We start from the raw sequence: 144,179 nt of genomic DNA, 5'->3' as shown, positions 1-144,179 counted from the left end.
GTGTAACAAATGCAACACATCCTAGTCTCCTCTCCTCTGCTGCTCAAAACTGCATTCTTCTTACATTTGAAAGGAACACCAAAACAAAGCCAGAAAACCCTAAGACCACATAAATGTGCCATTGCGCCATTATTTCATCTTTCTAGTTACCAAGCATGTTGCTAGGGTACCGTACCTACGTGGCCACATCAACTGCGCGACGTTTCAGTGCTTGGTTTGCTTGACAAGTTTTGTCAGCTCAAAAAAAACAGTGCAGTGTGAATGAACTAAATAAAAGATGCAACACTGTTGCAACGTCCCTCCTAGATCACACAGAGTCTCCCGAACTGACGATGGGAAAGTGACTTTAAAGTGAAATGATGCTCCATGTCTTTCAGCCACCAACAAAGTCCGGATGCTGGAGGACGGGGTGACTGAGAGGATAAAGTCCCTGCTGCGCTCCGACATGCCACCAGTTCAGTTCAAACTGCTAGGTACACTACGCATGATGGTGGATGGACAAGGTGAGCATAGCTGTTTGCATTCAGGAGTTATATGTAGCCTGAGATATGATTCCTCTTGTGTCAGTTGGTGCTACAATCAGGGTAGAATCAAGAATATTTGAACAGATCGCCATGACTGCCATTCTTTGCACAGGATGAACCCTTAGGCTTAATACACATACTGCCTGGAAAACTTGAGCTGGAAGAATCCTATTGTGCCACCTGACCTTGCTGAGCAAGCAAGCAAGCAAGTGTTAACTATAAAAGTTCAATCACAAGAGACAAAGTGAAAGAAGAATATTGTTTATTATAACAGATGATATGTGTTAAGTATTTTTAACCTGGACCATATTTCCCCATGTGTTTCTGTGTAAGTGACTAATGGCTACAACTTTTTAAAAAATTGGTCCAGTATTGAGTGCGAGCGTTGCAGCCTGGCCACTGCTGCAATGTAATCAAACGTAGCACACAAAAACTGTAAAGGTATTCTCTATTGATAAGCCCTTGATTACAAAAGCTCTGAAACTAACTTTGAATGAAAAAAATTGCATTCAACTCAGGAAACAGAATTGAGTCCTAACGTCAAAATAGACTAAACAAAAAAATATAAGCAGTAAAGAGAGGGTACAAGGACAGAGTTTCAGGAAGGTAAAGCCAGGGACGCCTGGCAAGGTGGTTAAAACACTGGCTGGCTTCCCCAACAACAACTCAGCATCATCAAACACCTGGTTAAAAGACTGTCAAATGGCAGAGAGCCTTAGGGCCTATCCGCATGAAGACGCATTTTGCTCTAACAGCAATAGTTATCGTGTTGGCTGATCATCCAGACAGATCGTTTGTGCCACGCCTACTGAGTGCCTGCACAATGCTGCTGCTAAAAGGAGAGACGGACGTCAGCCGTGGAGTTTGATTACTCTGAGCAGCATGCATGGGAATGAATTAGGCCTACCATATATTCTCCCTTCTGATTGTAATCTGTATAAGTCGCTAAATCTAGTGGAGAGTCAACACTGTCCCCCACCTGTTTTGAGCCGCTTTCAATGGTTTCGTGTGGACGCAGATATTTCGTGAGCTGAGGCCTGTGGACCAAAAACCTTTAAAACAAGGGAGAAAAAAAAGATCGTTTTCGATCATGTGGACATGCCCTTAATCAATTCTACTGCAGGTTTGAGTAGTCTGACTACTCAAGGGAGAGGGATCATAATAGCTGAGCTCACTCCAATGTTACCAACCCAAGTAATCCTGGAGCATCAACAGGGGGAGATTAAACTCCGCTGAGGGGGATGAAACCAAACAAAGCACAAAAACTGGACAAGATCTGTGGCTGGTTGCTGAAGGCCTGCTCCAGCCAGCTGGGTAAGGGTCCTACACAATCCACCAAAACTTTGCTGAGTGGTTAATCAAAAGCTTGTATGGGCTACAGAGGTGCAGCTGGCACCATGTAGTTTGATTTGCCTCTAAAAATTACAAACTTTGCACGTTCTACAGAAATTCATACCATTGGTTTTCAAACCTGGCCAAAATAAATTTTTCTATATGCGATCATACGTCTAGCAGACACCAAGATGGCCAGCCGTATTCCCATCTAATTCCTCCTCTGAATGTATGTCAGCGTAAAAGGTTGACAAGTACACATCCTTCTCCTGCTCGGCAAAGAGTTGCTTACACGACATAGTCTTGCCACTCATGGAGAGCTTGTCTCCACTGTCTACAAACACTTGCTTACCTTTGGGGATGTCCAAAGGGAAGGTCAACTTAGGGGTTTCCAAAGGGACAGTATTGCACAGAATGGTTCCAGTGAGGTCATCAACCTCCCATCAGCATTATCATGCTCAACCTAGCAAAAGGTTAAATACTGTTGTCTCGGAAGAAGTAACAGAGTCAGCATCAGACAAAAATGTCTCAGACAAATCAACCAAAGGGTGATCCCAATATAAGAGCTATTTATATTCTTCTTTGCCATAGCCCGTGTAACTACCTAAGACGAGAACACACCAGGGTGCAGCATGAATCTAATTCATCTCCACTCCCAGTATTGAGTACTGTTACCACATTCCATTTCCTTAGTTCCCTCACCAAGATAGATTGTGATGCTGCTGTGTCTCACAGTATTGTCTCCAGGCAGAGATACAAACCCCTCTGAAGTAAAGGGCTTAAACTCATCTGGAACTTCTACACATTCAAAATCTGGGCCGACGGTTCACCCATCAGGGGACCTCCCAGCAAAGCTACAGATTGGGGCCTCTCATTTCTCCTAGACAAAACAGGGCATTCACAAACCATGTGAAGAAGGGCTAAACGGATGACTTCCTGCTTTGATACAGTGCGGACGCTTTTCTGCTTGCTCTCGCCTTTGCTTGCATTTTTTGCTACTATCTGCTACTATTTGCTTCTCCTCAATAAGAAACAAAGAGCAACAGCTCCTGGATACTTACAAAACCAGTGGGATTATATTTCTTTTAGATAACAGAGGCATTTTTCAATATTTTTACGACTTCCTCAACGCTAGGCAGGGAGGCCTACCATTCAAGATAAGCCTGAGCCTGTGCTACAGTGCTAAAGGTAATCAGCAGAAGATGCCTCCCTTCTCTATGGAAGATTACCACAAACTACTACAGAAGATTTTGCTGTTGGAAACAAAAATTAATCGGCTAGAAGTATTTATAGAAGTGAATGGATATTGTGACAACAATACCACTCTAGCACTGACTGAAAACAGTGGGCAGGGGCAGGCCAGAGCCCAGCTAACTAGCAATGATGAAGCTACGAGGAAACCGGAGGTCCCTGTACAGGGTAATAAATCTACCAGCGATAATCCTCCCTGGAACACACTTGGGGCAAAGCCAAAGAGAAGACCACCTCCCTGCGACAAGGGAGAACGGATAACAGGGAGGACCCAGCGCCCCGATATCTCTGATCTGACCGGTTGGCCTGCGCTACCATCTCTATCCAGGCATAGCGCTTCATCAACTCCCCTGCCACGTAGGACACAGCAGCGGACAGCTGAGAAGAGGAAAAGTACCAAGAAACTTCCCCAGCAAGCAAGTGTTCAACTAAAGAACAGGTTTGCTCCACTGTTGCCCGACAATGGATCCCCCTCTGATTGCCTGAATAACCCACCATCACCACGCAGAAGGGTAAGACCTGCTAACTTAAAACCACAGAGAAAGCTAACAAGTGGGCCTGAAAATCCGGGAGCTACCCCCACCCACTCCCCGCCCTACTCCTATTTTTACCCCCCTTGACCGACCTCAGCGATCCCCCCCTCAGCGTCATCTCAGTGGCACCTCCCTCCCACCCCCCCCCCCCTCCACGAAGGCGTGCTTCACAAACCCTCAGCCCTACTCCGCCCCTCTTACGTAAACCCCCTCTACGCCCTCAACGTCCACCTCCAGTAGTTCATTCCAGCTCTGACGCTGCCCACTCCTCCCCCCCCTCATGGTCATCCCCGCCCCGCCCTGACAGCAGTCCTGAATACTACTGATACAGAAAAGGGTTCAGCAGTAGACCACATTATCAGCTGGGCCCAAGGCTGCCTACGTCAAAGCTTGGCACCTTCTACATTCCTGTTGTGACTACCAAGAGAGTGAACATTGGGAAACCTAGACACCCTGCTAACCTAAACAATCTCATTCCTATCCTCTCCAAATCAAAGTCAACATCGAAGCCTGTCAATAACACCATCAGGATGGGTCTGCTCAATGTTAGGTCTCTGAATAACAAATCATTTTTAGTCAACGATTTCATTACTACTTCCAAACTTGATTTTATGTTTTTAACTGAAACATGGCTGGAGCAATATAACAGTGCAAGCATTCTGATCGAGACAGCACCCCCCAACTATAACTTTATTGATGTATGTAGATCTGGGAAAAGGGGGGGAGGGGTTGCTGCTATATTTAAAAACATATTTCAGGGGAAACAGATGTCACTTGGTGATTTTACATCATTCGAATACCTGTGTGCTGTGTTGAAATGCTCTCCCAAAATTCTTCTGTTAATTATTTACAGGCCACCTAAATACTCAGCAAATTTTTTCGAGGATTTTACCGAATTATTGTCTAGTATCTCCACTGACTTTGACTGCCTAGTTATAACTGGTGACTTTAATTTTCATATTGACGATTCGAATGACAAGGGTGCAAAGGAACTTTTTACTATTTTAGATACATTTGACCTGTCTCAACATGTGAAAGAGGCTACTCATTGTAAAGGACACACCCTGGACCTGATTATCACAAAAGGTCTCAATGTTTCTGATGTTCTTGTGACTGATCTTTCATTGTCTGATCACTTCTGTGTTTTCTTTAATATTTCTTTAATTCCGGAGACACAAACAGAATCAAAGAATGTCAAAAAGCGCTACATCAATGAACATGCTAATGTACTCTTTAAAAATGCCATCTCCTCGCTACCACCTCTAAACCCATGCCATGCTGATGATCTTGTAAACAACTTTAATTCCAAAATTGTGAATATCATAGATGTCATTGCACCGGTTACAGTTAAAACGATTTCTGGTAAGCAAAAGGCACCCTGGAGAAAAGCTGCTGTTGTAACAGCCCAGAGAAGAGAGTGCAGGAAGGCTGAACGAATCTGGCGAAATACAAAACTTCATATTCACCATGACATCTATAAAGAGATGCTCCAGGCCTACAATTTAGTCTTAAAAAGTGCTAGAGAAACATTCTTCTCCAATATCATAAACAGCAACACTAATAAGGCCAAAACCCTATTTGCAACTGTCGACAGACTGACCAACCCCCCGACACAAATACCAGCCGAACTCCATTCCACACAGAAATGCAATGAGTTTGCATTCTTTTATACTGATAAAATTGAAGGCATCAGACGTGCCATCAATATCTCAAACAAAAAAGTTGGATCACCACCCTGTTTAGGCCAAAATAACACAGCAATGATGGCAAGCTTTAATGCCATAGACTCTAAAACTCTAGTGGAAACAGTGACCGATCTAAAGCCAACCACCTGCTGTCTCGATGCTTTACCTACCAACTTCTTTAAGAATGTTTTCGACTGCCTATCAACAGACGTATTGCAAATAGTTAATAACTCTATTCAATCGGGCAATTTCCCAAAGGCCTTCAAAACTGCAGTCATTAAACCTCTTCTAAAAAAGCGGAGCCTAGATGCCTCTATTATCAACAACTACAGACCAATTTCAAATCTACCATTCATAAGTAAAATAATTGAGAAAGTTGTACTCCAACAACTAAATCACTTCTTGGCTTCTACTGGCTGCCACAACAACCTCCAGTCAGGATTTAGACCTTTTCATAGCACCGAGACGGCCCTTATTAAAGTTATAAATGACATCCGTCTTAACACAGACTCTGGAAAAACTTCAGTACTAATGCTATTGGACCTCAGTGCTGCATTTGACACTGTCGACCACTCAATACTTTTGGACAGGTTGGAAAACTGGGTGGGGCTCTCAGGCACAGTCCTAAACTGGTTCAAGTCATATCTACAAGATAGGAACTATTTTGTTTCCATTGGCGACTTTGTATCAGAACAAACCAACGTAAGGTGTGGAGTCCCCCAAGGTTCAATCTTGGGGCCAACTTTATTTAACATCTACATGCTCCCACTAGGACAAATCATGCAAAATAATAACATTGACCACCATTGCTATGCCGATGACACCCAAATCTATGTAGCGCTATCACCAAATGACTATCGCCCCATAGATCTTCTGTGCCAGTGCATTGAGCAAGTCAAACACTGGATGTGCCAAAATTTCCTTCAACTAAATGAGTATAAAACTGAGATAATTGTTTTTGGTGCTAAGAAAGAAAGGTTTAAAGTCATCCAACACCTTCAATCACTGTCCCTGAAAACCTCAAATAAAGCCAGAAATCTTGGGGTTATTATGGATTCTGATTTACATTTCGACAGTCACATCAAATCAGTAACAAAATCGGCCTAGTATCACCTTAAAAATGTAACAAGACTTAGAGGGCTCATGTCAGCTCAAGACTTAGAAAAACTTGTCCATGCCTTTATTACCAGTAGGCTAGACTACTGTAATGGTCTCCTTGCAGGTCTTCCCAAAAAAACTGTCAGGCAGCTACAGCTTGTTCAGAACGCTGCTGCTCGAGTTCTAACAAAGACCAAAAAATGTGAGCACATTACACCAATTCTTAAATCATTACACTGGCTTCCTGTACGTCAGAGAATTGATTTCAAAATCCTCCTGCTCACATATAAATCACTACATGGTCTAGGGCCGAGGTATATCACTGATATGCTCCCACTACATAAGCCTTCTAGATCACTAAGATCCTCTGAGACCAATCTGTTAGTGGTTCGCAGAGTAAACTCAAATCAAGGGAAAGCATCTTTCAGTCATTATGCAACAAACAGCTGGAATAAACTTCCTGAAGATGTAAGACTTTTACCCACTCTGACCACTTTTAAAACTAGACTGAAAACTTCTATGTTCACCTTAGCATTCTGCTAAATCTTCGCACTTTTAACGTCCGCACTGTTTTTATTACAGTCTATGTTTTTATTCTCTTTGTCTTTCTGTAATGCATTTGAATTCATGACATGTTGTGCTGTGAAGCACTTTGAGTCTGCCTTGTGTATGAAAGGTGCTATACAAATAAAGCTGCCTAAACTATTCACACATACTCAAATCTCACTCAAACACAAAACACAGAGAGCCAACGGATGCTTTTGCCCCTCTGGACAGATCTCACACCCTGCAGGGATCTGCAACTCCCATTTATACCCAGCGTGATCACCACTCTCACCCAGCAGCTCCTGATCACCTGTGATTGCAAGCTTCACAAAGGGATCCATAACACCGGCCTGTGGTGTTAACATCATCTGGTCATGAAAGGCTTTAAAAGACTTATTCTTTCCCAGCTTCAGCGGGATGTCAGTATGCATGCTAACCCTTTCAGTTTGCATACAAGCCGCACAGGGGTGTGGATGACGCTGTACTATTGCTGCAGCATGGCGTCTATACCCATCTTGAGAAGCCCAAATCACTCATCAGACTGGTATTTGTGGACTTCTCTAGTGCCTTTTACATTGTTCAACCTCACCTGACAAAAACATCTCTGGATGGATGTCAACCTGCACCTGATTCTTCTGGATCCTCTTATTCCTGAGAGACAGACACCAGAGGGTCTGAGTCACCTCAGCTCATCAAAGACAGTGTCCTCGGGAGCTCGACAAGGCCCTGTAATCTCAACAGTGCTGTACACAATATACACAAATGACTGCAGGAGCACGAACTCAGGTATAACATACATTAAATACTCACTGATGATACTGGGATCATGGACACCACCGACTCACAGGTACAGTTACAGTCTGAGATGGACATTTAAGTGTAGGCAAAACCACCTCAATACCTCTACAACAAAGGAGTTGGTTGTTGACTTCCGCAAAGGTCCTTCCATCACCCCCACTCTGTCAACAACCAGCCAAAAGAAAGAGTTGAGTCATACGGACACCTTTGGACAGTAATTGATCACAATCTCAGCTTCAAACTAAACAGTGAAACATTTTTTCATAAGTGTCAGCAGTGCCTCAGCTTTCTACTATTTTTTCATTGAATCAGTCATAACCTTCAATATATCAGCCTGGCTTGGGTCACTATCAAGCAAAAACTATCCACCGCAACCCACTAAACACAATCATACCAATGAGTAGTAAAATCATTAGACTGGAGCAGGAATGTCTCTCACGTACAGGACTAACAGAGCCATGTTGAGTTTCACATTTTTCACCCTACTGTGGTTTGCTTCTGCTAGGATTCTCTGAATGTTTTTGATTTGACACCTTCTCTGTTTTGAAATGTATTTCCCTTTTCTCTGCTCTGCTGTGTGTCAGAGGACGCAGCTTTGGTGCTGGGGAGAGATGCTGTGCTTCTGGCTCGGGTCATGGAGTGGTGTGAAGCCAAAGACCATGCAGGAGTTCGAGGAGAAGCCAGTCGCCTCTTAGCTGCCTTCATCAGACACAGCCGCAGCCCTGTGAGCCCATTTATTCTGATCTGTAGCCTAAGTTTGGCCTGAAACTCACCAACATTTCTTTTTTGTAATCATAGTTATTCTGTTGGATTTCTTAACGTAATGACAGTATCTGTACATGCACACACATTAACTGAGCATCAGTAATGGGCTGCTTTCCTCTCTTCGACAGGAAGTTGTCCATGCTGTAGCCAAAGCAGATGGGGTTCGGCATCTTATCTCCATGGCAACAAGTGAACATGTCATCATGCAGAACGAGGCCCTGGTTGCCCTAGCGATAGCATCTGCCATTGACATTGGTAAAGTAATTTCAGAGACTATGTAAAGTCAAGGTTTCTGGGCCACAATTTAACAAGCTTGTCAGAAAATTTGCCTGAAACAAAATTTGAACTAGTAGCATGTACATGCCGGTAACAGGAGCGTACCTTTTTTCCCCGGGTCCCATGTGCCCTGCTTGTCACAGAAAGAGTCAGCTGCAATTTTCATACAAAACAATGTCCCCTGTCACACTGTGACTGTGTCCAGCCCAGAGTCCAGATCTAAACCCCATAAAGAATCTCTGGAAAATCGTTGTCAACAAAGTAATGTGTAAGAAACCCACTCCAGTTAGTGAACTGTGGGAGAGAGTGAGTCAGAATGGAGCAAGATCAGACCAGAGCAGAGTTAGAAACTAGTGATATCCTGTGGGTGCAGATGTGCTGAAGTCATTCAAAGCTGTGGTCTCTACACTTCCTGTTCATTTTTGAATCCTAGAGAAGAAAACATTGTTGAAATCTTCTCTTCTGACACAATGAACACTGTTCTCTCATTTAGTTCACTGTGGGTTTTTTTAAGAAAATAAGGGTTTTGTTGGAGTATTTAAAAAACATGCTAGTACAGCAGTGGTATAGACACAGTGGATATTCAATCAAATTCTGAACAACAAAAAATAACAATATTTAGTATAAATAAAGAATTCATACTTTGTTCTCTAATTTTGATTCCCAGTATATATATATATATATATATATATATATATATATAGATATGTATGTATATATATATATATATATATATATATATATATATATATATATATATATATATATATATATATATATGTGTGTGTATATATATATATGTGGACATGGAGAAGGGAGAAAAACAGGATGCTGTGTGTGAGTAATAATCAGCACCATACTGGTTGGACAGCTGAGCCTAGGGCTAACCAGGACTTATTATTAGCCTAGGACTAAAAATAAAACACTGCAGAACATGTTTAATGCCCAACAGACTGTTTATTCCGCTATTTTAATTGATTTTGCAGAGGCAAAACACCAAAGATAACATAAGATAAGATAGAACTTTATTTTCTACACAACTAAGCTAAAAAGACTTAATAAATAAGAATGATTTACAAAAAGAGCAAGAAAAAACTAAGAGTAATGGTGTGCTTGTATAGTATCAAGAGAACAGGTCCTTAGCTAAATGACTTTCAAATGCTGCCACATGCCTAAGCACTTCAAATACTAACTAGTTGAGTTGATTTCATGACACAAGAAAGTAAACACAATAGTTAGGCTATAGGACATCTGCATTAGTGTGTTTACCTCCTGCATATGTGTGTGATTGTGTCTACAGATTCTATGAAGGATCCGTTTGGGGAAGCGGAGCTGTTGCTCATGCTGAAGAAGATGTTGGAGGATCCCATTGGGGCAGTCGAAGTCAAGTTCAGTGCTTTAGGTCTCATCTGCAGCCTGGCTAACTCCAGTATGTGTTTCCTTTTACAACACACATTCACAGAAATTCTGTTCCACAACAAAATCCCAGATGTTTTAGAATGTTATCTGCAACATCTGTGCAGTCTGCAGTGTTTCGCAGTGGCACATTAAAGGTGCAATATGTAGTTCCTGGCCTCATTCTCTGAAAAACTAGGGGGCAGTGTTCGACCTTTTAATGATTTAGATGACTCTGTACAAGAATGTGTACAGTTAAGGGGCTTATACACCACTGCCTCCAGCCATTTCAATGAAGAAAGGTGTCAGGAGCAAAGCAGTTTTGAGGTGGTAGGGGTATGAAGCTGTTGCCGCCATTTCAAAAGGGAAACAGCTGATGAAGATATCTGGGACAGCAGAGTCCATCTATGGCTGTAGGACCTGGAGAACACCGCCAGCTTCCTGGGAGCTTACAGCGGCACCACGCTGCTGGAGGTTGTGTTTCATTTTGACGATTGACTTCAACTTAACTTACTTCACTCATTATTCCCCATGGCACACGTCAAGGCAATGTTACAGTATTAGCCAAAAACAGCCCAGTCGATGTTGCGTTGAGGCTTTCGTCACATGGAAGTGTGCACGGTTTTGCCTAAACTTGGTTGAACCATACACTAAACTTGGGAACGGTATTAAAAATATAGACTAAAATATTCTTCAACCACTTTGAAGACACTGTAGAGATGACAGGGGACTGTTGAGAGATGGAAACTCCTCCAGCGAGCTCTTGTTCCTCCCCTACAACACTTGGTAGGAATTTTGTAATCTGACACATGCGGCCGGGGCGATCTGGTTAGCATGCTGATTTTATGAGTTATCTCTTTTGAAGAAAATCTCTGCACACCTGAATGAGTTAATAATGATATGTTCCGATCTTTCGATCTACCTTCATCAGGTTGAAATAGATATCTCTGCAATTCGATACATAGACGTTTTTGACATAGCATCATGACTGTTACTTCTCCACATTATTGATAATGTTAGTACTTGTTTTTAATGTTTTAAGTTAAAAATGCTGCCTCCTAGTTCCAAGCATGGATCGAGTAAGTACACATTGCACCTTTAATAATAATGAAGATGACCATGATGAGATGGTCAGAGAAACACATTTAGAAGTACTGAAACTAACTATAGAGACACCATTATTTCTCTTTGTATCCTGAGTGAAAATTGTGAGCGCACAGTACAGTTGAAGTCTCGTCCAGTGACCATAAGAGGGACTGTAGTTAACGACATTTGAGCCGCCTTAGCAGTCAGCAGTCATTTTTCCACTTGTGATGCTACTCAGGTTTTTTGCTACAGCCTGTTGAACTAATGCAATTAATAGTTTTTACCTGTCCTGATTGCGCATGTTGGTATTTTCTATGTTGTGCTCTCATCTTATAAAACACATGAAAAGGTTATATATAGAAATCCACAATACACACATGCACAGATGCTTAGAGAATACTCTCGGCTTAAATGGATCTTATGTGCACATTTGTTTACCGCCTCTACTAGTTGCAAACAATCTCATTCTTCTCAATCTTCTTCTTTCCATCCTTGTCTGCAATAGGTGAGATGAAGGTGGAGTTGAACTCTGTGAATATGAAGGAAAGCCTCAGTAAGCTGACAGATCACAGCAGCAGTAAACTTGCCTCACAGGCCAGCTCCATACTGGCCACCCTCGGGGACGCCAGCTAAACCAGCGCAACAGCAACAAAGGATCTCCTCTGCTGTATGGATTTATCAAGCTTATTTAAAGGCATACTTTAATTCAAATGATCTTGCTGCACAGATACTGCTGAATATTGAAATGGGTTCTAAAAATATCACTGGTGTGTGAAAAGTATTGCTATTAGTATGACTAAAAACCAAAGCGGTTAATTTAATCTGGGGCATAAATGTGCTCTACATTCTCCACAGTAATCTACCAGATAGAATAGGAGACTTTCTTTGTGCAAAGCTGACATTTTGGACTGAGGGTGGAGTAAGAGCAAAGTTCACACTTTGAAGAGGGTTTGTACCAATTTGTTGGTAACCTGTAGATTTTTAAATATCTTATATACATATGATAATAGGAAAATTATGTCAGCGAGACATCCTTTTCCATTTGATAATGACACTCAAAGGAAAGGTCAAGGTGGAAGCAGAGTATTGTGACCAAATGTCACCGTAATGTGGCCAGTAGCTATTGTGGTATATTGGTATGCACCACAGTGGTCTGTGTATGGAAAGATGGACTGATGTCCCCTCCTTTGAGCTCCATTAATAGAGGACCAAGAATATGAGGGCAAAAGATTCAATCTTATGGGATGCAAGCCCATGTTAACCACTTGGTACACTGAATGTTGCTACTATATAACATTCAATGCAAATATCTATTCCCAAGCTAATCACCAGAATTAAATGTTGTTTGTATTGCATTGTACATTGAATCTCAATGTGTCTGAACCACTGCAGCCGTTCAATTCCTTGCTCCCTCTGTTTCTAAGGCAACAAATCTACATGATTGTTTTAAGGAAACTAAACTACATTCTTAAATTTAGGCATTGAAACCCTAAGAATATGGTTTTACATTGGAGTTAGTTGAAAGAGTGCCAAATATCTATAATCTTTGGTTTGCAGAAACATACAATGCCATTTGTTTCTGTTGACTGGGGACCCTTATCCGTTAAGTACAGGCTCAGATTTTTTCTAAAAGGTGAGAAATGTGGAAAAAAGTAACTTGATTCAAAAGTGAAATTCATCTCATGGCCTCCATCAGTGGATGGCATTTGCTCTGTTGTCATGGAGATGGTTTAGTTGTCATCACCTGACCAACACATGGAGCCTAGATAACTTATACAAAATAGTAATACCTATGAAAGTTTTAAAAAAGCATCTGTGCAGCAATATTGTTTGAGTTAAAATATTTTGAATGAATTTTAATTTTAATGACTCGAGTTACAAATAAAATCACTGGCTAAGATTGTTGATATCAGACTGAATGAACAGTGCAGTGCTTTGGGTTTGCTTTCTTGGAGTCTCTAAAGCTCTATCCGGATGGGATTAGTTTTATGTGGGATAAAATCATTTTACCTAAGGATGGCTGTAATGTAAATGGCCAGTTGGCACGGAAATAAGAAATCCCTTAATTCTACCAGTGGTGGGAGGGGTTACTCGATTTACGCACTGTCGTCACCTCCCTGTCTCCATGTGGTGTTGCATGGCTTCCTGATATCACAATCTAAACACGAAAATAAAGGACAGAATCAATGATCTGAAAAAAGTGTTAAGAGGTGCCTCCACGCTAAAAAATGGGGAAAATACGTACTAACAAGATATGACTGAATATCTACATAAATTTTACAGAATGTCGTATTCAGATGTGATTAGTATTGCCCGAGGTATTTTCGTTTTACAGAAGGTAAAATCACTTTAATTTCTACTGACATTCTCCGGAATAATAACGGACACGGTGCATTCGGCAGGACTAAAACCCCTGGAAAAAATGGCCGTACCCCACTTCCCCAAGTAAAAGTAATCCCATTTAAATAGGGCTTAAGACGGAGGTATTTTTACAGGCTGACACATGGTCACAATGTCCAAAAACTTCTTCCATCGCCACAATCTTATTTAACTCGCCAACTCAACCACCATCAACGCACTTTAAACCATGCTGTCCAGTCTGTAAATCACCACTAGCATTCTGAATAGCAGAGTCAGACAACATTATTAATGGAGTCCCTTTACAAGCAATATGTCTGCATGGTCTATAGGAAAGAGCTACTTGGTTATGGGTCATGGTTGAAATGAATCCACATCTTCTGGTACTACTGTCACTAGGCCCATTCAAAGGGATCGTGCTCTCTCTGTGAACACAACGCACCTACCCCCTTTTTTTTTGTTGTGTCTGCACAGCAAGAGGAACAATTGTAGTTTTTAGAACTCCATATTTCCACCGAGACATTTATAGCTCCTACTTCAGTGTAGGTACTCTCCTTGTACAAGACAAACAAGCCAGACGCCTACTGGGGGGGGGCTACTTCACCAGAAAGAGATTGGATGGAAGCTAGCTAGCTAACTAGCCAGCACAAGTGATTGACAAGGGAACTAGCTACATTGTAAGTCCAATGTCGTCTGCCAGTTAGATCCTCGGGGGACCTGTTCATTCCAACAGTCTCTTAAACACAGAATCTCAGGTCAGGTGGAGGTGGTTTTAGTTTTAGATGTGAAACTGCTTACTGTTGTGCTGCTAACAGTGCACAAGCTGTTTCAAAAGACAGGAATGGGCCGGGGCTAGCTATTTATTTCCTTCTTCACCCTGTTGATAATTTTAATTAAATTCATGTTTTTGTAGTGCCAAATCATAACAAACGTTATCTCAAGACACTTTACATATAGAGTAGGTTAAGACCACACTCTATGACTTATTCATGATTCACAGAGAGAGAGAAAGACAGACACAAAGACAGACAGTCCCAGAGATGCAAGCTACCATGAAAGAAACAATAACTTTAATAATATCTATAGTAATGTAAATATGACTTATATGTTATGGCAGTTAATACAGCAGAGTGATATGAATAGTAGGAACAACTGCACTTAAAGTGATATATAATATATAAATAATAATAATTATGGTGGTAAATATGATCAAAGATGGAAGTAATAACAGCTGCGATACAATGAGAACTGATAAGGATTTTATGGCTATGAATATTATTATTTATAAAGCTAATGATGATATATATGAATAATATTAATAATAGGAGCTTGAAGCTTCACGCAGGACCACGGCAGCAGTGACAACCAATGTTTTGATCTAAAATTCTGATATATAATAAACATTTCACCTTTAACCACACAGGACAATCAGACAGTACTTCTCAGCCTGACTTTAAGTTACTCTTTCATTTAACTTCCATCTTTAATCACAGCACAAGCATTAGCACTGAGCTCATAAAGGCTCACCTGCAGCCACATTAGAATGAAAATCTCGATAATAACTACATCATTACATGGACACTGTGCTAACGCAAATGGTGAAAGGGTAAAACTGAGTACTCAAAAAAAGGATTTAGGTGGATGATCAAGAGCATAAAACATCTTGTTGTAATTTTTTTTTATGCTTCTCTAATCGACGATTTATCAAATAATGTGGCTCCAGCGTAACAGCAATATAAACGGCGAACACTCCTACAAGAAAACATCCTGTGTTATGTTAGACAGAACCCTAACGGAGAAAAGCAAGTTTCACAGAGGAAGCCGAGAAGCACAATGTGAAGAAGCCACAACATATTTAACTGCAACCATGAGACATTTGTATATACAGTATACTATCATTCTGATTCAAGTGTATAACAGTTCTCTAAGCAAATCAGTGTGCATTTATAGTTGGGTAAACAAAGGGTGAGCATGTGTGTTCTATACAACATAGAGTTAATAATCTGGCAATGGATGATGCAACATTTTTGCTTTAATGTTTTATGTAATATCTGTTTTGACATATGTTCTGTATACATAACTAGATATCACTTAACATTTGAGAACAAATCTGTATATTTTCAGGGAGGGCATATTTGACATGTTCTGAGCTTTGTTCTAGAGAGAGTAGAATAAAGTTCTGCGATGTCTTCCCCCAAACGTTGTCTATTCATCTATTTTCTTTTTAAATGTGCAATTTGTATCTATTCGTACATATAACAACGAAAACTCATGTGCAGGCATTTGTGTGTTTTCCAAGTATTCATTTCATGTGTATTCCACATATTAAAAGCAGGGGGCGTGGTATGAGATGGGTGGATCGGCCCCAAAACACAGGACTTTCACACGGACCGGTGGGGTTCCTTTCCCATTGCTGTTCATGTCCTGGAAGAACTAAGTCAAACCACAACCGTTTTTTTCTAATCCTAACCAGGTTGATTTCATGGCTTACCCTAACTGTCACCTATTGTAGGCTAAAACCACATAATTGTAGTTCTGGCGTCTAAAATGGTCCACCTCTGGTCCGTCGCCATCTTGCGATCGACATCCATTTGCCATTTCACATGAATTACTGTGAAGAACTTTTTGTACGATACCCTACAAACCTGTTGATGAGAATACATTGTAATGGACCAAAGCCCCCACCACAGCGACTTCTTGGTTAATCCAATACAGAAGTGTCCAAAACTGCAGTTCTCAGAGTGTCCACTAGGCAGGTTTCATAATAGAGCAGTTTCTCATTGACCCCCATGTTAAACAGGCCGTTTTTAAACAGCATAATTAAACCTGTTTACTGGCCTGTTACAAAAAAAACATTCTGGTCTGTATGTTTTGTCTGAAGGGGGTGAGCTAGTTTTTATTTTATTGGAGGTTAAAGTTGATGTATAATTAGGGGCGCGGCCTCTTGAGTGACAGCTAGCCTCTGACCCTCACTTCTCCTCAGAAGCTAGTTGTCAGGATTAGCATGCTAACTCCGTCATCTCGACCTGGACTGCAGTCATTCGTGTGGTGGTGTTACCATTAGTGACGTAGTGACATAAGAGAAGATGGTTTGCTCTTCGATCAACTGTACCAACAGATGGTTTAGGAACACACCGTGTTAACATTAGCTCTGTTATGATAATTAAATAGCCACAGTTGCACTATGACTTGCAGTACAGCCTGCTATCTATGACACATACACTAGATTAAAAATCCTGTTCCTGTCACAAAATTTTAAAAATGACTCCCATTCCCTCCCGGTCCCGGAAAAAAATCTCAGTATTGACTCCTGTTGGAGCTAATGTGAGCTAATGTGGCTAATTCTGTATACGTCAGCCAGACGGCCGCTAGCTGATACAGACATACAAACACAGAAAGAATACACAGATTGAGCAATAACAACTAAATAAAAAGGGGACATTCAAATATTATAGATATAGAATAAAATAAAAAAATAAAATAAAATGTGTCTGTGTCAACAGCAAGTAGTGTTCGCAGTTCACCAGGAGAGAGTCGGTCTACAACCCTGACATTGAGCTCATGTTTAAGCCTAAGACCTTTTTATCTTCCACACTAATTTGGGAACATTGTATTATGCACTGTTTACATTCCACCCAGTGGAAATGCTGTAAACGCAGCTACTATAGCAGAGTGTATTCACAGGCAGCTGAAACGCACTCCTGAAGCACCCTGCTTTATTTTAGGGTGACTTCAATCACTTAAACCCTGCTTTACCAGGTTTTGATCTATACGTTATTTTTTATACCAGAGGTAAAAAATATTCTAGACAAATGTCATGGGAATGACAAAAATGCCTACACGGCTAAGGTTAAACCCCCTTTAATCCCCATGTATATATGGAATAATGATGGTAATGAAACTTAAAAGGTTGCTTCTCCTGCCCCAACTGGGACCTTTTTCATAGCCTAGAGTTAGAGGAGGCCACAGATACCATCACTGATTATAGTATTTGTGTTACATGTGTTAACCCCAAAATTAATCACTATGTATCTAAATAATAAATCTTATATTTCCAAGGAAGTGTATAGTACAGGAAAGCCTCAGGTTTGGATGGCATCTCTGGCCGCATATTGAAATCTTGCAGCAAAGAGTTGGCCTGGTGCCCCATCTACCAGAAGTCTCTTGACATTCACTTTTGGAAAGCTCTACTATTAATCCTGTACCCAAAAAAGCAAGCTGTAAAGAGACTAATGACTACTGTCCTGTAGCACTTACGTATGTCTCTAGTAATGAAGTGTTTTGAGAAAATTAGGTTTTTGAGGTTAGCTGGTTTGTTTTTTTTATCCCTCTCAGTTTGCATACAAGAGTAACAGAAGTACAGATGATGCCATTATAGCTGTGTTACATTTTATTAACGGGCATTTAGAGGATTCTACCTCATATGCACCCCTTTTATTTGTTGTTCTTAGTCCAGCTTTTAATATGCTGAGCTGTGACCGATCTGAGCACTTTATGGAAATTCTAAGGTTTGTGAATTGGTGTGGCAATAGCCACCTTGTTTTGAATGTTAATGAGACTGAAGAGATGGTGTTCGACCCTTGGGGAGTCCTTGACCACAGGTCTGTGGTCATCCACAATCAAACCATTGTTCAGACCCACTCATACAAATATCTTTGTCATGTGTGGGGAATAACTCCAAGGAGCGGGACCCAAATGCAGACACGAACACTGAGAAAGATTTAAACAGATATTTAATGAAGAAAAACAAGAAACAAACAGGATCCAGGGCGCACAGCTGGGCGGGACCACGCCTACCAGCAACAACAGACAAACACACAGGGAAAGACATAAGCAGGGGAAACAGACAGAGGGAGACAAACTCACACAAAAGGAAGAGGGAAGGGCCTGACAGGACCGGGATCCTGACAATATTGGTGTTTTTATTGACAATTCTCTAACCAGATTAAAACAACAGTTGCTTTTTTTTATGTCTTCTGCAAGTCCACAGTGTTGATAAAAAAATGATGATGATATCTTATCAGGCTGTTTTTGAAAGCCTAATGTAAAAAAACAAACTATTACGACTGATTCATACTGCAAGGGAAAGTATTGGTGTTCAGAAACACTTATCCATGCAGAGTATTTATGAACAGGTTACTTTAGGACAAGCCAATAGAATCGGCAACAGAGTATGAGCTACTTACAGACAAAACAATTCATTTTTTCACATCTCTTTTAAGCTTTTAAATAGTGGCAGATAAAGGCCAGAATAAGTCCAGGTTTGCATGTTTTTGTTTTTTTTTCACGACTATTGTTGCACTTAATGTTGATGATGATAGTTTATTTAGATATCCCCACACTGTAGTTTCCTGACATGCTGCGACCTACCATGATCTGAAGGGGATGAAGAGGTTCAGTATAAGGTCTGGTTTAGGGGGAGCAGAGATAAGCAGGCCTCATGTCGTCTACCAGAACAGAATTCTCTCTTGTCTTGTCTTTAATAATGGTCTCATACCACAACGTTGATATAAGAACATTCAAAAATACAGCTCACAGCCTTTAAACATGTGGAACAGATGTTTTTTCCAAGTGAGACATAAATCAAATCAGTGTCAGTTTAACTGAAACTGAAGTCAGGATTCACCTTTCATGTCCTTCTTCCTGTTATATACATATTCTATATAAATAGATATTATCCTTATCTATCCTGACATGATCAAATACACCAATCAAATCCAAAACACAACTCTTCTATCATTATTCATTTACATGTCTACAGAAACAGGTAGCATGATAACAAGAATCACTGTCTGTTCTGACCGGATTTCTTCAACATCTTGTGCAAGAGGGTTTCCATTATTAATATCAATCAGAATTTAGAAGGATGATAGCTCATATATAAGAGATTTCAAATTCAATTAAATTAAATTTTATTTATAGTGCCAAATCATAACAAAAGTTATATCAGGACACTTTACAAACAAGGTAAAGACCACACTCTATGACTTATTTATGAGTTACATAGACCCAACAATTCCCCCGTAGAGTACAGTGGCAACAAAAACCTTCCCTATTACAGGCAGGAACGTCAGACAGACCCAGCTCTGTGGAGGACGGACATCTGTCTGCACCGGTTGGGGAGAAAGAAAAGGAGAGAGAAAGAGAGAAAAGACGGACAGATGGACAGAGAGACACAAAGACAGAGACACACTTCCAGTAACTATAAAAATATCTATAGTAATGTGAATATGACTTATATGTTATGGTGGTTAATACAGCAGAATAGTAGAAATAAGCACAGCTAAAGTTATAGATTATAATAGTAGCAGGTAGCGTCATGCAGGACCACGGCAGCAGGCACCACCACGATCAGCAGAGACCTGCGAGACGACAAAGCACAAACAACTCTGGGGAAGAAGTGAATTAGTAACATGCATTGATGAGACATGAATGATACAGACAGAGAGGAGAGAAGCTCAGAGTATCTGGAAAAGTATTCTCCCCCGGCAGACTAGGCCTATAGCAGCAAAATTAAGCAGAACAAAATCAGCTTAAAAATAACAACATTGCTAAGGGCTCGTAAGCCCTAGCTGTAAGCTTTATCAAAGAGGAAAGTTTTAAGTTTACTCTTAAATATGGGGACGATGTCTGCCTCCTGAATAACACTTGGGAGTTGGTCCCACAGGAGAGGAGCTTGGTAGCTGAAGGCTCTGCCTCCAATTCTACTTTTAGGGATGCCATAACTAATATCAATCAGAATTTAGAAGGATGATAGCTCATATATGAGATTTTAAAGGGCTTTAATTCCACATCAGGAGAAGTTTGCGATATCATATGAATGACATGGAATGGTCTGTCACCATTCACAAGTGTGGCAACAGGGAATATCCTTTTATCTAATCTTAATTTTCATTTTGAAAACAGATTGTGCTTTGGGAAATGTAATTGTGTTCTTCATTGTTTTTATTTATTTATTTGTTTATTTGTATTAACACAGATACATACATACCCACACAAACATATTCCAAATGATAGTACTATAAAGAGAAAAAATGACAAAACGAAAACAAATCACAAGTAGACAAACAAATAGCACACTTGCTGTCCCTTCCAATTTTTCCACAGATCGTTCCAGGACAGCTCTTCCTCTCATTTATGCAGATCTCTGGCCCATTGTTTTGCACAGACATCAAATTGATCACCAATGCTTTCATTCAGAGTTGAATACCATCATTTAACTGCATTTTTATTTTGTAAGTTATGACAGTAAAGAACTTTTTTAAATGTGTGCACGCATATTCTCAGCTTATCTAGCGACACACATTTTTCAGTATAGTGCCGTAAGGTAATATAGTTAAATTACTCACTCTTTGGAATATTTTAATCTGTGATTAACTCATCAAAGTTTTGAAAACAATTGCAATTATTATTAGAAAATATATGACAACGCCTAGCTACTCCATTTTCCTTCACATTTTCCAATATGTTCGCTGTGATATTTGGGTTTTGCCATATTGGCTGATTGATTGAGGAATCTGTATCAATCCTTAAAACCGTTGCACATGACTTTAAAATGTTAAATGACACTTCAGTGGGAGTTCCAGTCAGTACCTTAGGTAATGTTTCCATACAGTATAGACTTCCTGAGTCAATACTTAAGCTTTGTAACATATTCTCCTCGATGCTTTTCCAGTCTTTAATTGCACCAGGATAAAATAAACATATAGTTGCTGACTACCAAATGATAAATAATAATGAAAAAGGTTGGGGAGCTGTAGACCACCTTTTTGTGCTCTTCATTGTTCATTTTGACCAATCTTCACAAAATTGGAATTTTCTCTGAAAGACATTGTGCAAGTGGTATTTCTTATAGCCTATCATTCATTTATGATTGTCATACATTGTTTAGTATTATTAATACTTTGTTTTTCTTAATTGTCTTTGAGTATATTCATTACTGGCGGACAGACTCACTGACTTACTTATTTAACGAATGTAAAATTCACTAGAACGTAGCTTTTATTTTGAAATCAGCTCTTTGGGCTCTTACCGTAATGTCTCTACTATATGAACTGCAAAACGACGTGGGGGCTGGTTTGACCAAGGCGCACAAATCCTGGAAACATCCTCTTGTCTACTTCCCTCATGGACATGAATGTACACATACATCCAGTAGGTGGCAGTAGGCCCATTTTACGGTGGTTTGCGTTCCACCAGTAAACACGAAGAAGAAGAAGCAGCAGCAGAAGCAGCAGCAGAAGAAGAAGAAGGAGGAGGAAGCCTGATGTAAACATCCGGTCCCAAGTCCAAATGACTTGATGAGCTAAACTTTGTTGAGGTGAGAGGCAGGTGTTGTCGATACGTTTACCACATAGCCAGCAGCTAACATACCAAAGTGTGTGTGTGTGTGTGTGTGTGTGTGTATAACTGTGTTTTCCTGTCAAAGGCATTTTGACTCTGATGTTGTGTCTGTTGTAGACTGACACATAACAACAAACACAGACATGTTTACAGCCCCCAAAGAGTCTTTTTACCTTTATTTTACCAGGAAAGCCTCATTGAGATTAAAAACCTCTTTCTTGAGGGAGTCCTGGCCAAGAGGCAGCAAAAGTTACACAGTTTTAAAAAAAAGCATTCAAAGATATCAATTCAGTTCATTTCCAGTCTTTTTACAGCATGTTCCAGGTAGAAGGAGCAGACAAAAGCCAAACCAAACCATAAGAACCGACCCCTCTGTGTGATTCAATTACAGATGTGTGAAGGCAGTAGCCCGAGCAAGGCCTTGTAAATAGGCTGTACTGTAACCTAACCTAAAAATGACAGATGTTGTGATAACCATGCTGGCTGATGCAGCTCTAACTTAAGCTGAAGGATGGCATCATGATGTCCTGGTGGGGTTGTTGCCAGGTCCAAGATGACTCAGGTGAGCCATCAGCAGTGGGGAGAGGTGGTCGGTCTGGGCCCTGTGGACCGGTGGACCCTCCAGTCCTCCCAGGTGCGGGTGGAGGTTCTCAGCCTGGGCGCCATCATCAGGTCTGTGTGTAGCAGAGGGAAGGATGGTCAGATGGAAGATGTAGTCCTGGGCTACGATGACCTGGAAGGTAGGAAGAAAATCGATTGAAAGTTATGTTTTCTGGTCAGGCACATTAAAAGATTCAGTCTGTTAAAAGGGACCGTTACATAGTAGAATATGTAGAATGAGCAGAACAGCACCATCAAGTGTCTCAAGATCGTAGTCGCAACAACAAAAAATAATCCCAGGGTTGCCAGGTTTGAGTGTGTCAGGGATCAGCCTGCTCCATGTCAGGCATGAATCAAACAGGTTAATGATTAATTTGGAATAATCAATGAATTTGACAACAGTATTTAACATTAGTTGTGTAATCCATTAGCTAGCTCTCAACTCAGAATGATTCCTTGTTTCTGTAGCAACAACGCTATTGGCTGCTACAATGGAAACAGAACGAGACAGAAAGTCGTTGTCAAACCCATCAAACAAATTTTAAAAATTCAGACTGAATATATTTTTTATGGAAAAGCAGTACTTCATTCTGTACCCCTCAAATGCCCTGTGGGTGTATTCTTTTTTTAAATGCAGCTTTTAATAAAGATTCTACATATTCAACCTTTAAATAGATTGAGGTAGTTACCAGTTTTTATTTAGCCCCAGTTGAAACATGTTAATGAATATGCTATTTATAGTAATACTACATCAATTTGCATTTGATAAAACAACAGTAAGTGAGGGTGAAGAAGAGTAACGTGTTGTGTTGTGTTGTGTTGTATTGTCAGGTTACGTGTCAGATAAGCGGTACCTGGGAGCTACGGTGGGCCGCGTGGCCAACAGGATCGCACTGGGGCGCTTTGTCCTGGAGGGAAAAGAGTACAGGCTAGATATCAATAATGGACCTAATGCTCTGCACGGAGGGCTGCGGGGCTTCAATAAGGTAAAATGAGTGGATATGTGGTTGTGTGAGTCTGTAGAAAGCTTTTAGCCATTTCTGCAGACCTCAGCGGTTAAATACCATATGTGTTCCCTCTTAGTACTTGTTACACATCACCACCCAGATTCACCGCCCGGTGCAGATACATGAGGGTTTTAAGGAGCTGTACCTGTTTGTTTGCTTTTAATTGTCCGTCAGTTGTTTTCATACCAGTAAGAGACCATAAAGAAATACAGTAAGTGAAATCCGCCCGGACAGGTCATTTTGTTACCCATGATACCGTGATCCGTAATCAGGTTGATCACTCTCTCTGTGCTAGGACATGTTGCCACTAGTGTTCTCATCTGCCCAAAGAACCAGAGCGTGGTGTAAATTCACATTGACTTTTGCTTTACAGTCAGTCACAGCCCTTCTTACTGTGTGAAACAAGAGCACATAGACAATAATCCAATTCAGGTTTAGTTTATCAAATTAGTGATTTAGTGATTTATTCAGTCACTCAGCTATCCTAGCAGTTCTGTGAGGCTGTATTTAGGAAGAACAGTGCTTTGAGCAATCCATCCGACAGCTGTTGAGATATTTCACTCCAAACCTCAAACGTCAACCTTGTGCTGGCACTAGAGGAGTAGGATCATTGACGTCATGAGATTCATCATCTGGGAACCGGAGAGGGCCGAATCATCCAGAAGATGTGGACACATTCACCGGAGATGTGACGATGTTGATGCTGGGGGGAAAGTCATCATCAGAGTCACCAGAAATACTAAAAATATAATCAAAAATATTGATAGCACCTTTTAGAACACAACACAAGTGCTCTGAAATAAAAACAGAATACATTCAAACACAAAGAGAGTGCAATAAACTAAATGCAGGAAACTCGAGCTGAATGAAACACAGAATAAAGCATGCTTAGATGCCATAAGATACCAATAGCAATTTGAAAATAGTGTTTTTTTTAAAGGTCTTTCCAGAGTCTAGCAGCCCTGGCCACAAGGCTCTATCGCCTTTGAGTTTAAATCTCGACCTTGGAACAACCAGGAGCAACGCAGCTGTGTATCTCAGGGTGCGGGACGGGACATGACAATTAGAGGTGGTTCGGGGCTCTGTCAGTTGTCAATAAAATTTCACATCCATTCTAAAAACAACAGGTAGCCAATGTAAGGAAGCCAGGATCGGAATTATGTGGTCGTATTTCCAGCCTGAGTCAAATCCTGGCAGCAGAGTTTTGGACGAGCTGGAGGTGGGGGAGAGATCTTTTTTTACTGATGCCAGAGAGAAAGGAGCTGCAGTAATGTCATCGGCCGGTTATGAAGGCGTGGATAAGAGTTTCCAGATTTTTGGTGGAGAGATAAAGTGTCATCCAGTATTTCTGAGATGATAAAAGCCAGATTCAACTTTTGATTCAACACATTTTTCTAAGATCAAAATAACACCACTATTTCTACAATGGTGAATTATTGAATGGGAAAATGGACCGAGGCTGTTTGATATATGGGTGTTTTATTGAATTCAATTTTGTTTTAATTGAATTATCCTGACCTATGATTATCACAACCCTGTTTCCAAAAGAGTTGGGGCGCTGTGTAAAATATATAAATGAAAACAGCACAAAGGCAACATTTCAAGCACTGAAACAGAAAAATGTCATGGTTTTTGAAAAATGTATATAAATATATAAATATATATATTTAAAATTTGATTGCAGCAACACGTTTGAAAACAGTTGGGACTGTGTTATGGTAACCACTCACCTCTTCTTTTAAAATGAAATACGTGTAAAATCATCCCAGGCTCTTTTTAGACGAATACACTCATCAAATAAGCCATGAGACATCTTGTGTTCAACTCACTGCCCCGAGCTAATCCGTGTTAGCCGCATAGCAAAGACTCAATAACAATGTGAGAAGTTAGCTTATTAAAATTAAATCGTAGCATAATTAAAAAAAAAAAAAACGTGCAGGACATTTTAATAAAATGAATGGGAAAAAAAGTCTTATTTAAAACATTCTTAGGAAGACTTGTCTAATGTAATTAAAAGCCATTTCAAATAAGTCATTTTTTGTTTATGGATGTTGAAACGACTGCATTGTCTATGTCTCTATAGAGTAAAGTAATAGTCCAATATCCTGATTGATTATACTATCTTAAAACATTTTACCAGAACATTTCCCTTATGAAGTCATAGACATAATGACAAGCTTAATGTCTTTTGCACATTAAGTTATACCAAACTCAGGAGGCCTCTCAATCACACTATTATTCAACAGAAAATAGTGATAATTTTACAGCAAATAAACAAAGATACTAATCAAAGCAAGTCTTTCAAACAATTAGGAGAAAATCAAGTTAAACTGTTAACAGAAAAACAAATATTCCCTCATTTTGAACTTGATGCCTGCAACACGTTCCAAAGTTGAGTGAGTGAGCGTCATGATTGGGTAGAAAAGGAGCATCCCTGAAAGACTCAGTCGTTCACGAGCAAGGATGGGCCGAGGTTCACCACTTTGTGAACAACTGTGTGAGCAAATATAGTCCAACAGTTTAAGAACAGTGTTTCTGGATCAGGTCTGTATTCAGTTTCCTCTTCGGAGTGGTTCATTCATTTTTCAGGTGAAGTTTGGTGTGCAGAGAGAGAAAGGCAAGTAAACAGCCATGCCACACAGCATCTAAGCTTAACAAGACCAAACACTCCTCTTTAAATGAATACACGCATCAAAGCATTGTTTTGCATTTTCCTCTGCTTATCAGCGACCCAATAAAAATGGCTCTGCCACCCATTTAGGCTTCCGACCGTAACTTTTGAAAGACTGCTATATGCATATATATCATAGCGTATACATGTTTCTCTCTTCAGGCTATCTGGCTTGCTACAGCAGTGGAAGGTGGTGTACAGCTCAGTCATACCAGTCCAGATGGAGACCAGGGTTATCCTGGAGAGGTTCAGGTTCAGGTCTCCTACACCCTGCAGGTAAACACACCTGCATGAAGCATTTTTTATTCATCATCTGAGGTTTGAAACTTTTGCCTAATGAATGATTCTATTTAATCTGAAAATGAATCAACTTTTGGTAACACTAGGCAACTATGAATGAAAAAGATGTTGAGTAAGAGCAAGATTTGTCATATAATCTTACAGGCATCGCAGAATGCCACATAGACTCTGTGGTTAAAATCCACAGTTTTGCAGCCCAGACATGTGAATCAATTGTTCACAGTAAGATTTGAGTTGTGTGTTCAGGGGGAAACACTAACTGTTGAATACCAAGCCCGGTCTACTAAAACCACCCCCATCAACCTCACCAACCACTCTTACTTCAACCTGAATGGACAGGTAAGGACACATGATCATCCAACTCAGCATTTATTCTGATCATCTTTTATGTAGAACGAAGGAGATGTAAGTGTGTGTGTGTGTGCGTGGGCAGGGTGCAGCAGATATCTACGATCATCAGGTCTCCATCAGTGCTCAGTCCTACCTGCCTGTGGATGACACATCGATCCCCACAGGTAAACTGAATGAACCCAGCAATGACAAAATATTTCTTTAAATTAAGAGCTTTTGTTTTGCCTTTAAATGCATAAACCACCACCACAATTCCAATGAAGTTGTTGTGTAAAACATGAATAAAAACAATACAATGGTTTGCAAATCCCATTCAACCTTCAGCTGAATACACTACAGTGAGAGCCTCCATCTTGGCATGTTCACAGTCACTATTTGTGTTGTCCCCTATATGTTCCCCTCTTAAATCCACACACATACACTCGTTCACACATGCACTATTACACTTCTGTCCTTACTACAAGCCTGACTCAAGTTGGAAGTTTCCAATTTCCGATTACAAGTGAACGCAGCATAACTGTTGGCAGACCAACCGTGGAATGTCTCCACAGACACTCAGACTGGAATACACGGCAGAGAGGCAACAAGTGCTTTCATTAGTTGGTCATATGATCAATCACCATTGTTTTAACTCACTCTGTGATGGAGAGAAACTTAACAGACAAATAGATGAAAACCTTATGGAGTATTACATTAAACTGATGAACTTTATTGTTTTTTGCTAATATTCACTCATATTGAATTTGATGCCTTCAACACGTTCCAAAACAGCTGGGACAAGAGCAACAAAAGTCTTTGAAAGTTGAGGATTGCTCCAAAATCACCTGTTTGGAACTTTCCACAGGTGAACAGGTTCATTGAAAACAAGTGAGCGTCATGATTGGGTAGAAAAGGAGCATCCCTGAAAGACTCAGTCGTTCACGAGCGAGGACGGGCGAGGTTCACCACTTTGTGAACAACTGTGTGCGCAAATAGTCCAACAGTTTAAGAACAACGTTTCTCAACGATTTCATCATCTACAGTCCATAACATCATCAAAAGATTCAGAGAATCTGGAGAAATCTCTGCTCGTAAGCAGCAAAGCTGAAAACCAACACTAAATGACTGTGACCTTGGATCCCTCAGACGACTGCATTAAAAACTGACATCATTCTGTAAAGGATATTACCACGAGGGTTCAGGAACACTTCAGAAAACCATTGTCAGTTAACACAGTTCATCACTACATCTACAAGATCAAGTTAAAACTCTACCATGCAAAGTGAAAGCCAACAACGCCCAGAAACACCACCAGCTTCTCTGGGCCCGAGCTCATCGGAGATGGACTGACACAGAGTGGAAAGGTGTGCTGTGGTCTGAAGAGTCCACATTTACAGTTGTTTTTGGAAGTCATGGACGTCGTGTCCTCTGTGCCAAATACGAAAATTGATCGTGATCAGTGCAAATTTCCAAAATCAGCATCTTTGTTGGGATGGGGGGGATGTTAGTGCCCAAGGGATTATGGGTAACTTGCACATCTGTGAAGGCCCTATTAATGCTGATAGGTTTATAGAGGTTTTGGAGGAACATATGCTGCCATCCACGAGTGATTGGCATGAGTGAGTGTCTCACTATGGGGGATACCTCCTGCCTGACCTCATCAGAAGCACAATAACATTATGCCAGCCCCCTATATGTCAGGAGAAGAAGGGACCCTCCCCCTATATAACAGGCATAGCGGCAGTCACATTCAAAACAGCTTACCTCTTCCTCGCTTCTCTAGCAAGGAGGGTGGTCTGGTGAGACACTCATGCTAATGAGAGAACTGGGGTTATATCCATAACCTTAAGTTCTCTTACATAGCATTGGTTTCGTGTCTCACTATGGGGAAAATACTGACTCCCGAATTGCCAGACATGTCTGTAAAGAAGACAAGAAGACTCACTGGGTAGGATCTATGCTCTAAGAAGAGTCTGCACTCAGGACCATATGCGCTAGAGTTGGTGCTGTGACATCCAACTTATAAAACCTTGCAAATGTGTGGGACGAGGCCCAGCATGCTGCTGCACACACCTCTTGAATGGGTATTCCCTTAAAAAGAGCCCAAGAGGTTTCTAGTGAGTCCCTGGTGAGCAAGAGCAATAGCCCCTACAATCCAGTGAGAAAGATGCTGTTTGGATACAGGCTTCCCAACATGTTTCGCCCAGGACACAAATATCTGGTTGCCCTGTCTAAAACTCTGGGTCCTGTCAATGTAGGTTCGCAGTGCACAAACTGGACACAGGTTATGCAAACGCTGATGCTCCTTAGAGGAGAAACGCAGGGGATAGAAAGCAGCCCATTCTATAGGGGAGCACGGGCCCAAAACCTTTGGGATAAAGGCTGGGTTAGGCTGCATACTGACCCCAGTATTCCCAGGTGAAAAATGTATACATGCCTGGTGCACAGAGAGGGCATGAATCTCACCTATACGCTTGGCCGAGGCGAAAGCAAGCACTATGCTGACTTCAGGGACAAAATTTTCAATTCCACTTGCTCTATGGGTTTAAACGGGGGGCAGGAGAGACGCCTAGCACTGTGGGAAGATCCCATGATGGAGCCCGCAGCCTAGATGTAGGCAGTGTACGGCGCGTTCCCTTTATAAATTGACACACTAAAGGGTGCTGACCCACTGTCTTTCCGTCAAAACAGACATAGCAGGCTGAAATGGCTGCCAAGTACACCTTGACAGTAGAGAAAGTCTTACCCTTCTCAATAAGGTCCTGTAAGAATGACAGAATCACTGCCACAGGACACTGAAAAGGAACAGCACCAGGTCTCAAACATACGCCACTTATGCCCATAGAATGTCCTAGTTGATGAGGCTCTGGCACACTCAATAGTGTCAATAACACCAAGGGGACGTCCTGCTGTATTCAGGTTGAACCACTCACGGGCCAAGCCCATAGAGTCCCCGGAGGGACAGCGGGTTGAGCCCTCCTCCGCATGCAAAGTTTCAGCGCCTCATCCTCCCACTTTTTGTCGTCACGTCTCTTCTGCATGGAGGTGATGGCTGCACCGAAGAGACATTGAGGGGCAAGCGGTGTGTCGTGGAGCTCCTCCTTCTCCTTGGTTGTTAGGTTTGTGAGCCCGAGCCAGCGTGCCCTCTCCTGAAGAACCATGAGGCCCGTGACTCTTCCCGTAGCTAGTATGGACAATTTGTGGAGACATAGGACGTGGTCCATTATGATGCAGATGTTTTCCCACAAGGAGGTATCTGGTTTGGCAGTCATGTCTTCTTCTAGCTTAGCTTGGTAAGCCATTAGCATGGAAGAGGCATTGATGGCTCTCGCTGACAGATACGCAACCTTGTAGCACTTGTCAGTGAGACTAGACTGGAAGCGGTCCGACTTGGTATTCCAGACTGTAAACAAAAAAAAAGTGACTATTTTAGAAAGGGTATCATGAAATAGTCAAATAGTATACTGTATGTTCTATCAACTATTTTGCTGCTATAAAATGTGTTAATCAGAATGTGTTAATATTGAAACATGAAAACAAGAGTGTTTTACATTATAGTGCTGAAACACAACTGTATATGGGTGCACAGAGTTTGGTAAGTGCGCTAAACTGTGGGTTAAATGTCACACAGGGAAGTCAGTGGTGGCTATAATGTGAAATCGTGGTTATTAAATGTTTATCTGGTGGTTATCACAACACATCACAATTGGGCTGTGTGCGCATTGTGTCACATTGCTTGTTACATTAAAAAAGTAATCTGAGTACTCTTACTTACCCACAACATTGGAAGCTGGTCACCAGCTCCACAGCAAGAACTTCATTTGTGACACAGCTGCTAGCTGGTGACCAGCTACAGCAGGCTGCTCCTCTTCGTCTTTCCTTTCCTCCTACAACTGCGGTCTTTTGTTTTTCCGCTCCACACACAGCAGACCATCTTTGTGTTCTCTGTGCTGCAGTCTTTCTGCTCTGCCTTTGTGTTTCTGTTCGAGATAACTGTTAGTTTAGTCCTCATTTACTCTGCATGAATCTACCCTGATGAATCCATGTGGTTGAAGTATAAACTTTAATTATGGTGTTTTTGCCATTGTAATACAATAGTGTGGAAGCATGAACACTTGTGGGAGAGTGTTCCTTCATGCTCTGTCAGACAAACATACTCATTACTCTGCAATTAGCTTTGGTTTCCCCAGGAGAGAGAGGAGCTGACTCTTTATCTATATCACAGTATCTGTGTTAGAAAGAAAAGCCCCCTAAGGGCCCAATAAGAACAAGACTGGTCAGCCATGGGTGTAGATCCAGGGGGAGAACTTATGTGCATCCCCCCTCTTATATGCGCACTTCACCCTCAAACTGGCTTTTTTGAGGTTGGAAGTGCGTTCACCCCTGAAGGCAGTAAAATGCAGTGTACTGCATTTAGTTTGTGTGGATCCATGAACACGCGGAACAACAGTGCAATGGAGCAGCAACAACTAGATTCACTTTATAAATGTAAAAAGAGGATCACAAGGATTTTTTGCAGCTGTGCTGAGTCAGAAGAGTTGTTGGAAAAGCTTTTGGAAAAATAAACAGAAGAAGAAATACGGTTGTCTTTTCCGCTAAGTGCAGGGAGGGCAGTGTGTGATTTGAGACAGCACTCACTGGGGGAACTGAGTGCACTGATCGTGTCAGTACAGAGGGCACACAGTGCACGGATGTCAGTTCACTCACTGCAGTGCACAATTTGGTACACAGCAATACAGCAGACACAACAAAGCCTCCAGTAAAGTCAGTATACAGTATACCATTAATGAACTAAACACAGCAAGAACTGCTAATATAACCACAAACTAGGGCAAGAATAAAAACTAAAACCACAATGTATTAGGGCCACTAATATGAGCATCTGCCTTTGTAACATTATCTAATTTATATATGACAGAGAATAAGGAAAAACATAATAGGGCTGCTTAAACAATCAAAGAGGATACCCCAGTGCAGTGGCTCACTTGTTTGTAGTCTGTAAACAAGATATTAGACAGTATCCGTTTGTGCTGTCATTTACCTGCTATGGCAACTGCAGGCTGCATTACATTTCTGAAAGTCTGTGTTTCTAAAATAATCCAGAAGCCGCACTTCAAGATTTGCCCTAAAAGTTTTGCTCGGTTTACCAATCAGTGCACACATGACCCTCAGGGGGGTTCCTTTCAAACCAAAGCAACACTGCTACTAACTGTTGACCCGTGAAGTCCCATGGTGATTTCGCTGAGATTCCTCACATGGATCACTTCACCATGTTTCAGAGAACGGACTGTGTCATCATCACTGCTACACAATCACTGATGCCACACAGGAGAGGTTGGCCTACGGGGCTTTCTCTCGGGTTTAGGGAACAAAACCTAATGGTTAAGTTTAGGAAAAGATAGTGGTTTTGGTTCAAATAAAGCTTTCTGTCTCCAGTGTGCTCACCAATCAATAACCTTATCTGTCCGCAGGAGAGATCAGACGAGTGGATGGCACGCCCTTTGACCTCAGAGAGCCGGTTCTGATTGGTCCTCAGCTGAAAGAAGTTCCAGGTCCAGGCTTCGACCATAATTTCTGTCTGTCATCACCCGGTGACACCTGGACAGAGAGACATGCTGCCAGGTTGGCTGCAGAAAACACACACACACACACACACACACACACACACAGGTTTTTTTACTTTTGAATGATATGTCTAATGGAGATAACCATGTGTAGAAATGTGCAAGTGTGTTATAGAATTTCAAACTTATTATGAAAAGATAACGATGTGTTTCTGGTTTAACATACCTAGTCAATAGATTTTTTGCACAAAGTCTAGCAGGATATCTTCTTTCCTCACCTCAGAGTGTGTCACCCAGCCAGTGGGCGGGTCCTGGTGGTTTCTACCAGCCAACCAGGAGTCCAGTTCTACACTGCCAACTTCCTGGATGGCTCTATGACAGGAAAGGGCGGGGTCAGGTACGGGAAGCACAGCTCCTTCTGTCTGGAGACACAGAATTGGCCTGATGCCGTCAACCAGGTATGATGATGATGACTCATGCATATATGACGTATGGAGGGATCTGCTGTTAAAACCAACTATTGTTGGCTTTAAATTATTGAAAAGTTTGAAACTGTTATTTTATTTGTAAATGTGACTTCACTTATGATGTAATTATACACTAAAAGCATTAGTAAATAATGTATTGACCACTGATAAAGCCATTAGTTATGACTGTATAAAGGATGCCTTGTTAGAAAGTGGTACCTTGGTACAGGTGATGTGTTTCGATCACGAAAGTTTAATTAGTTTGCAAGAATAGATCAGATTGGTTTTCACAGAAACTTATTTGTGACATAGATAGACATTATTTGTGGACAATAAAATATTACATTTGAGGGTGAAGAAAACAAGCATTGGTGAAGAGTGGCCTGTGGCGAGCTTCTATTCAATGTCTACAGCATACTGCGGCCGTTTGATTCTGTAGCAAAGTGGGTCCGGAATGACCACAGCTAGTGGGTAGTATCAGCAGCGAACCGTGGGGTCTGGCTCTTGGCCTTCAACATCAAAGTCATGTTTTTTGGATATTTTTTAAAGACACACACACACACACACACACACACTTTCATCGTCATCACCACAAGGTAAAACACTTCGACACACGGTGCACACTGGCACAGACACAGCGTGGGCGCATGCAGTCACAGAGACACATCATCAATCATCGATCATCGCCAGCAACACATTGCCTCAAACTGCACTAAAATCCCCAAATCTAAAATCCATTGGATGTCTTTCTCCATACTTAGAATAGAAACAACAATAAAATCAACCTTCACAATGCCTATGGCCTGAGCTGTATAAGTGGCTACAACATCATATGCAAAATATGCTACATCTTACTCCACAATTCTGCCTGATGTTGCTCATTCAGCTGAAGGTCTACTCTGACATCCCCAAATGGTTTTATTCTCACCTAGTGTCCCTGTGTTCAGCAGAATCCTTGTGACGATGGGCTGACTTTGTTAGGGTAGTCAGGCGAGGAAATCCACCATTAGCCCCCGCTGATGATTCATCCAAGGAGAAAAGCTGCAGCTCAGACACTGACGCGTCTACATGTCAGAGGCCTTCTGGACTTCTGGAAGTCCTAGAGAGATGTCTTTAGTCCCGTCCCCTACAATACCAAAATCTGACTGACTGATTAATCACTTACTACAGTAACACAGCTCTGGACTTCATGAAGTCCTAACCACTGAGTGAGCAGAGAGCCGGAACCTTTTTTTCTGCCTAGAGACAACAACAACAACAAAATCTGATTGGATAACTCTACTTTCAAGGTTTTAGGACACTTACACTGTAATTTCTGAAGCAAACGTGATAGAAAGTGCTTAAATTAGAAAGAGATTATATTATTGATTGAAATAAATGTAAAATGACATTTAAAATGCTGATATGATGGGCCTTCTCTGAAGTCCTAGAAGTCTCTAAGGGTTCCCCTCTGGGTAGAATCAGAAAGCAGAATCCTGTGACTCCTGTGACATGTTGACATGCCTGAAACCCATGAACACGCCTCTCGGCTGCAGAACAATGTCATTTTTTCAGAGCAAAGGTCAGGATAAGGCACGAAGTGGTTCTTACGCCCAGACTGAATGAGCGTTATCAGTTGTTCTTGCTACCATAGGCAGGAGGCAGTATGGCAACTCTACCTCCTCTTGCAGAGAGAAATATATTTTTGTGTCTGTGTTCAGCTCTCAGGACTTAAATAGCTTCTAACTGAATCGCTGCGGTTTGAGGTTTAGTTTCTCTATTTGTACTTTCCGATATCTGCCGCAGAGCAGTCATGTTGCATGTTCATTCAGCTGTGTCAGAATCATGTTAAGTCAATAACCGCTCATTAACTCTAATCAAACTGTGGAACTCTGAGGCATGAATCAAATATGAATCAATATTCCGTTACTGTATTGTCTGTTTCACATGTTAAGTGTTAGCAGAAACATATTTTAGCGTTCCGTTTAGCTGTAAAATTTGAACGTTTGTCCGCATGTTGGTTGGTGGGGGGCTTACGTTTGGCTCAGCTTGCTTACAAACCTTTTCGTTTTATAGATAAACAGTAATCATTTGGCTCATTTTGTTGTCAGGATGTAGTGACAGTTTCAGCAAATATGAATAAAGACATTTTCTTCAGAGAAGGTTAACGGCTACAGCTTTCAGGAACGCCACAAATGTTAGAATTTTAACCAAAAGCAGCATCTTTTCCTAAATCTAATCATGTAACCTTAGTTTTGTTTGAATTCACAACAAGAATCCAAGAGCATTAAAAAGTGACTCTGAAGGGTCCTGACCAAGCTAAAGGCAAATATGTGGTGTGGTGGTTAGCAGTAGTCGGGTTTCCATTACCCTATAAAGTGGACCCTCTGAGAGTTTCAGGGCAAATGACTCTCAAATGGCCGTTCACTCGCAGTGTTTCCATGACAAAAAAGGCCTGACAGGGATTTACAGGACTCCGGAGGTGACGTATCACTCTGAATGGGTTTGGATCTACGGTGATCAGCTGATCAGTGATACAGCTGCACCCCATTCTTTCTCAAAAGAAAGAGTTTGATGGACCCCGCCTCCAGCCCCCCGCGAAATGAATGTAAGTCAATGTCATCTCCAATAAAATGATGGAAACGATGTGTGTGCGTGTGTCTTCAGGCTTCATTTCCTGACTGTCTTCTGCGTCCTGGTGAGGACTACCACCATGTCACTCGTTTCACCTTCACCACTGTCTGATGTGACTTCCTCCAACAGTAGGACAGAGAAGAAGAATAGGTACTGTGCTACTAAAGGATGTCCATTAATAAATTGTACACACAATTTCTCACAATATAATGTTAAGCCCCAGTGTTCAGCAGCCAGTGCCTACCCATCTGTGGAACTATGTCATTTGATGTCGATTTTTTTAATGTGTTATCATGATCATTTTTGCTGGCAGAGTAATTCCAGCCTGTACGTGTCAGGCGTGACACCAAACTCTGTTGGTTTTAATGTGATTCATGATCCTGTGCCATGCCATTATTACATTAAACATTCATAAAGATCTTACTCACTCGCTGCTCAATGTCATTTGTTGCATGTGTTCTTTTCAGCATCAGATTGATCCCTGTTCATTTATTGGTTATAGTCCATCTGTTCTAGTCATGCAGAATTAAAGGGGATTTCTGTATTTTTAACCTGGATCCTATGTCCCCATGCATTTCTGTGTAAGTGACTAATGGCAACAACTTTTTTTATTTAAATCGGTCCAGTATTGAGTGTGAGTGCTGCAGCATAGCTGCTTTGAACCGGGCTGTAATGTAATCAAATGGGGCACCTGCACACCAACAATATATGTCCACTAAAAGTATTGTTTTTTTTCCACTGATTGGCTCAGATTGTTATCAGAAAGGTCTAACTGGATAATGGAAAGATGGAGAAGTTGCTGTTCTCCTGCCATACTTTGGTGTGTAACTACTGATGCAGGTCAAATAATGTTTTACTCTGCCGTGGGATATAAAAGCAAGGAGTGAAGAAGGTCTCCCGGGATATTCGGCTTTTTTTGAGTTTCTATCAATTATTCACACCACTTTTAATTGAATTTTAATAAGTGGTGTTTTAATCTACATGTGGACATGTCAGACTCAATGTCCAGAGACTTTTTAAACCTTTTTCACAGCCTTGATTTTAAGCAACATGTGTTTTTTACAATCACCAGTTTTAATCAGCGCGAGGCCCCTGTGAGACCAGTTTTAATCAGCACGAGGCCCCTGTGAGAACAGTGAGGAAACGCTACCTAACTTCTGAAGTGGCTACAAATTTTTATCCAGATCTTACAGAGCACTTCTGCCGAAGGTTTACCAGTAACCTGCGATTTTATCAATGACAACCTGAACAATAAAATAAAGACAACGCTGGACTCAGTGGCTCCACTTTTTATGAAAACAGTTAAAACGAGACCTACATGGAGAACTGAGGAAGTTAAAAAAAACTCAAAAGGGATTACAGGAGTGCTGAGAGGAGATGGAGAAAATCAAAGTTAAAAGTTCACTATGAAGTTTTAAGTCTCCCACTTCCTAAAACCAATCAATGACCATAAAAATAACCCCAGACTCAGAATTTCCACAATTGATCTTTTTACTAACACACATTTTAAAAAATCCTTCAAAAAACAGGTAACAACCTTTGTGAGGACTTTGCAGACCAATTCAGAATGACATCTTTGAACACCTGGATCATTGCTTTTGCCAGAGGAAACACTGGAGAGTTTTGCCCTGGTTGATGCCTGGACACTTGGTCGAGTTTTCTCCCAGGTGAAGCCCAAAACCTGCCTTTGAGATCCAATTCCCACACCATTTTTTAAATTACTCTCTGGTTTGTCTGAGGAACAGCTGTTGTATCTGGTGAAAAACCTCCTTTAAAACGGCGGTGGTGAAGCCCTTTCTGAAGAAGAGTGATTTAGACCCCAATGTTTTAAATAACTACAGGCCTGTATCCAACTTACCATTTTTAAGTAGTAAGATTTTAGGAAAAAACGTTTTTAATCAGTCTGGTTTTAGGATGAACCACAGTACAGAGACAGCACTTTTCAAAATGTTAAATGACATCAGGTGTAATTTAGATAATCGTAAACTCACAGTGTTGGTACTGCTGGATCTAACCGCCACCTTCGATACAGTAGACCATCACATTTTATTAAATAGACTGAGGAACCTGGTCGGCCTCCCTGGAACTGCTTTTAATTGGTCAACATCCAACCTTACTGATCCAAGTTTCTTTGTAAGTATGGATACATGTTCCTCAGGAACCCATAAGATAAAGTGTGGGGTTCCCCAAGGGTCGATTTTAGGTCCAGCTCTTTTGAATCTTTACATGCTTCCCCTTGGTGACATCATCAGGAGGCACGGCCTCAGCTTTCATAGTTATTCATCAATTGGCCCTGATGACACAGGGCCAATTGATGCCCTTTTTAACTGCATAGACATCAAGTCATGGATGGCAGCAAACTTCCTGCAGCTTAACCAGGATAAAACAGAGGTTTTAGTCATTGGTCCTGAAGGCCAGAGAGAGAAACTTTTAACAAAGTTACAGGATTTAAAAAAAAATCTGGGATGTTTTTAAATAGAGGCTTAAGACCCACCTTTTTAATCAGGATTTAACTGAGCTTTTTCATTTCTTTCTCATTCCTTTTACGCTTATATTTTTTTAAATTATTAGCTTCTATACCTTTTATTTTACTGTTTTGACTTTTTTTATTCCCTCAGTTTTTAGCTTCTATACCTTTTATTTCACTGTTTTGACTGTTTTGTTCCCTCGGTTTTTTTTTGTTGCGGCACTCCCTGCAGCCATGGACCATGATTCCTCTTGGTGTGGGAGGCCCCCATGTTTCCACAGAGCGGACACATTGCAGCCCAGGTTCACAGCGGCCAAGCTGCAGTGCTCCACTCAATACTGGACATATTTTTCTAAAAAGATGTTGCCATTAGTGACTTCTACAGAATTACATGGGAAATAGGGTCCCCCCCCCCCCCCCAAATTCTTCATTTAAGGTTTAGAGAGCAGTCAGACTGAAGCTATGCATGCATTATTTGTGTTATATAACTTTACACTGTATGTGAGGGAACATGTTGTGTTGCTATGGCAACCTCTAATCCATCACTCAAAGAGGCTCTTAACAGCTAAGATTTCATTAAACGTGACAGAAATTGAGAGAGCCTCACTGCACCAGAGCTAGATAAGAGAACAGAAAACTCATCTCCATGTGTGAGTGTGAGTCAGCCTTCACACTCAGCATCGTAAAACTGCAGCTACATTTCACGCAGCGAGGAGTGAGGGCTCAGATTCCTCCCATGTAGTTAACTTTAGCAGCTTTATTTCCAACCATGAACTCGAAGGATTTCATTTCTTCACCCGTGAAATCAGTTCTACCACCATTTACTTTACTTTAGTTTAAAATATGAACATTGGTCTTAGTGCTAGCTGAATAAATATAAATACATTATGCTTGAAATGCCGTATGTTCTGTGTAGAGAACCTTGCATCTGCTCCTTACTGTTCAACTGCTGAAAGTCTTGAAGTTTTACTCTGCAAGATTTCCATCTATCTAATTGCCTTTTAAGTTAATATCTATCATATAATAGTTAAAACAATGGTGATTGATCATATGACCAGTGGCGGACTAAATAGGTAGCCCCTTAGGCTACTATTTGTTTTGGCCCCCACATTATTAATCATGCTTTATCAGAAAAAAAACCCAGTAGAACAGAAGAAGAGTCCGCAACCTTGAATTTGCTTCAGTAGATCTTGGCCCCGTGTTCTTTCAGTCGTTGTGCTTTTCTTTTTTGTGCTCTGCTGATTGGGTCAATGTGTACCTATACCAATCAAAGTCAATGTTTCTAAGGGCCCCTATAGGAGGCAAGTTTTTTTTTCCCAGTGTAGTAAATTAAAACATTTTAAAATAGTCTGGCCAATCCAGGGCCCCTGTACATGTGCTGCAGCCTAGGCCAGCCTGTGCATTAATCCGCCTCTGCATATGACCCACTAATGAAAGCACTTCTACTTGCCTTTTTTGCCATGTATTCCAATATCCGTGTCTGTGGAGACAGCCCAGATCGTCACCAACGGCTATGCTGCGTTCACTTGTTATCGGGAATTCCCTCTTGGGAAGTATAATAGGAACATGTTTGTGTGTATTGATGTAAGAGGGTAACGGGCCTTAAGTAGAGAGGTGAATGCTTTTCAATAAAGTTCACAAAAGAGCAAAAAAATTACAATTGTCAACACACATAGTGACCGTGAACATGACCAGATGGAGGCTCTGAAAGAACAGGCTCAACTGCAGTTACATCTTACTGCCACAGAGGCCGCTAGAAATGACATATCTCAAATCTTAGTAAATCTTTCAAGTACAACTTTAATAATACATGATTATTGATTTACAGTGCCGTTATACTTTACTTCAATCTAGAAGAGGGGGGCTCCAGCATATGATACAGTATAGGGCCACACAGGTTCAGGACTTATGATGCAATTTTGTGGGATACCACATGTGTGCCTGTATAAGCTTCACTTTTTTTCACAAAATTTCTGAAGACTGAGTTTTGGTCCCATAAGCCACATTGGAACTGTTCAGCCCTTCTCCATACAGCATGTTTTCTGTGTTGGCATTCCCATCTCACTTCCACTTTAAACTGCAGTTTCCAACCAAAATTGCAAACTTTAGGTAACAGCTCTAGCATTGATGACAGAAACAACATGTCTGCGACACTTCAAAGTGCCACTAGTTGCCATGCAACCAGTAGCTTTCTACAAGCTGTCATTCCTAACCTGACGCTTGCAAGGGGGGCTTGTACAATTTGATGCAGTAGCTAAGTTTCTGAGGGCTGCCATTGGCTAGCAGGCCCCACTTTGAACAACTATTTTCTAAAATAATAATAAGTGCCAGAAATGTAGGTGTATCTAAGAACGACATGTGCCTTAAAAACAAATGTTGAAGAGAGAGAGAGACTCCAACTGAACAGGAAGCTGATACGGTGAGCTGGTGAGTGGGAGGGAAAACCTGCTTTGAGCAGAAAGAGAGTGGGTCAGTGCATGAATCATGTAATACTGTACATGAAGCAATATATTCATGTTCAAACTCAACTGTTTATTTGTTACATTACAAAGTACCATCTCCAATGAATAGATCACACTGGAGGTGTTAACCCATGCCCTATAGATCTGTAGTCCTTGTTGTGTTAGCATAATAAGCATACGTGTAGATAGCATGCGAACCTGCTAGCAAATATGGTAATCGAATAATTTGTGTCAGCATACTGTCAACATTAATTAATTAACTCCATAAATGTATTCATACATTACTTTCAAATTAATTTATTGCTTATAAGCAACATCATATATAATGATCCCGTAATACGGCTTTCGATAGACCCCATGGGACCTCAGCTCCTGAGAAATTGACATTGTTGTCTATTGAAATGAAACAATCTTTTCTGGTCACAGTCACACATATGATGTTTGTGGAATTAAGAATCATTTTTCACGTTAAGAGTTTGACAGTTTATTGTAAGACTGTTCGGTGAAAGGCCCTGGAAAAAGCCTAATGAGAATGAGTACATTACGTGTCGCCTATGTGACGTCACGTCATTGAGCTTTCCCTCCACTTCTCAACTCTGAGTGCTGCTTTCCAGTCTTACAGTCAGACAGGAATCGAAATAAAGAACACCCGTTCAAACCTAGTACTACAAGCCAAGTAAAGCAAGTAACAAACCAATTGAAAAATAGTTTCAGTTCATTGCGTGTCAACAGTGATGACATGCAGGATCTCTCTAGGCTGATGGTATGGACGGAGTCCAACAGCCAGCAGTTCAACATCCGGGGTACAGAGCTGTTCTTTAAGGGTGATATGACCAGGATTACGTCATCTGCTGTTTACTAGAACAGCAAGCCACCCTCCTTTCCTCTTCCTGGACCGCAATCCCGGTCAGCCTGAATGGTGTGGAAGCCATACACAGAGACATTCTGGTCCGTCATGTCCCTGTGCAGCCATGTCTCCATGAAACACATCAGACTGCACTCATGGTACCCCGGTGGCTCCACATTGGTGCTGTTAGTTCATCCATTTTGTTGTAGAGAGACCGTACATTTCCCATCACAACAGAGGGGAGACATGGCTTAAATATTCTTCTCTCCATAAGCCCGTCCCATCTCGACCCTCCTCTATTGCCCCGACGTTGCTTTCCACCTCTGCGTCCCTGGTGTGTTTTTCTCCAGAGTTCAGGTGGAATATCCGCTGGTCTGGCTGCTATGCCAGTCGGCATTAGCGCGATCAGCTGTTCTCTGGAGTAAACAAAGGCAGCGTGTCCTGGTGGAAGCGGCATTGATAAAAACAGCATGAAAGAAACACGAAAACAATCTAAAGTAAAGTTGTAAAGGGCAGAACTTAACAGAAGTTAGGGTGAAGAAACAGAACGAACAAAAGAGAATAAAACTGAAGAAAGTTTAAAAAAGTGAACTCAGAGGCTGGAGCAGTAACAGGCAGCATGCAACTTTGCATGAGGCCAGCCTTTTGGTCTTAAATTTTCTGTCTCCATCCAGGGGGTCCCTGTGGACACTGTAGAGGAGTAGAAGTACCTGGGGGTGTACTTCAACAATAAGTTGATCTGGACTAGAAACGCAGAGGCTGTCTACAAAAAGGGCCAAAGCCGTCTCTTCTTCCTGAGGAGGCTGAGGTCCTTTGACATCTGCCGGACGATGCTGAGGATGTTTTATGAGTCTGTTGTGGCCAGTGTGATCTTCTTCACTGTCACATGCTGAAGGTCGCAGACATCAACAGACTGAACAAAGTGATCAGGAGGGCCGGTGATGTCGTGGGGGAGGAGCAGGACACCCTGACGACCGTGGCAGAGAGGAGGATGCTGTCCAGGCTCCGGTCTATCCTGGACCATGTTGCCCACCCTCTCTAGGACACACTGGCCCAGCAGAGGAGCACCTTCAGCAGGAGACTCCTCGCACCCAGATGCACCACAGAGTGCCACAGGAAATCTTTCCTGCCTGTGGTCATTAAGAGTCAAGATTCAAGATTCAAGATGTTTATTGTCATATGTTCAGTTAAGACGGATGTCACACTGCACAATGGAATTCTTATTATCTCGTGTGTGTGTGTGTGTGTGTGTGTGTGTGTGTGTGTGTGTGTGTGTGTGTGTGTGTGTGTAAATCAGTTCAGGGATGTAAGGAAGGGGGGGTCTTGATGAGGGAGCTGTTCACCAGCCTGATGGCCTGTGGATAAAAACTGTTTGTCATCCTTGTGGTTCTGGATCTCAGACTCCTGTAGCGTCTGCCTGATGGCAGCAGCGTGAAGAGTCTGTGCTGTGGGTGGGTGCTGTCTTTGATGATGTTGTGGGCTCTTCTGGTTGCCCTGGTGGAGTAGATGTAGATTGTGCAGTTTTGACCACCCGCTGGAGGGCCTTCCTGTCTTGGGCAGTGCAGTTTCCATACCAGACTGTGATGGAGCTGGTGAGGATGCTCTTGACCATACACCTGTAGAAGTTGCTGAGGATTTTGGATGACATGCCAAATTTTCTCAGCTTTCTCAGGAAGTACAGTCGCTGCTGGGCTTTTTTAATCCTCTGCTGTGCGTTGTGAGACCAAGTGAGGTCCTCGCTGATGTAAGTTCCGAGGAATTTGAAGGTTTTCACCCTGTCCACTTCTGTCTCACCTATGCACAGTGGTATGTGCTGCATTGTCCTCCTTCTCGGGTCAATGATCATCTCCTTGGTCTTTTCTGCATTCAGGGAGAGATTATTGTCTTGACAACAGGCCACAAGTTCTGCCACCTCTCCTATACGCCGTCTCCGACCCACCAGTAATCAGTCCGATGACTGTAGTATCGTCCGCAAACTTTACGATACTGTTGTTGTCCTGGGTGGCCACACAATCGTAGGTGAAGAGGGTGTACAGCCCTGCGGGGTCCCTATGATTTCAGTTCTTGTTTGAGATGTGCAGTTGTTGACTCTGACTGACTGGGGTCTGTCATTGTGGAAGCTCAGCACCCAGTTACAGAGGCCAAGTGTCACATCAAGAGTGAGGAGCTTAGTAGAGAGTTTATGGGGAATGACCATGTTAAACGCTGAGCTGTAGTCTATGAAAAGCAGTCTGACGTATGTATCCTTGGCCTCTAGGTGAGTGAGGGTGGTGTGAATTACTGTGTTGATGGCATCATCTGTGGACCGGTTCTGACAGTACGCAAACTGTAAAGGGTCCAAGGTGTCCGGGATGTTCTTTTTGATGTGTGTCATGACTATCCTCTCGAAACACTTCATCACTATAGGGGTGAGTGCAATGGGACGATAGTCATTCAGGCAGGTCACAATGATTTTCTTTGGGAGGGGAACGATGGTGGTGGATTTGAAGCAGACAGGAACAACAGCTTGTGCTAGTCATTCAGGCAGGTCACAATGATTTTCTTTGGGAGGGGAACGATGGTGGTGGATTTGAAGCAGACAGGAACAACAGCTTGTGCTAGTGACAGGTTGTAGGTATCAGCAAGCACATCAGCCAGTTCCCATGAACAGACCCTGAGGGCACGCCCGGAGATGTTGTCTGGGCCGGCTGCTTTCCGTGGATTTACTCTCCTCAGAGCTGTGGGCACCTCAGCTGTTGTCACGGTGAGTGGTGAGTCTTGTGCACGCTCCGTAGACAGTGGTCCTCTCTGTTGGTTGGTGTTGAGGGCCTCGAAGCGGGCATAGAACTCATTAAGCTCAACTGGTAGTAAGGGGTTGGCTGGTTGTGGCCCATCTGCTCCCCTGCTGGTAGTCAGTGATGTGCTGCAGTCCTTGCCACATGCGACGGGAATCTGTGGTGGAGTAGAAACCCTCCAGCTTCATTCTGTATCTCTGATGGACCTACGCAGGTCATATCTGGCCTTTTTGTAGTCCTCAGCACTGCCTGAGGCAAATGAAGCGGAGCGTGCACGTAGCATGGACCGAACTTCACAGTTGATCCAGGGCTTTTGGTTTGGGTATAATGTTTTTTTCACATGTACTGATGTAGCATGTGACACTGGAGGCATATTACTGCAAGTCCACAATACAGTCAGCCCCTGTAGCAGCAGCTTTAAAAATGTCCCAATTTGTACTACACAAGCAGTCCTGAAGCACCAGTTCAGTTTCTTCATTCCACACTTTAACAGTAGTACTTACTGGGGGGGCTTGCTTGAGGCGTTGTCTGTATGCAGGGTAGAGGAAAGCTGAGATGTGGTCGGACTGACCAAAGTGAGGCCAAGGCACAGCCTTGTAGGCTCCCTTTATGTTGCAGTAGACCTGGTCCAGAGTGTTGTTCTCCCTCGTCGGAAAGTTCACTTGTTGATGGTATTTGGGGAGAACACTCTTGAGGTTGCGGTGGTTTGAAATCGCCGGCAGCAACGAACACTGCGTCCGGGTGTGTGGTCTCGTATTTGTTGATGATGTCATGCAGCAGCCTCAGTGCCGTGGCGGAGTCCGCCAGCGGCGGGATGTAAACACTCAGCAAAAACACAGCACTGAACTCCCTAGGCAGATAGAATGGTCTGCATTTCACCATTAAAAGTTTGATATCAGACGAGCAGTGTCTTTCAACCACCTGTGCGTCCGAGCACCAACTGTTGTTTAGACACACGGCGCCGCCTCTCTTCCTTTCCGAAGCCACTGTACGCTCTCCGCGGTGGACGGAGTGCGTTGTAAGATGAATGGCAGAGTCTGGGATGCTGTCCGAAAGCCAGGTTTCCGCGAAAATAAGAGCATGGCCGCCTTGTCCGCTCTCTCCATCGGCTGCGCTGGTCACCCACTGCCGGTGCTGTTGGGCCTTCCTGGTTGTGGTTAGTGGGGTTTCGGCGTAACAGAAAGTTAAAGTCCGTCAAGCTGAAAGTGAGCTCATGGTGAGCTAAACCAATCTCCAAAAGTGCATCTCTGCTGTATCTAACTGCAGCATTGGCAAACTTAAAATCTAGGGTGCAAATCCAAACTGTAATATAAATAAAACAAAGTAGTTGCCGGGGAGACGACGCAAACACGTTCGCCGCGAGGGGCGCCATATTAAGAATGAAGAATTAAACTATACAACGCACCCCTAGGAGAGTGTGTCACCCCCTCTCTGTAATACGGACTCAATCATAAACAATCTGTCCTTTGCACATTATTACAGTTCTTTTGATCTGAATATATTACTATTTTAAATTTGATATTGTACATATATATCAGGGTTTTTTTATATTTCTGTTTTTACAAATATACGTAATCTGTATAACATTGTTGTTGTTTGTATAGCTGGAGTGTGAAACGAAAACAATTTCCCCCAGGGATTATTAAAGTATTTCTGATTCTGATCTTTTCCTCTATTTCAATGTCAGTGTACACCACAATGCTTTATCATTTGCATGTTACTGTAAACCAGAAACATTTTTCTTCTCTCCCCAGACATCTCTACAGGGGTTTGGTCTCCTTTTTCATCTTAATTTACAGACCAACTTTTAGCTTTATATGGTACAAAACCTCAAAGTCATTATCAGTGCCTTCATCATGTTACACAATACCAACTTTATATAAAGCCGGCACCCTTAGTCCTGAACAGTAGCTATGGTTAAAAACCTGAACCTGCTGGATGTGCTGCCAGGAACTCACTAAACCATAATTAAAACTTCTCATGTCTGTATGTATGTAAGCTGATATAATTACTGACACCATCACCCTCTCCAATCTCCACCGTGCGTGTGTGTGTGTGTGTGTGTGTGTGCGCACGTGTGTGTGCGCACGTGTGTGTGTGTGTTTGTGCGTGCGTTCGTGTGTGTGTGTGTGTGCGTGTGTGTGTGTATGTGTGTGTGTGTGTGAGTGTGTGTATCGCACCCTTATGAAAGAATTAAGTGAAAGGATCATTTCAACGGTCTCATCTTTCAGCTGCAGCCTTGTCCAACAGGCTGAGCTGCCTGAAAGCTGATCTCATTCACAGCGTCAGTGTGAAAACAGGCTGTGTGGGAACGCCAGACGCAGAAGAAGATTAAGTGTCTGCAGGCTTAGACAGGGAGGAACAGGAAGTGGCTCTGCCGTATTGCATTATTCCGTTTGTGACTTCAATCCTCACTCCCAGGCCACACAAGCACAGCTACACAAAGAAGAAGATAAATGCATGTGCATGTGGAAACCTTGAGACAGACCACAAATGTGTGTTTTCTAAGCACTCACTAACTTGTAGCATGTTGAAATATTGCACTGACACATTTTAAGCCTGAAAGAGTTCTGCCAGGGTTGTGTCAGGTTTTTTTTTTTTTTTTAAAGTGGCAGCCCTCCAATTTTGCACATTAAGATGAGTTCACTGGTCATGATTAGTACCTTTCAGCCTGTCTATAATAACAGACAGGCTCATATTATGTTGCATTTCAATTAAAAGTTTCAAAGGCTGGTTGTATTCAGTACAGTGTTTCCCCTACATGCATTCAGCAGGAGGTGCGCTGTGTTTTGATCGCCGCTGCAGAATTATCAATAACTTATTAATTCATTATTATTTTAAAAATATCTATTTTATAAGAAAAAGAGGAGATTGGTCGAAGGGACAATGCCGTTTTAGATCGTTGCAGGTAAACACCACAGCGTTGTGAACTGACTCGTCTCAGTTGATGTTACATGCGACTCAGCTCGTAAAGTCTCTGGTCTCAGCTGGTTTTAGAACAGGGGTGCCCATTTTAAGTCCTGGAGGGCCACTGTCATGCATGTTTGAGGTTTCTCTCTGCTCTAACACACCTGAGTCAAACCATTATTAACCCTGTGATGAGCATCAGCTGCTTGATAACGAGCAAATCCTTAGAAGCAGGTGTGTTAGAGCAGAGAGTAACCTAAAACATGCAGGACTGTGGCCCTCCAGGACCGGAATTGGGCACCACTGTTTTAGAACGAAAGGCACGTTACCTGTTCCAGCAGCCAATCAACTTGTAGCACTCGTCAACTGGTAAAGTCACTTACAAACTGTCAGCTGGTCAAAATGGCAGTTTTGGACGGAGGCTCAACAAAGGAGAGAGAGAGAGACAGACAGACAGACAGACAGACAGGGACAGAGAGACAGAGAGACAGAGAGAGAGGGTCAGGGAAATAAAACGGTATTTTCCTGTTTCATCACTGCTTGAAATGCAGCTGTAGCAAGTTTCTCAATATCTCTCTATTTATATTTTATGATGCTACAAATTATATCCAGCTAAGAAGTTAGAACGGAAGTAGAGAGAGTTGTTGCCATGGAGATGATACACTGTCTCGTCTCGTCTCATAAATTGCCAACATTAGTTTTGTTCTGTAAGATAACATACAGTGATCTGACGTTTACATAAAGGGACTTTATTGTTTTATTAACTTTTCATTTATTTGATCAATAAAATCTTTTGGTTTAAGGAAAAAGCAATACATTTAAATATAGGCCTTTTCTCCTATATTTTGTCTTAAATTGATAACCAGACATTAATTGCATTTACAATATTTTGTACTCATGTTGATGAAACCAGTCTAAAATAAGAGTGTGTTAAATGACTTGTCATTTCAATTCAATTCAAATAAATTCACTTCTATTTACAGTGCCAACAGGCAGGACAGCGGACAGACCCAGCTCTGTGGAGGACGGACATCTGTCTGCACCGGAGAGAGGAAGAAAAGGAGAGAGAAAGAGAGAAAAGACGGACAGATGGACAGAGAGAGACAAAGACAGACACAAAGACAGAGACAGACACACTTCCAGTAACTATAATAATATCTATAGTAATGTGAATATGACTTATATGTTATGGTGGTTAATACAGAAGAATAGTAGAAAAAAGCACAGCTAAAGTTATAGATTATAATAGTAGCAGGAAGCGTCATGCAGGACCACGGCAGCAGGCACCACCACGATCAGCAGAGACCTATGAGACACAAGCACAAACAACTCCGGGGAAGAAGCTGAATTAGTAACATTCATTGATGAGACATGAATGATACAGACAGAGAGGAGAGAAGCTCAGAGTATCTGGAAAAGTATTCTCCCCCGGCAGACTCGGCCTATATACAAAATCAGCTTAAAAATAACAACATAGCTAAGGGCTAGGAAGCCCTAACTATAAGCTTTATCAAAAAGGAAAGTTTTAAGTTTACTCTTAAGTATGGGGACAGTGTCTGCCTCCCGAACATCACTTGGGCGTCAGTTCCACAGAAGGAGCTTGGTAGCTGAAGGCTCTGCCTCCCATTCTACTTTTGGAGACTCTAGGAACGACGAGTAGCCCTGCATTCTCAGAGCGCAGTGATCTAGTCGGGTAATAAGGTACTATGAGCTCTTTGGGGCGCACTCACACTGTCCTTCCGCACCGCGACCCGGGCTTTAGGGTACTTGTCCCCCCTCCTTCTCCCCCCGCGCCCCAGCCCTGTTTGTACTCACACTGCCAGGGCCGGCCAATGCCGTCATCACGCCGTAACACGTCACACGCATTGATCCCGCGTGTATGGCTTTGTTTACAAATCTTTCCATAGACCTCGGAGTTTTTGTGCGTCTTGTCGACTGTTTTTGAATATTTTCATCCGACCAAATCTGCAGTAAACACTCCACCTCCGCACCACCACAAACGTGAACCTTTCACCGCCATTGTTGTTGTTGTTAAATGTCCGCGCATGGTCCGTCCTTCTATTTACATGTCCGAACAGGCGCACATACTGCTACCGCCGTAGGGCTCGTGCTCGTGCTCGTGCTCGTGCTCGTGCTCGTGCTCGTGCTCGTACACGTGCGCACGCTCGTGCTCGTACATGTGCAAATGGCTCCGCTAAAACCCACCTCTTTCAAGTGGGCCGTGGACGGCCAGCTGTCCGCAGTTATGCGCGGAACGGGTGCACTCACACTGCTTAAACGTACTAGGCTTTAGCTGAAAAAACGGTTTTGGCCCGGTACAGAACGACAGTGTGAGTGCGCCCTAAGATACAACAGAGCCTGACCAATAAGAGCTTTGTAGGTCATTTGCCTTTTAATCTAAAAACCTAAGACTATGACTTAATTTAAAATGGCTGTCAAAATGAAAACACTCATAACTGCTTTTTTGTCAAATCAAATGTTTTAATTTTCAGATGAATATAAAAGACTGGCTGATTAAAAACAAAAGTGCAGTGATGACGATGGTGAGATAAGTACTGAAATACAAGGTGCTCTCTTTACAGGTGGAATACTCTTTTTTTATACTTCACCACCGGGGTGAAGTGAACATGTCACATTATAGCCTATAAGTGCAATGCAACTTTTGTGAGTAAAGCCAATGTTCTACAGGCTTAAGGTTAATATGTAGGAAACTGATATTTTAATCTGCTTTTCTCTGCTGCAGCTGTATGTGGTCTAACTGTTGTTTTTTTCCCCCTAGATTTCTTTATTGGATTTTTCAGACAAGTACACAAGAAAAATCTTAGCAGCCGTACAGTGTGTCTGTTTAAAAGTGAGAAAGAACAGAGACAAAAAAAAAACATGAATCCCGCCATCCCCCCCAACAACCAACGTCAGACACGGTCACAACAACCAACCAAGCAACCGAACAACATATAACATATGTAGATAGGTAAAGTAAAAAAAAAAATAATACCAAAAAAAAAAAAGTAATTCAAGAAGGAGGAAATCAACAAAAAAAGGAAGGGGGGGGGGGGGGGTATTAGGATGCATCCTCAGCATCGTCAGGAATAACAGTGATTCTATTACTAATAAGAGCCAGCAGTGGGTCCCAGGTTTGGTGGAATGCTGTCAAAGATCCCCTCTGTGATAACCTTTACTTCTCTAACCTCAGACATTGTAAAATTTCACGTATCAAACTATTAGAAACATGTTATGTTGCGTCTGGTGAGCAGGATGGTAAAGGCCACGACACGTTGTGTAGTAATGGGCAGATTTTTAGACGGAGGGAGCCCAAAATGAGCAGTCAGGGAATTTGGTTCCAAATTTCCAAACAATAATTTCCCTCGGGATAAATAAAGCTTCTTGAATTTGTGTTAAGAGCCTGTTTGAGGGTTTGAAATATATCAGACCAAAATTCAGAAAGCTTCGGGTACGTCCAGAACATGTGTGCATGTTTGGCACTTAGCCCGTTTAGTTTTAGAAGGTCCCTCCGCTGGACCTCAGTAATGTCTACCCCCAAATCCTTTACTGATGCATTTTTAGGTGAGGCAGTGGGGACTGGGCTCAGAAGAGCAATCTTATTATAAATGACAGATATCAGTCGCTTGTGTTGTATGCTGATAGACAGGAATTGGTCCATCTCAGATTCAGGGGGGCGGGTCGGAAAATGTGGGAAAAGTGGCTATTAAGCAGGCTGTATTTGTCCGACATGCAAAAACACCTTTGTTATACAGATCCTTAAGTGTTTTGAGGCCCTTATCTGACCATATGAGGAATGCAGGGTCGGTGCAAGAAGGGAGAAACACATAGTTATTGAAAACTGGGGCAAGGACCGAAGTCCTTATGTAGTCTAACTGTTTATCTTTTTAAGCAAATTCTTGTAAATTCAGCTAGGTCCACATGGCTTTTTAATATTCACTTAATAATGAATATTAAGTAGTATATTAACTAATATTAAGTATAATGTGGACTGCTGGAGGAAAGAGCAGCCCAAGCAGGTGGGAACACAGTCTCCTCACAATCTGATATCATCGGACATCATCTACACTGTTTAACCCAAGTTGGTATTTAATCTGACCTTTATAAACCCTTCAGACAGCGAACGACTTATCTAGCTTATCATCTTTATTGAAGAAGTCGAAGTGTTTCATTCACTTGACCTTAAATGGGGTTGAAAATGTCTCCCTCTTTCCTGCCATCAGCTCTCCTTTGTTCTGTTGTTGCTGTTTGTCTTTGTTTAACGGCGGGCTATGGCCAGCTTGTTGTCTCTAGGGGAGCATACTGATGACGTAATACGAGCAGCGCCATTGAGAGAGCCACTGACGGAGAGTTAATCTAATATTTATTTACTATTAAAGTGCTAAAACACATCCCTATAAAGTCTGTCGTGATTGAATTCAACGTTCAGATTGTTACTACTGATACAATACGTTATTAATGTTACATTCAATTTTATATCGATGTATGTCCCCAGTTAAGGACAGCTTGTTACACTCCTAATAGTGCCACATGGTGCTACACTGTCACTGCTAGTTTCAGACTGACGCAGTTGTCATTTTCACGCACAGCACCTACATTGCATTACATTACATACAGTAAGTAGCAAATGTACTTGCGCCCATCTGTGGGCCCATGGTCGCGTTGGTCTTAAAATGAGGAGGTGTAAATCCACGGATCGCTCCTAAAAATCAACATTCTGATTAATAGCGCATGGAAAAATTTGTTTCCGCTGCACAAAACTGCTCAATCCTGCAATTTTCCTAACACGCTGTTTAAATAGCAATGCCCAAGCTGCAGGCGTAGCAGGGGTTTAAAGGGAATGGGAGATGACACTCCGATTGTTGCATTCATGTTACACTTTAAACATGCCCCTGATTAATTAAGAGACTAAATACAAGCCCTTTGAACCTTGCGCCTTACTCTGCTCACAAAATATGCTCCTACAAGCTGGCAAGAGTGAAGCCGGACAAACCGTAACTGTACTTGTGCCGTGCACCATAGATCTAAATAGGGCACATAGAGTCTGAGCAACCGAACATGTGAACACATTTATCAGTTACATCTTCACTAATCTCTTTAACAACAGATAACAGATTCTATATATGAATGTAGGTTCTGTAGGCAACGGGATAAGATTTGAGTAGTGGAAGCAGTCTGGTTTGTAGCCTGAGTAGTATTGACCAATCATGTTTGAGCGTGCTTTGGTTGCATGCAGGTTAACAGTTTGTTTTTTTGTTATTATTTATTTGCATTCATGTGCAGATATCTGTTCATAGACCTTTTGAATGGAATTCCATTGCTAGACAGCACCAACAGCCTTGGTCCTTGTTAATTTCCTGTCATATTATATTATTCCCATTCACTGCAACAGGAAAAAACTAGGACACATTTAGAATGTTTATGTTTACATCTTTGAAAAGGTTCTGAGATTACACCTTCATCTGGTTCAGGACTAAATAAACTAAGGGCGCACTTACACTGTGCCCAAGCACGAATCCCGGCTAGTGCCTAGTTTGTTTGACCAGTGTGAGTGGTTTGATGCGGAGGTGGCGTGTTTACTGCAGATTTGGTCAATCGAGCCTAGGCCCGGATAATTTTTAAGTAATGTGAGTGCAAGTGGGCCTGGGCAGCGGGGAAAGAGGGAGAGAGAGAGGGGACAATCACGCTTAGTGTTAATTGTGTGAGTGCCCCATAAAAAGGCATCCATAGTAGTGGTTTACCTCCTCAGGAGGGCTCCAAACTTTCAGGAGAGGCCCAGGGGGCCAAAGTAAGGCTGTAGGAGCAGCAGGTGCAGCAGGCTTGAGACGCTCTCCCTTGTATAATAAGGATTGAGCATGTTGATGTAGCACAGGTGGGAGTATTTAGCACATAGCAAGTGTCATTCATTTTTCTTTGATTCCCAAGATTTCCGTAGACATGAGCAGTAAGGAGAAACTGAAGAGCACCGTGAGCCAGGCAAAGCGAGCAGCAACTCCTCAACCAATTTGTTTGCAATCAAGGTCTTTAAACCTTTTGGGGCAATTTGATTTGACACAGATACCTTCCTCCCCAGTAGGACTGTTCAGAGTGGCCATGCTTACACAGTCTCCCAATGTTCCAGTCAGTCATTCATTAGGCTGTTACTCATCCTCTGCAGGCCAGTGACGATACCACACTGCTGCAAATCAGCTGTGTTCTCACTCCAGTACTACACACTAAGCAGGCCAGACATCTTTAGATTTTACAGCAGACATTTTGGAATGTCAGTAAAAGCACAGGTGTGAACAGTAAAATCAGTGGGGGCTAAATTCCATTTAGCCGTAGCTGCCAGTCAGCGTACTGGTGCATGCTGGCTCACTGGGACAGCTGAATGGAACAGAGCCATCATTAGTGTTAATAATAACACCTCCTCGCCTCGCCCACCTTCATCCTCAGATATCATTTTATTGATATGTTGCTCTTGTCCATTCCCTAATATAACCCAGAAATAATCATTAAAATGTACCTTAGTATGCCATAATTTTATATGTGATCAATAATATGACCTCAAGTTTTGTTGCTTAAATCGTAATTCCGGTGTAAAATCATCCCAGGGACTTTTTTGGCAAATTCGGTCATCAAACAAACCGTCGAGACAATTTTTTTCATGTATTAACGATTACTGGAGAAATTCAGGAGAATCGCTACAACGCTGGCTGTGACCGAGACAATTCTGACAGCACCAGCCCACCACCAGCCCAACCCATCCCCTACACCAGGACTTAACATAATAAGAGTGAAAGAGTGAAAAAATCCAATTTCCCCGTGTGGGATTAATAAAGTAATTCTTCTTCTTCTTCTTCTTCTTCTTAACGGAAATATGACCACTAGATGGCAGATGGCAAAATCACACAATTGACAATAAAGTGTAGGTTTAAAGCTTTTATGTGTTGCAGAGTTCAATGATCTGTACTGAGACTGTTGTTATTCTGAGTTAAATGACAGCTCTGTGTGTGTGTGTGTGTGTGTGTGTGTGTGTGTGTGTGTGTGTGTGTGTGTGTGTGTGTGTGTGTGTGTGTGTGTGTGTGTGTGTGTGTGTGTGTGTGTGTGTGTGTGTGTGTGTGTGTGTGTGTGTGTGTGAGTGTTTGTGTGTGTGAGTGTGTCAAATCTTGAGCTAACCGTTCTCCTGTCCACTCACCTGCAGCACAAGTTGACGCCTGGTTGTTTCGGAATAAATCTGTGATTTTTGACCATTTAGAAGCACTCTCCTCCAGCATCTGCTTCTTCTTCATTCTGGCCTTTTCAGCCCCTCCTTTCTCCTTTCTCCTTTCTCTTCTTGCCCTCCATCACACGTAACTGAGCAAATCCGATTCCTTTTCCACTGTAAGAAAATCAACTACTCCAACCATGCCCCCTTTCTCTCTGTCTGACAGACGCTCATTCATCCCCATTCGTTCATTGGATAAACGTGGAGCGATCATTGGAGGGATACGCAGTTCCCATTTCCAATGAGGCTTTGCTCCGACTATTCTACATTCATTTATGAACAAAAAAACAAATTCAATCATTGGCCATTTTATATTTGTGGTCATGAAAGTTATGTAACGTCTGAATCAAAATTATTAGATCAAGATAGGAGGCTAAACAAAAATCAGTAGGCTGGATTAATGAGAGTGAGTGTGACACTGTAGCAACCATGAGTGAGATGTAGAGACACAACAAGTGTTAGATATAGTGGTTGGACTCTGCATATCTATGGTTCATAGAGATTTCTGAAGTTTTCACAGGAACGTGCTTTCATCTGAAGAGTTTTAACTCAAAGGGCCGATCATGAACATCACACGCCTGCGCAGGGCACTCTGACGGCTGGTTCACTTGAGCTTATTGGCCACCGGCCGACCCGGTAGTAACTACCCAAAATGTAGTAACATTTGTATTATTATTATTTGTATATAAGTTAATCAGGACCCTGCTTCAATATGTTGATACAGTAAATCCACAGCCTTTGAGAAGCAATGCTACCGCGCCCATTACATACTTTTTTCACTGTGTTTACCTTTATTAAAGCACCTGAAAATGACACCAGGCTGCTAAAGTATAACCAAACATCCCCCACACATATCCCACTGCTCCGTTATAACAATAATATAATAATCCTATAATCCATATTCTGCTTTTTTATGAAGGAGACGTCTGGATACCAGTGCTGTGACACTTTACAATGAGGGCCACACAGTTTAAGTAGTCACCATGGAAGTTCTTAGTCTGTCTGTGTTTGGGTGTAGATTTATGGTGATGTGTGTTCATGACATGACTCATCAAGACATTTCCTGAGGTAAAGCTTTGTGTTTGCTGAGCTATAACTGATTGACACAGCTGTTTTTAGAGCTTGAGATCAGAGACTAAGAGAGCATTTAATACCCTAATCACCACACCCGCTGATCTATATTCACTTTCACAGCCCTTTACAGGCTGTGCTGCTGCACATACAGTATAGCCTACTTGAACCAAAACAGAAGGTGTGCATGGAGGGCCTAAAATCTACCACCTTGCATGTAATTTACTATACTAATTTCAACTGTGGAGTAATGCATGATTTTGCACCCTTCTAGAACCAGAGCTGGTCTATTTTCTGGTTGGTGTTAACAGCAAAATGATTTTTAGAGGCACAATTTTATAGGATCACCAGACTGTGTGATAGTGCGTACATTAAAATGTAACATTTTAAGGTCTATGATAATCTAACATTTGTGTTAGTATTTCACAGGGCTACAGCCTGATGTGAAAGGAAACTACTGACCACACTGATGATTCAGGTGCTGACGACAGGATTTGAGCTCTGTTAAAGTGAAATTCCGGCGTAAAATCATCCCATGGTCAGTTTTGACACTTGCTCACATCAAATAGGCCACAGAGACAGTTTATTTTTCATAAAAAATTATTAACGGAGAAAATAGCTGGACGTGGCTAACACTAATTAGCTCGGGGCAGTACGGTGAAGGCATTAAAACGTCTTTTTTAACCACTAAAACTGCTGAAAATAACAACAAACCTCTGCAGTAGCATGAGAAGAGTCCCTACACATTAACCGAAGCACCAACAACGTAGTTAGTGAACCCAGAAAACAAAGCACCAATGGGCTCCTTCCTTTTGGACTGACTTTGGTAATCCACTTGAATGGACTTTACTATGAGAGGAGCTGGTACAGGGGCCAGTAGATAAGTCTTTAAAAAACTCTGGGTTCACTAATTTCGTTGTTGCTGCTTTGTTTTGTGTGTAGGGATTCTTCTCATGCTACTGCAGAGGTTTGGTGTTATTTTGAGCAGTATTAGTGGTTAAAAAAGACGTTTGAATGCCTTGACCGTACTGCCCCGAGCTAATCAGTGTTAGCTGTTAGTCCAACTGTTAGCGAATCTCCCGGATTTCTCCGTTTATAGTTTATACACAGAAAAAAACTGTCTCGATGGTTTATTTAATGTATGTAAGTGTCAAAAAAGACCATGGGATGATTTTGTAGAATAAGAAGAGAGAACTACACGTATTATGGTAAATTAATGAATCACCTTATTAAGTATTAATTAGGCTAATTAATTATTCCTCGAAAAAAACAGGATCCAGGGAACCGGGAAAACAGGTACAGGGTCCGGGTGAAAAAGAGGAAAAACCAACGCGGGGATCAGGAGAGGTGGTGGAAAAGACAGGAACTCTGGAAACTACAACAAAAGAAACAAAGAAACAATTAACAAGGAACAGCACAACACGGAATGGTCTGGCGCCGAATGTGAGCCATTCAGCTTTTTATTCCTCCAGCGCTGACGAGCTGATGAGCCACAGCTGGGCGGGACCACGCCTACCAGCAACGACATACAAACGCAAAGGGAAAGACACAAGCAGGAGAAACAGACAGAGGGAGACAAACTCACACAAAAGGAAGGAGGAAGAGACTGACAGGACCGGGATCCTGACAATGAAAGCTCACAGACAACAGCTGGGGTTTTTCTAGAAAAATATGAATATATTTATATACACAATATACATGATAGATTATAACATTAAATGACACAGATGAGAATAACACAGAAAATGAATGGGCATGGTAAAAGCTATGATATGGAAATGCAATTTCTAATCATACCTTTTATGGAAAGTAAAGTTTAATACCAAATGGCCAGCGGTCACCAGATCTGCTCATTAAAGTACCAACAATGTCATCCCACCAAACTCAGCTTTGTAGAGGGTGTGTTTCACAGCCCCAGAGCAGTCTACAGACGTGCAGTATCCCGAGCTGCAGGGCTGGCAGAACCAGGTCGTCAGAGGATTCGTCGGCGGCATGCGATAGGGGACGCTTCACCATGGCAATAGATATTCAGTGTCAAGGGTCACTTCCGTTGTGAACCCTAAATCTTCAGCTTTAAGCCAAAAGAGTCTTTCTGGATTCTTCAGCTTCAGCAGGTTTGAGTTACGTGAATGAGAGTCAGTTGGTCACTTTCAAGTTCTGGTGAAAACTGGACTTTGATATAAACTCAAAGTGTAATTTCGCAATTTTGACTAAAGCTTAATTTCTCTGGCCAGAATAAAAATAAGCTTGTTCTCAAAAACACGAGCACTAACTTAAAACGACGTTTGACTGATGTGATGTGATAAAATGTTATTAATCAAATAAAACACTGAACTTCGTTGAAACAAAGTCAGGCAGAAAGATACGTGTAGTAATAAAGACAAAAATAAACTAGATAGATTTTAAAAATTAAAAGACTGTACAATTGACAAGACTAAGAAGGGAGAAGAGGAAATCTTCTAGAACTCTGAGGAGACAGCTTGAGTCTGCTATCTTTAAGTCCAGTTCTAAGGTGGGGCCTGGATAATGAAATGCATTTATTTTCCCGCCTAAAGTGGGGAAACGCTCTCTTTCCTTTGTCTCCAAAGACAAGGATCAGTTTTCATATAAATATACATATCGGGCCAAGTGTAGGAATGTAACAGTGAATACACACACATTAACACATAATGTGAACTTTATCTTAGTTAATAATCCTGGGAAAATGACAGTGACACAATGATATCAACCATTAACATATCCATGTGTTAAAATAATTATTCTGTGAAAGTAGTCTAAATATATTTTGATAGTGTGTTAAAATAAGATCCTCAGTGATAATATATGGTATGATTGAATGATACATGCATACAGACTGGGACAAACTTCAAATATAATCCTTGGTGGATCTTTAATGTCAATACTTACATGATCGGGTTTAATATTACCACATTTCTGTAATCTCTGCAATCTTGACCATAGAGCGAACAGTCATTCCAAACAACACTCATATCTTTACGGACGAATAAAATACACATTATACCAGTTTATACTTCCTATAATAGTTTACTTTAAGAACATATTAAAGGGTGAGTCTCTGGTCTTCTTCGATCAGACAAAGGGGTCATAAAACTGTCACTGTCACAGTTCATCTCTGCCTCACACTCTGCACCTGCTTCAATCTGCCAATCAGACACACCCCTCTCATCAAGCCAACTCCACTCACCTGTGCTCTCTGCTCTGGCTGTATTTAAGCCCAAACTCCACACTCACTCATTGCCAGATGGTTCTTGATGCTTGCACCAGACTCTCCAGCGTTACTCTGCCTGATCTCCCGGTTTCGACCCAGCCTGCCTCCGACTATCCTGCCTGACCGATCTCCTGGAAACCACCTCAGCCTTCCGTCCCTGACCACGATCCTCGACTGTCCCCTTCTGGATTCTGCCTGTCGGCTCCTGTGGCTAACTGGTGGTAACCTGGTTCAGCTCTTCAGAGTGAGTGTAACTCAAGTTTCCTCTGTGGCTACCTGCAGCGCCGTGACTCTGATTATTCCCTGCACCAAAGCCAATACAGTTTGTTACCAACGATACCTGCCTGTATTTGTGCTGCTATTGGGTCCTAACCAAACCTGTTACCGTCACAGGGTTTCTGTGAGGAGCTGTGCTTCCTGTGAAAGGAATGCGGGGGTCTTGAGTTAGAGTCAGGGTGCAATACACCAGTGGTGGGCTGTGCATTTCAGACCTGCGCCTGCAGCGATGCCCTACCAGACTTGATCCACCTCTTAAAACCATAACTATGATGCCATGGCTCTACACATTATGCATTTAGACCAAAACGCAGTACAACTGGGCGTTGCATCACCTTAACATATAGTCAAGTACAACAGAGTTATATTACTCTACTGAGTTTTATTCACTCAACCAACAGTATGAGCTTTAACAAGTTTCTTCATAAAACAGCGCAGAGCGCACAGTCAAATCAATTAAATCAACCAACCAATCAAGTTGCAGCCAAAGCAGCGTCACAAACACTTGTTAATATATTTTTTAACAAAAATATTAACTCAACAAAATAAAGAGCTGCAAAAGTCCCCAACTCAAATACAAAAATAACTCAACTATAAGCTGTACTGTCAGGTTCATTTGCTCCATGTATTCCACCACGGCTCACGCGCCATTATATATCACACAAAGGCATCATTTCAGAAAACAATAAAAGGCTTTTAAGGTATAATACAAAGTTGTATTAAGTCCACCAACACTATAGCGATGAGTTTTAACAAGTGTGTTCACCAAACAGCGCATCATCACACACAAACCAGCAGTGTCAGAAACAATTTGACGCACACACAGACACAGTTCATTGAAAAATAAACAATTTACAGAATATTTGCCAACTTAGGTTTTTAATATTCATTTAACATTACTAAATAAAATGGGGAAAATGCATACAAATCTAATAAAACATAAAGTGCTTTGTACTCAGATCAAGTTTGTTTAAATAATGCTGAGTCAGGCTTGCTAGCGTCGGGGTTGGCAGCCTCTCTTTACAGTGTCTAGCTTTTCTTGAAAAGTTTCTCTAAAGAATTGCGTTGTAATCAAATCATTATCTTCGCCTCCTTCAGCCATTGTGGGTTGAAAAAACTAAAACAACTTGTCGCGCTACACAAATTAGAAATGTCCTTATTTCCCGTTTATCACATTGACATGTCTGCTCAGGTCTGCTTTGCACAGCTTTGCATAGCTCTGGCGTTCTCTAGCGCGTATCCAATCAAAAGACGTGCACACGATGACGCTGTAGGCCTGCTAGCAGGCGCCAGTGATCCCAACTTGATGCTGATTGGTTAATGCCACAGGTCCGTTATCATTGACTTTAAGCTACCATGCGCCAGCACTGTTGCTTCTGAAGGCGTAAAGGCAGATTTTGGACCCTGGCAACACATGATAGCTGAATACATATTTGTGGAAAGAATATATATTAAAAAAATATATTCCTGATTATGTTTAGGCCAGCAGAGAAGGCCTTGAGGGTCCACCACTGCAATACACTTATCTCTTGAGAAAGTCTTTTCTCCATTAGTTAACAGATAAATTTCACTTTTTGACAGTGTCTGTTGGTCTAACATAAATTAGTCTTGGTAATTAGTCATGGTTCTTCATTTAATGACCTTGACGTCATCCTCCAAAAGGCCAAAAGGTCTGGGGAGTGGAGAAGCAGGGAGGGGCCAGCTGAGTTCAAAACACATGTCCAGGGGTCCGTTTCACAAAGCAGGTTTAGTGAAAACTCTGAGTCTGTTAACCCTGAAATGAGGGAAACTGAGTTTTCCGTTTCACAAAGGGAGGTAACTCAAACCAGGGAAAAGGGGTAACTCTAGCCTGTTTCACAAAGAGAGGTTACTTAAACTCTCGGTCAGTTGCCATGGTAACGCGCTCTCTGTACCTAACCTGGTCGGGACCAGGTTTTTCTCAGAAAGCCTTGAGTTTCTCTGTGTCTCCGCCCTCTTTCAGCCACACACGGTGTTTGATTTCCTCATTCAGTCAGCGGGCGAGTTTTGGCGTAGTATAGTTCTGTCGTCTGTTTTTTCAGAAAATCACTGCAATCATCAGACATTAGAAGTTATATTAGGTGGCGACTATTTCACTACCATGGCATGACTTTTATATGTATTAGGTGGTGAATATTTCACTACCATGGCATGTCCTTTTGATAACGATCCCGTGGATGAAGTTGCAGAGAATAAAATATTTGTCGAGAGATGATTATCAGACCGCGCATAGACTTCCTTGCATTTCCAGCGGTGCCATAATTACAAAATGAATGAAATGGATCTTTTGAGCAAGTTGAATGTATTTGACTCAGCGTTTCCTAAATATAATCCTAGCTTTTCTTGCAATTCATGGGTTCAAAAGTGTGTGCTTTTAATTGGGTTACCGGTATATAAACTACTCCTATAGGTGGAAACAACAGCCTTCTGATCCAGAAGATCACCTATAATGCGAGGGGGTGCATTTCATGGCAGGGGTGCTGAATACGGCACAACACCGTTTCATGTCACAGTCCATCATTTACATACACAAGCTCCTCCGTCCTTACATTTCCAACATTAACAACCAAAGTCATGCTCTCACATCCCAGCAGATATTGTGTGTTGGACAAGATGGGAGCATGCAGTGGACCGCAAAGTCTCCTGGGCAGAGCTGTGGAAAGCTGAGCCCCATCGCATACGATTCCTGATCCAGGCTGTCTACGACGTACTACCAAGCCCATCCAACCTGTTCAGCTGGGGGTTAGTAGAGTCACCAGCCTGCAACCTCTGCTTAAAAAGGGGGACCCTGGAGCATATCCTCAGCTGCTGTTCGAAGGCCCTGGGCGAGGGGCGCTACCGCTGGCGCCATGACCAAGTCCTGAAGGCCATAGCAAACACCATCAGCTGTGGGATTGGCCAGTGCAAGCGTCTCCGCCCAGTGAAGCAATCCATCGCTTTCGTCCGGGCTGGGGTCCAGCCACCATCAGCTGCCAGGGCTACCTCATCTGGCCTGCTAGCGACAGCAGAAGACTGGGAGATGAAAGTTGACCTGGGGAAGCAACTGAAATTCCCAGAGTCTGTCGCCATCACAACACTGCGGCCTGACATGCTGCTTATCTCTGAGGCCTCCAAGCAGATCGTTCTCCTGGAACTCACTGTACCCTGGGAGGACCGTATCGAGGAGGCTAATGAGAGGAAGAGGGCAAAATATGCTGAGCTAGTGGAGGAGTGTCGGAGTAACAGGTGGAGAGCACGGTGTGAGCCCATCGAGGTGGGATGCAGAGGGTTCGCTGGCCAGTCTCTATGCAGGGCCTACAACATCTTGGGCATCACAGGGGCCAGTAAGCGAAGGGCCATTAAGGAGGTCACGGAGGCAGCAGAGGTTGCCTCAAGGTGGCTGTGGTTGAGGAGAGGAGAACCATGGGTGCGGTAGCGCTACCTGGACACAAGCTAGGGCCTGATCAACCCCAGCTGGGTCGCCTGGGTGAGAGTGTATGACGCTTGAAAGACCCGAAACACTCTGTGACCCCAGGTAACATCACTGATGATGTGTCCAGGTTGCATCAGACGATGTATTTTACAAGCAAGTTGCGCTGCGTTTTTTGCAAATGGGAGTTTTTTATACAACATATAAAACAGCCACTTACGGTAATATTTACTTTACAATGTAAAACTGAAAATGAGGTATCACCATGAGATTGTGCAGATGTTTTACCTGTTTGAACAATGTTTTTATGTTTCATCTTAAGCTGCTGCCAAGTGCGCTTCTCCCCCGTGGGAATGCACCTAAATGAAATAAACTAATAGGCTACCACTCAAGCAGTTCCCCCTGTGATATATATTATATATTATATTGTCAGCGGTGGAGTTTGACCCTGGTGGTGTTTGACCCTGACCCAATCCCCTGCAGATAGTGAGGGGATCTGCACTCTGTGGGTGGCATCAAATTTCTCTCTTATCCGAACCTGTGAACCTTTCACCTGAGCTTCGACTTTCTGGAGCCCTGGGCTCCCACATGCAGGAACTGGCTCAGCTCTCAAGCAGTCCAGCGGTTGCACAGCTGGTTTGGAGAGTTTGGTTGATGGCATAGCTGAAGGTTTTCCCTTCCTCCAGGCAGGCTCGGATCCCATTTTAGAGAGTCTTATTCAGTCTTTCCACGCCCCCATTACTCTCCATCACACTGAGTCACGACAGTGCTGCTTCACCTTGACCACCCCCAGGTGCCCCTCATGTGCCATTTGCAGTACTCTTGACCTGAGAATCTCTAGAACGGCCGCACAGTGGCCAAGAGCTAGGAAAACTGCCCACCAGCAGGAGAGCTTGTCACGGAAGCGGTATTAAGGAAGCAGCCTGTCATCCACCTTAAAGGCACAGTAACCTGTCAATGAATCCCCAAAGCAATTTCAGTCAAAAGCAACTGGACTTGGTTATTTGTCTAGGAAAAGACTTTTCACCTCTCATCCAAGAGGCTTCATCAGTTCATGTACGCATCTGACCAGGCTGGGACTGGTCCAACTAGCTGGAGATTGGTGATATGTGGTGTCTCAGACCTCCTCCCCTGTTTAGCGATGGTTTCTCTACTTTTGCATAGACGGCTTCTTTTACTCCTCTTTTAAACCATCTGTCCTCTCTGTACAGGATGTGGACATTGTCGTCCTCAAATGAGTGGGCTTTCTCCCTGGACGTTAAACTAGGATTTGTATGGAGGGGAAGCCCACTTCCCACCAACGACTGTCACTCTAACGACGGTCACTTGGAGCACAAAGGGTTCCAGTGACATCATCGGCCTTGTGAGAGGTTAAATACCTGGATCTCCACACCAGTTAGTTGGACCAGTCCCAGCCTGGCCAGATGCGTACATGAACTGATGAAGCCTCTTGGATGAGAGGTGAAACGTCCTCCTAGACAAATAACCAGTCCAGTTGCTTTTGACTGAAATTGCTTTTCGTATAACAATGACCTTGTCCAAATGAGAACATTCACAGGCTTTATTTAAAATGAACTATTATCAGGTTATGTTTTGTTTCCTAATCTACTTGATTAACTTGCATACCAACGTTTATAAATGTGCAAAAATCCCCACTGCCATCCCCACTCCATTCGACCAATGGGCGCTCCCAACCTCCAGGTGCCAGGCCTCCCCTCCATACAAATCCCAGTTTAACCTGCGAGAAATAATTAAGGGCAGACTGGCTCTGTCTGGGCTTGAGTTGGATACACTTTCTACCAAACAATTGTATACCAAAGAACTAGCTACCAGGGAAATTGTTGATGGTGTTCCAAGAGCAGATTCTAAATTCTGAGCAACACAAATGAAACTATTTTGTTGAAAATCTCAGTCATATACTTCAAAATCTGGACAAAAAAACCCAAAAGTATCCATATGGTGAGAAACAACTTGAAGGAAGTGAGAACATTTTTTTTTATTTCTTAGGGGAACTGACCCCTGACAGAGAGATATTACATGCGTGGTTGCAATTCAAGTCAATTCACTTTTATTTACAGTACCAAATCATAACAAAAGTTATCTCAAGACACTTTACATATAAAGGTCAACACCACACACTATGACTCATTCGTGATTTACAGAGAACCAACTACTCCCCCATGAGCAGCAACAAGTCACACTATCTTTAATAATAATATGTATATACAGTTTTTATCCAGCACTCTTCTGCACACTGTGGCAACGAAAACCTTCCCTTTAACAGGCAGGAACGTTGAAAAGACCGACCCAAAGACGGACGGACAGACAGTCCCAGGATTGCAATTAACCACAAAATTAACATTAGAGGTTGAATATGTAGAATGAGCAGAACACCGCCATCTAGTGTCTCAAGATTGTAGTCACAGCAACAAAAAAGAAATCCAGCAGTCAGGTTGCCAGGTTCGTTGCCGAGTGTGTCAGTGATCAGCCTGCTCCATGTCAGTGATGAATCAAACAGGGGAACCACTCATTTGGACTAATCAGTTAATTTACAACAGTATTTAACGTTAGCCAGATTCAGTGCTGTGGAATCCATTAGCTAGCTCTCAACTCAGAATGATTCTTGTTTCTGTAGCAACAACAGACAACCTGTTACGGCGTGTCAAGGAGGAGGACCCAAAAGCGGAAGACTGAGCGAATGAACACAGGCGTTTATTAACAAAAGTTCAAAAAGATTAACAGAAGGTGTCCAAAGAGATTAACAGAAGGTATCCGCAGCTGCAAAACGGCAGGCGACTGGCGTAACTGAGGGAGTCTGCGGCGGCTGGCGGCTGGAGTCGGGTTGGTACACAAGGTGTCCGCGTTGGCTGGCGGCTGGAGGCGAGCGCGTGGCAGGCAGGGCGGCGAGGCACCGAGCTGACAAGGAGGACAAAAACAGAGTCAGGGCAAAATTCTCTTCAAATATTAAAGTGTTACCAGGACGCTGGCGACAAGCTCTACCGATGAGACGGAATTATCTGGCACAGGAGTGGAGTCTGAGCTGGCTTCTTATGGAGCAGGTGGTTAGGTGAAGATGGAAACCAGGTGTGCCTCGCTGCGCTTGCCTAAGTGGGTCAGCCCCGCCTCCTGCCGCTCTCCACACTGAAAGTAAAAACACAGAAACAGGAGCAGGGTGCACACAATCATACGTCTCCGAATACGTCGGGGCAGACCGAGCCATGACACAACCCTGGCAGCCAGCAACGCCCAACGCTATTGGCTGCTACAATGGAAACAGAACGTCAAACTCGTCAAAAAAAAATTTAAAATATTAATTCAGACTCAATATATTTTTTTATGGAAAAGGAATACTTCCATGCTGTACCCCTCAAAAAGCCCCGTGGTTGTATTTTTTTTCTTTTTTAAATATAGCTTTTAATAATGATTCTACATATTCAACCTTTAACTATAATAATCCATAGTAATGTGAATATGACTAACTAGTTATAGGGCTTAATATACAGTATGATATGAATAGTATTAAAAATTGCAGTGAAGATGAAAATATGAATAATAAATTATGGTGGTGAATATGATCAAGGTCAAGCAGGCACCACCTTGCAGAGAGTTTATATACACACACTTGACTTCCTTCTTCTCAAGATTGTCTGCAAACGCATGGAAAAATAATTATTTTGCAATATATCATAGAGCACAAACAGAAGTTTCTGAATCAAAGACGGATGCAGCAGTTCACAAAGTGCCAACTGTGCCACCATATTGCAATCATCTACTGAAAATGCCTTTGTCTCATTGAAATAAGTCTAAAACTATTTCTGATTATTTGTAAGAAGCAGTACAGCACTAAACCTACAACTGATGGTCGATCCATCATAGTTTGGGCTGAATTAAGCAAAGTCTGGTATATTTATTTTATCCCCCGTTCCTCCCCAGCCCAATTTCCCTCTGCTTCCAAGTGGCCTCTGTGTGACCGGTGCTATTACGTAATACCAAGGGCTGGGGGGAAAGTGAATGAGGGCATGTTGAACAACTACTAAGACACAGCAGATGTCTGCCTCCAGAACAAAACTTGGGACTTGGTTCTAGAGGAGAGGAGCTTGGTAGCTGAAGGCTCTTCCTCCCATTCTACTTTTGGAGACTCTGGCCTGATAATAAGGTGTCAAGTGTGTTGCTGAGTCAGTTTCGGAGGCCTTTGGGGCCAAGTATGATAACTTCAGTTTTAACTGAGTTTAACATCAGAAAATTGCAGGTCATCCAGCTTTTTATTTCCTTAATGCACATTTGAAGTTTAGCTAACTGATCGGTTTCTTCTGATTTGATCAACAAATATAATTGTGTATCATCAGCATAACAATGAAAATTTAGTGCTTCCTTATATTTCCTAAGGGAAGTATATATAAGGTGAATAGAATCGGTCCAAGGACAGAACCCTGTGGAACTCTGTGACTAACTTTACTGTACATGGAGGATTTGTCATTAACATGTACAAACTGAGATCTATCTGATAAATATGACTTAAACCAGCTTAATGTGGTTCCTTTAATGCCAATTAGATGCTCCAGTCTCTGTAGCGGGATGCGATGGTCAATAGTGTCGAAGGCTGCAATAAGATCTAGTAAAACAAGTACAGAGACAACTCCTTTGACTGAAGCTGTACTGCTTGTAATACATTCGTAAGACAACAGTATCAACAGTAAAATACAATGTAGCTTGCGATATCAGGATGGTTCCGCAAGGCTAACCATATGGTATGTAAGAAGAAATCACCTGCCAGCTTTGGCCCACTTGATGTAGGAACAGTCCATCTAATTAGGGGTTTGTAACAATCGGCCGCCGTTACCTGCTAGTTTTGCATAGTGTCAAATACGGGTCAAATAAATATGTGGTATTTTTAAAAACATATTTATTATATGTAAAGGCAATTTGAGTAAATATGAGATTACTTTATGCACAATTATTCCAACATTTCCCTCCTGTTTATCACATATTTGCTCAAATTCTCATATCACTTTCAGTCAGCCACATGTCTGATTTTCAGCTGTAGGATTATTTTCACGAGCACAAATTAATTACACTCTTAATTTCTTAATTTCTTAATACTTGTCAGAGTCATAGTCTGTTGGATCAGGATACAGTTCCATCAAATCAAAAGGAGTTTCCTTGTCGTCGGCATCGTTGCTTTCATCATCACTTTGGGGATCGCTGCCAAGCAAAGGATACAGCTGCTCCATTTTGTTCTCCATGGGTGAAATAGCTGTAGTAATGAGACGGTTAAGCAGAGCACGCAGACAAGGAACACAACAGCATCCACACAAGGTTAAAATTGCAGCAAAAACTGCTATGGAGACTAGGACAGAGGACACCAAAGTTCTATACTTCCCAAAAGCATCCTTCCAGGAGTCCCACATAGTGGTATCGACTCCAGAGTGCTCCTTCATCTTAGTGTTGAGAGTACAGAGCCCTGCTATGGCCTTGGTGAGGCTGCCATCAGCAGCAGTGTTGTTAGGGATGAAAGTGCAGCACTGTTCACCTGAACATTGCCCATACCCCTCCTTTCTCGGCCAATAGCATGTCCAGGGCTATTCGTTTTTGGAATGCCATGAAGGAAGTTGCAACTAATTGATCGTGAAATGCTTCGAAACCACTTTGTGTCCAATTTCCACAATTACTTGACACCATTCTTTTGAGAGATTGTTCAGTTGTTTTTCTCCTTCAGTCATGTGTATACATGTAAAGTTGCCTGGTGCTACTTTTTTAGAAAACATTGGTCTCTTAAGATCGACCGCAGTGATCGGGAAAATAGAATCCCAGTAACTACAATTTGCCCTAGGATTTGTGTTATTCATTATATCAGCTACACATGTTTGGGGAATTATGGACCCATACACACTACACAATTCTTTTTATATATGTTAGCAGCTTGTTCAACCATTAAAAACCAATTGTTTTTATGTCCAGATACCCCTGTTGCTGCCTGGAACCATTCATCTGGAGTATACGCTACTGTAGGTTCTCCAAATGCAAAAACTCCTATCGTTTTCCTGCCGGAGAGACCTGTGGTTTAGTTGGTGCACTTTCATGTTCACCACAATTATACATGCATAGACTTATTAGGAATGAAGGATCATTATTATTAAACAGATAGATGTCACCCAGCAATAAATGGCATCACCTAACCATGGTTTTCCAGAAAATTTGTGAGTGATTACTTTACTAATCATGGGACAATGTGTGTTGTAAAGGGTAAAAAAACAAGTTCAAAAAGGCTTCATAAGCAGTATTTACATTATCTGAATATACATTGTCCCAGTTTTGTTCCATTAGAGCATTCTTAAGTCTATTAATTACCTCAGTGTTTTTTTTGTCTGGTCATTATAACCATTTTCTTTTTTGTTTTGATTGTTTCAAAAAGTCTAGAATTTTAGAGAAATCTGAGTTAAGACTTCTACAATTGAAATCTATAATAGAAAGTGAATCTTTTATGGTTATGTGCTTCTCAAGTTGCTCATGTGTATAATATTCACTATTGTTCTGTATTTTTGCAAGCACATTGTTCTCTGGGTCCAAATCATTCTGTCTATCATGCGGTTTAAACTCTGTGTAATCAAACCTTTTGACATGACAAGAGTGATCTTACTGCACTATAAAGTGAGTCATGGGTGCTTATTTCTATACTTTAATATGAATGAAAACTGCTAGGCCTAAGCTACCTTTCATTTTTTAACTCTGAAATATATATAATAATCATGATAATAATAAATTATATGAAAATAAAATGAATTGTTTGATTGATTGTAACACAGCACAAACTTTCTCTTGGTCACTTATTTTAAAACTTCCGGCATAAGAAGCCAAAAGCAAGTGTTTTCATTTTTAATCAGCTTTTGCGGTTGAAATGACAAAAATCACTTAAAAACTTCATCAGATGTAGAGATAGTTTAAAAACAAAACAAAATGGAGGCCACTCCATTTTGTGAGTGGCCGTTACCAGGCAACGGCTGCACTGTGAGTGGGAGGTGCTTGCATAATTAGCTTTGATGATGTCAGATTCTAAAGTGCTTTAATGACACAGCCTCTTTATATATTGGGTTCCATCAGCATACAGACACTTTCTCCAAACCTCACAGGCTGCAGCATACGAAACACATAGTTACAGACAGAAGTAAGAGAAGGAGATAATAACATACATTACAAACATTGTACAAACATTTGGGACAGAACGCATTAAGAGGTAAGAGCTTACACATTGTACTGGACTGATTTTAACCAAGCTACACACAGTCTTTGAGTGTTAAACTAATACACCACTTTGAAGATTTACAAGGCTCATCAGCCATAATAACGCAGCCATAATCACCATGTCTAAACAAGTAACATCACAGACAGGGGAGATGCCGGAGGTTGATGGATGTACTTTTCTCCCACTGATTGAAAAGTATTTGAAAAGAATCCCAGAGGAACAGTGGCGACTGTTAAAATCAGGCACCCCTGATGAAGCTACTAAAGTGATGATAGCTGAACTGATTTTGGACATTTTGAAAGACATGTCAAAAGCCATGCTGACAGCTCTTGACAGTGGGGAAGTGTCTGAGGAGCTTGCTATGTCTAGTCTTTGCACCAAACTCTCTCAGAGTTTTTCCCAGGCTCTTGACGACGTCCAGAGTGACAGCTTAAAAAGCTTCATGAGTTTGATCAGAAAAGAGGTCTCAGCAAGTGTCAACGAGCTCATCGCCATTGATGAGGGCACTGTAGAAACTGTAATCAATCAACGCATCACTCCCGCCTATACACTGAATGGTATGGTTTTTGATGTCTGCAAAATGTTGAAGGCCTTCATAGCCAACATCAAAGTACCTCAAATACATTGGAAAAGAAGAAGGCAGACCACCTCCCAGAAAAGTACGGAGCCAGATTCAGAAAACCCAGACAATAAGGACCACAGGCAGGCACCTGCTACACCTTTGGAACCAGAATCCTCAGAGCCGGTCACATCAGAAAACACAACTGAAGCTGCCGAAGCAATCATCCGGAAAGAGGTCGTTCGGATCTTTCAACCTTTTGTGGTCGAAGACTCAGTGCCGCTGCTACCATCTGGAAGGTCTATGGAGATTTTGAGTATTGCAGAAGATATTGCTCAAGAAGGGAAGTATTTCGAGGGGACTGATTCCACAGGCCCAAATCCAAACTCCATAGAGAAGTGCAAGTCTCGGCAAAGAATAGCGAACAAGGCCAAGACCTTTTTTACAAAGTCCTTTACCAAAGTGTGGATACTCAGTTCACTGACTGGTCTGAAGATCAAATTCCACCTGAACTCTGATAAAGCTGAAAACAGGCGCTCAGCCATGTCACTCATGGAGAGTGTTCCTGCCCTGATGGCAGACGATGGAGATAAACCAAACAGTGAAAATGAGGCTTGGGGGTTTGCAAAGTTCAACTATATTTCCCCTAAAAAAGTCCTGTCATTCACAAAAAAATTCAGTGAACTCTTCTACAGTCACATCACACATGGTACCAAGGGTATCCCACAACCAGTAACAAGGACAGATACCTGCAGGACAGTGTCAGTTCCTCAGTCACATGCTGACATGTATGCTGAGATCCAGAACAAATCATGGAGTTACCTGGCACTGATTAATTGGTGGGTGACCACTCAGGTCGAAGCCCACAGCCAAAGGGTGACATGTGCTTTTGAGGCCATGAAGTCACCATCACCAAGACGGACACCAGAGGACATCGAGGAGTGCATGCCTGTAGAAGCTGCTGCAGCAACCGTCTCAGTACGTGAGGAGACATGTTCCAAAAAGACACCAGAGGTCATCGAGGAGACGGTGGCTGTAGAAGCTGCTGCAGCAACTGTCTCGGTACGGGAGGAGACATGTTCCAAAAAGACACCAGAGGACATCGAGGAGTGCATGCCTGTAGACGTTGCTGCAGCAACTGTTTCAGTACATGAGGAGACATGTTCCAAAAAGACACCAGAGGACATCGAGGAGACAGTGCTCATAAAAGCTGCTCCAGCAACTGTCTCAGTACAAAAGGAGACATGTTCCAAAAAGACACGAGAGGTCATCGAGGAGACGGTGCCTGTAGAAGCTACTCCAGCAACTGTCTCAGTACGTGAGGAGACATATTCCAAAAAGGCACCAGAGGACATTGAGGAGACGGTGCCTGTAGAAGCTGCTGCAGCAACTGTCTCAGTATGTGAGGAGACATGTTCCAAAAAGACACCAAAGCACATCAAGGAGAGCGTTCCTGTAGAAACTGCTGCAGCAACTGTCTCAGTACGTAAGGAGGTACCTGCCAAACTTGCGGGGGATGCAGAGGAAGAAAAAAACAAAATAGCCGTCGAGACCTTTGTGGAGAAGCTGGTTGGACGGATATACAGGAAAGGAAAAGTGAACAGGACCATTTCAAACACTGAGGCCATTATTCAGCATCTGCATGAAATAGTATGGGCAGAAGTCGAGAACGTCAATTTTGATGTCACACCAAAAACTTTTCAAAACCTTGAAAAGAAGATTTTCAACGAGCTGTGTCAGAAGTGGGGCAATGCAGAAATGGTGCTGATCTCCCTCAGGCTAGGGGAACCAGCACTTGAAAGCTGTATTGCATCCGCTGTCAAGGATCACCTGATGACACCACCAAAAAAGTCGTGCAACATCGTTAGATTCTTCGCCTCTGCGCGCAAAGCCATTGCGCGCATCTGCAGATGGAACTGCGCATATACAAGTCCAGGGTGAACCGCTTGTTCACACTCAATGCCAGGTGATCTGGTTGTTCAATGCCAGGTGATCTGGTTGTTCAATGCTAGGTGAATTGGTTGTTCAATGCCAGGTGATCTGGTTGTTCCACATTCAATGCTGGGTGAACCGGTTGTTCTAGATTCAATGCTGGGTGAACCGGTTGTTCCACATTCTGTGAATATGAACAAAAAAACCCAAAAATTAAAAATTAAAACAAACAAAAATAATTCTGTTTATCCCTCTCATCATTTGCTGGAAGACCAAAGTCAAATGAATCTTTATTGTCATACAGAATGTACAGTGAAAATCAAAATAATAGAAAAAAGTATTAATTCTTGATTCATTCTTAAAGGTTGAATATGAAGAATCTTAATTCATAGCTGTTTTTTAAAAAAAAAAAAAAGAAAAAAGAATACACCCAAGGGGCGTTTTGAGGGGTACAGAATGAAAGTATTGCTTTTCCATTAAAAAAAAAAAAATCTCAAATCTGAATTAATATCTAAAAACACTTTTGATGGGCTTGACAATAAATTTCTTTTTATGTTCTGTTTACATTGAACCAGCCCATAACGTTGGGCATTGTGGGCTAAGGGGCTAACGCTAACTGTCAGTCAAACTCCTCTGTAATACTTTATTTTTTTATAGTGTGATTTGCTGGAGTTGATGGGTTCAAACAGGCTAAAACAGTGTAGGACCTCAATGAGGAAGTGCTGTTTAAGAAGTTTTTGTGTCTGGTTGTCTGCTCAGCGTCGCAGGAAGAAAATCGTAGATAAGACATTTGTGTGCTTGTTTTGATAAGAGATAAGGTGTGGTTTACAACCTCGGACCCTCCTGGGGTAATAAAACCTAGAACTCCTGGTCTCAGGACCCCCTTTTAACCTAAATCAACGTCAAATCTGACCGCACATCGAACTGGAGGAGCTGTCTCTGGGAGGCAGATTGTCAGGTTCAAGCAACCTAAAGCATCCAAAACTTAACAAAAGAGAGAAAGACAAGAGTTATATGTTTTACTTGCAAGGAGAACGGACAGAGATGCGTTCAGTTACAATCTCCTACCGCTCTGAAGCACACTCTGCCGAGCCCTTTCTTTTTATTTCCTTTTGGTGGTTCCTAGTTACAATGTGAGTTACAGCACATAAGGTGAGGGGGCACACAACTGCAACTCGTCACATATAAACAATTCATTATCTTCACGAGTTACAACTCTAAGGGAGAGGGGGCACATGTTGCTCGTTCTTAAAACATGTCCTGCCTTTAATCAGATAAGCAGTGTCTGTTTTTGCACAGATACCTCTTTGGGTACTCATCAGCAGTCATGCTTATCTGATTTCTTCTACCTGTAAAACAACTCTACACAAATTAGCTGTTCACACACACACCAAGTAAGGTTAGATTATATGTAAAGGCAATTTGAGTAAATATGAGATTACTTTATGCACAATTATTCCAACATTTCCCTCCTGTTTATCACATATTTGCTCAAATTCTCATATCACTTTCAGTCAGCCACATGTCTGATTTTCAGCTGTAGGATTATTTTCACGAGCACAAATTAATTACACTCTTAATTTCTTAATTTCTTAATACTTGTCAGAGTCATAGTCTGTTGGATCAGGATACAGTTCCATCAAATCAAAAGGAGTTTCCTTGTCGTCGTCATCGTTGCTTTCATCATCACTTTGGGGATCGCTGCCAAGCAAAGGATACAGCTGCTCCATTTTGTTCTCCATGGGTGAAATAGCTGTAGTAATGAGACGGTTAAGCAGAGCACGCAGACAAGGAACACAACAGCATCCACACAAGGTTAAAATTGCAGCAAAAACTGCTATGGAGACTAGGACAGAGGACACCAAAGTTCTATACTTCCCAAAAGCATCCTTCCAGGAGACCCACATAGTGGTATCGACTCCAGAGTGCTCCTTCATCTTAGTGTTGAGAGTACAGAGCCCTGCTATGGCCTTGGTGAGGCTGCCATCAGCAGCAGTGTTGTTAGGGATGAAAGTGCAGCACTGTTCACCTGAACATTGCCCATACCCCTCCTTTCTCGGCCAATAGCATGTCCAGGGCTATTCGTTTTTGGAATGCCATGAAGGAAGTTGCAACTAATTGATCGTGAACTGCTTCGAAACCACTTTGTGTCCAATTTCCACAATTACTTGACACCATTCTTTTGAGAGATTGTTCAGTCGTTTTTCTCCTTCAGTCATGTGTATACATGTAAAGTTGCCTGGTGCTACTTTTTTAGAAAACATTGGTCTCTTAAGATCGACCGCAGTGATCGGGAAAATAGAATCCCAGTAACTACAATTTGCCCTAGGATTTGTGTTATTCATTATATCAGCTACACATGTTTGGGGAATTATGGACCCATACACACTACACAATTCTTTTTATATATGTTAGCAGCTTGTTCAACCATTAAAAACCAATTGTTTTTATGTCCAGATACCCCTGTTGCTGCCTGGAACCATTCATCTGGAGTATACGCTACTGTAGGTTCTCCAAATGCAAAAACTCCTATCGTTTTCCTGCCGGAGAGACCTGTGGTTTAGTTGGTGCACTTTCATGTTCACCACAATTATACATGCATAGACTTATTAGGAATGAAGGATCATTATTATTAAACAGATAGATGTCACCCAGCAATAAATGGCATCACCTAACCATGGTTTTCCAGAAAATTTGTGAGTGATTACTTTACTAATCATGGGACAATGTGTGTTGTAAAGGGTAAAAAAACAAGTTCAAAAAGGCTTCATAAGCAGTATTTACATTATCTGAATATACATTGTCCCAGTTTTGTTCCATTAGAGCATTCTTAAGTCTATTAATTACCTCAGTGTTTTTTTTGTCTGGTCATTATAACCATTTTCTTTTTTGTTTTGATTGTTTCAAAAAGTCTAGAATTTTAGAGAAATCTGAGTTAAGACTTCTACAATTGAAATCTATAATAGAAAGTGAATCTTTTATGGTTATGTGCTTCTCAAGTTGCTCATGTGTATAATATTCACTATTGTTCTGTATTTTTGCAAGCACATTGTTCTCTGGGTCCAAATCATTCTGTCTATCATGCGGTTTAAACTCTGTGTAATCAAACCTTTTGACATGACAAGAGTGATCTTACTGCACTATAAAGTGAGTCATGGGTGCTTATTTCTATACTTTAATATGAATGAAAACTGCTAGGCCTAAGCTACCTTTCATTGTTTAACTCTGAAATATATATAATAATCATGATAATAATAAATTATATGAAAATAAAATGAATTGTTTGATTGATTGTAACACAGCACAAACTTTCTCTTGCTCATTTATTTGAAAACTTCCGGCATAAGAAGCCAAAAGCAAGTGTTTTCATTTTTAATCAGCTTTTGCGGTTGAAATGACAAAAATCATTTAAAAACTTCATCAGATGTAGAGATAGTTTAAAAACAAAACAAAATGGAGGCCACTCCATTTTGTGAGTGGCCGTTACCAGGCAACGGCTGCACTGTGAGTGGGAGGGGCTTGCATAATTAGCTTTGATGATGTCAGATTCTAAAGTGCTTTAATGACACAGCCTCTTTATATATTGGGTTCCATCAGCATACAGACACTTTCTCCAAACCTCACAGGCTGCAGCATACGAAACACATAGTTACAGACAGAAGTAAGAGAAGGAGATAATAACATACATTACAAACATTGTACAAACATTTGGGACAGAACGCATTAAGAGGTAAGAGCTTACACATTGCACTGGACTGAATTCAACCAAGCTACACACAGTCTTTGAGTGTTAAACTAATACACCACTTTGAAGATTTACAAGGCTCATCAGCCATAATAACGCAGCCATAATCACCATGTCTAAACAAGTAACATCACAGACAGGGGAGATGCCGGAGGTTGATGGATGTACTTTTCTCCCACTGATTGAAAAGTATTTGAAAAGAATCCCAGAGGAACAGTGGCGACTGTTAAAATCAGGCACCCCTGATGAAGCTACTAAAGTGATGATAGCTGAACTGATTTTGGACATTTTGAAAGACATGTCAAAAGCCATGCTGACAGCTCTTGACAGTGGGGAAGTGTCTGAGGAGCTTGCTATGTCTAGTCTTTGCACCAAACTCTCTCAGAGTTTTTCCCAGGCTCTTGACGACGTCCAGAGTGACAGCTTAAAAAGCTTCATGAGTTTGATCAGAAAAGAGGTCTCAGCAAGTGTCAACGAGCTCATCGCCATTGATGAGGGCACTGTAGAAACTGTAATCAATCAACGCATCACTCCCGCCTATACACTGAATGGTATGGTTTTTGATGTCTGCAAAATGTTGAAGGCCTTCATAGCCAACATCAAAGTACCTCAAATACATTGGAAAAGAAGAAGGCAGACCACCTCCCAGAAAAGTACGGAGCCAGATTCAGAAAACCCAGACAATAAGGACCACAGGCAGGCACCTGCTACACCTTTGGAACCAGAATCCTCAGAGCCGGTCACATCAGAAAACACAACTGAAGCTGCCGAAGCAATCATCCGGAAAGAGGTCGTTCGGATCTTTCAACCTTTTGTGGTCGAAGACTCAGTGCCGCTGCTACCATCTGGAAGGTCTATGGAGATTTTGAGTATTGCAGAAGATATTGCTCAAGAAGGGAAGTATTTCGAGGGGACTGATTCCACAGGCCCAAGTCCAAACTCCATAGAGAAGTGCAAGTCTCGGCAAAGAATAGCGAACAAGGCCAAGACCTTTTTTACAAAGTCCTTTACCAAAGTGTGGATACTCAGTTCACTGACTGGTCTGAAGATCAAATTCCACCTGAACTCTGATAAAGCTGAAAACAGGCGCTCAGCCATGTCACTCATGGAGAGTGTTCCTGCCCTGATGGCAGACGATGGAGATAAACCAAACGGTGAAAATGAGGCTTGGGGGTTTGCAAAGTTCAACTATATTTCCCCTAAAAAAGTCCTGTCATTCACAAAAAAATTCAGTGAACTCTTCTACAGTCACATCACACATGGAACCAAGGGTATCCCACAACCAGTAACAAGGACAGATACCTGCAGGACAGTGTCAGTTCCTCAGTCACATGCTGACATGTATGCTGAGATCCAGAACAAATCATGGAGTTACCTGGCACTGATTAATTGGTGGGTGACCACTCAGGTCGAAGCCCACAGCCAAAGGGTGACATGTGCTTTTGAGGCCATGAAGTCACCATCACCAAGACGGACACCAGAGGTCATGGAGGAGAGCGTGCCTGTAGAAGCTGCTGCAGCAACGGTCTCAGTACGTGAGGAGACATGTTCCAAAAAGACACCAGAGGACATCGAGGAGTGCATGCCTGTAGAAGCTGCTGCAGCAACCGTCTCAGTACGTGAGGAGACATGTTCCAAAAAGACACCAGAGGTCATCGAGGAGACGGTGGCTGTAGAAGCTGCTGCAGCAACTGTCTCGGTACGGGAGGAGACATGTTCCAAAAAGACACCAGAGGACATCGAGGAGTGCATGCCTGTAGAAGTTGCTGCAGCAACTGTTTCAGTACATGAGGAGACATGTTCCAAAAAGACACCAGAGGACATCGAGGAGACAGTGCTCATAAAAGCTGCTCCAGCAACTGTCTCAGTACAAAAGGAGACATGTTCCAAAAAGACACCAGAGGACATCGAGGAGACAGTGCCCATAAAAGCTGCTGCAGCAACTGTCTCAGTACATGAGGGGACACGTTCCAAAAAGACACGAGAGGTCATCGAGGAGACGGTGCCTGTAGAAGCTCCTGCAGCAACCGTCTCTGTTCGTGAGGAGACATGTTCCAAAAAGGCACCAGAGGACATTGAGGAGACGGTGCCTGTAGAAGCTGCTGCAGCAACTGTCTCAGTATGTGAGGAGACATGTTCCAAACAGACACCAAAGCACATCAAGGAGAGCGTTCCTGTAGAAACTGCTGCAGCAACTGTCTCAGTACGTAAGGAGGTACCTGCCAAACTTGCGGGGGATGCAGAGGAAGAAAAAAACAAAATAGCCGTCGAGACCTTTGTGGAGAAGCTGGTTGGACGGATATACAGGAAAGGAAAAGTGAACAGGACCATTTCAAACACTGAGGCCATCATTCAGCATCTGCATGAAATAGTATGGGCAGAAGTCGAGGACGTCAATTTTGATGTCACACCAAAAACTTTTCAAAACCTTGAAAAGAAGATTTTCAACGAGCTGTGTCAGAAGTGGGGCAATGCAGAAATGGTGCTGATCTCCCTCAGGCTAGGGGAACCAGCACTTGAAAGCTGTATTGCATCCGCTGTCAAGGATCACCTGATGACACCACCAAAAAAGTCGTGCAACATCGTTAGATTCTTCGCCTCTGCGCGCAAAGCCATTGCGCGCATCTGCAGATGGAACTGCGCATATACAAGTCCAGGGTGAACCGCTTGTTCACACTCAATGCCAGGTGATCTGGTTGTTCAATGCCAGGTGATCTGGTTGTTCAATGCCAGGTGATCTGGTTGTTCAATGCCAGGTGATCTGGTTGTTCAATGCTAGGTGATCTGGTTGTTCAATGCCAGGTGATCTGGTTGTTCCACATTCAATGCTGGGTGAACCGGTTGTTCTAGATTCAATGCTGGGTGAACCGGTTGTTCCACATTCTGTGAATATGAACAAAAAACCCCAAAAATTAAAAATTAAAACAAACAAAAATAATTCTGTTTATCCCTCTCATCATTTGCTGGAAGACCAAAGTCGAATGAATCTTTATTGTCATACAGAATGTACAGTGAAAATCTAAATAATAGAAAAAAGTTTTAATTCTTGATTCATTCTTAAAGGTTGAATATGAAGAATCTTAATTCATAGCTGTTTTTAAAAAAAAAAAAAGAAAAAGAATACACCCAAGGGGCGTTTTGAGGGGTACAGAATGAAAGTATTGCTTTTCCATTAAAAAAAAAAAAATCTCAAATCTGAATTAATATCTAAAAACACTTTTGATGGGCTTGAAAAAAAATTTCTTTTTATGTTCTGTTTACATTGAACCAGCCCATAACGTTGGGCATTGTGGGCATTGTGGGCTAACGGGCTAACGCTAACTGTCAGTCAAACTCCTCTGTAATACTTTATTTTTTTATAGTGTGATTTGCTGGAGTTGATGGGTTCAAACAGGCTAAAACAGTGTAGGACCTCCATGAGGAAGTGCTGTTTAAGAAGTTTTTGTGTCTGGTTGTCTGCTCAGCGTCGCAGGAAGAAAATCGTAGATAAGACATTTGTGTGCTTGTTTTGATAAGAGATAAGGTGTGGTTTACAACCTCGGACCCTCCTGGGGTAATAAAACCTAGAACTCCAGGTCTCAGGACCCCCTTTTAACCTAAATCAACGTCAAATCTGACCGCACATCGAACTGGAGGAGCTGTCTCTGGGAGGCAGATTGTCAGGTTCAAGCAACCTAAAGCATCCAAAACTTAACAAAAGAGAGAAAGACAAGAATTATATGTTTTACTTGCAAGGAGAACGGACAGAGACGCGTTCAGTTACAATCTCCTACCGCTCTGAAGCACACTCTGCCGAGCCCTTTCTTTTTATTTCCTTTTGGTGGTTCCTAGTTACAATGTGAGTTACAGCACATAAGGTGAGGGGGCACACAACTGCAACTCGTCACATATAAACAATTCATTATCTTCACGAGTTACAACTCTAAGGGAGAGGGGGCACATGTTGCTCGTTCTTAAAACATGTCCTGCCTTTAATCAGATAAGCAGTGTCTGTTTTTACACAGTTACCTCTTTGGGTACTCATCAGCAGTCATGCTTATCTGATTTCTTCTACCTGTAAAACAACTCTACACAAATTAGCTGTTCACACACACCAAGTAAGGTTAGATTATATGTAAAGGCAATTTGAGTAAATATGAGATTACTTTATGCACAATTATTCCAACATTTCCCTCCTGTTTATCACATATTTGCTCAAATTCTCATATCACTTTCAGTCAGCCACATGTCTGATTTTCAGCTGTAGGATTATTTTCACGAGCACAAATTAATTACACTCTTAATTTCTTAATTTCTTAATACTTGTCAGAGTCATAGTCTGTTGGATCAGGATACAGTTCCATCAAATCAAAAGGAGTTTCCTTGTCGTCATCATCGTTGCTTTCATCATCACTTTGGGGATCGCTGCCAAGCAAAGGATACAGCTGCTCCATTTTGTTCTCCATGGGTGAAATAGCTGTAGTAATGAGACGGTTAAGCAAAGCACGCAGACAAGGAACACAACAGCATCCACACAAGGTTAAAATTGCAGCAAAAACTGCTATGGAGACTAGGACAGAGGACACCAAAGTTCTATACTTCCCAAAAGCATCCTTCCAGGAGTCCCACATAGTGGTATCGACTCCAGAGTGCTCCTTCATCTTAGTGTTGAGAGTACAGAGCCCTGATATGGCCTTGGTGAGGCTGCCATCAGCAGCAGTGTTGTTAGGGATGAAAGTGCAGCACTGTTCACCGAACATTGCCCATACCCCTCCTTTCTCGGCCAATAGCATGTCCAGGGCTATTCGTTTTTGGAATGCCATGAAGGAAGTTGCAACTAATTGATCGTGAACTGCTTCGAAACCACTTTGTGTCCAATTTCCACAATTACTTGACTGATTGTTTGTACTGTATATTGCAGTGCGCAGAGCCGGATGGTTCACAACATGGACGTCTGCCTGTTTTGTAACAGAGTTCACCTGTGAACAAAGATAATAAGATTGATTTGTGAACAGACAGTAGCGTTGGTGTTGATCAATATGTTTATTAATAATAATATCAATAACTAGACTTCCATGTTTAATAACATTGACATGACAGTAAAATGGAATGTAAATGGCAAATCTTTCTCTGCCATTTTCTCTTCCTCCCAGGGTATTATGGCAAGAGTTCCCAGGGGGCACATGCACCGTATAGTTCCAGGAGGTATTTTCTATTTATGGATATTTATTAGGTGTATTTATGTGGTGTGTATATATTTATTAGGAGTATATATGTTTGCTTACTGTTTTTAGGTAAACATTTCTATCAATGTTTAACCTGTATATATTATAGCCCTGTGAGCTATAGTGTGCCAGCCAATCAAGAAGCAGACTCTCCTTTATAAGTCGGGGAATGTATATATGTAAAGGGGGTCTTTTCTAATTGTGGCTGCGAGATGATGGACTTGTGTACACGGTGTGAAAATACATGCATGTTGAAATGTCACCTGGACTTTGTGCTTCTTCATTTGCCTCAATGGCCACTAGGGCACAACAGGGTTACACAGTCCCAAAATTATCATTAAACTATCTTTACAGAAGCAGGTGCATCGACCGTCATCACATCTCCCCATCCCTTTAAGTGGCTCCATCAATGCTATGTCAGAGGTCATTGAATCAGAAGAGGACAGAAAGTGCGGAGTTCAAATCGAATATACAGTGAAAAGATGGAGCCAAAAAGGTCAGAGAGAAAATTGCCAGGGCTCAATTTTGTTCCCAGTCTCACACTGGCTTGAGGACCCACCTACTGATACCGTCTGTTCCTGCTGCTTTTTTGGTGTGTGCGTATGCTTCAAGCCCTCCTGACGTCATGCTCAGAAAAGGTGATACGTGTTAGAGGTGCAGCCACGTTAATCTCTGCTTCAGCTAATGAAGTTCTATCTTATTTTATCTTATCTTGGGTTTAAGAAAAAGCTCCCTTGGTTTTCAACTTGTTACTTAAATCGTTCCCAGTTCTGGGTTCTGACTTCTGAGGTAAATGGAATGCAGCATTAGTATTGGCAGCTGCTCTCTACTCACTGACATGCAATACACCTTAACGCCATATTATACACCATATCCACTGGTGGTTCTACATGGAATTTCTCCCCAGAAGAGACCCCCTCCACTCTAACCAAGGATGTCTGTTTTTAAATACCCTGGCCTTAATTTCAGTCCACAAGGCTGGCCAGGAGTTCTCATCATCATCTATTTCCAAATGTACACACACACACATTCATTGATCCACCACACTAACATTAGTGTAGTTCTAGATACAGTTCAATATACCAACGATCCCCTGCTGTTACAGTTACATTGATGATAACGTATATGTGACTGTCACTTACCAGGTGACGTTATGATCGCTTCTGGCTCCTTTTCTGTACCGTAGGTGAGTCATTTTCTATAGTTTCTGTAACGTTAACATTTGTGTCATCTACTGCAGCTTGGTTCCATATCTCCTTTGGTGATTCACATTAGTTCATTTCCAACTTGTGCAGAAAGTAACCGCCGACCAAGCAACTGTGTTGTTGTTCCTAAAAGTCAGTGTGAGTTATGTCACAAAAACGCTGTTGTTACATATCTTCGCGCTTTTTTAAGTGGGTATATAGAAATCGTTTACCATTCATAGTGGGTATACGGTGTATACCTGCATATCACGTAGACTGCACCACTCGATACCCAGTTCCCCACCTTGTCCGTTCCATTTGGGAGACCCATAGGTGAGCTTTCCCCTGCGCCCCTGAACCCTTGACTTTTTTTAAAGTTCTTGTGCCGTCCCCCACCTGTCAAGAAAAAATGGTGCATGGTCTTCCTGTGCAAAACTGCTACTGACCAGATCATTATATAGAAAATATTTGTTGCTGCTATATTAATGCTCTGTTGATTACAGCTCCTTTAATTATAACGCATAAAATAAATCTATGTAAATGTCTACAAAAAACAATGCGTATTGTATTCCACTTTATTTTTCTGTTTTATTTTCTCTAAAGCTGGAGTTTGCAAGTCTGGCAGATCTTGTTGACTCAGTCAAATTTCAAATGTTTACAACTCTCACACCCCTCCCCCTCTACCACCGAGCTCCTCCGCGCTCTCCAATTAAGTGCTCGTCAGAGCGTGTGCACCAGATTCCTGTGAATGCGCCAGTCTCTTCTCTCATCAATAAACGCCATGGAGTACACACTACATGGAGGTAGGCTGGCTAACGTACTCATAGATGGCAACTGCTAATGTAGCGTATGCCTAGCTTGCCTAGCTTAGCATTTGCCAGGTGTGTGCCAAACATACGTGAGGGGGAGGGGGGGATCTGTGGCGTGTGAATGAACTGTGCCTGGATTTTTGCACAAAAAAACAAACAGGCTCTATGATTTATGTTTTTCATAAGACGCATAGAGTCGGCTACGGTCAATATGATCAAACAAATGTTTTATTTTGGCATTTTAAATCTTCCATACTTCCCCCCAAGTTTGTGGGAGGTCAAGACAAAAGGGCTAGAGTTCTATGCCCACAGCAAAAGAGTAACACAACCTTGGAAACTTGCATCATATTATCATACCATCAGCCAAAGCTCGATAATTTTTAGAGATGGATGTGTGTCATCAATCAATGCACCATGTACACTTAAATGTGTTACTGAGATACTTGGCTTGACCTTTGTTGAGGACATTGTAACCTGATAGAGCAATGTTCAAAGAGCTTTTGGCAAGGTTAGTGCTATAACGCCAATTGATTTATTTTTTAATGATGCAGCAAGTCCCCCCACTCTCTCTCTCTCTCTCTCTCTCTCTCTTACCTACGCTCTGCAATTTTGAATCTGTCTCCTCTGTTTTCAGCCCACCATTCCCTCTATGCTCCTTCTTTGCGCACTCCTCTGCAGAGCATGGAGAGCTGTCAGATGACGCATTGGCACAGGCCAATCACACGTCGTATCTCCGAGGCGCAGGACAGGACTGACCAATAAAAGAACAGCATGGGGCGGGATTTGTCCGGTCCACTCACACCTCCACACTTAGAAAATCACTGGCGTTGGAGAGTGACAGAAAGACAGACAGGGACCGAGAGTGAGCTGCGAGACGGGGACAGGGGCACATATAAAAGGAGACACGGGCAGAAAACACGGAGGCTGCTTCACGAGGAGACAACACGGGCTAACTGAGGACATGGACGTGTCAGTTTGACCAGCTCCAGACCTGCTCTCTAACAGGTCCACCGCAGCCGCGAGCATGTCGACGGTAGAAGGAGCCGCCAGCCAGCGCGAGGAAGGGGAGTACGGAAGGGCGGCAAAGCGGCTGAAAACGGATGAGAGGGAGAGGGAGACGGAGGAGAGAGAGGAGGGGGAAGAGGAGCTGGAGGAGGGGGAGGATTCGGACACCAGCTCGCTGCCCGGTAACGTAGAGTCAGTGGTGGACAACGGGGCCCGGTGGAGCGGCAGTCACGGAGCAGGACGAAAGGTAAGGAAAGCTAAAAAAAAACAAAACAATCTAACGACCCTGCAACACAGCACCACCGACGTCCGCGTGCGTACGTGTGTGTGCGCGCGCCCTTGTGGCTGCAGCCGCTGTCGTTCTGTGTGAGTGAGCATCCCCACCTGTCACACCGCAGGTTACCTCGTGCCTGTGTTCATCACAAACAGGCTACGCTTCTCTTAATACGAAGATAGGAGCACTTATACACGGATAAATGTAGAATTATGAAACCCTATACTTTAAAAAAAAAAAGAATTATTTTCCCAAAACATAAAAAATATACATCTAATTTAGTCAAGTTTTGGCTCAGTTATAGTTAGTTAAAGTCCCTCTCCCTGATTTTGTTGAATAGCAGTTAGCCTACCAGTACAACTGCCATATTACTTCCCAGCTCACTGTGAGCTGCGTTTAGTTTCAGAACACCAACATGGAGGGTTACTGTACCAGCTTACTGGCACCATAAACATAGGAAAAAGAATGGATGGCGGACAGGAAAAATGGCGCCCATTCATTCCTATGAAAAGCTGCTCAGTGGCGCAATCTCCCTTAAGGCCGCCGCCATTTTTGGTTCTCGTCAACGCTGGAAGACTTACCGGATGTAGAAATATTTGCGCCCAACAAGCACGAAAACAACACAAAAAACAAAACCAAAAACCAAAAAACATTGGATAGTTGCATAGTTTGAGCAGAGTTGTGTCCCTGCCTGAGCCTTGCACTGGGCTCTACGGAGACAACGCCTCTTTTTAGCCGTGCACCCTCCTTCTCCTGCTCATAACTCCATTTTGTAGAGTCTAAAAGTATACCTACATTTTTTTAGTAGAGGGTCTGAAGGTAGTTATGAGCCTTTTGATTGGTATCCAAACACCCCCCCCCCCCCCCCCCCCAAAAAAAAAAAAAAAAAAAAACGGAGATAATCTCTTCCCCGCATGTATGTGAGTGAATAGGCAAATGTGCTTCCGGGCCGTCGGGCACAACACAAACAGGCGAGTGCTGCAGTACTGCGCTTGGCCACTTAGCCCGTGGTGTTATACGACCACGAGCGCCTGTCCTGGGGATCCGATTGGCACACAGTTTGGCTGACCTGTTCACATTGCAAAGTCAAAGGGCTCAATGAAAGTAGGGCTGGGATCTTAGCGCTTTAATATTGAGTATACTCTTGAGCCCATTCTGGGATTTATATTAAATTATGAATACGTTTATTTTAAGTAACCTTACACTCCTGCACAGTGCATATTTAGGCTCTAGTTAGACCGTATTATGATTAGTAAAGCAATGCAAGTGTTTGACAGTTTGAGGACAGAAAAGCTCTGCTTGTGGACTTGTGGACATTGAAAATGTTGACGTAGTGTTTGTGACATCACCCATTGCTTCCTGAAAAGCCAAATTAAAGCACAAAGTGGCTCCTATTGGCTCCGGCTGTCGCCATCTTGGCTGCCAGTATCAAAAAATAGGCAAAGGGGGAAGTGTGGATGGAGATGCTGATGTGGGCTGAATGAAGCCTATACCCAATACCAGCCACCTGTGACAACACCCACCTGTCAGTCCTTGCTGCCCTTGATTATGCAGAACCAATTACGCCTATTTTCGCCTTAATATGATAGCAGGCTACTATAGAATAACCATGCAGACCTCTACACACTTAAGACTGCTCGGTTATAACTCGACTCAGCTGGACATTTCTCAGTTCTGGCTGAGATGGACAGCACAGGGCTGCAGTCTGCAATTCAAAAAATGGTGGCAAGTGTATGTCCTCTGCTCAGGCCACATCCAGCAGGGAAGAGGCCCCGGGACTAGGTGGAGAGATTACATCTCCACACTTACCTTGGAACGCCTCGGGATCCCCCAGTTAGAACTAGTCAATGTGGCCCAGGAAAGGGAAGTTTGGGGTCCCCTGCTGGAGGTGCTGCCCCCGCGACCCGATTCTGGATAAGAGGCTGAAGATGAGTGAGTGATGAGTAATGGAGTAAATCTGTGTCATCAGATTTTGAAATTAAAAAGCCATTGCATTTCTATCACTGGATATTAACGCATTAAAATTATATATCTGAATGTTTTGACTCTGATTTTGACTCTTTATTTTTCAAAGTTCATAAATTTAAGGTTAAAGAATTCAATGTTAAAAATTCAACATTTAACAATTTAACATTAATATATTAAATGTCATAAATGTTATAAAATACTTAATACAATTAGATGTTAAATATTCACCGTTAAAAAATTCGACATGCCAAATTCAGGTGCAAAATTCAACGCATAGCAGACTTGAGATATGTTTCTCCGGTCCCTTATGAGTAGAGCAGGCGACCTGACAGCAGCCTCAGACGCTCGCAGCTTCCCCGGGTACTGTCATCAGTGGGAGCTGGTGTGAAAACCCTACTGTGGTTTCCCTGTTGTGTTTCTCTGACAGCAGCAGCTGTGTTCAGCCTCTCTCGTCACATTCACAAACATCTTACAGATGATTTTCAGGCCACGTCTCATATATACTGTGGCGGATATGAGTTTTTAGACCTTTTCATGGAATTCTATTGCTAGGCCAAAGCAGGAAGGTCCTTGTTAGCTTCCTGTCAGCTGATGTCATTCAGGTTCACTGCAACAGAATGTTTCCAATGTTTATGTTTACAACTTTAAAAAGGTCTATAGAACATTTTTAAACTGGAATGAAAATAGGCCTTTTCTATGTTGAGTGTGCACAGATTTTGTACCGATGTGACTGCAAAGCTAGTCTGAAGGCTGCTTTCCCCAGAAAATGACTTTATAAAGAAGATTTAACATTATTATACAGAGGCATTGCTTTACACTGAGAACATTAAAAGTACTGTAAATAGAAAAAAATGATAAAGTTCAGAAACAGTCAATTTAGCTATATGGAAATCATGTACACTCCGATACTGATATGTCTGTGATCGGCCAATATATCGACCAACCAATATATCGCTCTGGCTCTGTGTACATGTTAGTGCATGTGGCCATGAAAAACATTGCTATTTCATGTACTGGGGAACAGTCTGTGAGAGCTGTGTGGAGGCAATCCCGGACCATTAAAAGCCAACAACGGTTGACGGGACAGTTCTCTTTCATAATATTTTGTTCGATGTCTCACTATGGGATGGACGCCTCCCTGCAGCCCTCAGAAGCATTTATCTCATTACGCCAGTCCTGATTGGCTGGTGAAAGGTGTCCGTCCACGGCATTACCTTATTCAAACACCTCTTCTCACTCAGAGCATATCTCGCGTCCAGGGTTAGCTAGCTTAACTGTCCACAGACTGATCTTATTTACCTTCTGTCGCCGGGTGCTACTAGCTTGGATATATTTTTTCTTACTGCTTCGTCGATAACACTAGATCGAACTCTGTGCTTTCCTGCCCCTCCACGGCTTGGTTAGCACTGCTCTCGATGCCTCCCCACGGCTGCTCGATTGACGAGCATTAGCAAACCAGCTAATCTCTCAGGTTTTTTTTCACAGTTTGCACACCAGCTTACTGCCTCGACTCCCTACCTGCGCACCAGCTCGCTTGAATAGAGGCCAATACCCCTCACACCAGAGGGCACGGAGACTCCGGAGCTAGACTCTGTTGCAGGAGTAAGATATTGAGCATAGATCCACACCAGGTCTGCTCGTGCTGTCTGGGGCTGGAACAGGCCCGTGCGGCTGTCAATGTCCCCGGCTCGTGTCCACACTGTGCAGTGTTCCATCCTTGCGCTTTTCCATCCCGGCAAATCTGTTCAATTCAGATTGTGTCTTCGATTACTCGGACTGATGGCTTCTGCCATTCTCGTAGTCCGTCTTGGTCGCCTCCACATGAGGGAATTCCAGCTCTGGGTGGCCTCATGCAGGCTGGATCCCATTTGTCATGGCGCATAGGGAGTGTTGGTCACACCAGGGTGCGCCACTGGCGAGCCCTGTCCTTTCTGACCCACGGGGTACCCTTGGGAATCCACAAGGGCCGGTTCGGTGAGGGTTAGTGGGCCTCCAGCGATCTCAAATAGATTTTCTGGAACTTTTGGTATTCCTATCCCTGAAACGCTTCCTTTCGTCTCTTATTGGTCATCATGTCCTGGTGAAGATGGACAATACGATGACTGTGGCGTATAACCATTGTCAAGGGAGGTTATTTTCTCATCATTTGCACATGCTGGCACGCAGACTGATCCTGTGGAGCGGTGGTTGTCTCCTCTCCCTGAGAGCGACACACGTCCTGGGAGCTCTGAACGTGGACGCGGACCTGTTGTCCAGGGGAGCGCCAGTATACAGGGAGTGGACTCTGCACCCGGAGATTGTGGAGCAGATCAGTGGACCTGTTCGCGTTTAGAGGAAACGCGCTGCATGGATGCTCCCCTCTGCGTAGACGCACCACCACACGCCTGGCTGTGGGACTGCCACAGCGTGCAATTTCCACTATACATAGTGCTCAAGCCTCCTCCACTAGGTCTCTGTATGACTGTAAGTGGAGAGTGTTTGAGGGGTGGTGTCACAGAAACGGCCACATTCCCTTTCAGTGTCCAGTGGGAGTGATATTGTTATTCTTGCAGGACCTGATTGACAAACCAAAAGCCTTCTCCACGGTTAAAGTGTACCCCACCCCACTTGCCGCCTGTCACGTGGGGTTTGGCAGGCAAACAGCTAGCCAGCACCCATTAGTTTACCGTTTTATGAAGGGAGCGCGCAGGCTTCTCCCCGTGTCCAGACCATTGCTGCCACCATGGGATCTGGCTGTGGTTCTGGAGGGGCTTAAGGGCCCCCCGTTTGAGCCAATGGAGGGTACAGACTTGAAACTCATGTCTCTCAAGACAGTGTTGTTACTGGCTCTGGCTTCGGCTAAACGGGTTAGTGACATCCATATGCATCCGTCATGCACTCAGCTTTTCCCGGGGGATAAGAGGATGATCTGGCAATACAGGAGCAACCATTTCCCATAGTGAGACATCGAACGAAATATTATGAAAGAGAACTTAAGGTTATTTACATAACCTCAGTTCTCTGAGTAATATGAGTGAGATGTCTCACCAGACACCCCTTCTTGCTTGGGCGAGTGAAAAGAGGTGCTTATCTTGAATGAGATGATGCCGTCTGCATGAGCTGTTTAAGTCAGGTGGGACTACCTGTGGCGGACTGACCAGCCAATCAGGATTGGCGTAATGAGATAAATACTTCTGAGGGTTGCAGCGAGGCGTGCATCCCATAGTGAGACATCTCACTAATATTACTCAGAGAACCGGGGTTATGTAAATAACCTAAAATTTTGAGCAATGGTTTCCAAGCAGAAGAAGCAAACTGGTAAGACTTTATATTCCTGTATTACCTTTCTCTTAATGCTCTCTGTGATTACTTTTTAATAGTAAAATACACCTCCAAGAATGGGACCAAGCATTTAGCTTAATCCATCAGAAATGTCATTTCTAACTGTTTAGTACACAAATACAACATCCTGCTTTTCTGCATGTGGTTAGGTGAGCACCAGACTAAAAAAAGTGCATCAGACAGTTTTGGTGCTGTTACCACAGGTTTAAAAAAAGTAAAGATAGATATGCAGATCCCGCTTCAGGGTCAGGGGTTTAAATAGTACATACATCTGTGCTGCTAACGTACTGTGGCGACAGCCTTATAAATAGTACAGCCTACTTTAGATTTGGAACGACTTTTTAAAAATGAGAATCTTTGAACTGTTTCTTTAATATGTTCTTTTTCAAAAAATCTTCATTAGCCCAAAGATATTAAACCTGTACTCCATAACAATTGAGATACGTTTCTAGCTGCCTCTGTGGCAGTAAGCTGTAACTGCAGACGAGCCTGTACTTTCAGAGCCTCCATCTTGTCATGTTCACAATGACTGTGTTGACGTTTTTTTTGTTGCTCTTTGGTAAACTTTATTGAAACACACTCACTGCTCTACTTCTAGTCCGTCCTGTATAAGTTACCCTCTTAAATCCACACACACGTCTCTATTACACTTCTGCCCTTACTACAAGCCTAACTCAGAAGTTGAGGTTCCCGATTTCTGATTACAAGTGAATGCAGCATAACAGTAAGTGACGTTCTGGGCCAACCGACCAACCGCTGTCAGCAGCGTCACTAACATGGCAACGTATTTACATCTAACCCGTTGCCACAGAAACACAGATTGGAATACTCACAAAAAGGTAAGTAGAAGCGCTTTCATTAATATAAAGTAGCTTAAAAGACATTTAAATAGATGAAAATCTTACGGAGTCCAGCTTTAATTTTATTTTGACTCTGTTATGGAGAGTGGTAATCTGGGAGAGTACATTTAATAGGGCATTCATTTTGGTTGGGCAAGCTACAACAAACTATTCATTTATTATACCTGTATCATGTATACTTCTCCTTGTTGTTTACCAACATGCTCTACTCCTTCCACGCTGTTGGTCCTTTGACATCTCTGACTCATTCAGGAGACTTGATACAAGTGCGTTAGAGCATGTGTTATAATTGGCACCGCTTTGCCATCTAGACCCTGATGACTGCCCAGAATACTGTGTTTTCGGTATTTCAGACTGAATCCTCTTCCTGCAGCTCTCCCTCTCCCCTCTCTGTCCTGAGCTAGTAGCAGAAGTCTAGTTTTCTCTCTGAACACTGGAATTACAATACGATGAAAGATTAGTATAGATTTTTTTTCACAACAACGCCAAAACTAAACTGCCTACCTCAGGATCAATGAAATGCTACCTGTGCTACCAGTTGTCTTCATGTAATGCATGATTAACATGCGTTCTCTCTGGCTGCCTTCAGTGATTTTAATTTTTTTCAGCACTGCTTTCCATCAGGCAATATGAAGACTGGAAACAATACAATCTGGCTGTTATACTACCAGAATACAGTGCAGCTTCCTCCTTCAGGCTGTGAGGCTCCTTAAAGTGTAAAATCATCCCAGGGTCTTTTTAGGCAAATTGGGTCATCAAATAAGCCATTGTGACAATTTTTTCATGTATGAACTATTAACGTAGATTTTCCAGATAGTCGCTAACAGCTAACAGCTGGCCTCGGCTAACAGGGATAAGCTCAGGGCAGCGAGTTGAACGCATTAAACATCTTTTTTAACCACTAATACTGCTCAAAATAACAGCAAACCTCTGCAGTAGCATGAGAAGAGTCCCTACACATTAACCGAAGCACCAACAACTTAGTTAGTGAACCCAGAGTTTATTAAAAGAGTGTTTTAAACACTTACCTACTGGCCCTGGTACAAGCTGCTCCATTCAAGTCAATAACCAAATGCAATCCAAAAGGAAGGAGCCCATTGATGATTTATTCCAGCAAAACATGTAAACATTGTGGTTTGCTGCAGACAGCGTCTTGATCGGCGTCTCAATGTCCAGATTAATAAAAATAAGCCACTGGTTTATGGACTTGAATGGAGCAGCTGGTACAGGTGCCATTAGGTAAGTCTTTAAACACTCTTTTATTAAACTCTGGGTTCACTAACTACGCTGTTGCTGCTTTGTTTTCTGTGTAGGGACTCTTCTCATGCTACTGCAGAGGTTTGGTGTTATTTTGAGCAGTATTAGTGGTTAAAAAAAAATGTTTCAATGCGTTCAACTCGCCGCCCCGAGCTTATCGCTGTTAGTCGCATTTGGCTGTTAGCGACTGTCCCGGATTTCTCCGTTAGCCGAGGCAGGCTATTAGCATCTCCCCGGAAAATCTACGTTAATAGTTCATACAAGAAAAAAATTGTCTTGATGGCTTATTTGATGACCCAATTTGCCTAAAAAGACCCTGGAATGATTTTACACTTTACATCCTCAACTCCAACTCATCCTCCACACGCCACCATAAAAAATGTTTTGTTGTGTTTTGTTCTTTCTTGTGTAGCATAAAGTAACTACAACTTGCATTTGGATGTGCAACCCTGTGTTGTAGAATGATATTAAAGGAACCTTGAACAGTTACACCCAGTTTCACTGTGGAAGTAGGAAACCATGTGAGCTCAAAATGTCAGAGACAAACCATGACATTTAAATCCAAACTTCATAAGAAACATTATCATTCATTATATACACAGTAAAATTTGTCAGTTCTTTCATTATTTTGTATTTTTGAAACAGTACTGACTTAAGATATGGGATTCAACAAGCCATTCAGATTTGACTCCTCTTCATATTGTATTTCTATAAAATATATTATATATCAGTTTTAGAATTTTGAAGGAATTTTCTTGCCCATTGTTATAATTGTATTTTATTAATTTAATGATCTGACTCAGAAGAAGAAGCAGAAAACAGCTGCTTCACATTACAGACATGGTGAATACAAATTTATTTTTGTGTGCAGGAAATCATTTTTCGTGCATGTACACAGAAAAGTATTTTGAGCCGTGTGTTGCCTTTGACAACAGCACATGACTCTTCTGGTAGGCTTGTTTTAAAACCAGCAGTTCATGTTCTCATCTGATGTTGATGAGTGTGTCAATGAAACAGTCACCACAGTGTCAACATCATTCTATAGCTGCCCATCTTCTTGGTCAGGGTTAATCTCTGACTTACTCACTTGGATCTCCATATTCCCAAAAGAATATAGGCCATTGACAAAAGCCCTCCATCCTCTTCGGTCTCGTGCATTTTGTTCCAGATGCTGATGTTCTGCGTGAGAGTGGCCTATCCAGTAGGGGTGTACGGCATAAACGGTATAGACAGTAAGACGGTAGAAATTTGCACTATGGTATGGATTTGGACTCTACCGTGTAACCGGCAGAGCAGCTCTGACAATGTGTGCGGATCTTGCCCGCAAGGGAATATTTACTGGCTCTTTCAGTTGAAGCCTATGTGAAAAAGTAATTTGTGGCTGTAGTGGCCGATGTTGACTGCTGTCCTCTCTTGCATCTCAACGCAACTGTGTCGGTATAATACCGGTGCACTGGGAGACTTGCTCCACCCACTTCCTGTGTGCGGACGGCAACAACGCTGCGCTGTGTGCACTCCCGCTGTGCTCTTCTCTCGTTCCAGTCTGGTTAAATCCATCATTAAATCACCATCACAATAATCTATACTAAATTAACAGCGAATGGACAGAGAAGTATTTGTTTATAACTGTCACCGCAAAGCCTGTGTGTTTACTGAGACCATCCTGATCTCAGTATATGAGACAGCGTCTCGATCGACGTCTCAATGTCCATAAACAGTCTTTTTTCTCTGGATCCTTCTGTTGAAATATGGACCGGGCACCTGAAATTTTGCCTTTGATCTGTAAATTCACGTTACACAAATGGCAATAACATTTTGTTACTTTGCCTCGACGCTCTGTTAGTATGTCATAGGCTTTGTTGATCTGATTGGTTGGTTTGGCCTGTCTATCACAAACACAGGTGGTGATAGACAGATGATTTATCCATTCAGCAACCAGTATTCCCGCCTCTTCCCAAAAGATCTCCAACCAAGAGGTCCCAGATGGATATGCAGAGTAAATGAGAATTTTGTGAACCAATCTATCTGATGGAGTCAGGTTAGGTATATGGGTGGGAAGCAAAAATCTTAATTGTTAAAGTAACTAGTAACTAAAGTTATTATATAAACGCAGTTGAGTAAAAAGTAGAATATTTCCCACTGAATTGTAGTGGAGTTTAAGTATAACGTACAGTGAAAAGAAAATACTCAATTTAGAAAAACAAGAGCCTCAAACTTTTACTTCATTACAGTAATTGTACAGTAATTTAGAAGCATTTATATCAATATACCGGGATATAATATATTATAGACCATACCGTACAGCCCTACTATCCAGCTCCACCTCCTTCTCCTTCTCAATTGTAGGTTTCTCTGGGTATTTCTGATCTGGGCGTTAAAAACAGGCCAGCATAGATGGGGCTGGCATTATATATATATATATATATATATATATATATATATATATATATACGGTCTCTCCCCTGGAGAACGTCTCCCGACCTGTGTGAGCTGTGTTGGTTTGCTCCCCTCCCAGCAAGCTATGACACACTTTACATAATGTCATCATGACAACTAACAAAAATTGCCGTTTTGTTGTGCCCTTGTCAAAGCACCCAGAAATGTCTAAATGGCCTTTCTGTCCAATTTATTGTTTATGTAAAGAGTTTTTTGGTTCCAGTGGAAGGATGTGCTGTAATGTATATGTCTGGATATCACTGTCAACCACACCGTGTAAGTTCACTGTGTTTCCTTTCTCACTGTCTCATCATTACAGGATGCAGGGGTACTAGATTGGCACATTGTCACACACACACGTGCCATCTGATCATTAAAGGGTGATTAAGAAGATAGATGGGCTACTTAGGGATTTTCTTTCCTTCAACCATTATTTATTAAAGGCACATTGAGTCTTGGCAGTCCCCTGCAGTTTACAATAAAAAAACACAAAATAAGAAATAACCGTACAAATGCAATTGAGTTTAAACTAGTATAGTTTTAACTAGCAGCAAAATAAAAAGATCCTTTATTCATAAAAACTTTTGTCTGTTCAAGAGCAGTTACACAACATCCATGTCTGGAAACAGCATGTACAGGGAAGGCGCCTGTCAGCCAGCTCCGTGTGCAATGGCATTAGGCGCGACCTCAAAAAGTGTTTTATCTTCATTAAATCGCCTGAAATGACAACAGGCTACTACAGTAAAATCACACAGACCATGAAAAGCGACTGTAAATGACAGCATAACGCAGTAAAGACTCTCAGCTGCCACACGTGTCTTTTGATCAAATTAAATGCCTCCATCTTTTTTAAGCAATGTTTTATTATAAAAATGAATATCTAAATACCACAATTAGAAACCGAATACCTACACAATAAACAAATAGTATCGATCATTTTGACAACCTTAGACTGCACTGCTAACTTTTGAGATAAAGGAGTGTAGAAGATGAGGACAACAGATTTGACATACATTTTCAACTCACATATTGATATATACTCCATTCAAACATAAAAATACTCCACATCCTTCCTAAATTTGTGGTATAATTCTTTTTAATCCCTTTTAACTCACTATTTGATAGAGAGTAACTTAAAAGACAATTAAATAAAAAAGTGAGGCCCACAGTTCAAATCTTTTTGCGGAATTTTCTAGTTTGTGTTACTTGGTGAAGGCTAGCTGCTAATGTAGGTTACATTCCAAAGCAAATGCCTCAGTATGTGCAGGCAACCAGTCCAGTAAGGCCTATTTTACTGTGAACATTCTAATTTATGAATACAAATCTATTTAAATATATATATATCATAGACGAGGATTAGCACCGCTGAACAATGGCCCTTAACTGTGATATAATCACAACATACCAAAGCCTGTTGTGAGCTATTGCTTAAATATATATAACATTAAAAGACTCAGCTGAAAATGCTGAAACGCTGAAAATTATATGACATTCCTATGTTATCGTTGCCTTGAAGTTTGATTGTGGAGTCGCTGGAAGAAATAATCTTTCAAAACAAATGATTGTTTCCCGCTCAATAAATAATAGCAGAAAGTGTTTTAGGCCCTTCCACACAATAGAGCCATTTCTATCCCACCATCCTAAATCTATACAAGCATGGTGCAGTTTCGCTTGAATGCTAGTGTAGTATACTAGCTACAGTACCCTCAGAAAAACAACAGTCTCTTGACACAAAGGAAATGAAGCAACAAGCTGTTGTTGGAGGTTCCTTTACATATTAACTTAACAGCAGGCTGTGCTGCTGCTGTTTGCTGTTCTCTCTGGTTGAAAGTCTGTTTCACCACTGAACACAGACAGCATTGCTGTGGGTTTGGGTCGGCTGTGGCGCTATACCCCACACCACATGCCTCTGACGTTTTTTGATGTTGTTCCAACGTGCATGTTTGTGATGTTATTTGTTGTGTGTGAGGCGCTCAGGGTAGATAGCGGTTTACACAGTAGACACACTGATGTCAGATATGGGTCACTTCAAACACGAATATGAACAGTCGAAGCAAAAAGATCGGATCTGGGAAGAAAAATCTGAATTGAGCATTAAGCCCCATAAAGGGAACAGAGCCTAACAGTCTGCAGGCCTGCATTTAGTATTTGAAATGAAGACTAAGGGTGCACTTAAACTGTCCATCCGTACCGTGCCCAAACAGGTTTCACGGCTAAAGTCTAGTTCGTTTGACCAGTGTGAGTGCAACCGTACCGCGCCTAGTTGCGGCACACTTGCCGGCCACTGACCGTTTGGGAGAGGTGGGCTTTTGTTAAGCACGTTTGCACGTGTATGAGCACGAGGCCTATGGCGGTTCTGAGGTCATTTCCTGTGCGCCTGTTCAGACATAGAAAAAAGGAGGGACCATGTGCGAACATTTAAAACAATGGTGGCGAAAGGTTCACGTTGGTGTGATGCGGAGGTGGAGTGTTTACTGCAGATTTGGTCGGATGAAAATATTCCAAAACAGTCGACAAGACGCACAAAAAATCCGAGGTCTATGGAAAGATTTGTAAACAATGCAACGCATCGCAATGACGTCAATCAATGCGTGTGACGTGTTAAGGCGTGATGACGTATAGCAAGCAAGAAGGACCAGGTAGTGTGAGTACAAACAGGCCTGGCCCGTGGGGGGAGAGGAAGGGGGGGGGGGGAAGTACCCTAAAGCACGGGGCATGGTACGGATGGACAGTGTGAATGCGCCCTAACGACCATCGTTAGTTCTCGGTAACAAATGATTGGTCACCTCAGATCGATCGATCAATCAATCAATCAATTTTATTAGTCACATGAAATCGTAAAAGGTACAACTCCAGTGAAATGTAATCCCATCAGCTCCTTCAGCTTGTGCATGATTGCTCATAAAGCAGAGTGTGGCCACCAAAAAAGTCACCAGTTAAATGTTGCTGTCTGGCACTCAAGTATCTAGTCAAGTCTCGATGACAGGACAGAACAGCTCCAAGCAATTAGCCGTAAAAACGACACCAACATTGGCCAGTGTTTAATTCCTCCACACTTGCCTTGATCTGTGGTATAAACTGGGAAAGATGTGAATTAGCATGTTTCATGCTGCTAATGTGCATTAACCATGTAACCCTGGGCTGGGTAGATGTTAACTATGCCTGTCGTCATCATCTTTTTTTATTTATTTATTTTTTTCTTTGTAACCGATGAAGACCTGACTGGGATTTGTGGTTTTGGAGTCATTGTGACGGTGCGTTGTCGTGTCAGGGCAACCATAGTGGCACCATCATGGAACATGGTATCCAGTTTTACATCCAATACATCGAGGACCCACACACTCACCCTGAATGCTAAACATGTCCTGTCCTGTTTATTGATCAATGAATAGGGCGCAGCTTGGAACAGTTTGTATGTAAGGAATCAAGATGGAGAAAATGTGGGGATATCAATGTGTGCAACAACAGTATAGATTTAGTATATTTTATATAAGTAACAGCTTTATATTTTCATATTCACTATGTCAGACCTACAAAAACCTGTATCAGAAAGTGTATCAAAGTATTTATGTTGTACTGCTGTGGATACAGACAGAACACACTGATCGACACAGGTGAACGGTAGGTGTTTCTCGTTTTTAAAAACCTGCACTGTGGACGTGCTATGTACAGTATGTACGGAAATAGAGAAGCCAACAGCCTGGTCAACAGACACAGAAAAGTTAGTCTCATACCATTTTCCTCTACAACACTCAGATGAGCCATCTGCGTCTATAAATAGACTGAAAGGAATGCGAATGATGAGGACAAAAACAGGGAAGATGGGGGGGAGGGATGGATAATGGAAGAGGAATGAGATGAGCAGAAGAGGGAAGATACTCATTATCTGAGCAGGATAAACAAGTTATAAAAAGAGAGATGTGTGAGGACTTCACTAGAATTTCTTTTTCCAGGTCCCGATTCAGAGTCCTCAATAATGTTTCAAAGTCCAAAGTAGCAATATTTTGCTGCAACATGGGGTTCTGCCAGCACTGCTGCCCTTAAGTGACCACTGATTTGCTGCCTGTCATCAATGTTTTATATTTATTAAATCTGAAACACTGGGAGACTTCAAACATTATCTTACTAGACAGAATCTCCATTGTTCTGTTAAGCATGCTCAGCTGACTGACAAAATAAGTGACATCCCTTTCAAACTCTGGGAGTCTTTTCCCTCGTAGAACTCTCCAGCACAGGTTTGGCCGAGGTTCGGTTCATTGAATTTTTGGGGGAGGTTCATACCTGGCTTGTTTGGAGCAGTTGTTCCAAAACCAGGAGTGTTTCCCCCCAAAGATCTGTGTGTTTGGGCGGATGAACACCGAGAACGCACTTGGATGTGGGACTAAACAAGCGGACCAAGATCACCAAGAAAGGGTGGCCTCAGCTCGCTTCCATTAATCCTTGGAACGGTTTGTTTGCAGTGTAAACGCAATCATCCCAGTAACATAAAAAGCAGACCCACGCATGTGAATATCACACACCAACACAGTAGGTGGCCACCCGTCATAAAACGTAAATAAGAAGACACTTAACTTTACTGAAGCCTAATGTTTGGCTGGAAGGCCGAGAAGCTAGTGAAATGGGTCGTGGGTTGAACTAGAGCAGCCATGAAGTAAAATTACTTTTCTGTTTTTCCGGCGCAAGAAGTGAAAGTAATGAGAGTGTGCTGTTTGCATGGTGTTTGTTTACAACTTTTGACGTTACAACATGACGCAACAACTGAATAACAGTTGCCCCTGAATTTAATAAAAGCAAACAAGCTACATGTGTGAAAAGCTCTCAGGGTTTTTCTAATACTGGATAGGCCCCTGCTGTGCCCCCAGAGCAGTCTGAATTATTGGTGGCAATGATGCAAGGTGCTGGAAACAATCCTCTGAGATTTTGCTCCATATTGATATTAAAGCATCACTCAGCTGCTGTAGTTTTGTCGGCTGCACATCCATGATGCAATTTTTACGTTCCACCACATCCCAAAGGTGCTCTATTGGATTAAGATCTGGTGACTGTGGAGGACATATGAGTTCATTGAACTTATTGTCATGTTAGTGGAAGAGGACGGATGATTGCTTTGTGACATGGTGTGTTCCATCCATCTGGAAACAGCCATTCGAAGATGGGTACACTGTGGTTATAAAGAGTTGGACACGGTAAGCAGCAGCACTCAGGTAGGCTGTGGCATTTAATCGATGCTCAGTTGGTATGAAAGAAAGAAACTATCCTCCTTACACCAATACAGCAGCAGCCTGAACTGCTGATACAAGACAGGATGGAATCATGTTTTTATGTTGTTTACGCCAAATCCTGAGCCCACCATCTGAATTGAGACTCGTCAGACCAGGCAACATTTTTCCACTCTTCCATTGTCACCGACCCAGCCCGTGTCAATTTTATCCTCAGTTTCCTGATGTTAGGTGGCAGGAGTGGCACACGGAGGTTCCCTGTATGGTGCGTTCAGGGATGTCCTTCTGCAGAGCAGTTTTTGACCAAAGTTCTCTCAAAAATTCTCCTCAGCTACAAATATAAATGATTGTGTAATGCTGCCAGTTCATTTAACCTGAGTGTCGCCCAAGCGTTCTTACGGCTTTCTCTCATGAAAGTCACTTTTGTATACTCATTACATACACACGTACATGAAGTAAATCTGACTCATAATTCTTACTGAACTTATTTGTTATTTTGTTATTTTTTTTATTACTTGTTATTTTTAACTTATTTATTTTTGAACTAGTCAAAACACCAACATATGTTTATCAACATCTCATCTCATCTAATCTTCAACCTCTTATCCGGGCTCTGGTCGCGGGGGCAGCAGCTTTAGCAGGGAACCCCAAACTTCCCTTTCCCGGGCCACATTAACCAGCTCTAACTGGGGGATCCTGAGGCGTTCCCAGGCCAGTGTGGAGATATAATCTCTCCACCTGGTCCTGGGTCTTCCCCGAGGCCTCCTCCCAGCTGGACGTGCATGGAACACCTCCCTAGGGAGGCGCCCAGGGTTCATCCTCACTAGATGATCCTGAACCACCTCAACTGGCTCCTTTCAACGCAAAGAAGCAGCGACTCTACTCCGAGTTCTTTCTTGGGTGCCCTGTTAATTCTGTTAGAGCACATATAAGTCCCAGTCCTTGTCGCGGCAGACAGGGTTTGATTCCAGTCCAGTATCCTTATACACTTTCCACTTCTAAACATATAATGCTCCAAAAAAATTAACTTATATGTGTTGGCATACTGTCACAAATGATTATGCACAATAGCTTACATCTACTGTATATAGCCAGACTCATATAAATATGATAATTTTGGGAAGTGATCATTGATATAGCATATCTTAGTATATTGTAAATTTAGTTTCTAATTAGGTAAATGAACAATAATCCTATCAAGCAATTCACACAGCATTACAGTGAGGATGGATAGCCTTTACATTTTTAAGATAATTTTTTTAGGCAGTTTTTCAAGCCTGTTATTCAGTAAGACAAACAGGAAATGGGGTGAAAGAGAGAGGGGGGGAGACATGCAGCAAAGTGCCGCAGGTCGGTGTCAAACTCGCAGCCGCTGCCTGGAAGACCTGCATTCTCTTTACTGCTCTAACCACTGTTCCACCGGCTGCCCTGAATAGCATTTTTTTAACAGGAACTCCCTATTGAAACACATGACGTGGGCTTATATGGAACATAGTGGAGAGAGATGATTCATTTCCTTCAAATTATTTTTATTTTATAAAAGTATGCATAAAAAACATGTAAACTAGAAGTATTAGTAATTAATATCTAGTCAACATTTAGAATTATTAAGTTATTATCATTCAAAGTTACCTAGAATTAGCTTATTTTGGGGGCTCTGTACCATTTAAGTAACCTGACTCTGCCAGATGGATTGATTCGCAGAATTTGCATTTGCTCTGTATATCCATCTGGGAACTGGTAGAGTCTGGTAAAAATCACCAGACAGAAGGATCACAATTATACAAGCAATAATCAGAGCCACAATGCAAATTCAGTTTAAATCAGTGTACTGCACAATGAGATACACTCGACATCAGAAAATGTCTTTGAAATAATAATGTTCCCCAACAGAAACAGAACAAAGTTAAATTAAAGATCACTTTTTTTGAATCTCACTTCAAAGTTGAAAGTGAGCTTAAATGGTACGCGGGCTTAATGGGTACGTTTACCCGTCCTCACAGTAATGACTAATCAGTTAGCACACTACCGTACATTTTAGTCGATCTTATCAATTAAATACCTTTGCAGATGTTTGCAAACATTTGTATGTTCAATTTTTAACATTAACTACCTACCACATCCATGCGTGTCTGTAAAAATGACTGCATCTACTGTTAGTAGTTAGATGTAGGTGCGTGCGTGCGTGTGAAGTGTGTGTAGGTGCCAATGTGGGCATTCTCTGTGTATGAATCTTAAGTTGTTGCACTACGACCAATGGTTGAATGGTTGTACTGTATTCTGTTATGTTATATTCTGTATATCTGTTATAGAAATGGCATTTCCATATTTTGCTAATTTGTGAATAAAGATGTTTAAGTTAATGGGATCTTAGAAAATCCTATTTTTTTTTACTGTGGTATGAAATTGGCATCAAGATTTGTGTAATTTTTGGTATTGTGACATCTCTAGCGGAGACATTTAAGGGGTTTCTATGGACATTAAATGATTTCATGAAGGAGGTTAAACCTTGTATTCAGTTGAGTTGCAGTTCAGCTGCTGCTAAATACTTCCTAACGGCATATTTGCTTTGTTCCCTCTCTACTAAAACTGGTAGTGAAGGTCTTCCAGCAGCAGTTCTAGCTGTGTTCAGACAGCTCAGTGATGTTAACGTGATGAACCAGCATTCATATGCTCAGAGAGACGAGCTGTGGCTTCTGTCTTGTCTTGTCTGCAGCGCTGATGGGTGAAAAATAAAATTAGTAAATTAGTATCTTACACAGATACTAATATTTAGTATTGATTATTTTCCAAGTATTTTTTTGACAACCCTAATCTACATTTTACCCACTCACTCAGTCTTTAGTTTTTCTCAGCTTGAAATAGAACAGCAGTGAATTGTCTTAAGTAACACATAATGTAAATGTGGTCTTTATGTCATTGTGGTGCTTGTGACAGAGCAGGAGTTCATACAGAAAACGTGCTGCATTGAAAAACATAATCACAACACGCTGCATTTGTGTGAGTGTGTTCTTTCATGTCCATGTTAGAAGATCCCATTAAGCACTTGTATGTGTTTGAAAGGCAGCGCTTTGCTGTATGGCATATCTTTTCACCGTGTCTTAAGTTGTGTTCAACTGTCTGCGGCATCTGTCTGGCAGAGACCTCTGTGTTGGTGCCTCTGGGTTGCAAAAGAAGCAGGTTGCAGAAAAGCTGGATGTGAACACAGCCATGGTGTATAACTGTGGTTGACTGTATGTGTTGCAGGATAACAGCGAGGACTCCCATCGTATCTCTCCCAGCCCTGTGGTCCATGTTAGGGGTCTGTGTGAGGCTGTGGTGGAAGCAGACCTGATAGATGCCTTGGAGAAGTTCGGATCCATATGGTGAGATAATGTCTTTGTGTGTCTGTGTGTATCACCTAAACTCTATTAGTCTCATCCGGGCAAACATGGAGCCATGCTTCCCTAGTCCCCGAGTGGGCAAAAGGGAAAACAAATGTGGGGCAAGTGACTCTGATTTCTAAAACTCAGGATGGCAGGATGTGTTTGAGGCTACAAATCTTGTATCTCCATTAACATTCAGGAAATCACTAGACTTATAGTTTTCTTATAAGATATTTGTCCTCTGCGGGGGACATGACAGTCAGTGTGTTCCCATGCACATCAGTAACCCGAAAATGGCCTTACCCCAGTTTAGGGAATAATCAAGTTATTGAAGTTCCTCTCGTATACATGAGCAGGGGTTCAGTGGGAAAATGACGGAGTAACCTCTGGTACAGTAGGTGGCGCTCCGCCAACATACAGCTGGACTGAATACAGCTTTTTTTCTGGTTCCCTTTTTTAAAAATACTAATTTTGGACAGAATTACGACAGAAACCCAATAACCTGAGAACTGTGTTTACATGCAGGAATAATCAGGGAACTGAAGTAGACCTCTATGTCTGTCAACCGGGGTATGGTGTTTAAGAAACCGGAGTATGCCCTTAAACCGAATATAATCAGGTTTTTAAACTGCATGTAAGGCCTTTATTTCAAACAATGTACTATGTAAAGGACATCTTGGGCGTTTAGTGATGCCACACACGTGGGGTTGTAGCCATCAGAAAACATCTGGTGTCTTTTTCAAATTATACCAAACATGTTTTATGGCAGTGAGGGAGATAAGTGATCACATTTATGTTAAACACCAAGTAGATCTGACCATGTAAGCTGATCAGGTAGACCTTTTAGAATGTACTCAAATCAGCATGACAGCACACTGTGCTCGTCATTCATAATATTACTCTGCCATTTCCATGGTAACATTGTGACCTCCAGAGCTGAATCAAAAAACTTTAGGCTTCAACACTGATATGAACTGGATCGTTCTGTTGGTAATTTGATTTATATGGTGGACCTTATGCACACTGGAAGTTGACATTTAGTAAATTAATAAGTTTGATACTGTACATGTTTTTTGTTCTTTATTTCAAAAGTAACTTTGACAATGAATGGAGAGCTAATAAGCAACAAGACGCCTAAAATAATTGGTTGTTAGAATATCTAATGATCTACTACTACTCATATACTTAAACTTATCATTCCATCATATTCACCACCATAGTTATTATTATTATTATTTCTATCACCTTAACTGCAAATCGTTTCTACTATTCATATCACTCTGGTATATTAAGTACCATAACTTCTTAGTCATATTCACATTACTATAGATATCATTTTTGTTAATGTTAATTTTTTGGTTGCTTGCATCTCTGGAACTGTCTGCCTGTCGTTGTGTCTGTCTGCCTATCTGTCTCTCTCTCTCCAACCGGTCAGGACAGATGTCCGTTCTCCACAGAGCTGGGTCTGTTCGGCGTTCCTGCCTGTTAAACGGAAGGTTTTTGGTGCCAGCGTGTGCACAAGATTTCAGGATAAATACTGTATATATATATATATATATATATATATATATATATATATATATATATATATATATATATATATATATATATATTATTAAACAATAAATCAGGAATTTTAATTTAACCTCTGTGTTTGCAAAAGCTCTCCAACATATTTATATGAAGACATGAAGACACAGTGGTGACAGAATGCTATCTTATGTTCAAGCTAACCCTACATGTTTGCAGATTTAGTCAATTAATCTGTTCATGAACCATCTATGTGATATTCATTTAGGTTCTCTCCACAATGCTAACGTTTGCTAATTTTTCTGGTTGACTCAACAGGGACTAGTTTGTCACGTTTCCAGGGGAACGGAAATAGCATTAGCACAAAGTGTTTTATTTTCAGAGCTGCATCACTATCGTGCCAACAATCAGGGTAAAGCGCATCCTCTCGACTAATATTACTGAAAAGACATATTGCTTCTGTTCTTCATAGGGATGTTGTGTTTTATTTATGAGTCCTAACAATATTATCTTTAGAAGCCTTTCAAAATAGCTTATCATTTTCAACCATATCACATAATTCAGGAAACTAAGGGGGGCTAAGACAAAGATTATTTCCTTTTACACACACACAGACACAAACACACACACACACACACACACACACACACACACACACACACACACACACACACACACACACACACACACACGACCAGTTAAAAGCATGCACAATAACTTAAATATCACATTCTTAAAAGGGAATTTAATAATTGAATGTTAACTTACTGTGCCGTTGTGCTGTGTTAAGGTGGAAAAGATTGACCCACAAGAGATATTCTTACATTTATTGAGGAAAAAAGGAATCTGCTTCTGAGATCTCAATTACCTAAATTGTGTTTAAAAACTTAAAAAATTTGAACCTTTATTTTTCTGGGTCTCCGGAGGATATCTCACATGGACCACTGCTTCAGTGGCAGGTTCTATCAGGTTCTATCAGGCGTAGCAAGTTAACGTTAATTCCATCAGTGCCATGACTTGATGCTTCTGCAGGAGTGTGCATTCAGCCAAAGATTCTTTATGAGGACTTATTTCCACTGTGTTCCCCTGTACAGTAGAGATGCAGGAGTCCGGGCGAGTAGGTATCATTCTACCTATATAATGAATATTATATAGGTAAATTAAATCGATTGTGTTCCTAATGTCTTCTCTATCCATATTGAATTGAGTGTTTTAATTTGTCTGATTATAAGAAACACTGAATTTAATAGGTATGTTAAGCCTATATAATTATCATCAATAAAGTCACTTCAAGTCAAACATCAAAAACAAAAAAAAACACATTAATAACTTGGATGATACAATTCCAAGATTCATCACTATAACCAGTAGTTTAACGTTGTATTCCTTGTTTGTCTATTTTCAATCTTCTGCATATGCTAGCTTTTTTAAAAGAGCCAATAGCTGAAAAAACACTCTAGCAACATGGACATTTGAACATGATTTAAGTATTGATGGGAGGCATGTAAAGTAAAAAGTGGAAGCATATGAAGTGATTTGGTGTAATGAGGTACTGCACTGAGCTTCAGTAGCTGTAGTGAAGAGAGATGCAAAAGTTACAGATTGTGAATAATTGAAGGAAACATTTTGCGATACTGGAGTTTCCACTCTAAACGACTCCTTCTCCATTATTTACACTTCCTGCATGTTGCAGTATTTATTAACATCTCATTCACCTGAAAGGGGCCGCAGGGAAAGGCATACTGTTAAAGACACATACACGCACAAACAAACGGATATATTATCTTATTGCACTGATTTGGCAGGCACTGGTCTTCAAAGACCTTTACACTCACATTGTTTTGTCTGTCGGGCTTTTGTCTTTGTCAAAAAAGGCAGTGAACTCATCCTGACAGAACTATGCTTGGAAGATTAAAGTACCTAATCTTCATCTCCCCGGACAACAATTAGGGTTAAACATAGATGTTAATAGATAAATCCAGTATAATAGATAAATCCACCAAAAAATGATTTTCCCTTTGTCGGCCTTAGTCTAATATTCCATTAAATATCAAAACAAGTTGTTGCCGTTAGTCAATTTCACAGAAATACATGGGGATTTATAGTCCAGGTTTAAAAATACAGAAATTCTCCTTTAAGGACCCCCTAGAAAAAAAGATGGTTTCATCTCAAGGACCTTTATCCTCCTACTAAAAGTCTTTAAACTCCTTTCATTTCTGATTGGGGTTGGGAAGGCCTATACCTTTCAATTCAATTAAATTTTATTTATAGTGCCAAATCATAACAAAAGTTATCTCAGGACACTTTACAGAGTAGGAACATTGATTGATCCGCTCACAGTCTGCGTGAGACTTGTCTGTCGCTATGGGCTGGTTCACCTCACTTGCTACGCTGGGCGGGGAAATAACATCACCAAATCAATACATAAACACTGTGGATTTCTTCCCATGGATCCCACATGAGAACTATTTTGTCTCAGTGTCTGATGTCAGTCAGCCTGGTGAAGGCAGGTTAGCTGCTGCTCACAAAATCTAATGTATTCCTATACTTATTTTCCTTAATACACAGAAAAATACAACCGTACACCTTCTGAATTCAAGTTTGTCTTGTTTACCAAACTAAGATGTTAACTTAATTGCCCTGATAACTCATAATAAAACACACTTCATTCAAACTCAAATAAAACTCACCAAACTCCTCTTAGTCAGTGTTTATATTCTCTCAACAATCACCAATTCTGGTTTGGTCGAAGTAAATCCTTAATTCATAGAAAAAGATGTGAAATTATCTAAATGTTGTCTCCCACCTGTCTCCCAACTGCTTGATAGGCAGCTGTCCGACTCTGCGGAGCAACAGCGATGTACTTAGATGATATATTCGTCCAATTTCCCAACCCTAGTGCCCAGTAAAAGGAAATCCCATTAAGTGGAAAACATTCAAGTGAACAGCATGTGCATGTGCTATCTTAATGTCCATGTGTGTTCTCAGTTATGTGATGATGATGCCGTTCAAGCGTCAGGCCCTGGTGGAGTTCTCTGCAGTGGAGAGTGCTGACCGCTGTGTGTCCTGTGGAGCCAAGGAGCCAGTATACATTGCAGGTTTGATTTTCTGTAAAGGCTTACTGCTCATTGATTAGTTACTTGTGTCTTTATGTAGCATACTGTATGTGTTTATGTTTTCATCCATCTGTTCACCAGGCCAACAGGCTTACTTTAATTACTCGACATCCAAGAGAATCACCAGGCCGACCAATGCTGACAACCCCAACAGTGGCAACAAGGTCCTCCTGCTGTCCATACAGAACCCCCTCTACCCTATAACCACGGTAAACACACACACACACACACACTCATCCACACACACACACAAACACACACACACACACACACACACACACACACACACACACACTGTGTGGACCTACTGTAATTATATCATATAATTAGTGTATTTGTCCTAAAACTTCTTATAAATACAATTATAATTTTTTATATTATGTCAAATGTTTTGTCATAAAGCTGATTATCAGAATGACCTTATTACTCTACAAGAGCAAGCCAAGCTGCACTGCATCATAATGACAATGTATTTACTACAACAAATGTTTAGAGACAGTTTAAAGTTCCTCAGTTTATTTTCAGTGACTGCTGCCTGAGACTCTAATAAAAAAAAGTCTACAAAAAACATTTCTTGTAGTTGAACAGAAATGGGCAGGATGATCCTGTATGTCTTCGCTGCCTCTCAGGCAAATACTTTTATTAAAAGTGCAGTTGGCAACATTGTTTTGATAATATTCACTGAAGCCGACACTCTGCTCTGATAGAACAACATAAATCATCTGGTTTAGAAGAAAAAAAACCTGCCTCTACGTGCACGAAGAGCCTGTTGTTTGTTTTGCATAAATCTACGGCGCCCTTATCATCCTGTTCACTTAGCACAGTTCACAGTTGGTGCACATGCCACAGATCCTCCTCCCTCATGCATGATACAATATCACAGGAACACGAGTCGAAACCGCGGCCGCTGCCTCGAAGACCTTCAGCCTCTTTACATGGGTCGACTGCTCTAACCACTGTGCCACTGACTGCCTCATGTGTGGATTATTTGATTGTTATTTGTTATTCAATCTTTTGAACACTGGGTAGAGTATGAATGCAAGAGGGCATATTGATGAGGTCGCCGAAGGAGGAAGTGATTGGAGAGTGAATATTTACATTCAACATAACAGTTTTGAGTAGGACATTGGGCCAATAAGTAAATGACACATCACATTTAATTTCATACTCGTTTCTTTTTTTCACAGAAAAGTAATCCCATCAACCAATCATGAGCCATTTGTAAGGATACCACTTACATGTACAAAGTGAAAGTGGAAACTAGCTGCCTAGTTTCAAGAAGATGAGCTGAAATGTGAATGGCTGGCCATAGCTGATGACAAAAACCATCAGTCTGGCTTGGATCATACAACAACCATTTAAAAAATGAAAAACTATTTTGCTCGGTACTTTTTGGAACAAGAGTAATGAAACACAAACAGAACTTTGTGTTTGGCACTCTTCTTGGAAGACTATGAGTTTTGGAGTCTTGGAAACTTCACCAGATCCTGAAGATGTATCATCATGCAGTTATATGTGTCTCTTCCCTGCTCCAGTGTCTATATGGTATTCATGAAATACACCATGCGCATGGTTTAGACAACCTGCAGCATTAAAAACATTTACATCATGTTGAATATTAATTTCTTTCTCTTTTCATTTTGGTGCAGGATGTTCTGTACACAGTGTGTAACCCCATCGGCAGTGTGCTGAGGATCGTCATCTTTAAACGAAATGGAATCCAGGCCATGGTGGAGTATCCTTCCTGAATGTGTGAATGTGTCTGCTGCACACATGCTGTGTGTTGCAAAGTACCGTTTCCTCTCCTTAACACCTCTCCTTCAGGTTTGAGTCAGTTCAGTGTGCTCAGAAGGCCAAAGCTGCTCTGAACGGAGCTGACATCTATGCTGGTTGCTGTACACTCAAGATTGAATACGCAAGGGTGAGAGACACAAAGCACAGTCACTCATGTCATTCTGTAAGGTTGATTTAAGCAAGGATGTGCTGTGATTACGAGGTCTCCTTCATTAAGTCACAGAAAAGTTTCCTAAGAGTGTCTGTGAACAGTGCAGTGCAGTAATCAAGTACAACATGAATATGTTTTGAGAGATGTTGTGACCTTGACAATGTTGTGTTAAGAGGTAAAATTCCACATTTAGTGACGTTTTAGAGTTTGTGCATAAAAATGAAATGACTGTCAGAGATAACCTCATAGATTATTGGCCGTCGATGTAATGTTGAGAGAATGTGGAGTCAGATGTGACTTGAGGTTTATGGAAGTAAATCTGTGTTATTGGATTTTGAAATTAAAAAGCCATTGAATTTCTAGCACTGAATATTTATGCATTCAAAATATGTAATTGAATGTTTTGACTGAATTTGACTGACAATGTTCATAAATTCAACATTAAAAAATGCATTTAAAATTTCAACAGGCCAAATTCAGATTCGCAAACATTTTTCCGAGGATTTTCAAGCTGCATCTCATATCTTCTTTGGTGGATTTGATTGTATAAGTGCACACTACATTACCAAGGGGGTAAAATTATCAAGGGGGTTCCCAAAAGCTACTGACCGTAGTCAATACAGCTGATTGACTGACTCTGACTTTAAAACTTCACTTTGAATCGGAAACTAACCTGTGTAGCACGGAAGCATGGTGGATCAAAGGATTTTCATTCATATATCCATAGTATGTGGGGGGATTAGCCAACTAGCAGCCACTCTTGTCAAAGCTCAGTGAGTAGCATCTGGAATCAACTGCTCTTCCCTGGTTCCCCGGCTGTCACTGAATTTTATACACTGAATTGCAGATCAGATTCACTCCTTGGGTATGTACATTTGGTATTGAATGACACAAAATGTTTTGATATTCAATACTATGGAGGCAAATTCGGTCGGTGCCTAATATATCCAGCGCTACGGGTGAGTGAAGATCTTTATGTACTGGCAGCATGGAGGGAGAGCCGCTTCTTTCTTTTTTTTCGGAGCGAGTGGTGAGCGATTTCAGAGGAGTGAAATCTGAATAGAGCCTGCCTGATTGAACATGAAACAAAGAGTCGTATAGACTGCTGACTAGTCAAGTATATGTGCAGCTAATTATCAGCCTCTTCCATGTCTGGCAGCTCGTTAATAATTAGCAGGTATCCATGTAAGAGGCCTGGTAATGATCGCACTACAATAACCATGGTGATAGTGAGAGCAACTTGTGCATGAAAGGGAGGACGTTATTAAAGGAAGTGGAGATAACTGCAAAAAAATAAAAGACAAAAGAGAAAAGTCTGTAAATAAATGTAACTTTTCCGCTATCATTAAAGGTTTCTAAAATGTTGATGCAGATGTTGATGTGGATTGGCAGCAGCAGCCATTTGAGGATTGTTTGTGATTTGCTCTTATTATCGATGAAAATTAGTTACTTGATATTGATGTTTAAATATCAATTCCCTGTAGCAACATCCCAAGGGAGAAAGGCAGAAAGATAAAGTGTGAGAGTGAAAGATAAAGAGTGCATGGATGGGCGTGTGAGAGAGAGAGGGAGTGTGTGGGCAGAAAGAGCGAAGTAAAAGTGAAACTTCACTATATGTTGTAATCTTGTGGTTCTGTGGGATCTGCACTGCTACCAATGATAACTGTCACATGAATGGGCCCAAAGTGCGTCAGTGCAGCCATGATACACACGTCATGTCTCCTGTAAGAAAGGGACTCAAGCTAGGAAAAAAAAATCCTTCACAATTGTTTTCTGTCTTCTTGACTTTGCAACATATTGATGTGATTTAGATAATCCCCTGAGCAGATTCAAATGCTCCTTTTCAAACAAATAGACACATCTCTGCTCTGACTACAGTATATCCATGATTTTCAACCGCAGAGTTGAAAGGATTTTGTTTTAATATGATTAGTAGTAATAGTATGTTTTAGTATTATTTCTCTCAATTCAAAAACCTTTATTGGCATGAACAAAAGTCATGTTGAGGCCAAAGCATATTGCGTTCATAGTTAAGTTAAGGCATGAACTAAAACCACTTGTTGAAGGGTAGAGAAAGAATGTAGTTATGGTAAATAGTAAATATATTACAAACACTAATTTAATTTAATTTCCGGTGTTTCATTTTCTGTCTTAAAGCTGCAATCACACCGGACGCGATAGATGTGATAAAAATGTCAAGAAACGCAAGCAACACGCTGCTTGATCATATTTGGATCATATTTGGAGCATTGCATCAATCGCACGTTTGGAGCGTCCAGGCAGTTGGGTAGCAGCCGATGGCTAGCTGCCTGCAGCTCTGCTCTGCTGTTGTGCTAAATGGAAAGTGATGCTAGTGCTAACCAGAGATCTGAATGCTTAAAAGAACAGAAATTAGCTCTCAGATGAAGTGTGTGGCTCTTAAAAGAGCCGTTGTGTTGCAGTGAGATCAGGCCGTCAGTGATTTAACCTCCGTAGCTGTAGAGGGTGCTGACCTGCCTCCGCAGCTCTCCTGTAGATTAGACCAGGATACGCTCATGGGGAGAGGCTTCACACTCTGCAATGATGGCTTTCTTCTTCTTCTTCTGGATTTTCGGCAGACTAGGTCAAAGTTGTATACATTATATTCATAGGAACAGTTTGGTTTCCTTGATGTAGTCAAGAACTGCAACAATGGCGGCTGTGGTGATCCCCTGGTGATCCCCGGATGCTACAATGCTTACCGCAATCTCAATGCTGATTGGCTGATGCGCCACAGCGTCAAGCGATTCATCTGAAAAGTTCAATATTTTCAACTTGCACGTTGTAGGCGTCAGAGGCGAATATTGATCGATTTTCGCGTGTATCGCACCACGGGTAACATGAGGAATGTGCTGCCTGTGTTCAAATCATGTCTGTAGATTGACTTTGTATGTAATTGTGCTGCTTCTATCGGGTCCATCATGTGCGGTGTGATTGCAGCATAAGAGCCAGTCTGTTATCCAACCACACACCTACATATTTGTAGCATTCAACAATTTATTTTTGAAAACCCTGCAGGGTTTGGCTATAAGCACTCGCAGGATTCTCGTCTGTGTTCTCGAAAACAAAAAAGCAGATTGTGGGTTTACAATGGCCGCCCGCATTTAGAGAAAATTGTGTCATCTGCATAAAATAGTACCTAACAATGTGAATGGGCAGAGATGATATTATGTATGTACTATATACGCTAGTGAACAAAAGTGGACCGAGAATACAGCTCTTGTATATCTGTGATACATTTAACTGGATCCTGATGAGTTCTGTCATCTTCTGTCAACAGCCAACACGTCTGAACGTGATTAAGAATGACAACGAGAGCTGGGACTACACTAAACCATACCTGGTCAGACGAGGTAAGACATACCCTCTCTCCCTCTTTCTCTTTTGACTCTATTTCATACTTACAACTAAGTATGCCTATGACCACTGGACCATTTGGGGTGACACTACTTTTGCACTATATGGGAGGTCCTGTGATGTGGAAGGTAGGACTGTTTTCCTCTGTGTCGGCACATCTCCCTCCACTGCACAGCTCCTTGATTCACGTTACACCACTAGATGAAATGGCAAGTCATTTGTGAAACTGTGTCCAGATCTTCAGTCATTATGGATTCAGAGTGTAGTCATAAACAGTGTGGACCGTAGACCTCCATCACACCAAGACTCCTCCGCCTCCTGTCTCTCCATCTCCAATCTAAGCACTCACACCAGCCAATCACCGGCCTCTCACAAGCCTGCACCTCCGCTTACCATGAGGAGAGAGAGAGAAACATTGAGGGAGAGAGAAAGAACAGAGAAAGAGGGATGGACGTCAGGCTGACCATGCACTGCAGCTTTCTTCCATCTTCACTTCTGCAACCCAGCAAAAAGAGAAAGAGAGAAAGAGGCGGATCTCACTCCTGCTGACCACCATGCAGCTGCTGCTTCAACATGCCCAGGAGGCCTCAGCCCTACCTCTGTCTGCAGGAATCCAGTAGCACTTCCTTCCATCTATGTGCTCCACACTGTGTTTTTAATCTCCTCCTCTGTCTGAAGTCTTGCATGGCCTTATGTCTGGTCCACACAGTGTGTTTAGCTCTTCAGAGCCTCTAGATCAGGTTCTCAGTGGTTCTTTAGTGACGATCATCATCATGCTAGTCTTCCAGCAAATAAATGAAAAGTACTATATGCTCTTTGTTTTCAATCTGATTAAAAGATTTTTCTGGTGCACATTGATGACCAGACATGTTGGCTATGTGAGGCTACAGTATATAACTGGCCTAACCTCTGCTCTCTGTCACTTTGCTTCATCTGAATCAGGGATGTCACGATATCAGGTTTTCATTTCACCCTGTATTGTGGCAATTTCATTGCCAAATTCAAAAGAACATCCTGTTTTTTTGCAAAAACAGAACACACTGCAGAAAATCTATAATATAAAGATACTGCAGTTAGTACAGCAGCTGGCTGTGAAAAGAGACAAAAGATACCGTTGAAGAAGACGATGTAGTTTAGAGGCAGTGTGTGTATGTATGTGTGAGTCCATTAACAACAAAACAAAAATGATCACCACAGTGTTCAGAAGTAACAGTTATGTCAAAGACGTCTGTGTACTGTGTAGCAGAGATATCTACTGAAATCAGCGTCTAACCAGCTAGCCAGAAGCCAAAAATGATCTTTCCCTGGTTAAGGGAATAATCCGATTGTTGAAGTTCACCCCTGTTTACATGAGCGGGAGAGAATGGGAAAAGGACAGGAGCTCAGTACCGGTCGAGTTCCTTAGAGCTAGAGTAGTTAACGCTCTGCCAAAATACAGCTGGTCGAAATACTGCATTTTCCTACCTGTTGACCTTTGTCAAGGTGGCTACAGAGAATAGTTAGATGTTTCCCTTGACTATAACTGACTCCACATTGCCATGAGTTACATTCAGTTTACACACCATTTAATGAACTACACAAGCTAACACTGTCCTCTATACGGGGTTCGAACTATGTGACTCACATGTTGATATGCTGTGCGCGTGGAGGGATCCAATTTTTGGGAGAAATAAAACATCAATTGAGGCTTGAAAACTAGTATATCGTGACACCCCTAATGTGATTTGATTACAGTAGCTGTATTCAGACACATGCATGGATGTGCTTTTCACATGATGTAGCTCTAAGGATGTTGATTGATATATGGTTAATCTATTTTTGGTATGAAGATTAATTTGAACGTATCAGTGCCTTGTTTAAATGACAATGACATGTCAATGTTATCTATGCACGTGCCTCTCTCTGTACAGCAGCATTCTTTGTACTGGATGTGGGGTGTAGCTGAGATTTCTTTCTGAAGCCTCAAACTGTGTGATGAGATCAATGTTGGGATCAGTTCATTCTTAAAATCAATCAATTCAGGAAATTGTATTGGGTATCCAAAAGGGGGGTGGGGGGTGGGGGGGTTAAATAACAAATATTAAACAGTGAGGCCAGGGATGGTGATGACACTCACAGTGGTCCAGGTGCTGTCACCATGACATTTTCTCTTGACAGTCATGGAGTATGATTCCTAATAACCTTTCCCCAAGCACCACATCCTCGCCAGATTTTTCTCATTTTATTTAATGAGCAGTCATGTGCTCCCATTTCTAGTTTCAATAGAATAACCCACAGAACAAACTTGACATATTTATCTTTGAAGAGACTCTGTGGATTTTCCTTGTAAACAAGAGGTAGGGTTCAAATCAGGTCACAAATCAAGCCACTTTTGAACCTTTTTACCCTTTTACCCATTTCTAACCTGTTCAGTAAGTTCAAGTATGAAAATGAATTAAATTTGTATTATAATTTCAGTGAAGAAAATGTAATCAACACTTTGAAACAGTGAAATAATGACAGACTACAATGTAATCTAAAAAAACACTTTCTCCTCAATCAAAATGACAAAGTTTTATTCTATTTATATTGAACCTGAAAACATTCAGTGAACAGAGACAAGTTGTTTAAGCCATCACGATTCAAGTCAAGTTTAACTTCCAAGTTAGTCCAAATCATTATTTTCTGTCCAGTCAAAGAAATTAAGAAATACATTTATAATTTATAAATATTTAGTCTACTTAGTTTATATATCTATACTTGACTTGTGTGGTTTCTTCTCAAAATTATCTGTAAACGCATTGAATACATGCGAAACAACAATAATAATGATATATGATTATATCATGATGCAGATAACAAACAGAAGTGTCTGAATCAAAGATGATGCAGCTGTTTACAAAGTGCAGACGTATTGCAGTCAACTGTAGAAAACAACTTAATCTCATTAAAATTAGTCTAAAGGTATTTCTGATTATTTGTAAGAAGCAGTACAGCGCTTAACCTACAACTGCTAATGGATCCGTGATAGTTTGGGTGGAAGTGAAGGAGGTCAGGTGCATTTCATTTCATCCCTTGTTCCTACCAAGTCCAATATCCCTCTGCTCTCCAAGTGGCCTCTGTGTGCTGTTATGTAATACCAAGGGCTGAGGGGAGGGGAAGGTGGGCATGTCCACAACTGCCAGCAGTCTTCTTCTGCCCTGCCTTAGTTCGCACATCGCAGTATATCTCGCTGTGTTACTGAAAACTAGTATATCGTGACACCCCTAATGTGATTGGTGATTGGATTAAAAAAAAATGGTTCTTAGTGCTACTAGAGATCTAAAAGTCCCCAGGGAACCTTTAAGGATGGGCTATTATTGGGTGTGTGTAATGAACATAGAAGACTGTAGGGATCTGTAATGCAGCCATCTTGTTTCAAAGTGATTCATGAAATGATTGATAGCATTGTGAACTGGTCCCAACAGTTATAGATGAAATATTCACTAAATAAATGCATATCTTCAGTGTTATATATTTTCAACGGAGGCACATTGCAAGGACACAGACAGGGGCAAGTAATCACTGAACATTGTCTCTGAGTGGAAATCACTGGTCACAGTTGATCAGTAAGACTGTTCTTTTATCACAAACATAAAGGAGGGAGAGGTGGGGCTTTACTCCAGAGTACATGATACACTGTATATTCTGGGGTTTATTTACTAATGCTTCACACAATGGGTCAACAGCCGTTCCACCGTGAACCGCAGTTTGATTTATAGTGTCAGTTTTCTCTGTTGATAGCAACACCACAACACCAGATGGGTTCAGACTGTATTGTGCTTTAAAGGGGAACGTGTTTCCAGGTGTTGGGGAGTTCAACTGCAAATTTGAAAAAGTAGTATAAAGCCTTTAGTGTCTTTAGACGGAGCTATGTGATGAAGACCATAAATGTCCTCAAGTGATGTCACATGAGTCGGTATTGGTTGAAGACTACAAGTCGAAAAAGGCAAGAAATCTGGAGGTGTGGAGTATGAAAGAAGTGCTCTGACCAGTTCTCTGTAGCTCGCTGCTCATCTCTGCTGCAGGTTAGAAGCTCCGAGATACATAAACTGCTTTTTGGGTAATGTAGGCCAACCAAGTTTTGACAAGGAAGAATAATGTGTTGAATAAATAGGCAATATCTCTGGTTCTTTTGCATTTCCATCCTTTATTTAAAAAAAGAAGAAGTGTGTCAGACAATGTTAAAAGTACAACGCAAAGCAAAGTACTCTTTTTAATTAAATTCCCCACAGTCACTGTTTTACTTCACTTTGTGATGTAGTGTATTGTGACAGTATTTCTCTTTGTCTCATACTGAACAGGAGACTGCTGCTGTTTACCTCTGTGCTACAGAGCTGTGGTCACAGTGCAGGAAGTTTGCACTGGATATGTGGTTGTTAGATGTGTCTTTGTGTAGTTTGAGCAGATTACTGAGTTCTTCATCTTCAACTTCCTCCCAGTTTCCTCTGGCATCAGAAAAGACAAACAGCTTTGTTGTTCTCAGGGATTAAAGTTCTCTGTCACTCAGATTTCTGTCTATTGGACTCGATACTTGAAGTTTCCGTGTGGGCCGTTTTTAGATTTGAAATACAAATAATTCCATGAAAAATATTCTTGTGTTTTTTTGTGTGAGGCGTAGCAAGAATAACACTGTATGTATGACGTACCACCAAAAGGAACACTACATGGTGTATTAATCAATCAGACCAACTTTATTAATGCATGTGACCCTGCTACAATGAAGAGCCTCTTCATTTGTTTCCATCATTGATGCGACCTTTTCTGCTAATTTGGTCATCATTTGACAGCAGTAGGTTGATTATGCCGCATAACTTGAGCATATTTTAGAGACCAACAATTAAATTTAATTCAATTCAATTTTATTTACAGTGCCAAAGCATAACAAAAGTTATCTCAAAATACTTTGCATTATTTATCATTTACAGAGACCCAACAATTCCCCCATGAGCAGCAACAAGTCACACTATCTTTAATAATAATAATTAACATTAATCAGCAATCTCCAGCCCTATGGAGGACGGACATCTGTCTTGACCGGTTGGGGGGAAGAAAAGGAGAGAGAGAGACGGAGAGAGAAAGACAGACAGAGAGACAGTCCCAGAGATGCAAGCAACCACAAAAGTAACAGTAACTATAATAGTCAATGAGAAATATTAACTATAATAAGAGAGAAACAATTGTTGAAAAGTTTGGATCTTTATGGCTTCAAAGTTGAGCTTAGAATTGATGCAGTACAACAGACCACTGTTGGTACTGAGGAACAGGTGAGCAATAATATATTTTCTGATTTCTGCAATCTATTTTGTGTTTTTAGCATCTTGTGGATGTTGTTGTTGCTGTTGTAGTTGTAGCCTACTCAAAAACTGTCAGTAAACTACCTGTGCATTGTCTAATGTATTTGCAAATGAACATCGATGTCAGCTAATTTCAGTTCCGATCTGAACACCACTCTCCTCGGTAGCGCTTCTTCACATGGGTGAGAGAGGTAGAGATGTGACAGCAGAAGAGCGACTGATGCACCTCCACTTCATGAAATAATAATAATACATAGGCTGCTTTGCCTGGCCACAAACACACGGAACATTAGGACTACTTAAGACTACTTAAAAATTCTGAGTTTGAATAAACAGTAGCAGATCAACTCTATAACTTTTTAAGCAGTCAAAAAAAAACTGCTTGTGTGTTTCCAGTGTCATGAGCTCCACTCTATCTGACTCCCTCATCTACTCCATTGTTCCCACACTGGGTGTTAGAAATGTAGACATCTACCCCCTTTATATGGAGGTTTAATCAACTTGCACATTATTGTTTTTACTAGAGTGTTTAAGAAAAGACAGATAAAAGGGCAGACTTAAGTAATGAATAATGTTGAAACATTTTACTGAATGATAAAGGAAAACTCACCCAGAAAACGTGATGCTTGCACGAAACATTGTATTGTGTTAGGTGGATAGTAAAACATAAGGCTGGTTAAGTTGATTTTCAGATCTTTAGTGTTTAACCTTCCTATTTGTGGGAATGTGGATCTTTCAGATCAATCTGAAAACTGTTTTACAAATACAAATTGTAGATAGGCAATACAACTACAAAAAAAAAATCAGTCAGAAGATGTTTTTTTCCTTTAATCCCTGTGTTCTTGCTGCTGTAGCACCAACTTTGCCTGTATGTTGCACAGCTACACCTAACCTAACCTCAACTATAGCCTACCTACTATTACTGTCAGGGCAGGGCGCAGCATTTTGTGTCTGGGGCATAACACTCCATTCTCATTCCCATGGCTTCAAACACTTCAGTGTTTGATACTGACCCACAAAGCACAAAAATGCACTGGGCTTTAACTGTAAACCCATCCACAGCAACATTATATGCTCAGAGCAAACACTGGACTTTCACCCAGGAGATTACACTTTCTGTCCAGTGTGTCACTGTATTATTACTTTGTATTATGTGATAAATACACTTATTTTAACCCCACCCACAATCTTTTCCTAACCCTAGTGGTTCGGTTTGAATTCCCAACGTTAACCACATGTTCCGGAGCGTCAGTTTCATGCACAGGGCTACCAAGTGCGTTGAGAAGTCAAAGGGTCCTGACAAAACAAAATGTGACGCGTTTGATTTTACCTAAAGTCCAGATATAAATCAGGAAAATTGCAAAAAAAAATGATTTGCATTAATTTTTTGAAATTTTGAGCCGTCCAGGGACATAAAGGTGGTGCCAATGGTGAGGGACGCACTGCAAAAACTAGGGCAACAGTCACTCACCGTCGGCCCGATGCTTTTGGACACAGCCAAAGACTAGTCCAGTCACTTATATTGAAGGAAGGACACCATTGTATAAAGTAATGCAACAATCGTGCAAAGTATACTGCCATTGCATTTTGTGTTTTATGAGACTTATTTCATGTTTTCATGCTGTTGTTCAAGATGTTCTTGCTACCTTACTTACAGTGTAGAGGATAGAATAACAGCTCTCCTGTTTTCATCCTCATCAGCTTTCATGCCAGCATGTCACTCTTCTCTTTGTCTTCCTCTACTCCTTTCACCTCATCCTCCTTTTCATCCACCTTCACCTCTCTGTTTACCTTCTCGTGCACTCTGCTTTAATCCTCTCTATCTTTTGCACTCTCATCATCCTGTTTCTGCTAATCCTCCCACCCTTCTCTCTTCCTCCTGTCATTTTCTTCTCCTCTTTCCTCCAACGTACCTCTCCCTCCACAGAACCTTTCAAAACCAAATTACAACGTGCTTTACATTAAAGAAAATGATAAGAGCAAATGAATTCCAAAATAAAAGAATAAAAAAGATAAAATAATTGAAACAATTACAGCAAATACCATCAGTTAGGGAAAAAACAAAATGTAAAAGTGAGATTGACCAGAGGAGAAAGAGGAGTTGAGCCTGCCATTACTACAATAAGGTGCATTGCAGTAGACATGTGAAGGATATAAAAAAACAAACAAACATGGAAGAGCTTTTCTAGATCTTCAGAGGACATGAATGGCAGGGCTGCCCCACTTAAGTCTGAGCATCCAAAGAATGGAACATTGTCAGAATAGAAGAGAGACTGTTAGTGCTGCTGGTTCTGGGGTCGGAGGGGTCATTATAACTACTGCACTTCTAATTTGGACTCATTCAACTCAAGGATTTTTTTTTATAGTTGTATAGTCCCTGTCATCCATGGTGTCCTCCAGGGTTTGGTGCTTGGTCTTTTCATCCCCTGGACAAATCGTTAGCTGTCCTGGCCTCCGATTTCACTGTTATGCCAATGATACCCAACTCTACCTCTCCTCCAGAGCCATCACCACTGATACTCACTCCACCATCACCACCTGTGTAACGGACAATAAAACACAGACGCAAAGAAACTTCCTGAAACTCAAGTCATACTTCTTAATCATTGCACCAGACTCACTTACCCACCCTACCAAGATTTCTTACACACACTGATGATTTCATCATTACTCCCTCCACCTCCAAGTCATCTTTTACCTCACGCTCTCGGCCCTGCCCCACATCAACCACATCATCAAAACCGGTTTCTTCCACCTTCACTGCTGCAGAAACAACTCATTTATGCATCCATAACATACAGGCTTAAATACTGCAACAGCATCCTGTGTGGTACCATAAACAAAGCCCTGAGAACTCTGCTGCCCGCCTACTTATCAGTACCTGCTGTCGTGACCACATTACCCCAGTCCTCCATGACCTCCACTGGCTCCCGATTAAACACCAAATAATCTTCAAAATTCTGCTCATCACCTACAAAGCTCTCAACGAGCTGGCTCACCCCTATCTCTCTGACCTCCTCTACCATCACGCCCCCTCCCGATGTCTGCCGTCTGCTGATACCAACCTCCTTTAAATCCCCAGGACTAAGCGCTGAACATGGGGTGACTCCCTTACCACAAAGGCCCTCAAAACAGACCTCTTAAGGGGTACCCTTTCTTAGCTAGGCTTATTTAAGAGGGGATAAGAAGTGAGGGGAACATGCCATTAAACAGAGAGCACTTAATAATAGTTACAATATGCAAAACAACTGCCTGAAATTCAGCTTTTAATAAAAAACAGGTGAGAATGAAGGCAGGTGGATGGTTTTGAAAGTTCAAAAGTGTGTTCCAGGGCTGTCAGAGGTTTCACTGAAGTGGGTAATGTTGAATATGAGCGTGAGTCATCATCAAGCTCTCAGAAATCCATCTTCATGTGCCACTGAATCTCCACTATTTAGTCATTAAAGTAATTATTTTACTCGTTACATCTCTCTGAGGAACCATCACCGAGTTGATGATTTAAATGCCTTTCTGCATTCTTTCTACATTCCTACATCTTTCTAAAAAAAGAGAGGATTAAGTTTTAGATGTGCTAGAGCTACAGAATCTTAAATCTTTGTCCAAGAGCTGAATACACTGACAAGCTCATCTACAGTTTAGCTCCTCTAAACTCCCTCAACAATCCATTTATCCTCCTATTATCTCCTTCCTATTTGTCTTATTTCCTTCTTACTCCTGGTTTTTCTGCACTGTTCATTTGCTTTCCACAGCCTTTCCCTTCCCTTCCCTTATTGTCTTGTTTTTCCTCTTCTTCCCTTTCTCTCCTTTTTGTCACCCTATCCTTTCTTCTACCACTGCCCCTTTTGTGTGTGTGTGTGTGTGTGTGTGTGTGTGTGTGTGTGTGTGTGTGTGTGTGTGTGTGTGTGTGTGTGTGTGTGTGTGTGTGTGTGTGTGTGTGTGTGTGTGTGTGTGTGTGTGTGTGTGTGTGTGTGTGTGTGTGTGTGTGTGTGTGTGTGTGTGTGTGTGTGTGTGTGTGTGTGTGTGTGTGTGTTTGTTGAGGCATTGCATGGCTCATGTTGCTTCAGATCACCTTGCACAGCCAAGGACAGAGAAGAAGCCAACCACCCTGACAGGTTTAACACTGTGCTGTTGTATTTTGTCCAGTCAGATCAAAGTCTGCAGGTACTGCAGGTTCCTCTGGGTCTCCTGGAGTTGCTATGTGACTGCAGGATGCTGTAGACTTTAATTTGGTTCTTAACTGATGTGCTGGTAGTAATAACCTTCACGGAGCAGCTGGTGATAAACTTTTTGTAGGTCACGAGATTCACACTCTGTGATTCAAAACGTGTAACTCCAAATGTGCGTCTTTTACAAATAGATTAAGAAATCTGAGAAAAATGATACATTCATCCTTGCCTCTTACAGGCTTTCTCTAGAGCGGGTGTTCTGTCTGTCCTCTCTGAGCTACTGTAGAAACATACAGGTACAACTGTGGTGCAGACTCTGTGGAAGAGGATGCTCCTTATGTAGATATGAAGGGCTCATTTTAAGAAAACAAAACACAGCAATTATACTGTATACTGTACATATTTAATTTAGCCAATACAATCCTCCAATCCCACAAATCACACCTTAAATAAAACAACTGACCAACACATTTGGTCAAATATACATATTTAGCTTGTCTTGATAAAGTTAAAAAAATATTATTTCAGTAGTGGCCTTTGAAACTAGACACCAGTGTTGAGGAGAGCTGATCTGTGATGCAGCTCAGGGCTCACACCGAGGACACCAGCTAGACTCCAAATGATCGGATTGTACTAATGTGGATTCAGTGTGGAACAGCTAAGCACTGTAAAGCAGAGACGGTCAATTACTGTTAGATACTTGCTGTGGCAGAAGATTCAATCATTAATAAGATACCCGTGCTGTGTTAGCTGTGCGTACATTAGAGACTGCAGATGCATTACAGATGCTGCAGAAAATAAAGGACTCTCGGGAATGAACGTCTCTAAGAATCAGCCATTAATTTAACCAATCAGAGGGAGAGAAGGAGAAAGAGAAAGTCAACATATCTGAGAGGCTCGGGCAACAAGCCACACATGTAGCTTGTGTTTGTGTTTGCGATAGTTTGTGGACTGAACAGGTAGAAATGCAAGTGAACTTCATCAACAACATGAGGACCACACGCATGTCTGCATCCTGCTTGTACGTCTGAACTGTTTTTGCCCGTGACAGATGCTGCTGGAGGCCTTATCGTTTGTTCTCAGGTTGCCCATCCCATTCTCATGATATCTCAGGAACCCCTGGAGGGAATTTCTCCAAGTTTGGTGCAAACATCTACTTAGACTCAAAGATGAACTGATTAGATTTTGGAGGTTAAGGTCACTGACTTCACATAACTCAAGACACTCCAGTTTTGCACAAGTATCAAAATGTCCATATGAACCTTGGCATACCCATACTAGAGCGTAGTCCATATCTTTCCCATCCATTCATTCGTATGTTCCAAACACTAAATGAGGCATAATGTGGTTACATAATATAGAATTTCTGTTAACCTGGTTATGTCAGTTACTCTTGACTAAATAAGCATTTTGTAACCCTAAAAACATCATTGAGTGGGGCTGGGTATCAGTCAAACATTTTCGATACTGGTTCCAGTACCTTGACTTTGATAACAGCCTATCAAAATAAATGCAGGTGTGTGTGCTTGTGTGTAGGGGGTTTTATGGTCAGCGCTGAGTGGCAGAAGAATAGAGAGGAATGGCAGAGCATATACATGGGTCAAGATGGGGGAAAAAACAACAAAAGAGAAGGAAGGAAGAAGAAGAATTAAGAAGTTATAACATTCCCACCATAAATTGATGCAGAAAATGCACAAATTAGTGAATAAAAATTCACTAAAATGTAGGAAGTTACAGGTTCATGACTTATATTTGTGTGATCAATTGTGGTCGGCCAGTCTGAGCCAAAGTGCCAGGTTTTTTGCCCGTCCACCCCTGCTCGTCAGGTAGTGAAATTTGGTGTTGAATGCCAAGGCCATTTTTGATATGTGATACTATGGAGGCAGTTTGGTCAGTGCCTAAGAATCTTGAAGTTTGGTACCCAGCTCTGTTAATGAAAGGGTTTTGTCTGGTGTTGGTGGACGCAGACAGTATCTCAGCTCAGCTGCCTCTGAGACGCATGCATTCTGATCATGTGTGCGGCTAATCTGTGTGTGAAGGTCAGTGGGGATGTCCACCCTGCTGTCTAAATTATCTTATGGCCTTCTCACTTTTCACTGCTGTAGCATCTCCTCTAAATGTCTGTGTAGCACATAATGTTGGCCGTGGTGGGGGGAGGGAAACTTCTCTCAATTCCTATCAACTGAGAAAAGTCAGTGTCATTTCAATGTGCCTCCATGTGTATATATACTGCAGTATGCAATGCTTTCACTGTGTTGTGGATGACACACTGTGACTGAATGTGTTTTACAGCCACAGTAATGACGGTGATGTTTTTATCATTATGGTGATAATGTAATGCAGGTTGATGTTCTATCGTGCTGAGGGAGAAAAAAGAGAAAGCTTGATGCCTGACAGGTACTGTCTCTTTCATATCTCTGTTCACTTGACCTTCTGTATCATTATACCTGCCTCTCTCTGAATAAAGCTGTTTTTTTCTCATTCACTCGCCTCAATCACTACCATAAAGTCTATTGAAGTCTTTATTTATTTATTTATTTGACTCATGAGTGTGGCTTCTAGAAATGAAATGCAATTAAAAAAAACTCACATACTTTCAACACACAAAAAATGACTGAAACAAGCTGTGTGGTTTGTAGGACTGTGCACAGATCACTACCCTTCTGCACATTTGTTTTGTTGTAAATCTAATCTCTAAATGTCTACCATGGATATTATATGTGTTATTACTTAAGGCCATCACCGTCACCATAATATTTCAGGGGTTAACTTTATTTTGTGTGTTTGTTTTTTTGCCAAAATATTCTGAACTGTGTCAAACTAAGTGGATATATAAACTCCCTGTTGGCCCTGAAACTTGGCTGGAAAATGTCATTTGCTCCACCACAGAGAATGCAGGCTGTTATCCACTGGATTCACCGCTGTTATGGACTTTATTGTGACACAGATTAGGATTATGAAAGCAGCCATGAATTTAAGACTTCAATACAATACTTAATAAAAACTACTATAAAACTATAAATACTAAATAAAAAAATGTCTGTACCTCTTTCAGTGCCACGGCATAAAGAAAAAACAAGTATATTTTTTAAATGAGCAACCTGCACACTGATGTGCTGATGCTGAAGAAGTCACTGAACACAAACCAACACACAGTTGATTTCTTCCACAATGTTTCATCCTGTAGCCTTGGGTTGAAAATCTGATTTAAGATCTGCTATTTATAGCTTTGACTATCAAATGTGGATGCAGATTCGGTGCACTCCAGGGGTTGTAATTTTGGGATGTTGTATGGCAGAGGTTTATGCCAGCCACAAGTCATTGTGTCTCAGATCTCAGCTATAAGCTAGATGAGGACATTTGCAGTGGCTACTAGGCTGTGCAGGATTCATGGACAGAATCTCCAGGCATTTGGTTCTTTTGTTTTGTGTTCTTTTGTTTGGAAGAAGGTTTTCCATGTCCCATTGAGCAGGTTATGACATGATACTCTGCTGAACAGGGGGGTTCTCAATTGCTGAGCAATTAGCAAAGAGTCTTGCTAAGAATGACATGGAACACAATATCCACAGATGGACTGGTGTGACTTCGGGAGAAACATGGCCGTTGTACAGGACTATTGAAAAGAGAGCTGAGCCTGAAGGCAAAGCTCATTACCAAGCAGTCTACGTTTCAACAACCTATGGATGTGAGCAAATGAATGACATTGTGAATATAAGCAGAGGAAATCTGTGTCCTTGGCAGGGTAGCTTGATTAGGAGATCCAGCATCTGAGAGAAGCTTGGAGTGTACTGGTGCTTCTTTTGCTTTCAAAGAAGCCAGTTGAAATGGTTCAGGAATTTGACGAGGAGGCAACCCTGAAAGCTTTTCTCTAGAGGTTTTCACATCCAACACGGAGGAGACCCCAGGGCTATGCCAGAACATACTGGAGGGATTAAATATCCCATCTGGCCTGTGAATGTCTTGGGGTCCCCAGAAATGCCTGGGGAGGACGTATGGACCTGACAGTGTGCACTTAAGGCTTGCACAATAATCGGATTACTGTTAATGAGATGGTTACATGGGTTGCTTAAAGAAATGGTCCATTTGTATAATGGACCCCCTACCCCCAAAATCAGTATCAAACAGGATCTTGTGGCATTGTTCCTCTGGGGTATAACCCTATGACTGTCTATTAAAGATATACCAAATTATGTAATTTCTGATAAAGAGACTAACCAAGTTAACTGCTGAGATCTCTAACGATATTTCCAATGTGTCAAGAAACCCAAACGGGTGTAACTACAAAATTGGACAGTTGTGTTAGCCGGCTCGACAAAGCCTGAAGCAGAAAGCAACACCATTGCTGCAAATATGTCAAGAGAGGAATGCTGTCAGAAAATGACTAGTAGTGTCATTACTAAACTTCCCACTTAATGCCTCCTATTAATTTCAAGTGTGACTGCAGCACTTTAGACTTGATACAGCAGATTTAAACTCAAAAACTGCATTCAGGTCTGACATTGTCTCATATTGGACAATTGGACAATCATTGTCTTGACTGAATATTGTTTATGATAAATATCAACAGGACTAATCAATTGTCTAATCGTGTGCAGGGTAAAAGGGACTTCATCGGGACAAAGCATGAAAACATCATCCAAAGTGAAAACTTTGAAGAATTGTACTCTTCTTATCTGCTCCTTTCCATTCATGTTAATTTTTAAATGTATTGTAATTGTGAATTTAATTTATCATTGTGTGAACAATGTAATGAATAGGCATTTTCATGAAAGGAACTAATAAATACAATACATACATACATAACATGGTTTGATGGAATTACATTGTACTAGTGTATTTCATATAAAAGTAGATGTCACACTGATAAATAATATAGTGAACTATTAATGTATGCTTCCTGTGATTTTATAGAAGCTCCTTTTAAAGTCGGCGTGAGCAAATGTCCAGAGAAAACTACATTCTTCAGTTCAATGAGAGCAACAAAAACCTTGTAAATAAAATAAAACTGCCTTTTTACTTAGATTTTCTGCATCTCAAGTAAATGGGATGCATAGCCTAAAGCCTGTGCTACTGTAATGGCACCGCTTTGTTCATTGGCATTATCATTGTAAGGTTACAGCTCAACAGATTTGCATTTATCACCTATTGAGACACCTACAGCTGAGAATTTGTGCTGGCCTTTCCCCACAAAGTACCGCAGAGATAGGTCTGACAATGCCAGACTAGCTGAACACTAACTTTATTCCTGTCTGTTGTAATTATCCAGTCCCAAGAGTTTATTTAAAATAGCTCTACACAAGTGGCAGTGTCTTATAGCAGACACTGATGTGGCCTTGTTCTGGATTAAATTCCTTTGCCATTCGTTCCTCTGAACTAGTAAATGCAAAGTCTACATCTGTGAAAGAAGCCCATTGTTTTAAAGGCAATTACTGTGGGCGCAGCACACAATCTAATAACGTGTGTGTGTGTGTGTGTGTGTGTGTGTGTGTGTGTGTGTGTGTGTGTGTGTGTGTGTGTGTGTGTGTGTGTGTGTGTGTGTGTGTGTGTGTGTGTGTGTGTGTGTGTGTGTGTGTGTGTGTGTGTGTGTGTGTGTGTGTGTGTGTGTGTGTGTGTGTGTGTGTGTGTGTGTTTCAGACCGTGGAAAGGGAAGGCAGAGACAGGCCATCTTAGGAGAACACCCATCATCCTACAGCGATAACAGCTATGGTAAGACAAACATGCACACACTTAATGAAACAGGTAACTGAATATGCTGCCTTACACAAGGCTGCTACTTAATCTACAGTCCCCATACCTCTGAGGAGAAACTTGACACGCCACACACACACACACACACACACATTCAGCCAGCACAGGTGTAAACTGCCAGTCATTTGTAATGGTCAGAGGTGCAGCAGTAGGTATGCCTTCACCTGCATTTGTAAACTAATCCTTGCAAATTACACTCTTTAATTTAAAGACACACACACACACACTAACACACACACACACGAGGGATGAGAGTCATTATAATACAAAAAGCATGTAGCGAGCTGTTGATTCAAAGTTTAATGTGCTGCAATTACTATGAGTATATGGAAAAAGCTTCCCTTTGTCATAACGCAGCTATGCATTATGCAGTTTTGGAATCCAATTTAGCCTCTGGGGGCAAGCAACTTATTTTTCAGGCTTGCTGGCTTAGCCAGCGAATATCCAGGCCAACACTTCCTCTTCCATCCAGCAGGCATTGTTTGCAGTCTGATTATCGAGACACCAGAATGGAGTTGGAGTTGAGCGATTGTGTCTCTATACACATACATCTGCATATGAATGAATGCAGATAAATAATAACATAAAATAAACTTAAAATAAAGCTAAATCGTTGTCACACAATAGCCAATGCATTACGCCTCTTTTGCTCTCCACGTAGACTGTTTACCTGCATGCAACTAATATAAGCATGCTCAAATGTGATTGGTCAGTGCTACTTGGACAACAAATCTTGTCCTGCTGCCAACAGAAGGCGGCTCAATACTTGCTTCAGATATCTCCCTGTAAGTGAGAGAGCGGGCGATAAAGTGTTCTAATCAGTTTGTGGCGCAAATAAAACTGATCATAGATACATAATATAGAGACAAAGTAAAGCAGCTGAATTATCGCAATAATACGCAAACTTGGGAGAATCGTAGGTTCACGTCACATGGAAATCTTGTGTGATAGTTCAGGTCACAATCAGTTCTCTAATCATAATCAGATTCACATGTGTTTTGTTTTTTCAAAATTAACTTTAGCTGTTTATTTGTGATGAGGAAAACAAAGAGCTAATACAGAAACATGATTGTTGACCTCATACGTTAAATATTCTTTTGTGACAGCCCTTTTTCATTCAACTAATTTAATTCTTCCTTAGCTCATTACTCTCACAAGGGAAGGCAAATACAAAATAGACTTATGGAGACCTTCCCTTCCCCCTGTTTGATTCCAGATCTGAAATCAACAAGCTTTTTTAAAAAAAAAAAAATGAATCAATGAACATACCAATAACATGTGTGTTATATCTTTGAAAAATTCTGCTTTATTGATGAAAAAGATACTGATATACCATATGTATATTGAAAGATGTCTGACTGTAGTCATTCTCCCTCTAATAGCTGTGATGTGATCTCTCCCTAGGCTGACTGCACTGTAAGAGTCCTCACTCTGTGTGGAACTGCATTTTGAAATGAGGCCTCAGCCGTTGGGATCTGTTGAAAACAAAAAAATTTTGTGTTGTATAAATCCAACACAAAAAATGAAAACAATCAAAAAATAATCAATCAATACAAAACAATCAAATACATATGTTTAAATCTTTTACAAAACAATCTAAGTGTAGGGCATACTATATGTGGGGTAAAGAGTCACCCTGAACATTTAAACAAAAACACTTTTAGTTTCAACTAATTGCCTTTGAAAGCAGAGCATTTCGTAGTCTCTGTTTGTACTCACAGTGAGACAGAAGAGTTTAATAAATGAATGTTTTCCTTCCATCAGAGAACTTCACGATATTTTATTTTAAAAAATGACTGTGGGAAGATTTATACGGGGGGAGATGAAGATTTTCAGCCTGTGTAGTACTGTAGTCATGGGATTTTGTGTTTTGAACAGAATAACATCTAAAACTGTAAGGTAAATCTGTGAAACAAAACAACACGTGCCGATTTGGAGAATATTAATATCAAAAATAGCTGACAACAACTGCATTTTATAAAAGAGCGTTGCACCTGGTACAACAGCTTTAGAGAAGGTCACTAATCTAAGAAAAACTTTTTTCTGCAGTAGCAAGATTTTATACAGATACGTTTGAAATGTACTCGCCTAGAGTTGCAATATGTTAAATATGAATAAATCAAACTGTAATATAATGTTATTAATCATGTATTGTGTACAAAACCTCATATTTTTCTGAGGACCCCAAGAGATTTAGTGAGCTTATTGCTGACAAGTCCAACCTGTTCTTTCCAGGAGGGTTTATCATCTAACACCTAAAAAACATGTTGATAGAACTTTGACTATTTCTTCATTATTGATCTAAAGTTACATTGGTCCTTGTCATGCATTTTATTTCCAGCAAATAACATGAAATTTGATGTTTTGACATTAAGAGATAACATGTTTGTTTGAAAACCATATTGAATACTGCCGCATATTCTGATTTGTTCATTTATTAAACTTAGGTCTCTATTTGCAAGAACAAGGCTGGTGTCATCTGCAAAAACCAAATACCTGAGCAGGATCATTTATATAACTTCGAAATAGTAAAGGTCCTTTTATGGATCCTTGGAACCATGTTGCATTAACCTTCTTGTGGATTCATGAGCATTAATAAGAACATAATGTTTTCTGTTATGAACCTACTTATAACTCCACAAACAGTACCAAAAAGACCATGTCTAAGTCATTTTGAAAGCAAGACGTCATGATTTACTGTATCAAATGCTATCAAAAAAATCTAAAAATATGCTTACTATATACTGCGTACTCATTCATATCAAAGGCTGTATGCATTCTGTCAGTTCATTCGAAAGAGAATATTGTTCTTATCGAAGTGTTCAAGGATCCTTTTATATACCAGTTTCTCCAACATTTTTAAAAAAACATGGCAAAATTGAAATTGGAAAATAGTTTGTAAAAGATCCCGGATCACCTGCTTTAAATAAAGGAGTAACCTTAGCCATTTTCAAGTCAGGCATGATGCCAATATTTATGGATGGTGCAAAAATGAATGTTAAAAGATGCACAATAAGAGAACTCACTTCCTTTATTAGGCATGGACAAATACCATCATGACCTGGAGCTGAATTTTTGAGTTTGAATATAAAATATCACTAACCCCCTTAACATCAGGCCATTTGAAATCATTCAAATGTGGAAAAGAGCCCTTAATATGATCTAAAGGATCAACCTTTGTATCAAGATGCACCAATACTTCAAAAGAAAACACTGAACTGGCAGGCTACACTTTAAAAGGATCAGTCAAAGAAGAACCTCCATCTGTAAAAGCTGAAGGAAAGTTTGAGGAGACCTTTTCTTTCAGAGTAATGGATTAATAAAAAGGAAAACCAGGGATTATTCAATTCTTCACAAAGACACAACAGAATGAGTAATCAAAGGGAAACGTTTTGCAAAAGCTGAATTATGGTTCACTAAGTGTTAGATAAGCGGAGTTTGCATTGCTCTCCATGTAAACCTTTTCAAAGAAGACCTCCTCCAACATTTTTGAATTCAAATTGATGTAGGTGATCGGAGACGTGTTTTTATTTACCTTGAGACCATAAAACAACAATTTGAAAAACTGGGGGAAAAAACTGGAAAATGATCTCCTAAAATTCCTGTTTTTATTTCAAAATTGAGAGTATTATTGTATTTGTGTTTCTTCTGCAGATCAGCCAGGAGAAACAGTGTATGAAATATGAAATAATGCACAGCATTATAAGACAGCACTTATGGCATGTCAAATGTGGTTGTATTCCCAGTGGTCACTAGAGGGCAGTGTGACACTCTTTGAATCCAGAGGTCTGATTCATGATGTTCCCTCAGGCAGAGAGATTCACATCCTTAGGGAGCTGACACTTGTTTTGGGTAAATTGAAGTGAGAATCTCTGCCTCCTCAGGTGCACCCTGCCCCCTGCTGCCTCTGCCTGGCAACAGCAGGTACAAGCTCACCTCAGTGGATGTTCCAGACATGGTGTCCTACCCTCTGCCCCAGTCATCCTCCTCGTACTCTGGCCACGCCCCCAGCTCTGTTGCCATGGTGAGCGGCCTCCATTCATCCAAGATGAACTGCACCCGCATCTTCAACCTCTTCTGCCTTTACGGCAACATTGAGAAGGTAGGCGCGCGTGTGTGTGTGTGTGTGTGTGTGTGTGTGTGTGTGTGTGTGTGTGTGTGTGTGTGTGTGTGTGTGTGTGTGTGTGTGTGTGTGTGTGTGTGTGTGTGTGTGTGTGTGTGTGTGTGTGTGTGTGTGTGTGTGTGTGTGTGTGTGTGTGTGTGTGTGTGTGTGTGTGTCTTCCCATGGTGAAGACCAGAGATCTTCAACAAAAATTCAAACTAGAATATGACTGAAAATATGCATTTATAATCCATGTGTATGTTTAACATTAAAACATGATGTATAAATATATGAATCAGTCAATAATGATTATTCTACTCTGAAGTAGAGCTGTCTGTAACTTTTCCGGACGTCCTCGGCCGAATATGGTTAGAAATGCTGAACTCCACAGAAGAACATGGTCATTTCATAAATCCAGATCAACTTTGGAATGTACTCTACAGGGAACGAGGACTGAGGATTTTGTTCACATCACTTCCATTAGAAAGTTAAAGCACCATCATATAGATTTGCTACTTTTTTGCGATTTGGCATTCGTACCGTTTCCATTTCGGAGTGCAATTCACTTCTACACATGTATTTGTTATGATTGCATCAAAAACAAGTCTTGCTAAAGACAGGGACAGACCAACCTAACATCAAAGGACTAGTGGTGACGTTGAAAGAACAAAATTGTATTTACTGTGCGCAAGCGAACAATAATGACCTAGATGGATGAACAAAATCATATTACCTAATATAAAAAGTTTGTTTTCAATCTGACAGCTTCTTGACTTCAGCCATTTGTCTGATTTCCTCCCTTCTGTTCTGATTCAACATGCTGAATCGAAAAAAAAAAACGTTGACAAGTGCTGCACTATTGCCTCTAGTTGAACACACTCGCTCACCATCAGCCTGACTTGGACTGTTGGCTGGATGTATCCCTGCTAACAGCCAAACATATAGCAAGTGCAACAGCACAAGACTTTTACCTAGCTTACACAGTATTAAACACTGGTCCAGCAGAAAGATCTCCAGCCTGGTGTCAGAGCTCTCACCAGCAACTAAAAGCCAGTCAGGATTTTCAGGCTCTGACACTGGCACCGCTGTGCTGCTTATATAAGACTGTGCGTGTGCGTGTGTGTGTGCTTGCAGGTGAAGTTTATGAAGAGTGTTCCTGGCACAGCGTTGGTTGAGATGGGAGATGAGTATGCTGTGGACAGGGCCATCACACACCTCAACAGCATCAAGGTGTTCGGCAAGAGACTCAATGTGTGGTGAGCAGTAGATGATACACACACTTACACTCATTAATCATCAGTCATGTTTGAGCTTGTAGGGCCAGGTGTCATGTTTCAGTCTGCAGTCTTCAGTCTCTGGGTGGCGCCCCACAGTCTCAACACTGAATATTGCTGCTTTGGATGTGAAATGACGTCAAGACTACATACAAGCCTGATGCGTGACATCTGTGTGTGTTGTGTGCAGTGTGTCCAAGCAGCACGCAGTGATCCCCAGTCAGGTGTTTGAGTTGGAGGACGGCAGCAGCAGCTATAAAGACTTTGCCATGACCAGGAACAACCGCTTCAGCAGTGCCGGACAGGCCTCCAAAAACATCATCCAGCCCCCATCTGCAGTGCTTCACTACTACAACGTCCCTCCGTGCATATCACAGGACCATTTACTGACGGTATGCTGCTTCTGTCTCATAAATGTTTCAGTGACAGCACTTCCCTCTCCGACACCTGTCCCTCTGTCTCTGTCAGTCTTTGCTACTAAACTTTAACAGTTTAAGACTTTTCCATCACACTCTTTACATTATGGAATCATCGATGTTGATTTATTTGCCAATTTATGACATGTCTTAAGCAAGACTATAACTATATCTTTGTTAAGAATGTATTAAAGAGTCCCAAATACTACTATACAACATCTTTGTATTTTACTCTACCAAAACCTAATATATAGGATACATATATTGCACATATACTTAAGTGTTAAATAAAATCAGTGTGGGTCTCTCACCATTACCCAAACGTATAAATCATACACAGTGGAGATCAAAATTAGAGAACAAGTATTAATTCCTGATTTATTCTTAAATACTGTTATTTTCTATTGATCAGAATCTGATAGAATATTGTCTGCGTCTATACCACTGCTGTACTAGCATGTTTTTTTAAATTACCAAGGCACTTCAACAGAAACCTTTTAATTATGTGAAAAAACAGTGATTTAAAATTAGAGAACACTTTCAGATCCCTCCCAGTTATTGGTGTTAATCTGCACCTGGTGACAATTGACTTCATTGTTGGACACACCCTATCTATCTGCAGCTCTCCTGGTTACTTTGTAAGATGGAAAGTCCTTGGTAACAAAGTAATGTGTAAGAAACCCTCTCCAGTTAGTGAACTGTGGAAGAGACTGAGTCAGAATGTACCAAGATCAGAGCAGCGTGAGAAACTAGTGATGTCCTGTGGGCGCAGATGTGCTGAAGTCATTCAAAGCTGTGGCCTCTACACTTCCTGTTCATTTTTGAATCCTATAGAAGAAAACATTGTTGAAATCTTCTCTTCTGACACAATGAACACTGTTCTCTCATTTAGAGTACTGTTTTTTCACTAAATAAAGGTTTTTGTTGAAGTGCCTTGGTTATTTAAAGAACATCCTAGTACAGCAGTGAAATAGACACAGCTGATATTCTATCAAATTATGAACTAACATCAAAAATAACAATATTTCAGATTAAATCAAGTATTTATGATCTGTTCTCTAATTTTGATTAGAATATGTATATTCACATTGGATATGAATTTAAGTGAAAAGCCGATAATGGATCAAAATATATGTTATATATAGAGTATAAACATACACGGTTCATTGTTTGTCATGTTGTCATACAGTACTTTATTTATTTACAGCCATTTATCAGATTATCACATATTGTTAATAATAATAATAAAAAATAATCAAGTATCATGATGAAAAATGCTCTGGCAGGTTAACGATCAGGCCAGATATGCATGTTAATATTTCATATTAAGATCCAGATCAGGCCCTGGGATAAATCAGCATCATAATAATGAGCTGCTGTGTGTGTGTGTGTGTGTGTGTGTGTGTGTGTGTGTGTGTGTGTGTGTGTGTGTGTGTGTGTGTGTGTGTGTGTGTGTGTGTGTGTGTGTGTGTGTGTGTGTGTGTGTGTGTGTGTGTGTGTGTGTGTGTGTGTGTGTGTGTGTGTGTGTGTGTGTGTTGTGTTTGGCAGCTGTGTACGGAGCACGACGTACCTGGCTTCGTCAAATTCAAGATGTTTGATGCCAAACGTAAGTACTTCTTTACTGTGGAATTTCTTGTTATAATTCCTAAAATACATGTTATTCTTTTGGAATCACTCTGTAAATGGATTGGTTCTTCAATCTCTCTGTGTTAACTGATGAATTTGAAAGTGATTATTTATTCAAATTAAAATTGGCTATACATGTACATGTGTTTGTACTCCATAATACAAACTAGTCAAGGTAAAAAAAAGAACTTGCCATAACTCAAGCATCATGTATGAATCACTACCATTATTTCTTAAGTAAAACAAAACATCACCAAATAAATAAAACCAATATGAATAATAAGAAGAAGAAGTTGGTGGAAAATGAACTGAAATCCGTTCCAAGTTAATAACATAATAGTTGTAGCAAATAAAAAGGTAGATAAAAACAGTCAGTGAACAGTAATAGAAAACAGGGGACTACAGAGTGTGCCATCATAGTAGGAAGCCCGACTCCACTTAATAATAAAACATACTTCTCGGGGAGCGTATTCCCAAAACAGTCCACTAAGAGTGTCCTCTTCAGACTTGTTCACAAAGCTGCTGAGACCAACTTCTCCCAAAGAACTTGGGCTTTCTGAAGCTAAAAGAAAAGGTGGGGTCGACCCTGTTGCTATCCAGCAGTTCAGTCTGACATAACACCCTTTCAAAATACGATTTCCGGGTCCAAACGCTCTGTTGAAACAAAACAGACACAACGGCCAAACATGTGAACAGTTACGATCACCTCTTTCATCAGTTAGACATCTTTTTCATCCATAAGAAAGAGGTCAAATGACAATTAAATCTGTTCAAACAACAAGGAACACGGCACTGCGGCATTGGAGAAAGACGAGGCCCGGACCTGGAAATCGTATTTTGAAAGGGCTTTACGTCACGACTTAACAGCCGGATAGTGAGAGGTGCAAACAACAACAGCGTTTACTCCTTTCTCCTTGTTTCTGTAAGGAAGGACCTTATTAAAGAGTCAGATAACTGCAAAAGAAGCACAGAAAAATATGTCTCTAAATAAATGCAGCCTGAACACTTTCTTTAAAGGTTTCTAAAACGTTGAGGCGATTATGAGGAAGATTACCAGAAGCAGCCATTTTGGTTTGTGATTTGTTCTTAGTGAATTAGGAGTCCTCTTGACTACTTGTAACTTTTCACAGATTTAGGAGCTGATGTAGCGCTAAAACACCAACAATTAGGAGTCCTAAAAGTAGGACTGTGTTTGTATGTTTGACACCAATAACATGTGACTGCTTCAGTGCTGTGCTTCTAAACATTCCTGCCAAGTATCTGTTTGTTCTTCTGCTTTATGTCATGGGCTCGTACCAAGAATCCTTAAAAGTGATCTAATTTGAGAATGACATGTTACTTTCTCCTCCTCTCCTTCATTGTGTCTCTCAGCCTCCTCTAAGACCATCTCTGGCTTGTTGGAGTTTGACAGTAAGACTGAGGCAGTGGAGGTCCTTACTGTACTCAACCACTACCAGATCAGGATACCCAGTAAGTCTCCCCCTGCCTTACAAACATCCATATTCATATTTAAACATCTCATACAGTTGGATTAGATTTACACCTCTGTATCCCATATACACTTTGGAATGACCTTTCCATAATGCTGATTGACACGGTTATATAGCATGTATATACTTATACCTATTACTGGCACACATACAGTAAATATGTGTTAATAATGACTCAACTACAGCAATATCCAGAAAATAATCAATACTTTAAAAAAAAATTCAAATTAGATACTAACATGCAAAAGTCTCGATTAAACCCAATTCAAAATGCCTCATGTTAACTAGCACTGCTGCTGGAGGACCTTTGCTACGAGTTTTAGTAGAAAATGAACAAAGCAAAAGTGCTGTTGGAATATTGAGCATACAAGGCTAAGGACCAGGGAAAGGCTAAGGATGTAAACAAACCCATATGCTAACAAAGCTAAAATGGTGTCGAGTAGCACAGCAAAGTTGGTGAAGCGACTTAGGGCGCACTCACACTGTCCTTCCGCACCGCGACCCGGGCTTTAGGGTACTTGTCCCCCCTCCCTCTCCCCCCGCGCACCAGCCCCGTTGTTATGCGCGGAACGGGTGCACTCACACTGCTTAAACGTACTAGGCTTTAGCTGAAAAAACGGTTTTGGCCCAGGACAGAACGACAGTGTGAGTGCGCCCTTAAAGACCAACACCCCGGTCTAAATGGGGGCAGTACGGTGAAGGCATTTAAACCTCTTTTTTAACCACTAATACTGCTCAAGATAACACCAAACCTCTGCAGTAGCATGATGACGACGTTGTTGGTGCTTTGTTTTATGTGTAGGGTCTCTGGTGACTTTGGTGTTATTTTGAGCAGTATTAGCGGTTAAAAACGATGTTTAAAGTGAAGTTCCAGTGTAAAATCATTCCAGGGTCTTTTTAGGCAAATTGATCATCAAATAAACCATCAAGACTATTTCTTATTTATTTATTAACCTAGATGTTCTGGAGGGACACTAACACAGATTAGCTCGGAGCGGCGAGTTGGCACTCTCTTGGTCCTTCACTGCCTCGACTTAAATATGAGTCCCCACCACCAAATTGTTCGCTTTGTTTTTCTTTTGCGTACATGCAGCAATCCTGAAAAAATATGACGACATATTCGTGATCAAACACAAGCAGTCAGCCATTTTCTTTTTTCCTCTTCTCATCCCCAGAAGCTTGTCCAAACCACTGCCGCATTTATTTTAATCTGAACTTTTGACTTTACTTTACTAACGTTAGCTAACTCCCTCCTCTTTAGTCATTTATTTTAATCTGAACTTTTGACTTTACTTTACTAACGTTAGCTACCTCCCTCCTCTTTAGTCATTTAGTTTAATCTGAATTTTTGACTTTACTTAACTAACGTTAGCTAACTCCCTCCTCTTTAGTCATTTAGTTTAATCTGAATTTTTGACTTTACTTTACTAACGTTAGCTACCTCCCTCCTCTTTAGTCATTTAGTTTAATCTGAACTTTTGACTTTACTTAACTAACGTTAGCTAACTCCCTCCTCTTTAGTCATTTAGTTTAATCTGAACTTTTTACTTTACTTTACTGATGTTAGCTAATTCCCTCCTCTTTAGTCATTTAGTTTAATATGAACTTTTGACTTTACTTTACTAACGTTAGCTAACTCCCTCCTCTTTAGTCATTTAGTTTAATCTGAACTTTACTTTACTATCGTTAGCTAACTCCCTCCTCTTTAGTCATTTAGTTTAATCTGAACTTTTGACTTTACTTTGCTAAAGTTAGCTAACTCCCTCCTCTTTAGTCATTGAGTTTAATCTGAATTTTTGACTTTACTCTACTAACGTTAGCTAACTCCCTCCTCTTTAGTCATTTAGTTTAATCTGAATTTTTGACTGTACTTTACTAACGTTAGCTACCTCCCTCCTCTTTAGTCATTTGGTTTAATCTGATCTTTTGACTTTACTTTACTAACGCTAGCTAACTCCCTCCTCTTTAGTCATTTAGTTTAATCTGAACTTTGACTTTACTTTACTAACGTTAGCTAACTCCCTCCTCTTTAGCTATTTAGATTAATCTGAACTTTTGACTTTACTTTACTAACGTTAGCTAACTCCCTTCTCTTTAGTCATTTGGTTTAATCTGAACTTTTGACTTTACTAACGTTTGCTAACTCTCTCCTCTTTAGTCATTTAGTTTAATCTGAACTTTACTTTACTAACGTTAGCTAACTCCCTCCTCTTTAGTCATTTAGTTTAATCTGAACTTTTGACTTTACTTTGCTAACGTTAGCTAACTCCCTCCTCTTTAGTCATTTAGTTTAATCTGAACTTTTGACTTTACTTAACTAACGTTAGCTAACTCCCTCCTCTTTAGTCATTTAGTTTAATCTGAACTTTTGACTTTACTTTGCTAACGTTAGCTTACTCACTCCTCTTTAGTCATTTAGTTTAATCTGAATTTTTGACTTTACTTTACTAATGTTAGCTAACTCCCTCCTCTTTGGTCATTTAGTTTAATCAAAACTTTTGACTTTACTTAACTAACGTTAGCTAACTCCCTCCTCTTTAGTCATTTAGTTTAATCTGAACTTTTGACTTTACTAACGTTAGCTAACCCCCTCCTCTTTAGTCATTTAGTTTAATCTGAACTTTTGACTTTACTTTACTAATGTTAGCTAACTCCCTCCTCTTTATTCATTTAGTTTAATCTGCACTTTTGACTTTACTTTACTAATGTTAGCTAACTCCCTCCTCTTTAGTCATTTCGTTTAACCTGAACTTTTGACTTTACTTTACTAACGTTAGCTAACTCCCTCCTCTTTATTCATTTAGTTTAATCTGAACTTTTGACTTTACTTTACTAATGTTAGCTAACTCCCTCCTCTTTAGTCATTTCGTTTAACCTGAACTTTTGACTTTACTTTACTAACGTTAGCTAACTCCCTCCTCTTTAGTCATTTAGTTTAATCTGAACTTTTGACTTTACTTTACTAACGTTAGCTAACTCCTTCCTCTATAGTAATTTAGTTTAATCTGAACTTTGACCTTTACTAACTTTAGCTAACTTGTTTTCTGTGTAGGGACTCTTCTCATGCCACTGCAGAGGTTTGCTGTTATTTGGAGCAGTATTAGTGGTTAAATGATTCCAACTCACCGCCCCGAGCCTATCTGTGTTAGCCGAGGCAGGCTGTTAGCATCTCTCCGGAAAATCTACGTTAATAATTCATACATGGAAAATTTGTCTCGATGGCTTATTTGAGGAGTGCATTTGCCTAAAAAGACCCTGATGATCTTAAACCGGAATTACACTTTAAGATTCTAAATATAGCGGTACTGTCAACCGTGATTAATTGAATTATTGAAGGGATCCTACCAATTTTATTTTATTATTTAATTATGTTTTTCCTTGTCTTTTATTTTTATTGTGACCGGCTCTTACTGACTGTGTGTGTGTGTGTGTGTGTGTGTGTGTGTGTGTGTGTGTGTGTGTGTGTGTGTGTGTGTGTGTGTGTGCGTGTGCGTGTGCGTGTGCGTGTGCGTGTGTGTGTGTTTGTGTGTTTGTGTGTGTGTGGTTTCAGATGGCTCCAACCCATACACCCTGAAACTCTGTTTCTCCACCTCCTCTCATCTATAAAAAGTTGCAGAACACAAGAAGAGGCTGCTACGCCTGATGATGGCTCCCTTCTAACCTGAGAGGGAACATGGCACACACACACACACAAACACATGGAGGGGAGATGAAAGAAGAATGATGAGAGAGCGATGTGGCCTTTAAAGGAGACAAAGATGGAAAGTGTAGACACTTTCACTGTCTCCAAACAGAAGATCAAACACCATCCAATCACAACTCAACAGGCTGACAGACTCTGATCCTGCGTTTATATTGTCACGAGGGCCCTCTGGGGAACATGTGTTTGTTCCAGAAGGCTTCACTGCATGGTAAACTGAGTGTAAACACAGACACACACAGATAGACAGGCGGGCAGAGACCCACTCTGTGGAATCTGCTCACAGACTGTTTCTGAATCTGCTGTACAAACCTGAGGCCACTTCAGTGGCACTCACACATCTAACTCATTTTATCATTTGTGCACATGGTGACAGAAATACTTTAATGTTTAAAAACGGATGAATATTGTTTTGTTTTAAATAGTCATTGAACATATACAGTGAATATGGATAGGGTTTTAACACAAGTTCTTGTTTAGGGTTTTTGCCCTGGCAGCAGGGAGGCTGAAGACGGTGAGATATACTTCATACCAGGGAGTGTATTCACGACATCTGAAGGCTGGAAGAAGCTCCTAACTCTGTATTGTATATATACATTGACCTTGTTCCCATTTGGTATCAACGTGTGGTCTGAGTGCTCCGAACAGAAGTGGACAGCTCTAACCACAGGTGAAAACACTCTCAGGACACATTGAGGACGCATAGAGATGGGATGTCAGAGGTCAGGCAGGTGAAGAGGGCGGGACTTCGGAGGGAGGCAGAGTTGTTCATGTTCTAATGTTTGCTACGTGCTGTGTGACATGCCACTGCTTTGAGGACTGCCTTCTCAACTACTGTCCCCTGCCTGAGAGGAAGTAGGCTACTTCCTCATTCACGGGCTTTCTCCACAACATCTAAGCCTGTAGCTCTGTGTATTTTGGCTCCACGCGGCTCTGCTCTAACACACATACATATTGGTGGGTTTGAGTTTGTCGGGCTTCAATCAGCTACTTCCTGACACTTCCTCTTGTCTGTGGTCCTTCTGAGGCATCATGTGCTGTTTGAATGAAAATGAATTCCAACATAATCACGATCAACACGTCAGTTATTGTCACAAAAGCTGCTGGTACTAAAGATGGGGATAAGTACGATTTTATTGATACTTATGCCATTATCAATTCTGCTTATCAGTCCGATTCGTTATCGATTCCCTTACTGATTCCTGGGCCCGTATTCCCAAAACATCTTAAGGCTAAAAGTAGCTCCTAACTTGCTGATTTAGCAGTAACTCTTAAAAAAAGGGCACGTCAGCATGAGTCCCATGTGGCTGAAAGAAAAAAATCAGTGCATGCAGCTTTAACCAAAGCAATTAACAAGGCAATAAAACATATCTCACATCTCAAATAACCAGATGAACCTAAACTTTAAAAAAAAAAGGGAATTTTTGTATAACTGCATAGTATCTAAATTAAACGAAAGCAGATGCCTGGTTACCAGCCTGGCAACCACTTTTTAAAATTAGCCCTGAGTTCTTGTCAGTCCTATTTTTAGGACTCCAACATTGTGGGTCTAAGATCATTTTTGGTGTTTTAGCGCTACATCAGCTCCTAAATCTGTGAAAAGTTACAAGTAGTCAAGAGGACTCCTAATTCACTAAGAACAAATCACAAACCAAAATGGCTGCTTCTGGTAATCTTCCTCATAATCGCCTCAACGTTTTAGAAACCTTTAAAGAAAGTGGTAAGGCTGCATTTATTTAGTATATATTTTTCTGTGCTTCTTTTGTCTTTTGCAGTTATCTGACTCTTTAATAAGGTCCTTCCTTACAGAAACAAGGAGAAAGGAGTAAACGCTGTTGTTGTTTGCACCTCTCACTATCACCATGGTTATTGTAGTGTGATCATCACGAGGCTTCTTACATGGATACGTGCTAGTTATTAACGAGCTGCCAGACATGGAAGAGGCTGATAATTCTCTGCACATATACTTGACTAGTCAGCAGCTGATATGACTCTTTGTTTGATGTTCAATCATCTGATTCAAACTCTTTATTTGGATATCGAAACACACCTACAGTATTTCTATCAAGGATTCACTGACAGAGACACAAAACAGCCCGAGACCAGAGACAGCCAATCACAGTTTGATGAAAGATGACGTCACCCATGGCAACAGGGCCGACCCCACGTTTTCTCTTAGCTTCAGACTCTCCCAGTTCCTTAGTAAAAAGTGTCTCAGCAGCTTTGTGAACACGTTTGAAGAGGACTCTGTTAACCTCAGTGAGGAAGCTTCAGTGTGATTCAGGAGTCGTCCTGGTGGGAAGATACAATGTTTTGGGAATACAGGTCCTGTATGGGAAAGTCGAAGCAGGAAGTAGTTCTCTAGTTTACATTTTAAATTAGGTATACATTTGATCAATCTCAAAGCTCAGTATGTATTAATTGTGTCAGTGTCATTTCATTTCAAAACTAAATACATTTGCACTGCGCATGGAAAACTACTGGAATTACATCATGTTAAAGGACATTTCGCTTTATCATATTAAACCGCATATTCTTTTTTTAATTTTCTGTCTTATTTTTATAATCTAATGCTCTTTTTTTATTATTGTTAAGCATAAACTATGTGAATAGCCTATTATGGATGATTGGACAGAGTTGTTTGGCCTCTGGTCCATCCTGTGCGTCATGTAGGACGTGCAGATATTGTTGCTCCAAGCCTTTCTTTAAGATCCATTACGCCCTCAAGTCTCTCTGTACATATGTAAATAAGGAACAGGTGTGAAGCGTTTTTGACAGGTGAATCCCACTTAACTTATTGCTCATTTTGATGTTGTTTGTACGTCTCTTACAGCACTTGAATCGAACTGTATTTCTAAGGTTTTATTTATTACGTTTTGTAAGGGACTTTGATAAGTGCGGACCGCTGTGAGCACTGACAGTGTGAGACAGAGCCACGGGCTGTGAAGGTTTAATGTTGTTAATAGTCTGTAATCACTAATAGAACTATATTGTTCCATTCATTTAAGAATCTCTGTGGTTGTAACTGATGTGTACGCGTTCAAATGAAATAAATTCAGGTTTGGAGCTGTGACATCAGCTACACACACGGCTCAACTCAGCGCTCTCGTCTTCATTTACAGCCAAACGTGGTCTTTTCACATCAAAAGGATGTCTGTTGATATGGACAGTGTGTGTGTATGTGTATGTACTGTATATAGGAGGTGAAAGGCTGCCCTTTAATCACACATACAGGATATTTATATACTCTAAGAGTTGGGCTCTTTGGAATAATACAACATGGACCTCCACTTGGAGACAGGCTCGGTGAGAGCTCAGAGGTGGGGCCTGCGGGCAAGGCCCGTCTCCCTGGGGCCCAGTCCAAAGAGGTGAAAGGTTAGGCATAGGTGTCTGGTGTACTTTCAGGCAGGCAGCTGGCAGATAGTGAAAAATGTATTTTGCTGGTGCATGTCCACCTACGGAAGCCCTAAACAGTCATACATAACATACATTTTAATTCCTGTGGTAACAAGATGATTCCTTTGATAGAAAATGACAGAAAGGTGATAGTCCTGAGATTCCCATCACTCCTGACATGTCCTGCCTGGTAAACATGAGTCTATATAATGCACTACATCAGATTTATTATAATTATTATTGTTATTGATTATGAAGATCTGTGTGGTAACAAGATGATTCATTTGATAGAAAATGACAGAAAGGTGATAGTCCTGGGATTTCCATCACTCCTGACATGTCCTGCCTGGTAAA

At 41.4% G+C, this 144,179-nt stretch overlaps 3 protein-coding genes across 3 annotated transcripts in view; all 3 read left to right on the top strand.

The window, feature by feature from the left end:
- LOC310953676 (rap1 GTPase-GDP dissociation stimulator 1) overlaps nt 1-11,922 on the top strand; it is a gene marked incomplete at its 3' end in the record, with an annotated part of 29,737 nt that extends 17,815 nt beyond the window's left edge. Inside the window, exons 10-14 of the mRNA XM_083922781.1 lie at nt 378-503; nt 8,352-8,491; nt 8,661-8,787; nt 10,109-10,237; nt 11,795-11,922. Coding sequence (XP_083778907.1) covers nt 378-503; nt 8,352-8,491; nt 8,661-8,787; nt 10,109-10,237; nt 11,795-11,922 — 650 coding nt within the window. The remainder of the gene's footprint in view (nt 1-377; nt 504-8,351; nt 8,492-8,660; nt 8,788-10,108; nt 10,238-11,794) is intronic.
- Nucleotides 11,923-21,862: 9,940 nt separating this feature from the next.
- galm (galactose mutarotase) lies at nt 21,863-35,930 on the top strand. The gene is made up of 9 exons (XM_083923447.1): nt 21,863-21,967; nt 22,537-22,730; nt 23,422-23,576; nt 26,431-26,544; nt 26,815-26,907; nt 27,002-27,083; nt 32,370-32,520; nt 32,746-32,920; nt 35,576-35,930. Exons 2-9 carry the CDS (start codon nt 22,544-22,546, stop codon nt 35,651-35,653), a joined length of 1,035 nt encoding a protein of 344 aa, XP_083779573.1. The 5' UTR covers nt 21,863-21,967; nt 22,537-22,543; the 3' UTR covers nt 35,654-35,930.
- Nucleotides 35,931-83,770: 47,840 nt separating this feature from the next.
- On the top strand, nt 83,771-143,462 carry hnrnpll (heterogeneous nuclear ribonucleoprotein L like). The gene is made up of 14 exons (XM_083922659.1): nt 83,771-84,173; nt 102,508-102,626; nt 107,145-107,254; nt 107,354-107,481; nt 108,922-109,007; nt 109,097-109,193; nt 112,516-112,588; nt 127,708-127,779; nt 131,706-131,923; nt 133,058-133,179; nt 133,388-133,589; nt 135,162-135,219; nt 136,611-136,709; nt 140,280-143,462. The coding sequence occupies exons 1-14, from the start codon at nt 83,946-83,948 to the stop codon at nt 140,333-140,335; spliced, it is 1,668 nt and encodes a 555-aa protein (XP_083778785.1). The 5' UTR covers nt 83,771-83,945; the 3' UTR covers nt 140,336-143,462.
- The last annotated feature ends 717 nt before the right edge of the window (nt 143,463-144,179 follow it).

This window comes from Echiichthys vipera (genome assembly GCF_963691815.1).
Source record: "Echiichthys vipera genome assembly, chromosome: 11".
NCBI lineage: Eukaryota > Metazoa > Chordata > Actinopteri > Perciformes > Trachinidae > Echiichthys > Echiichthys vipera.
Note: the sequence above shows the minus strand (reverse complement) of the source record. Positions and strands in the feature narration are given on the sequence as shown.

Bases quoted from the DNA above. Each gene is read 5' to 3' on its own strand.
- galm (XM_083923447.1), top strand. From the start codon at position 22,544: ATGACTCAGGTGAGCCATCAGCAGTGGGGAGAGGTGGTCGGTCTGGGC. The intron at 26,908-27,001 runs GTAAGGACACAT...GTGCGTGGGCAG, and splicing joins ACTTCAACCTGAATGGACAG to GGTGCAGCAGATATCTACGA. The intron at 27,084-32,369 runs GTAAACTGAATG...ATCTGTCCGCAG, and splicing joins TGACACATCGATCCCCACAG to GAGAGATCAGACGAGTGGAT.
- hnrnpll (XM_083922659.1), top strand. From the start codon at position 83,946: ATGTCGACGGTAGAAGGAGCCGCCAGCCAGCGCGAGGAAGGGGAGTAC. The intron at 102,627-107,144 runs GTGAGATAATGT...GTGTGTTCTCAG, and splicing joins GAGAAGTTCGGATCCATATG to TTATGTGATGATGATGCCGT. The intron at 136,710-140,279 runs GTAAGTCTCCCC...GTGTGGTTTCAG, and splicing joins CTACCAGATCAGGATACCCA to ATGGCTCCAACCCATACACC.